This window comes from Musca vetustissima, unplaced genomic scaffold, assembly GCF_032173495.1.
Source record: "Musca vetustissima isolate MV318-11 ecotype Yass unplaced genomic scaffold, APGP_CSIRO_Mvet_v1 utg31599, whole genome shotgun sequence".
Lineage (NCBI taxonomy): Eukaryota > Metazoa > Arthropoda > Insecta > Diptera > Muscidae > Musca > Musca vetustissima.
The window spans coordinates 40,120-184,298 of NW_026877754.1; the positions used below are offsets into that span (position 1 = coordinate 40,120).

At 32.2% G+C, this 144,179-nt stretch overlaps 1 protein-coding gene across 2 annotated transcripts; it reads left to right on the forward strand.

Annotated features, from left to right (window-relative positions):
• Window positions 1–2,523: 2,523 nt before the first annotated feature.
• LOC133322436 (homeotic protein distal-less) lies at window positions 2,524–85,026 on the forward strand. Of its 2 annotated transcripts, none has more exons than XM_061531433.1 (8): window positions 2,524–2,730; window positions 2,836–2,889; window positions 16,282–16,457; window positions 26,249–26,451; window positions 81,644–81,788; window positions 83,397–83,501; window positions 83,802–84,015; window positions 84,889–85,026. In XM_061531433.1, exons 1-8 carry the CDS (start codon window positions 2,657–2,659, stop codon window positions 84,905–84,907), a joined length of 990 nt encoding a protein of 329 aa, XP_061387417.1. In that variant the 5' UTR covers window positions 2,524–2,656; the 3' UTR covers window positions 84,908–85,026. The 2 variants fall into 2 exon arrangements, with proteins under 2 accessions (XP_061387417.1, XP_061387416.1); XM_061531432.1 differs by lacking the exon at window positions 2,524–2,730 and adding an exon at window positions 10,400–10,426 and having other exon boundaries at window positions 2,795–2,889; window positions 83,802–84,019; window positions 84,889–85,020.
• The last annotated feature ends 59,153 nt before the right edge of the window (window positions 85,027–144,179 follow it).

Sequence of the window (144,179 nt, forward strand, 5' to 3'; positions counted from 1 at the left end):
AGCTATCACGCCACTGTAACTCATCATTCATTTGTAAGCGATAAGTTAACAAAAACAACACTGTATTTTTTCCAAAAACAAGTCTAACAAAAAGCGCCCTTTTCTGGCAAAAATTGAAAATTTATGATGTAAAAAGAATTTCATTTTTTGCTGCTGTTGTTGTTTTTTATAAATTACAAGACCCAAAAAACAAAACGGCAACTATACGCAAAAATAAATGGACATCGAAAGCAATGAGACAAGTAACTGAATGAAAAAACACACAACAAAAAATTATATAAAAAGTTTTAGGTGGAAGGCCAGAAGACGAAAATCAAAGAAACGAAGAAAAAAATACCCCAACAGCTCAAGAAAAGTGTAGAGAAATGTTGTCCCCCCTCAAAAACAAAAGAAAAGAGTCGTGAAGGTATGAATGTACTATAAAGAGGGGTGGAGTTGTTGAGGGTGCGCACGTTTGGCTTTTTTTGCACTTTATATTAAACAACAAACACAACAATAATACAAAAATTCCCATAAAGAGCATGCCAACAGAAAGCAAATCGAAAAAAAAACACAAACTCTGGTAACAGGTTCTTTGTGTGTGCGAGCTCGCCCTGTGGAAATAAAAATGGAAGTTTGTGCTATGCTGTGTTTTGTTTAGCTTTTTGTGTGTTGTTGCTGTTGTATTCTCAGTAACGAGAGTGTAACAACACTCATTGGTGCATAATGTGAATAGATTAAGCTCTTTGTTGCGTGGTTGTTCATGTCGTCAGCCAATCACATTAGAGAGTGTGTGCTGTGAGAGAGCCACAGAGCAGAATAGCTGTTTGGTTGAGGTGCTTTACTACAAAAACTCGTTTTATGGGGAGTGTAATGGTTGTCTCTTTTCCTCTTGAGTTTGTTGAATAATACTGGAATTCATGCTCTCTGTCTTGGGCGACAACTACAAACTGCACCACAAACTACAAAATATTTTAGCCCAGCCCCTTTTGTCTTTCTCTGAGTGAATGCAATGTTAGACAGGTTTCTGTTGTGTTGTGCTGTGTTTTGCAAAACCTTTTTGTTGTTATGCCCCTGTTCAAAGCCTCTCTCTCTGCATTCTCTCATTGAAAACACTCAACCACAAAACGGTCAACACAATTGTTGTTATAATCACCTCGTACCTAGTCGTTAACGCACTTTGTTCGTGGTTGGTCGCGCAGTCGTGTATGTGTTCTTCTGTTAGGCATGATTTCTGTGTGTTGTCTGGCTGCCTATTCGTGTGTGTGTGCGTGCGTGTGCAAGGCAAGCAAACAGCAACAGAGTTTTTGAAGCCTAGCTCTTATCCATCACACAGGGAGAGCAAGAGAGCGAGTTTCTTGTTGTTCTCACTTGCTGTACGTGTGTGTGTGTGTGCGAGTTGTGGTGTTGTGTGGCTGGAAAAATAATCACCGTCACCGTCGCAAATTTTTGATTATGGTCTTTAATGGTTAGTTGTTGATGTTTTTTACAGCGGTAATGTTGTGTTTTGTGTCGTCGTCGTTCGTTCGTTTGTTCGCCGCACACTGTTCTACGCTGCTATACAATACTACTAATAATAATACCTACAACCATCATCATTGGCACCACGTCACGTCGCCGTTTATTTGAAATTCATTCGTCGATGCATTTGACGTAGTCTTTAAAAAAATTGAAATTGTATATTTTCTTAAATTGTTCCGAAGAAGAAGAATACAACTTTTATTTCAAAACACAAAAAAGAATCTAATCAAAGGAATTTAATAAGACCAACAAGAATAAACGTGTCGCGACCGCTCTGCAATTTCGTCGTGTGAAATTATCCCTCGAGATTATTAACGAAAACAAAAACAGCCCTCATTAAAAACAAGTGGTTAATAACAAATTATAATAATAATATCAATAAAAATTAAGTGTTTACAAAAAAGAAAATTAAACATAATTGAACACGAATAATAACAACACAACAAAATTGCCTAAAAACAAAATCAATGAAACAAAAATAAATAGGAAAAGAAAACCAAAAGAAATTTAATAAAAAATTAAGAGGAAAAATAAAATAAATGAAGTTTGTTAACCTCGCAAAAATTAAATAAAAAAACTATAACAAAATTTTCCATCCATCTCATCTCTGCCGCTCGCTAATCGCCTAAAAGTGAAAATCCAAAACTTAAAAAAAAACAAAACCCACGCATTTTTCCTCGTTTGTTGTCATTCTGTGTGTTTAGCTTGTTTATTGTTGTTGCTTTGTTTTAATAAGTGTCATCAATTTTAATTACACTCATTTAGTGAGCTAGACAAACGTTTAACACACGTTCGTTCTCCAGCGCAGCTTTTGTGGATTGTAACCAGAACTATAATTAAATAAAAAAATAAATAAAGAAAAAAGTTTTGTTTACAAAAAAAAGTTTATTGCAAATAACAAAAAAGGCAAAAAATTAAAAAATAATTTAATTTATTTTAATTGAATTTTTCAAACACGTGCTTCAAAAATATTTATTTTCGGAAAAGTCTGAAAACCAAAAAAGCTTTGCATACATTGCATTCATCAGTGTTCGCGTGTGTGTTTTAAAAAGCCTTCAAAATTTTAGATAAAGTGGCCTCAATAGGCGCCAACACGCTTAATTTCACTGATTTAGGGAGCCCCTACGAGGGGCCTCCCAGCACACCCCAATCCGGCATGGATGCCCCCGATGCCCCACACACCCCCAAATATATGGATGGCGGTTCAACGGCCAGCATAACACCCGGCGCCGGTTCGGGTGGTAATAATGGCGGCAATAATGGTGGTGGTGGTGGCGGCGGTGTTGGTCCTGGTGGACCATTGGGCCCTGGTGGTCCCGCCGGCCCAACCGGTGGTAATATACCAGGCAAATCGGCATTTGTGGAACTACAACAGCATGCTGCCGCTGGGTAAGTAGAGAACAAAACATCAATGGGATAAAATATGAATTTATGGAAAAGCTAAACTATAGGGAGGCTTAAATATTAAATATATATATATATATATACATATTAATGAAATTTCTTTCAAATCTTAGTCTGCGTTCAGACATAGAAAATAAGAAGCTTTTAGAGTCTTTTATCTAAAGAAGGGAATTTAAATATTATGATTTGTTGCAAAACGATCTATTCTGATTGTAGTTTCGATGATTGTTTAAATTTATTGTGATTGTATTTGTTTCAAATTATACAGACAGTCCATGGGACCTATTATGGGCGCTGTTGATTTAAATTAAAAAATATTAATTTTTTTAATAAGATCATTTTAAAATAAGATTTTGTAGCTGGAACACTCTCAAAAAATGTATATTTTTTTTAAATTACCGGTAATATTTGCCGTCGCCAAGAAAATGGAAAGAACATGGAGAATAAAAAAATTCTATGGAAGATATAAAAGAAGTATAATTTTTAGTAATACGAAATTATGGGTCTGATAATCCTATAAAAAAATTTATAGATGTGTAGATTTTTTTTTTTCAAAAAATGTCAATTTTGAAGAACCACTTTTCCGTTAAGGAAATATTCATAAAATTCGGAAGTTCATATTGCTTCCATTTTTTTTAATTCTATTTACAATATCCGCCCCAAAAAATTTCCCAAATAAAAAAAAATATTTTTCAATTGCAAAATTTAGATCAACAAGCTCGACTCGAAAGAGTATAAATAATCACTTAAAATCATTTTTCAAAAATTATCTTCACAAGCCCATGTTTTGGATTCCTTTAAAAATAACCGCCAATATTTGTTTCTGCTAAAAAATTAATCCTTTTAAAGCTTCTTTCAAAGGCAAGGCTGTAAATCATATGCTCATCCAAGCATCTGAAACAAGTTCTTCGACAGGCGAAGATTCTAAATTGCCTCCAAAAATATTAAAAAAATCGAGGGAACAGTTTCTTCTCAACCTGTAGTAGGATCTACACTTTCATAATGCTTTCAAAAATTAAAAAAAAAAGATTGCTATATCGGCACCCACAAATGTCCCTGATTTGTAATCCTTCAAAAATACCCAAAAACGTCAATTTTTTCTGTTAACAAATTAAAAGACTTTTATAGCTGCCGAGTTCCTTAAAAAAGAGATGTCTCTATTTAAGATAGTTTTCAAAAATATTAAAAAAATGTGTAAATTTTATGCCGAAAATTAGAACAAATTATTCGACTGCCAATGATTCTACTTTGGACAGATTGCCTCAAAAAATATTTTAAAAATCTGCTAAAAAAACGATTTTTTAAAGTCCTTGACAATAATAAAAAATATCTTCACAAGTACACCTTTTGTATTCCTTCAAAAACAATTTAAAACCAGTGAGCGGAGCTGTATAGTCGGACGGGGCCGACCATATGATACCCTACACAACTTCGACGAAAATCTAACTTTCTTTGGTTCTATATTCTGAGCATGGACACTAATTCGCGGTATTTGCACCCTCTTGATCGACTAGAGGTCAGCAAGTATTACTTATATTCCGTATAGTCCTTCTTACTTGTCCAGATTCCCTTCACCGTGGGTTGTGTTGTGATGTTCGGCTTTAAATTGTGGACTATAGATCGACTTAAAAAACACACAAAAAATAAGTTTTCGGTCCACTTCATCCCAAAATTATTATCTCATCATCGCCGAAAATTGTAGGCGTTGTCCTTGACCATAAATGAAACCTCATGGAACCTATCAGGAGTAAATATATACGCTATATAATACAAATTTTGTAATTTTTCACACAAAAGTCAGGGTCCATTTGACCCGCTAAATATTGACCGATCTTTATCAAAACAGGCATGCTTATTCTTTGGCCCGATCCCCTTCTCCATGTAAAATTTCACGATGTTCGGACTATAATTGCGGCCTCTGGAGCGACCAGAAAACCCGACAAAAATTTAGTATTTGGTCCATTTCATCCCTTAAATATTAAGCGATCTCCACCAAAAACAATAGGGGTCTTCATTGGCCAGAACCCAACCTACATGCAAAGTTTCGTGAAGATTGGTCCATAACTGTGGCCTTTATCGTGTTTACAAATTATAATGGACGGACGGACGGACACACATGCCTAGATCGACTCAGCTAGTCGAGATATGACGATCGGTATACATAAAGGTGGGTCTAGGACCAATATTTCGCGGCGTTACAAACTCTTGGGGCTGCAAAAAACTATAATACCCTGACAACATAGTTGTGTAGGGTATAAAAAATCTCCAACTTAGTTCTCTGTTTTAAAAAAGATACAGTTTACAAATTTACATTGGTTCAAAAAAATAAAAAAATAAAAAATATTTAAAAAAAACTACAAAAAAAAGGACGACGCATTTTCCACTTTCCTAAAAAGAATACCATTTGTATTTAAAATCAAATCTCCTATTCCTTTTCAGGTACCTTCTAATTCTTTACAAAATATAATTAATATAAATTAAAAAATGTAATTAATAAATAATTTATAATTCAGTTTAGGGCAATTTTTTTCTATATAAATCTAAGTAACTACTTTGAATATCTATCGGGTATCGGATACCATCAAAAAATATATTTTTAAACAAATTCCAAATTCAGTTTTCGGCCCAATAAAAAGCACACCAATAGCTCCTCAATAGATTAAAATAAACATCTACATGTTTAAACAATTGCCCATAATATCCTTTCGATATAACATTGACTTTAAATCTATGTTGTAGACCTTTTTATATAATTAAAAAAATCTTAGCAAGGATTAAATACAAACCTTACCGTCGCTTTAAAATAAAAACCTATTTTCAATTCATGTTTTAGCATTTTTAAAAATTAATTTGAAAACAACAAATTCATGCAATGGAATAACTGAAATTGTCATGTGGCTTATTTTTCCCTTTCAAATTTCCCCCCTCTATGTTGTTCCCCTCCGTATTCCACACCCACACTATGAACATTTTGCATTTATTCCACTGACTCAATGATAATCGGCAATGATAAAAAAACTACAGCATTGCGTTTTATTGTTTTACTATTTCACTTGCATTTCAAAAATAAAAAAAGAAAAATAGAAAAAAAATAAAAAATGAAAAAAAAAAATAAATAAAACGGAAAACTAATGTCGTGTGGACATTGCAGATTTTCTATGGAAACTGATGTTATCATTGGTGTTTTACATCTGAAAAAAAATACAAAAAAAACCTGAGTGAAATTAAAAATAATAAAACAAAATTGCAACTATGTATATATGAAATATGAATGTTATAAACACAAAAAAAACTGTGAGAAGAGCGTGTTGTTGTATTTCATTTTTTTTGAAAATTACAATTTGCATTTTTACAAAAATGCTGGCTGGCTGGCTTGCTGTTAACATGGAATGTTGTTTTGTGTCATAATAAAATATGGCATTTGATAAACAGAAGAAAAAAACTTTGTGGTAAACAAAAATACCATAAAATAATCACAAATTTTAATTTTTTTAGCATTTTTATTTTTTATTCTTGTTATTAACATACAACATTTTATTATGTTTCAACACATTCTGTGTGTGTTTTGTATGTAACATTGTTTTGTATTCACTAATTTATGGTGTTTTTTTGGAAGAGTACAAAACAGACAATACGGGTATATATTTAATTTTTTTTTTCAATATTTTCATCAAAGTGTTGGTGACTTAAAAGCTAATAGATGTTTTCAGCCGATTAATGTTTCGTAATATTGATTATTTTTTTATTTTAAATATTAAAGAAATCTATGTATATATGAGAAAATATTTGAAGAATTGCAGTCACTCAAAATCGTATATAGAAGAGGAGAAAAATATGTTTACTCAATAAATATTTTAATTTCATTATGAGTCAAATAAATTTCCCGTAGCTCTCCTCCAAAATATTACGAAATTCTCACCTAAAGAAAAAACAATTATATTTTGGATTTATTTGTTTTAAATTTTTAACTTTTTTTCTGACAATTATTTCTTTTGACTTCTTTAATTTTAAATTCATATTTTGAAGAGCTGTTTGAGCTATTCTTGTTGGATTTTTCGGAATATTTATACCCTACACAACTATGTTGTCAGGGTATTATAGCTTTTGGTGCAGCCCCAACAGTTTGTAACGCCGCGAAATATTGGCCGTAGACCCACCTTTATGTATACCGATCGTCATATCTCGACTAGCTGAGTCGATGTAGACATGTGTGTCCGTCTATAACTTGTAAACACGATACAGGCCACAGTTATGGACCAATGTTCACGAAATTTTGCATGTAGGATGGGTTCTAGCCATTGAAGGCCCCTATTGTTTTTGGTAATGATCGGTTAATATTTAGGGGATGAAATGGACCAAATACTAAATTTTTGTCGGTTTTTCTGGTCGCTCCAGAGGCCTCAGTTATGGTCCGAACATCGTGAAATTTTACATGGAGAAGGGTATCGGCACAAATAATAAGTATGCCTGTTTTGATAGTTAGCGGTTCAAATGGACCCTGACATTTGTGTGAAAAATTACAAAATTTGTATTCTAAAGGGTATAGATTTACTCCTGAAGGACCTAGACCCGAGAAGTTGATAGTGTATCAAAGAGAAGAGGTTGACCTTTAAATTGATACCAATTATATTGTCGTATGTACTCGGATGTGGGAGTTACACGTAAATATTTACAGGTGCTTACGTATTCATATATTATTTAGTAACCCATTATCACTCTAGAGAGCGGAACTATAGCGCTGATCGCTTTCAAATGTTCCATGAGGTTCCAGTTATGGTCAAGGACAACGCCTATAATTTTTGGTGATGATCAGATAATAATATTGGGATGAAGTGGATCGAAAACTTAATTTTTTGTGTTTTTTGTTTTCGAATCGAGCTATAGGTCATAATTGAAAGCCGAACATTACAACACAACCCACGGTGAAAGGAATCTGGACAAGTAATTAGAAGGGCTGCACTGAATATTAGCAATATAATGTTGACCTCTAATCGGTCAAGAGGATGCAAATATCGCGAAATATTGCCCATGCTCAGAATATAGAACCACAGAAAGTTAGATTTTAGTGGCAGTTGTGTAGGGTTTCATATGATCGGCCCCATCCGACTATACTGCTCCGCTCACTGGTTTTTAAGTTATAAAGTTTGACTTTTAAATAATTTCGAATAATATTTTTTAAAGGATTGTGGGCTTGGATTTGTAAACAAAAATGAAGATCTATCAGAGCTATGAGCGTGGATTTTTTATAAGGATAATTTTTGAAGGACTATCAGAGGTAAACTGGTTTATTTTTAAAAGAAAAGCTTTGAAGGATTGTAGTTCTTAACGCGTGTTTTTTAAATGTGTTTAAAAAATGTGGATTTTTAAATTGTCTTTTAAAAGTTATATATATTTTATTTTATTTTTTTTTTTAAACAAAAATCAGAGCGCGCTTTTTTAAAGAAAATGTTTAAAAGGGACTATCGAGCCTTGGAAATTTTCTAACAATAGCTTTGAAGAGGCTAAAAGGTTGTGTATTTTTTTAAAGAATATTTTTTCGAAAGTTTTTCAGAGTGTATTTTGTTTTTTGAATATGTGCTTTTTGATGAATCATAAAGGCGTGCTTTTTTAAGAATATCTTTTGAGGGTTTTTTTTTAACTTTTGGAAGAAGTATCAGATACCGTTTTTTTTAAATATCAGAATGCGTATTTTCGTAACCAGAGTGTGGATTTATAGAAAATATTGTTGAAATATTATCAGAACTCTGTTTTTTTTTTTAAAGAAAATTTGTCCAAGGATCACTAGAGACTGGATTTATTTTAAAAAGTACTTCTGGATTTTTTTTTTGAAAATAATATTTTTAAGGATTGAATACATTTTTTTAAACCATGCAGTTGTTAAGCAATATTTTTAAAGTGTGTTAATTTTTTATAGATAGATTTTTTTAAAAAAGAATATTTGAAACATATTTAATTGAAGCGTTATTTTTGTAAGGATGTCAAAATAAGTCAAGTTATGAAAACGAGGGTAGACAATAGTTTCGGATGTCACCACGTATCCTCATCAGTTTTTTTTTAACATTATAAGATGTAGAATTTTTAAAGTATATTTTTAAGTATTCTCGATAATTTACATTTTTGAAAAATTATCAAATTAAAAATATTAGTAGGATTTTTTTTTTAAATTATCAAAGCGTTGATTTTTTAAATAGTTTATTGAAGAATGATAAGGGCTAGTACGGCATTTACATTAGAACTTTTTACCGGGTTAACCTACTCTATGAGAATTTATTTGGCATATATGCAAAGGAATTGACAATTTAAACCCACTGGGTTAACCAAATCCGGTACAATGTAAACGTACTTTAGGATTTAAAAAATTTATATTTTCATTGAATATCGTAGCGTGGATATTTGTAAGAACATTTTTTAGGCTTGCATTTTTTTAAGGATTAAAAAAATATTGCTAACTGAATTTAAAATTAGCAATTTTAGAAAATATTTTTTGCACTATTTTCTAACTATTTTTATCAGGACTAACGGTCCTGATATTTACATATTTTTTCATTTTTTATTTTATAAAAAATAGGATTTTTTTGTAATGGTTATCCACAAGTTACAGTTTGAAATTTGTATGAATATTGTCTTAAGCTCAATTTTCAAAATTTTTTAGAAATATTTTTTTTAAGCTTATTGTCGAATTTTTTTGGGAACAATTTTTTTATTTTGGATAGTTTAGATTTGATTTTTAAGAACTCCCTCTCTCTGCTAATTATTTAAAGCAAATGTCTTCGGCGACATTTAGCAAATGTTAAATCGATTTTTTTTGTAATTGAAAAAAAAAACTGTAGCTGTTAGTTTCTTTGATTGTTAGTTTTGTGCAAAACTTTTCTGGCAAGTAAAAGTGTTCCAAACCAAAACCCGCAATGCCTGTCACCAAAGAAGTTAGAAACTGTCATTTCAGTTGACAGGGGGAAAAACAAATAATAAAATACGAAATGAAGTGTAGAGATGACAAGAAAACTAGGACAAACTGTTTTATAAATGACTTCTGATAGAGAAGGAGGTGTTAAAAAAATAAATAAAAAATATAAAAACATTTTTTTAAACCGAAGAGGAATTAAAAAATAAAATTCAAACTTATAAAAAATTTTATTAAAAATATTGCAAGACATTATAAGATACGAATTATTTTCATGGCATTAAAAAAAATCCAGTTTCATAAAAATAAATACAACTATTTATTAAAATTGTTTGTCTATATTTTATAAAAAAAAATATTAGGGATATTTTTTTTTGTTAAGAAATAGGCTTTTACAATACTTTATTTATGATTTTGATTGAATTTGTTAAGCGATATTTATGTGGAACTACCTTCGAATGTTTTCTACAAATTATTTTCATGACATTTTATTTTTTTTTATAATTTGCAATAATTTGTTTTGTCCTTATAATTAATTAATCCCCTAATAAAATTTAAATCTAATACAAATCCTTTTTCTATTATTTTTTCCAGAAATCTTTATGGGGATATTATCAAAAGGTTTTTGTCAACATTTTTTCTTATTATTAAAAAAAACTATTTTAATTTTATTGCATGGGATGTTATTTAAAAAAATGGAATATCAATTTTGAGAAGCTTCAAATGCATGTCTAGTGAGCAGTTCAATGAATAAATTATGTAAAAAAAGCCAGAACTTATGTGGGCCTTTAAATATATGCGTAATAAATGGAAATGAAAATATTTCATCAATTATGAATTAAAAATATTTAATTTTTTTTGGAATTTCCTTCGGTTCCATATAACAATCTAATATTGAAAACGATATAAGGATATACATATTTGTGTTTTGTGGTTGGTACAATGGCAAACATATGGCCGATTGGTTGGTTGAGCCATAATTGTGGTTAACAATGAAATACAATACAATTATTAAAATTAAAAAAAAAAAACAACAACAAGAAAAAACTTCTATATTTTTCATATGGAAAATATTTTGCATTATGTTTACAATTCATTTGGCATTTAATAATTTCTATTGTAATGCAACAACAAAAAATTGTTAATTTTTTTCATTTTTCAAACTAAATTTTTGTTTATAATAAATAAAATATTTTTTTCTTGTTGGCTAACAAGGCCAACAAAAAGCAAGAAGCACGCATATACACAAACACATGGGCATTCATATAATACAGATACACATGTATATACACAAATATCGGTATATAACATATGTATGTACAGGCGCACATACTTACATATTCGCCGATGTGTGTGCTACCACTTCCGTTTCCGTGTTTAAGTACAAACACACACACGCACTCACCAATTGACCGACCAACCCATCTACCCACCGATAGATAAGACACGCAAAAAAACATAAAAACAGTTGCGGTCAAATAAACATCGGAGGAAAAAAATAACAGAAAAAAATATAAAATAAAAACGAAATAAATAAAATGCATCATCAATAGCACTAGCCTGTGGCTATATGTTGGTCAAGAAAAAAATAATAGTAACCACATGGGAATTGTAGTACCGGCACCGAGCCTATTACTACTTGTACCTACTACTGTGCTCCATTCAACTCCCCTGGAAGCTATAAATTTTCAATTATAAACGCCCCAAAAGTTATTTTATTTTCCTATTTTTTTTTTCGTTACCGCCGTCGCTGCTGTGTGTGAATTTAAAATGCTGAGATTTTTTTGATTTGTGTGCTTTTTTTTGTTTTGTGAAATTCAACACACACGCACACACTCAACCACGCCATAGACCCTACAAATTTAATGCAATGTGTTACGTTAATATTTTCTATAACACTTGTTTCAATATTCTATTAAATATTTAATGTGAAAGGGGTTACGGTAGTTGGGGGGAAGGGAGAGGAAGAGAAGGAAGGGGTTCACTATTTAATGGTGGGAGAGAGAGAGTATTGTCTTTTTTATGAGAAATTAAATGTTTTATAATACAAATAGAAGTAGAATGTATAGTATAGGGCATAGGAAAGAACCCAGATTTTAATAACTAGGAATAAAGACTAGCACAATCCAATATGACTAGGAAAATCGAAGTTCTTATTATAAGGATTTCTGAACAAGGATCGGATAAAAGTTGAAAAGGAGGAAAGACGACTTTTTGTCTTTGGGCACTTTATCTAACATTTTACTAGCTACATTTTTTAGAATATCCACTTGTGGTATTTAGAAAACCTCCACTTGTCGTATTTAGTTTAATGTTGAAGAGCATAAGATCTAAAAAGACGCACAAGTAGCACAATATAGTAGGATTATATGTTTTACACAAAAATGTTCCTTATTGAATTTGTCAGAAGACATGTCATTTCATAAATATTCTGGGATGGTCGCAAACAAAGACATACAACTTTTTATTCATAAACATTAAAGTTACCTGAAAAAAACTTGGCCAATGGTGATTTTGCTCTTGCTAAGGCTTTCATCCCCACAAGGTATATTCATATACATAAAATATTAAAAACTGTGTGTAGAAAATATATTTGTCCACGGAAAAATTCTTCTTGAGCAGCGAACAAAGGCTTCTCCTGAAATATCCCGAAAAAATCACAATCGAATATCTCGAATAATTTTTCAAGCCCATAATAGAATTTAAAATTATTATTTTATTTTTTTAACATATATTTTTATTATTTAAAATTCTACAAATATTGTGATTAAAAATATTAAAAAAACCAGTGAGCGGAGCAGTATAGTCGGACGGGGCCGACCATGCGATACCCTACACAACTACCACGAACTCTAACTTTCTGAGGATGTTTATTCCGAGTCTGAGTAATATTTCGTGATATTTGCCCCCTCTTGTCCGATTAGAGGTTAACAACACCTCTTCCTTACTTCCTACTACAATCCTTCTATTTACGGTAGGTTGTGTTGTGATTTTCGGATTATACTCTACTCGAAAACACACAAAAAATTATGTTTTCGGTCCATTTCATCCCAAAATTTTAATCTGATCATCACCGAAAATCGTAGGCGTTGTTCTTGACCATAACTGGAACTTCATGAAAAATTTCAAAGCCATCAGCGCGATATTTCTCCCTCTAATGTGGTAAACTAAATAATATCTGAATACGTAAACACCTGTAAATATTTGACTGTAACTCCCACATCTGAGTAGATACATCACTATATTTGGTATCAATTTAAAGGCCAACCACTCCTCTTGGATATGCTATTAACTCCTGGGGTCTACATCCTCCAGGAGTAAAAATATATATCATGGAATACAAACTTGGTCATTTTTCACACAAAAGTCAGGGTCCATTTGACCCGCTAAATATTGACCGATCTTTATCAAAACATGCATGCTTATTCTCTGGCCCGATCCCCTTCTCCATGCAAAAATTCGCGGTGTTTGGGCCATAATTGCGGCCTCTGGAGCGACCAGAAAAACCGACAAAAATTTAGTATTTGGTCCATTGCATCCCCTAAATATTAAATCTTTTCCAAAAACAATAGGGGTCTTCATTGGCCAGAACCCATCCTACATGCAAAATTTCGTGAAGATTGGTCCATAACTGTGGCCTGTAAACACTTCTAAAATCAGCTAGTCGAGATATGACGATCGGTATACTTAAAGGTTCTAGGACCAATATTTCGCGGCGTTACAAACATTTGGGGCTGCACAAAGCTATAATACCCTGACAACATAGTTGTGTAGGGTATAATAATGATTCGAATCGAAAATATTAAAAAACTGTACAAAAAATAAAAATGCCAATAACGAACCCTTAATTATTTTAAGAAAAAACATTTCAAAAATAATTATTTTGCTAAAAAAAGAAATCTTAAAAAACGAAGAAAATCTTCAAAAAGATTTTCGCTTGAAAGAAATTTTTAAAAAAATGTAGGCTTATAAAAATTTCTACATTTACATTTGAATAAAAATCTTGCAAAATTTTTTTTTTAAATTTTTTGATTGAGAAAAATCTTATTTGAAAAATTCACGTTAAAAATATGTTTTAAAACATTCATTTTTGAAAAAATATTAAAAAAAATCTACGCTAAAAAATATATTTTTGAAGAAATAAACAAATCTACGCCCCAAAAAAAATATACGTTTTAAAAAAATAAATACGCTTAAATAATTCTACAAAAAAAAAAAATCTTAAAAACCTTGGGTTGAAAATATTGTATTACGAAATTTCGGGAAAGAGTCTGTTCTCGAAAAAAATTCTTTAAAAAATATACGCTTCAAAAAATCTAAGAAAAACTTAGATATTAACCAGTAAGGAAAGTTGTAAAGTCGGACTGGGTATGATACCCTTCAGCACTTTGGGTATATTCAGCATATCTATCTATATCTGAACCGATTTCAAGGAAACTTATCAGAGATTAATTTATATTAACTTCAGTACGTTGTGTCAATCTGCCTAGCTTTGGATCTTTAGTTCACCATTTACTTAAAATCGGACGGGAATATATATAGAGGTGTATGTAAATCTGAACCGATTTTCACGAAACTTTGCACTCATCATTCTGGATTTAATTCAGCGCCTTATCCCAAAATCGAAAGATAAATGCGGACTTTAGTGCACTATTTACCAAAAACCGGGCGAAACTATATATAGGAGCTATATCTAAATCGGAACCGATTTTCACAAAACTTAGCACACGTCTTTCTGGACTTAATTCAGTACGCTATGCCAAAATTCGTGCAAATCGAAAGATTTTCAGGTACTTTGGTGTACCATTGACCAAAAATCAGGCGAAAATATATATGGGAGCTATATCTAAATTTGAACCGATTTTCACGAAACTTAGCACATATCATTCTAGACATAATTCAGTACGCTATGCAAAATTTCGTGCAAATCGAATGATTTGCGGGGGCTAAAGTCCTTAAATCTGACAAAAATATATATGGGAGCTATAACTAAATGTGAACCGATTTTTTCCAATTCAAAAAGGGTTCGTCCTTGAGCCAAATAAATGAGCTGTACCAAGTTTCAGTGATTCTATGTATATTCTCTAAAGTATATTCTCTAAATGAACCATGGGTCTATCTCGATTGTTTTGCCTGTTACAAACATATACACAAACACATAATACCCTGTACCACAGTGTGATGAAGAGTATAAAAATATCCTTTATAAAACAACGCTTCAAAAATATTAAAATAATCTTTAAAAACTCTACTACTTGAAAAAATCCGCGCTTAAAATATTTTTAAAAAATCCAGTCTAGTTTTATTTAAACAAAAATCTTAAATAATTCTTGAAAATAATTTCATAAAAAAGTCTACTTTGGCAAAAAAAAAACCTTTAAAAATCAATGCTTGAAAAAATATTCCCTATAAAAAAACGCTTCTTCAAAAATTCCTCTACCCTTGAAGAAATAGTCTTTAAAAAATCCAGGCAGAAAAAAAATTTATATAAAAAATCTTAAAAAAATCCTAAAAAAATTCAAAAAGGTTTCTAAAATTTTTTTTTTTTTAAAAAATATGTTCTTAAAAAAATTTTTCTACAATTTTTTTTAATCTAAAACCTTTAATAATTCTTAACTTAAAAAATATTCTTTATAAAAAACCACGCAAGCAAACATAGTCTTCAAAAACTCTATTCTAAAACAAAATATTCTTTAAGAAATCCAGGCAGAAAAAAAGTCATTTTATTAAAAAAAAATCTTTAAAAATCCACACTAGTTTTTTCCAAAAACAATCCTTAACAAAATCTTCTTCACCTAAAAAAATATCTTGCGGCTTCGATAGTTCTTAGAATTGTTTTTAAGAATCCTTCTATTTTCTACAATTTTTTTTAATCTTAAGCCTTTAATAAATATAAGATTAAAAAGTATTCTTTATAAAAACCAGGCAGAAAAAAGTCGTTTTATTAAAAAAATCTTCAAAAATCCACACTAGTTTTTTTTCAAAAACAATCCTCAACAAAATCTTCTTCACCTAAAAAAAAATATCTTGCGGCTTAGATAGTCCTTAGAATTGTTTTCAAGAATCCTTCTATTTGGGCTCTGAAAGTCCTTGAAAAATATTCATTAAAAAATCCATGCTTAATCTGAAGGTCCTTATATTTGACATATTATTTTCAAAAATATGCTCTTTCCAAAATTCACAAACTTAAAAAAATTGTTATTCAAAAGTACTTTACAAAAAATATACTTGAAAAATATTTTTGTATGATAAATTAAATTCATAAGCTGCTTTCCGATATTATCTTTTATAAGAACGCCACTTTGGGAAAGTCTTAAAGTTAATATTAATGAAATTATTTTTTAAATAAAAACATAAATTTTTGGAAGTTGAACTCATTTCTGTTTTTTTTTTAAACCATTTCCCTTTTATTTTTTAATATTATTTATAATCTCATTATTTCTTCTTCTCTCTCTCTCTCTCTTCTTTATTTGCAGTTACGGTGGCATACGTGGCGGTTATCAACATTTTGCACCACAAGGTGGTCAAGATTCTGGCTTTCCCAGTCCACGCAGTGCTTTAGGTTATCCATTCCCGCCCATGCATCAAAATTCATATTCTGGCTATCATTTGGGTAGTTATGCGCCGCCCTGTAACAGTCCACCAAAAGATGGTAAGTAAAGACGAAAAAAAAATGAATAAAATCACAATAAATTATTAAGAAGGGAAAATAAATAATATAAAATATGAGGAAATGTGAAATAAATAAAAAAAATACACTCAGAAAAAAAACACTAAAATTAATAAAAATAATAACAATAAAATAAAAAAAATACACTCAGAAAAAACACTAACATTAATAATAACAATAAAATACAAAAATACACTAAAAAAAATAGTAACAAATTAAAAAAATAAATAGATATAATACACTCACGAAAAATTAAAATACATGCACAAAAAATATTAATAAAGTATTTAAAAAAATCAATATAAAATAAATATTATACACTCACAAAAATGTGTATAATAATTCATTAAAAATAATATAAAATAAAATACACTCTTAAAAAATATAATAATAAATTATAAAAATTATAAATTATAAAAAAAAACTATATGAAATTAAAATTAAATACACTCACAAAAATAATAATAAATTAATTTAAAAAAAAATATATACAATATGAAATAAAATACACTCACAAAAATATGTTAGACATTTCACTCCTCCTCACGTCTATTGATTCTATCATGAAAGCAAAAATGTGGTCATTAATATATCGTTTAATAAATAACTATTGTGTGTATGTATGTGAGTGAGTGAGTGTGTGTGCGTTATTTGGTATCTGATCCGTGTTTATATTGCATTGCCTGATGATTTATCAATACTCATTATGAATTTGACAGTTATTTTTTCTTTCTTATATAATATTTATAAAAATATAAAAAAACGAAACTAGTTGACCACTTTGATATGTCTGTCTGTATAGTATGACTGTCGGTCTGTCTGTGTTGCCTGTCTGGCCAGTTTGTTTGATTAGCTTCTAAACTAACCTAACATTGCGTTTAATGTCAGAGTCATTCAAGTTGTGTGTTTGTGTATTTCGAGTTAAGCTGCAGATTATTATCTGTGAATTGGTAGAAGAAGAAGAAAAAAGGACATTTATATGACATTAATAAACAGTTAAGCACTTGGTAAACAAACAGATATATGTATGTATATGCATATATTTATACATACAAGCCATCAAAAGTGATTGATTAGCGAGAATGGTCATAAAGTACGTATCAGTGTTAATATTTTTTTTGTGTATGAATTTTTAATGGAGAAGAAAAAAAAACGACAGCGGAAATTTTTGAAAAAAAAATATTTTTTTATTTATTATTATTTTATATTTTTTGTTTTAAATTGTACAAAATATTATTTATAAATATGTTCCGAATTTTTAGGGAGTTATCATCGTAGGGACATATTCCTTTGAAAACGATTTCAATTTATTTTTTCCCTTCCTCCACCTCGTTATCCATTCGATATGACTACATTCCCTCGCTCTTAGCACCCTCATATATAAATTTAAATATTTTTTTATATTTTATTTATTTGAATTACTTGCGTTCCCTGCCACAACAACACCAACAAAGCGCTTGTTGTCATCTTGCCATCATATTTTCGTGTTGATGTTGTTGTTGTTGTGGTACTTGTATCATATTTTTGTATATGATAAAGTATAAAAACAAATTATAAGCTTGTTATATTGTAGCTTGTGTAGCCGTGTGTCTTCATTGAAAGTTGTTTAGGCATCGAACACCAGCTTGTCTCGTTTACTTTTTCTTTTTGTCAACCTCCCCCACCCCACCATCCACACATTACACTCAAGGAAAAAAACTGTGTTGACATACGATCTTATTGAAAAAATGAAATGAAAATAACAGCTCCTACTACTACAACACTTGAGAGCAGCCGGCAACAACGGCAGCAGCAGCCATAAAAAACACTTTAGATTTTCAAATCATTCCCATCACCGTCATCATCATCATCATACTCAACGTCAGCGGGTAAAGAAGCATCTTCATCATATTTTTGTTGTTGTTGCTTTTTTTTTAAGCCTCGTCATAATACATCTACTTCGTCATCGTCACATTATAAATGGGGGCTTGCAACAGCAGCAATAACAATTGTATGAGAAAAGCTCCATATAACCAGCATCAGTATTTGCAACATGCAGTCCTAGGGTTTGGGGGAATTGGTACAAAGGCAAAGTTTAACAACTCTTGGGAAGTTGAAAATTAATAATAAAAAAAACAGCAACAAAATAATAATAATAACAATGAAAGGAAATCACAATAGAAAAAAGGATGTTAAGTCGCCTTATTTTATTGTGTGGGATATATTTAAATTTTGTTGAATGGATATGAATATGGTGGTATTACACAGTGGGGTATAATGGGAAGGATGGCAAATATATAAAAAATACAAAAATAATAAATAAAAGATTATAAAAATAAAAAAAATATTTAAAAAAATGAAAAAAAAAATTAATTAAAAATTCAAAAACAAAATAATTTTTTTTGAAATATATAAAAATAAGATAATTTAAAAATTAAAATATGTTTTTCTTTAATTAAAAAATCCAAAATTAAAAGACATTTTTTTTTAATACAAGAAACTCTTTTCTTTTCTATTAAAATGAAGTGTATTATTTAATGATTTACAAAGGTGTATAATGATTTTATAATTCTGCATTTTACAATTAATAAATTATTAAAAATATAGATTTTCCATTAATAAAAATTCCTAAAATTAACAAAAATCTAAGAATTTTTTAATTAAAAAAAAATATTTTATTTAATTAAATGCAACATATATTTTTAATAATATTCAAAAGTAAATAATGATTTTATAATTCTGAATTTTTTTCTTCAACATATTTGGATAAATTTAAAATGTATAAATTTGTCATTTAATTAAAAAATCCAAAGCTTAACAAAAAGTAAAAAAATAAAATGCAATAAAAAAAAATATACAATTTGTTTAATTTAATGGATTTTTTTTTAAATAATATATAAAATAATTTTTTCATAATTCTGGATTTTTGTTTATTTAATACATTTTAAGAACAAAAAGTGTCTTAAGAAATTTTTCAAAATATTTTTTTCAAAATGTCAAAAAAAAAAAAAAAAAAAAAACAATAAGGAAAGTAGTAAAGTCGGACGGGGCCGACTATATGATACCCTTCACCACTTTGGGTATATTTAACAGAAGGAATCCTAACAGACGTCGCATTTTTTGATTTTGAAATTGGATACATAAACATATCATTCTAAATTTTTCATGTGGTCAGGTATAGAGTTGCTTCTTACAATGGGACAAAATTATGTAAATCAATTTAAAGCAAATATCAATCGGACACCCGTTGATTATTTGATGAGGAGTTTGGTGCACCTATATCTAAATCTGAACCAATTTCAATGAGTCTTTAAACTTTGAGTCTTTAGTGCACAATTTACATAACATCGGAGCTATATCTAATTCTGAACCGATTTTTATAAAACTTAACACACATAATTCTAGACTTAATTCAGTTGGTATACCATTTACCTTAAATCTCACAAAAATATATATGGGAGCTATACCTAAATCTGAACCGATTTCCACGAAACTTAACACACATCATTCTAGACCTAATTCAGTAGGCTGTGCCAAATTTCGTGCAAATCGAAAGATTTCTGGATTTTGGTTCACAATTTACATTAAATCGATCGAAAATATATATGGGAGCTAAAATCTGAACCGATTTTCAAGAATATTTACAAACATCATTCTAGGCTCACTTCAGTACGCTATGCCAAATTTCTTGGAAATCGAATGATATATAGGGACTTTAGTGAACCATTTACATTAAATCGGTCGAAAATATATATGGGAGATATATCTAAATCTGAACCGATTTTCACGAAAATTTACAAACATCATTCTAGGCTCATATAATGCCGAAATTCGTGCAAATTGGAAAATATATAGGGATTTTGGTGAACCATTTACATTAAATCGGTCGAACATATATATAGGAATTATATCTAAATATGAACCGATATGGGAGCTATATCTAAACCCGAACCGATTTCCACGAAAGTTAACACACATCATTCTAGACCTAATTCAATAGGCTGTGCCAAATTTCGTGCAAATCGAAAGATATCTGGAGACTTTGGTGCACCATTTACATTAAATCGGACGAAAATATATATGGGAGCTATATCTAAACCTGAACCGATTTTTCCCAATTGCAATAGGGTTCGTCCTTGGGCCAAATAAGTGACCTATGCCAAATTTCATCCAATTCGGATCATAAATGTAATTTGTTTACAATTTAACATGGACAAACGGTCGGACGGACGGATGGATGGACATGCATAAATCGACTTAGAAAGTGATTCTATGCATATTCTCAAATGGGAACCATGTGTCTATCTCGTTTCCCTTTGCCTGTTACAAACATATGTACAAAGACATAATACCCTGTACCAGAGTGTGTTAAAGGGTATAAACATAATCATACAATTTTCTACTTTATTTCATAAAAAAAATATTTTTTATGTATTAAAAGGGAAAAATATATTTTTAAAAATTTCGGCAATAATAATATCTTTTTAAATTTTTATATAGTTGACAATATATTTTTTAATAAATTTGTTTAAAAAATTTTCTAAAGATAATTTTTCCCAACAATTTTATTTTGTATTAAAATTTGGTTATTATTCTATATAAACAATTTTTTTCTGATTTTATTGAACCAAAAAAAAAAAAAAAAAAAAATGATAATAATAATAATAATTTCAGTAATACAAAAAACATATTTTGTTAACTTGTTCTTTAAATTAAATCCTTTTATAATTATTCTTCTCAAAAGTTATTTGTATAATTTTTTAAAACATATTTTTTATTATAAAAAAAATATTTATTTTTTATAAATTTTGTCCATTATTCTCCTATAAATATTGACAACATTGTATTCCCTGTCATTATTCATGTTATTAATATTATTATTGTTGTTGTTGTATGTATTTGTCCTAATCTATTGTTATTGTTGTGTTACCATTTTGATTTGTTTGTATTTATTGTTAATTTGAAGTGTGATTTATTGCAAAGTTTAGCGGTCGTGTTGTTGTTGCTGTTTGTACTGCTGCTGCTTGTGATTGAAGATGCTGTGTCTCATTGATGTGGCAAAATTCACACTTGTCTAGAGAGTGCTCTTATAATTCATACAACAACAACAAAAGAATCCTATCAATGGCACTTAAATACACAAAAGAACGATTTGAGCAGCCACAATGGCCAACAGTGAGATAATAACAATAATGACGATGATGATGACGATAATGATGATAATAATGATCATTATGATGACGTTGATCTAAAGAGAGAAACACAAAGTGGTAAAGACAGTAGTAAATACAACATGTTAAAGACACAAACAACAAAACCCCTTTTCCAACAAGAATAACAATTTTGCTTGGTCATCTTCAAAACAAACTAAAAAAGTCGAGGGGGATTTTTTTTGGTTTTATTTGACTTTAAAGTGTTTTTTTTTCATTCATGGATTGATCTTTTAATTTGTGAATACCAAAAAAAAAAAAAAAAAAAAAACAATAATTGGTCATGTTTGTTCTTGTTGTTTTTGTTCTTGTATTACCATTGTGGGAATATTGTGAAAGAAAGGTTTAGATTTGAATCTGCATGCTGCTGGGCAAGCACAGCAGTTTCGACAACTCCCTGCTGAGATGACCACTAAAAGAGAGTGGGGTTCAGAACAACAAGCAAAACTCCCTTTTATTTTTAATTTGTTATGGTCTGCTACCACAATTTTTTTTTATTTATTTATTCATTTAATTTTTCAACCCAAAACTGACAAGTAGCCTATTATTATGATATATTTATATTAACACTTTGGTTGAGTGTATAGAGGGAGAAAATTTATTGCATTTTGGTTTGCCACTGCTCACTTTGAATGTTAACCAGTATTTTATTATTTATTTTTGCCAAAATACACCCACTTCTAATCGGTGATTTTTATTTATTTGAATACAAATTTTCTGTTGAGTGTTCGGGCAATTGATGATTGACAATTTGAAGTGCGACATATAGCATAGTTATAGAGGAACTATGCATACTTTTTGTTTTATTTCAAAAACAGTTCAAACATTTTTTTTTTGCAAATTTAAATTAAATGTTTGTTTTGTTTTTGATTGTTTTCTATCTCCTCTTTATAATCATCATCAATTGGTTTTTGTTGTTATTTGTTATTTTGAAAATCTCAAGGTTAAACTTTTTTTGTATTTCAATACAAATTTCGAGAGCGGTAAAGCTGATATTTCACTCAAGCGGAAATATCGACAATAAATTTCTAATTTTCATTTTTTAGTTGTGTTTTTACTTTTTTGAGAGAACACACAAAGCATTCCGTCAGAGCACACACAGCCAAACATACGTACATGCACACATTGTATTCGAAAAAAACGTTTAATTATGTCATCGTGTTTTTTTGATTAAAATGATAGATTGACAGAGACAAATGATGAATTTGTATAGAATAGCAAAAATATGGCAGCACTGTTTTTGTGCTGTTTTTGTTATTAATGTTCTTAATTGCTGGGAAAATGAATAACAACAAAAACACTAAACTAACTAACTACTGACCTATTTCAATGATTGATTCTATGAAAGAAAAATAAAACGAAAAAAAAGAAAAGAAGAAAAAATTGCAGGATGAATCCACCTACAAATTTAGCTGCCCTATACTAAGAAAGGGGAGTTGTTTTTTGTTTTTCTTTAGATCTGATTTGAATAACATGAGAGCTTTTTAAAGGGGTAATTCAAAGGGTACTTCTTTAATGGGGTCATATTGTCTTTTGGAATAGTGAGATAGGAGATTAATTGTGGATTTTGATTTTTGAAATTTTATGCCAAATATAATTTATAGATATATAAAAAAATATAAATGTTTTGTATTATTAAAAAAAACCTTATGAAAAATATCATTGATTGCAAACAAATAATAATTACAAAAACGAAAATGATAGTCATTAAAAAATTTGGAAAAAATAATATTTTGAAAAAATATTATAAAAACCAGTGAGCGGGGCAGTATAGTCGGACGGGGCCGACCATACGATACCCTACACAACTACCACGGAACTCTAACTTTCTGCGAATGTTTATTCCGAGCCTGGGCAATATTATGTGATATTTACACCCGATTAGAGGTCAACAGCACCTCTTCCTTACACTGAGAAATATTCCATATATTACTAATATTCAGTACAGCATTTCTAATTACTTGTCCAGATTCCCTTCACCGTGGGTTGGGTTGTGATGTTCGGCTTTCAATTGTGGCCTATAGATCGACTCGAAAGTTCCCAAAATTATTATCTGATCATAAACAAAAATTATAGGCGTTTGTCCTTGACCATATCTGTAACCTCATGGAGCATTTCAAAGCGATCAGCTCTATATTTCCGCCCTCCAGTGTTGTAATGGATTACTAAATAATATCTGATTACCTAGACACCTGTAAATATTTACGTGTATTTCTCACATCCGAGTACATACGACAATATAATTGGTATAAATTTAAATATCAACCAACACCTCCCCTTGGATATACTATCAACTTATCGGGTCTATATCCTTCAGGAGTAAATATATACGCCATAGAATACAAATTTTGTTATTCTTCACACAAAAGTCAAGGTGTATTTGACCCGCTATATATTGACCAATCTTTATGAAAATAGGCATGCTTATGCCTTAGCCCGAGTCCGTTTTCCATGTAAAATTTCGCGATTTTCGGGCTATAATTGCGGAATTTCGAGCGACCAGAAAATCAAACAAAAATAAAGTTTTTCGTCCATTTCATCCAATAAATATTAAACGATCATCATAGGACAGAACCCAACCTACATGCAAAATTTCGTGAAGATTGGTCCAAAATTGTGGCCTGTATCGTGTTTACAAAGTATAATGGACAGACGGACGGACGGACACACATGTCTAGATCGACTCAGATAGTCGAGCGATGACTATCGGTATACTTAAAGTTGGGTCTAGGACCAATGTTTCGAGGCGTTACAAACTCTTGGGGCTGCACAAAGCAATAATACCCTGACAACGTAGTTGCCCTAACAACATAGTTTTTTTTTTAAATTAAACCCTACAATTTTAAAAAAAAAAAAAAAAAAACAGCAATTTTTTTGAAAATAATTATGTTATTATTATTTAAAAAAATAATAACAAAATTTAAACATAACGTAATTTATAAATATTATTCTTTCAAAAATAATTTTTTTAATATTTTAATATAGATTTTTTAAGGAGGCCTTTTTAAAAATATTTTTTTTTCAAAAAAAAAGTTTTAAATATTTTTTTTTTCAAAAAAAAAAGTTTTAATTTTTTTTTTGGTTTTAATAACAAAAATAATTTTTTTTTCTGTTTAATTTTTTGTACTACTTCTATATTTTTTTAAATTTAAATATATTGTTATTAAAAAAGAAGGATTTTTAAATAATACTATTTTTTCAAAAATAAATTTTTTTAATTTAATAAAAATTATTTAAAACAAGTAATCAATATTTTAATTTACTGAACTTTTAAGAAATAAATATAGAAGACAATAGTATAAAAATAATATTTTCTTATTTTTCTTAAACAAAAAATATTATTTTTTAATTAAAAAATTTTAAAATTTTTTATAAATTTTTTTATATATTTTTTAAATGATTTAAAAAAAATAAGATTTATTAATTTTTAATAAGTACTGTTTATTTTTTTTTATTATATATAAAAAAATCATAAAAAAATATAATTTTTTTATTAAAAATATAGATTTTTTATTTTAAAATTAAATATATATATATATATATATTAAAAAAATATAAAATTGTTTTTTTTTATTAAAAATATTGATTTTTTATTTTAAAATTAAATATATAAATATATATATATATATATATATATGTATTTTTTTTTCTTAACCTTATAAAATGTTTATACAGCAGATTATAAATAGAACAATTTTTGTTGTAATATTTTGACATAAATTCGCTGAGCATATATGTATGCGTGTGTCATCCTTTTTGATCACAAAATATATATACCGGCCAATAAATAAACATACATATGTTTCTATCCCATACATACATATATATGTGTGTGTGTATTTTATACCACACATGAATCGAGTGTCTGCTGCTAGGTAATTGTAATTGCTGTAATTAAGTTTTCATTTGGCGTTGTAATTAATTACAGGCCATTCTTTCCATATGTCTGTCCGTTTGTCCAGGTTTTTATCTGTCTGCCAGTCGGTGAATAAGAATAATACTGACTGGCCTGTTGGATGTTGGCTGGTCGGTTTCTATGGTCATTGTTATTTTGTATTATACATCATGGGCTTTTAAAAGCTTAGAATATAGTTCACATATATATATATATATATATATATATATACTACGTATAGAAATATGTATGAATATTTTTTCTTATTTTGTATTGCAGAAGAAAAAAATAATAAAAAAATAGTTTTCATTTTCATTCTATCATTGCATACTTTGAACTGTTGGGAGAGAACTTTGATTTAGTTTCAGAAGGAATAGTTTCTTTATTGTTTTTGTTTTTTTTTTTTTGTTCAGAAAAAAGTGTATAGAGACAGATTTAAATGTTTTTAATTGTTGCTATTATAAGGAAATTTGTATTTCAATATGCTGTTGAGTTGTTATAGAAAATAATAATAATTGCAGTAATTAACGGCAAAACCTAAGGTGGATTTTAAGGGAGGATATAAGGAAAGCATGTCCTTCCTTCTCTTTCTCATATCAAATATATTATCTTTAAGAATTTTTTTATTTATTTATTTTTTAATTCCTATTAATATTATATATATTTTTTTTAATAATTTCTCTTTACAGACTTCTCAGATTTCTCCATATCGGACAAATGCGAAGATTCCGGTCTACGTGTCAATGGCAAAGGCAAGAAAATGCGCAAACCCCGCACCATCTACAGTTCACTGCAGCTGCAGCAATTGAATCGCCGTTTCCAGCGTACCCAATATTTGGCCTTACCCGAACGTGCTGAATTGGCGGCGAGTCTGGGTCTGACTCAAACACAGGTTAGTAAAGTTTTCCTCATTTTTTTTTTCAATTACAAAACAAAAAACATAGTGTTGAAATTAAATATGGATTTAAAAAGCAACACCCTGAATTCCAATACGAAAAAATAAACAATGTGACTTGTTTGCGATTTAGAAAAATAGTTTATGATCTTTTAAATGACTATTTAATACCATTTTAATTTATTCATTAATTATTGCAAAAAAAAACTGTCTTCGTTTTTTACGTTTGTTATTATTACTATGTCAATTAATTGTTTTGAACCATGAATATGGATTAGTAAGGGATTTAATTGGAGTACAAGTGCACAGAAGTGACATTCTTAAGGTCATTTCATAGGAAATATAATTTATTAATTAAAAAAAATTAATAATAATAATAAAATGGAGATACGTTTGAGATCGATCAGATATGACCGAGTATCAAAATAAAGAGCCAAAAAAAAAAAAATAAACAATGAAAATTTTTAAAGAAATTTGGAAAATAGGTTTCATATTTTTAATTATTTTTCTACTTGATTTTTTTTTCGATTTTTTAATTTTTAAGATTGTTTTTAATTTCCAATTTTGTTATTAGATTGTTTTCATTTTTTCTTTTAATTTTTTATGAAATTTTAGTTTCAACATTTTATGTTGATTTTTTTTTTCTTAATTTTTTTTTATTTGGGGATTTTTTTTTTGTTTGTGATTTTTTATTCACATTTTGTGAAGTATTTTCTTCGGAAATTTTATTGTTGCTTTCTTCATTGTTGCTTTCAACATCACTTTTAATTTTTATTTTGGGATTTTTGGTTGTTGTCTTTGTTTTCTGCGAAAAAAACACTGCATCAATCCATATGCTTACATACATAAATTAGCCAGCCGTTTGCCAAGAAATCTATTTGCATTGCATGCCAGTTTTAACGCCTAAGGCGTTAAATACTTAACAGCCAACCTCAAAACCAAAATATAAGGAGACTGAATTTATATTAAAAAAAAAAGAGAGTTAAAAAAACCCAGTAAAAAATTGAAAACAAAAACCCGCACACTTTTTATATAAAAGGCAAAAAAAAAAGCTTTCGAACACACTGACATTTTCCTTCCATTCTGATGGTTGTTACATTTTCAAACTGACATATGGTGAAACAAGCAAAAAAATACTACTAAACTGGCAGCTGTCAATCGACGAACAACAAGTACACTGAAAGAGAAATATTTTCAAAAAAAAAAAAAAAAAAAAAATGGAAAACCCTGTGTATATTAAAAAAATGTTGAAAATTCAACAAAAATATTTTTGTCAATTTTTTGTTTTATTTCAATTTATTACTATTTTTTGTTTTTGTTTTATTTGAAACAAAAAATATTTTAGATAAATTTGAAAAAAAATTATTTTTGTTGAATATTAAATAATTTATTTCCTAGGATTTTTATTAAATAAAATGTTGAATTTTCAACAAAAATTTTTAAGCAATTTTCAATTTTATATTGCATTGTTATTTTTATTAAATTTTATTTTAGAGTAATTTTATAGCCACATTTTTAATAAAATATGAAATAATGAAATTCAACAAAATCCTGAATATTCAACAAAATGTTTAGTTTTAAACAATTGTTGTTTAATAACAAAATATTTTTTTATGAATTCATGAAAATTAGTAAAAAGGGTTAATTTCCTTCTTCATGGAATAAAATACAAAATGTTGAACTTTCAACAAAACTGCTTAAAATTATTTTTAATTTAAAACGGTTTAAACATTTTTGTATTAGAATTTTAATTCCTTTTGTTTTTATTTTTTTTTGTTCAACTTTTAACAAAGAATTTTTGTTTACATTTTTTGTTGAATATTAAACAAAAAATTTTATATATTTATAGAAAAAAAAATCATTTTTTGTTGAATATAAAAAAAAAATTATAACTATTTTAATAGAAAAATATAGATTTTAAAATAGGAAAATTATAATTTTTTAATACATAATTTTTTCAAAAAATAAAAAATGTAAAATGTTGAAAATTCAACAAAAGTGTTTAATTTTTTTTTGTTTAAAAATTAACAAAAATATTTTTTTCTTTAATTAATTTTTTATTAATCGAAATTTTATTTCCAAGCAATATATTTTTATGATTTTTTATTAACAAAATTGTATTTCTAATAATTGTTTTTGTTGAATATTAAACAAATATATATTTTTTTTTTTGAAAAATTCAACAATATATAAATATATATATATATATATTTAAAAAAATCAACAAAAATGGAAACAATATTTTGACTATTTTAAAGAGAACATATTTATGTGGCTATTATAAGTAATTAAAAAAGGTTTTTTTAATTAAAAAAAATTTGCACCATGTGCCAAATGGCGCCCAACGTTGGGAAATAGTTAGAAAAATTCAACAAAAATTGGATCAGTATTTTTATATTACAATATTTTAGTTGCCTATTGCAAGAAATTAACAAAAAAGAAAGATTTTGTTCATTAGAAATTATTTATTCGCACCATGTGCCAAATGGCGCCCAACGTTGGGTCATTTATATCAAATCATTTATTTTTTTCCTCGTGTACCCCTATATCCTTGGCTGTTGTTTTTTTGTTGAGCAAACTCCAACATATTTTATCGGGTAACAAGACTAGACAAGTTTGTGGCCACAACAGGAATAAAAACGAGTGCAAAAAATCCCGTCAGAAGGCAGATAAACTGCCTGGCAAACAAGACTTCACAACAATAGGGAACATAGAACACTATGGAATAGAATAACAATGCAAGCAAAGACATGCAAACCAAGTGCAACAAATTCATGGCAAATTTTTCTTCTTATTCTTCCTCTTGTTGTTGTTGTTTTGAGACACGCCTCCTAAGTTTTGTGTTACTTTATTAGACAGCAGAAACTCAGTTAAAAAACGCTACGAAACGAAAGCAACTACATACCATCAACCCACAACAGTTACAAGAAATCAATAAACTTTTATATGGTCGGTCTAAGCCAAGAACAAACAGGAATGTTAAACGTGGAAGAGGAAAAAGAAGAAAAATAACAAAGGAGGAAACAAAGGGTAAAGGAACTTGCTTTCTATGTTGTTAAATAAGCCATAAAAAGTCAAACATAAAGTGTTGTTGTTATTTTTGTGTGCTGTTTTTTTTTGCTAATAAAATCAACAAATAATAAATTTATGAAAAAAGAACGAAGCAGGTCCTTTAAGATAACAGGAAAGCCTTTACACTCAAGCAAATATTTGTTTACAAATGGCTAGGGCGTCAAATACCAAAAATAGTGTTAATTAAACAAGTTAATGAACTTTGTCTTGTGGCTGGGTTCCTGCCCTCCTCTATCCAAACTGCAGCGGGGGAAAAAATTAATTTATGGCCTTCACAAAAAAAACCGGGGTCCTCCACTATGGAAAAAAAGGGGTGTAACTGTTAGTTTACATTTTAACTGTTATCGACTTACACAGTCAAGCAGTTGCCTTGGTCAACTTTGGCCAGGGAAGGAGTCAAGTTAAGAGATGTGGACATCACGTTGCTGTTATCTTTGATGTTTGTTGGCTATAAACACCATAATTTTTTATTTTATTTTTGTTTATTAAAAAAAGGAGGTTAATGTGTAATATTAGTCTGGATGGCTGACTGGCTGGTCGAGTGGTCAGCCGGTTTCACTGTTTTTGTTGTTATTTTTATTTATATCGCATCTACGAAAAAATTTTGCTTGTCTTGTCTCATTTACCCTTTGGCTGTGAATGTGTGCTTAGCCCTTGGCTCGATAACAACAACTACTGCTACCAGTAGTACTTCGGTAATTTTTCCTTCTACTCAAACGAAAGGGGTCAGTTTCTGTCTGTGAGATAAGAAAAACAACAACAACCATATATTGCCTTGAAGTGCAACCCAACCGGCTAGGCAGCCAGTGTGTTGACCGCCATCAGTTTCAGTTTACTTAGGCCACTAATTAAAACCGCCTTCTCGCTTAAAGTTTCTACATAACACACACACACCCATACACAGCAATGAAACTGAAAACGGAAACCAAAAGAAAAGAGAACCGGAAGTTGCTTATTGATTGTTTTGGAGAGTTTTAGTGGGGTTCTTCAAAAAAACTTAAAAAAAAAAAAAAAAAAAAAAAATGAAAAATTTTCGGTAAGAAAATAAATTTTAATTTTTCTCAAAGAATTGGCAAATTAAACTAATTTTTTATTTTTCTAGAAATGGCGCCAATCAACATTGTGTCTTGGATACTTTTTCCCAAGAATTATTAAGAAAATTATTCACCACAGACTAAAACAAATCAAAATGATATATTTTAATACTTTTTTGAAATGGCGCCCAACGTGGAGCCATTCTAATAAGTTGCTTAGATTTTGTAAATTAGGGGGTTTAAAGAATCGTTAACAATAAACAAATATATATCTAAAGCTATCTTGTACACATTTTCAGAAATAAAATTAAATTTATTATTGGAGCTGGCGCCCAACATGGGTCCAATCGATTACGTGTTTGGGATTTATTTGTGTCAATAATTTGTTTTATTTTGACTACAAATTTTGGTATATTATTAAATTTTTGAGCTGAAGAAGAAAAATACTACAATGGCGCCCAACGTACAGATAGTAATGGGATGAATTTTTCGTAAAATGTGAACCAAAAAATTTAGCTAGATTTTGTAGAGAATCGTTAACAATAAAAAAAAATATTTAAACATATTTTAAAAAAATTGAATTACAAATTACTTTATTATTGAAACTGGCGCCCAACATGGGTCCAATCGATTACGTGTTTTGTATTTATTTGTGTCAATAATCTGTTTTTGGTTACCACCGACTAAAAACTTTGATATATTATTCTATTTATGAGCTGAGGAAAAAGAAATCCATAATGGTGCCCAACATGAGACCAGCAGATAATAATGGGAAGGACTTTTTGTAAAATGTGGACCAACAATATTAGCAATCATGTGCGAAAAATTTGTTTTTCAGTGATTCTTGTCTTATTTAGGTCAACAAATGTGTTTAAATATTCAATTCATATGCCAAGAAGATATTAAGTGATTATGGCGCCCAACATGGGACCAGTCCACGATGGGGTTATCGACTTACACAGTCAAGCAGTTGCCTTGGTCAACTTTGGCCAGGGAAGGAGTCAAGTTAAGAGATGTGGACATCACGTTGCTGTTATCTTTGATGTTTGTTGGCTATAAACACCATAATTTTTTATTTTATTTTTGTTTATTAAAAAAAGGAGGTTAATGTGTAATATTAGTCTGGATGGCTGACTGGCTGGTCGAGTGGTCAGCCGGTTTCACTGTTTTTGTTGTTATTTTTATTTATATCGCATCTACGAAAAAATTTTGCTTGTCTTGTCTCATTTACCCTTTGGCTGTGAATGTGTGCTTAGCCCTTGGCTCGATAACAACAACTACTGCTACCAGTAGTACTTCGGTAATTTTTCCTTCTACTCAAACGAAAGGGGTCAGTTTCTGTCTGTGAGATAAGAAAAACAACAACAACCATATATTGCCTTGAAGTGCAACCCAACCGGCTAGGCAGCCAGTGTGTTGACCGCCATCAGTTTCAGTTTACTTAGGCCACAAATTAAAACCGCCTTCTCGCTTAAAGTTTCTACTTAACACACACACACACAGCAATGAAACTGAAAACGGAAACCAAAAGCAAAGAAAACCGGAAGTTGTTTATTGATTGTTTTGGAGAGTTTTAGTGGGGTTCTTCAATTCAAAAACTTATTTCAAAAAAAAAAAAAAAAAAAATGAAAATTTTTCGGTAAGAAAATAAATTTTAATTTTTTTCGCAAAGAATTGGCAAATTAAACTAATTTTTTATTTTTCTAGAAATGGCGCCAATCAACATTGTGTCTTGGATACTTTTTCCCAAGAATTATTAAGAAAATTATTCACCACAGACTAAAACAAATCAAAATGATATATTTTAATACTTTTTTGAAATGGCGCCCAACGTGGAGCCATTCTAATAAGTTGCTTAGATTTTGTAAATTAGGGGGTTTAAAGAATCGTTAACAATAAACAAATATATATCTAAAGCTATCTTGTACACATTTTCAGAAATAAAATTAAATTTATTATTGGAGCTGGCGCCCAACATGGGTCCAATCGATTACGTGTTTGGGATTTATTTGTGTCAATAATTTGTTTTATTTTGACTACAAATTTTGGTATATTATTCAATATTTGAGCTGAGGAAGAAAAAACCTATAATGGCGCCCAACGTGCAGATAGTAACGGGAATGATTTTTCGTAAAATGTGAACCAAAAATTTCAGCTAGATTTTGTAGAGAATCGTTAACAATAAAAATAAATATTTAAAAATATTTTCAGAAATTGAATTACAAATTACTTTATTATTGAAACTGGCGCCCAACATGGGTCCAATCGATTACGTGTTTTGTATTTATTTGTGTCAATAATCTGTTTTTGGTTACCACCGACTAAAAACTTTGATATATTATTCTATTTATGAGCTGAGGAAAAAGAAATCCATAATGGTGCCCAACATGAGACCAGCAGATAATAATGGGAAGGACTTTTTGTAAAATGTGGACCAACAATATTAGCAATCATGTGCGAAAAATTTGTTTTTCAGTGATTCTTGTCTTATTTAGGTCAACAAATGTGTTTAAATATTCAATTCATATGCCAAGAAGATATTAAGTGATTATGGCGCCCAACATGGGACCAGTCCATGATGGGGTTTTCCCCAAATCAAATTTTATCCTTTTTAAAGGTATTCCAATTTAGAATTTAATTTCAAAGATTCTTAGGTCAAAAGGACAACAGTGTTAAAATATTTTATTTATATGCCAATAAGATATTAGGTGATTGTGGCGCCCAACATGGCGACTTTTTTCCAATCGAAATGTATCGCTCGATTTAGGAATATGTTTCTGAAAAAAAATGGTGGTCACCCTATAGCCTACTAAACTTAGACAATTTAAAGTCATTCGATTATTATTCTTCGAGAACACCGAATACTCGTGACCCAAATAAATTTAGAACAGTTTCACTTTCCATGGCAAGCATTCTTTGTCTATCCCAAAAAATCTTCAAACCCAAATATTTTCCTCTGCACATATCTGTTTTATTTTCCTCTTTCTCCTTTGAAATTGAACAAATGAAATGCATGCTCTTTAAATTTAATTAAATAATTTAAATAAAAATTACATTCAAACCTCAAACTTCATGCTCAACTCAACGTCATGAGCAACACCAAGAAGAAGAAAAATCAAAACGACTTACTCAAAGCAAACAAAAAATCACAATTTTAAATGCAACACCCACATGTTAAAGACTAGTTTTTTTTTCTTCGCCAAGAAAGCAACAAAAACAACAACTAAAGAACAAGTTTGTGTTATTTTTTTCGCAAACATGCTTCTCAAGTTTACACACAAAAGCCTAAACGATTGAGAGGCAACTGAAAGACAGACAGTCACAAAGGGTGGGAGACTTACTGGCCGGAGAGTAAACATAAAGTGAATTTACAAATCACTCTCCCTCAATACAAAAGAAAAGTTGAGATTTCTTGTAAGTTTTGTTGTTGTTATTGAGGGTTTCTATTTGTGTTGCTGTTGTTGCGGCTTCAACAACATATGGCATGCCAGGCCAGGCCACAGAAACTAATTCAATTAGGATATACACGCCCACTATCAATAAATTTATCAAAATGGGTGCAAAAAAACGAGCTAAGTGAACGAGCTATAAAACGCATAGGCCAGTTTTTCACTTAGGCTTTCGTTTTTTGACTTATTGTGTTGCTGTTGTTGTTGTGTCAGACTGCCAGAGTCTTAGGTTGTAGTGTGGAAGGGTGTTCAAAGTCATTCATTAAACGGTGGCATTGTAACTAAATAATAGTTGCCAAGTTTAAAGTAAATTATGGCTTAATTTTTTGGAGTGGTGTTAGGGAAAAAGGGAATATAAGGAGGAGTGGGAGGAGTGGGAGGAAGATTTTTTGCAGTGTAGAAAGTAAGGGCATTTGTTAAGCTAGGAAGGAATTTATTACACTAACTAATAAAATTCCACCATGTTGGGCGCCATTACCTGTAGTACTTCCCAGAATCCCTTTACTAAGTCATGGTAACTTTACAGTCCTTAGGATAAATATGTATAGTGTTTTGGCGCCCAACGTGGTGTACCAAAGAAAATGACACATAACGTGAGGCTATGCTTTTTTCTTTTGAAGATCAGAAAATCGCATTAAAACTGTCCAGAATCCCTTTACTAAGTCATGAAGATTTTACAGTCTTTAGTCATATATGTATAGTTTTTTGGCGCCCAAAGTGTGGTACCAAGGAAATAGGTTAAAAAACAACAAACAAGTATGAATCGGACGACGATTTTCACAGTGTAAAAATTAAGGCATTTGTTAAGTTAGGAAGGAATTTATTACACTGACTAATCAAATTTCACCATGTTGGGCGCCATCACCTCTAGTACTTACCAAAATCCTTTTACTAAGTCATGGAAATTTTAGGATAAATATGTATAAATTTTCGGCGCCCAATAACAAAGAATAACAAAGAAAATGTACAAAAGAATCGAAATAAAACTGTCCAGAATCCCTTTACTAAATCATGAAGACTTTACACTCCTTAGGATAAATGTGCATGCTTTTTTGGCGCCCAACGTGGGAGACCAAAGAAATAGTTTTAGAATAAAAGCGTTACTTAGTAGAACTACACCTATTTAATAAAAAATATCCATCTCATTTAAATGGCGCCCAACGTGAAAGTATACTTTGTTTCTTTTGAAAATCAAAAATGGAATTAAAAATTTTAATATTTTTAATTTTATTTTCGATCTTCAATTAAATGACATCAAATTCTATAAATGGCGCTCAATACGAGACTACAAATAAGTAGACTTACGCGTTCTTTGATAAATACTAGCTTTAGAAAAAAAAAACTTAAAATAGTAGAAATACCCTTAATTAGTTAAAAAAGTATCCATCATATTTAAATGGCGCCCAACGTGTGGTTATAATTATTTCTTTTGAAGTGCTAAAAATCGTAGAATTGAATTTTTTATATTAAATAACAAATGAAATTTATTAAAAATAGCTTTGGAAAACCGATTTATGCTAAATAAATAGGTATTGTTTGATATTACTAATAACATTAGAAATACCATTACTTAATAAAAAAATATCCAACATATTTAAAGGGCTCCCAAAATGAGGTTGTATTTGGTTGTTCTTTTGAAGATCAAAATTTTTTTTTATTTTTAACTTCAAATGAAATATATTTCTATAAATGGCGCCCAACGTTGAGACTACAAATTAGAACCTTTAATCAGACTTATAAATAAGTATCGTATGATAAATAATTATTATGAAGAATATTGAACACCTGGCGCCCAACGTATCCTGCATATTTATATTTAAATTTTAAAAATTATGAAATGTAAAAAACATTTCTTCCACCTGAGGATTCCTTCCCCATTAACAAATTTGTTGCATGTTGTCATATCTATCTACTCCTCTAACCCAGTTTCGATCATTCATGCGAACATGCAAATAATCATGAGAATTTTTTCCATTTTCATTTTATAATCTATGATTAAAATTGACATTTGTCTTTCGCCTCTATTCTAATCAAAACATAGCAGCAGCAACAACAAAGCAATTGCAAACTTCTAAACTTGATTTTCCGCAACAACAAAACAAGCTTAATAATTTTTTATTTCAAATTTTTGAAAAAAAAAAAAATATGATAATGCAAAACATTGCCACGTTGAAGCTAATGTTGCTGCCAATGTCACACCCGTATGGCGGTTGCCAGCAAAATATATAAATGACATACACCAACTCGCATGCAGTTTGGCAGTCAGTCTATCAGTTTGGCAGCCAAAAGAATTGAAACCAACAAACATACATATCACACATAAACACTCACACACAGAAACAAGAGCCTTAGCTAAGCCATAACTAGCTGCAACATTTTGCAATTGCATGTCACATTAGCGTCTTAACAGTCAAACACCACACAACGCGATGAACAACCAGAAAAAAATATACGCGGCAAAATGTGTTCAATATTGTTCACTCCCCAGCATGGAAAATTGACAATGGTGTTGGTGGTGGCGGCTGGTTGGGATCTGTCGTACCATACACCACCACCGCCAGTGCTGGATTTAATCACGCAAAAATTTTTTTCTTCAATAAAAAAAAAACGCGCAAAAACTTAAAGCGTAGTTTTTGAGATATGTGAACGATAAGTTGGATCGGATGGTTGGTTGGTGACTTGGTTGACTAGCTAGCTGTTTGGAATGAGCTTGTTTAGCCTTATAATATGTTGTATTTACACTATCTATCAATGAATGGTGTAAAATCGCACAGCAAAACCCCCTTTACCTCCTCAACATTTCCCTTTCGCCAAAAACACACATTTGAAACAAGCAAACACTAATGCCTTCTAGCCGTTCTACAGCTAAGCGCAGTATACCCACCCCGTTCGTGCCTAACACTAACTGTCAGTCAATTTAGATGATTCTTTTTTTTTTGAAAAACAAAAAAAAATCTCATTGAGATTGGACTTCATCAAATAGCTAGATAGATAGCTGGATGGATAGCTGTGCATGCATGCCCAGATTGACGCTGTGACGGACGGATGTTGAGATCAACCTCACCTCACTCATATCATACGACTACACCTTACTAACTTACAAACAGTTTACATGTCGATCTACAAGCTTGTTGCCAGTATCTGCACACATTGAGTCTAACTTAAAATTCGCAACTAATCGTTAAATAAAATCGAAAAAAAAACAGGAAATTTTTTTTCGTTTGCTGTTGGCCGATTAAAAATGACAACGACAAGAGTGTTTAAAATTATCAATGATAATCACAAGAAAACAAAAGAAACACAAGTAGAGGAGAAAGGAATATTATTAGAAGAAGAAGAAGAAAAATAACGATGAATGAAGGTAGGAAAGGAACCTTATAACAATAATAGAAATATAAAAAAATCTGAACAATTCGAAGAAAATTGTTAAGTAAAGGGAGAGAGAGAGCAGTTTCTCATTAAATGTTAAACACTCAAAACTATTCTCAGAGAATTACTACACTGGGAAATATTCTCAAAATTTTATTGGTGCAAGCAAATAAAAAACCTGTTTTTTTTGGAAAATAAATCGTTTTTCCCCATTGGGGATTCGATTTATCGAAAAAAATCATTAGGGATAACTTTTCCAATAAGATTTTAGAGAACATATCTCCCTTATGACCTGTAAGGCTTATAAAGTATTAGGATTTATTAAGCGATAGTGCAAAGAATTTGCTGATCCATTAGTTACAAAGCAATTATATATATCTTTTGTTCGTTCCATTTTAGAATATGGTTCAATTATATGGGATCCGGCTTATACAATTCATTCAAATTCAATCGAATCTGTACAAAAGCAATTTCTTTTATTTTGTCTTAAAAGTCGTGGATGGACTCCACTATCTTTACCATCTTATAAATTTCGATTAGGTTTAATAAAATTACCGACGCTAAAAAGTCGTCGAGTTATGCTAAATATTACGTTTATATTAAATGTCATTCAAGGTAAAATCATTTCCGACTTTATTTTAAACAGAATTCTTATAAATGTGCCTTTCAGGTCAACTCGTAACTATCAGCTACTACAAATAAAGTATTTTTGTACTAATTATGCAAATAACGATCCCCTCCGCCGCCTTTTTGTTGAATTTAACAAATTATACAATATTTTCGATCTTTCTGATAATCGTGATAGCGTAAAAAGAAAATTATATTACACTTAAATGCCTAACGTAATAATATAATATTGTAAATATTTGTAGTTTTTAGTTTTAGTCTGTAAGGATTTTTGTAATCTATAGACTTAATAAAAAAAAAAGATAATATCTCAACGATTCGAAAATTTTGGTTGTAGTAATGTATCTTACTGTGGACCCACGTTGGGCGCCATCGTAGTAGCATCAAGAATTCAATTTTCATTGAATAATAAAACCATTGTAAATGGGATTTCTTTTAGAAAATTTCATTCAGCTGCGATCTTCCACGTTGGGCGCCATTTTATTAATTAAGATAGTATATGAGACGCTTCTTTTGTTGGGTATATATTTCAAAATTGCTTATTATATCGTAATATGGCCCACGTTGGGCACCATACTAGTATTGGATATTCAATTTTGTATTGGAAAAATATCATCACGAATGGTAAATGGGATTTCCTTTAGAAAATTTCATTCAACTGCGATCTTCCACGTCGGGCGCCATTTTACTAATTAAGCAAATATATGAGACGTTTCATTTGTTGGCTACGATTTTTTTTGGCCATATCAAAATATTTCAAAATTGCAAAAATTGCTTTCTATTATTATATCTTAATATGGCCCCACGTTGGGTGCCATACTAGTATTGAATATTCAATTTTGTATTGGAAAAATATCATCGCGAATGGTTTTTTTTCTTTCTAGCAAATTACATCGGAAATTATGACCTTTTCCAACGAAATATTTCTTAAATATTTCTCTGATGGCCCCACATTGGGCGCCATTTCCAATATGTACACAAAAATTGTTTTATGCCAAAAAGGCAAACGAGGGAAATCATCATTGACGACTTCCCAAAAATGTGTCTACTGAAGACGAGACATTTCCTCAAGAAAAATAATAAAGTTAGGTTAAATTCCTACATTCTAAAAATAGCCCTAGATTGGGCGCCATTAAAAATAATTTTTAGTGAAAATATTGAGTGAAAAGTATCATCCCAAATGGTTTTTTCCTAGGACAATTTAGTAGAGATGATGATAGAAATATGTGTTAAATATTCCGATGGCCCCACGTTGGACGCCATTCTAAGAATATAAATGATTTTGAACAATTTTACTCAAAAAACCAAAAAAAAAAACAAAAAAAAACACGCAGATTATGTTTTGCTACAGAAATCATTCTTCTTCTGGAACAAAAACTTAAGCTCCAAGCTTCTTATAGCCCTAGGTTGGGCGCAATTAAAAATAATCTTGTAGCTCTGCGTTGGGCGCCATTAACAATTTTTTAAGGAATATATTTTGTTCAAGTAATGAGATTATTTGAGCTTGAGGTGTTTTTTTTAAATTATTCTATTTATTGCACAGATTTCCCGATACTTCTCAATTATCAAATTGAAATAAAAATTGTGTTTTTATAAAAAATATTTCATCTTAGAAAACTTTTTTCTAAGGGAAACTTAAAAATTTGCAAGGAACAAACAATTTACTGTGAGAAATGTTAGCGATTTTAATTTTTCTGTTAGGTGAGTTTATCGGAAATAGGTTTTAAAAATTATTGGTGTTGATTTTTATTAAAAAAAGGGTCATTGTATATGAGAATAAAGTACATTACACATAGAAATATTTAGGGAACACCAATTTTCTTTTAGAACAAATTCTTCCAAGAAGTTGTTTTGAAAAAAAAAAATCCATCTGCAGTTAAGTTTAAGTTTATAGAGTATCTAGTTTTCTATATATGAATAAAACATATCTCTAGACTTAATTAAAGTCAAAAATCTGCAAAAGTTCACTTGTTGCATTTTTGAAGATTAGTGAGTAGTGTATGTACCAGCTGGCGGTAAAAAAAATATTATTCATGGTCATAATTTTAATTTTATTCAAAAATCATGTTTTATTTTTTTTAATATTTATAAATTTTAAACAACGACAACAAGTGCAGCGCAAAAAAGCCAAACAATAATGTTTTTGTTTTACTACGTCGGCGACAATATAGATGGCTAGAGACAAACGCAAAATGCTGGGTATGAACGTTTTAAAACCACCATTTATCTGACTGATGAACTCCAACAGCAGCAGCAGTTTAATGACAAGCTACTTGAATTTTGTCAGTTGTCTGGGGATTTTTGTTTTTGGGGTTTTATGGTCTACTCTAAAAGCTGCTGAACTCTGTTTATAACTCACATTAAATTAAAAAAAACGCGGTGGCTACGTCCAAACGAGCAATATAAAAAATAACAAAAAATAAAAACAACAATAAATAAAGTTGCATGTAATGTATTGTATAATTTGTTGTTGTTGTTTTGCATTTTACTAAAACATTCGTCATTTTGTCAGTTAGTATGTCAGTTATGACTAAATGCTACTACTACCACTTACTGGCAAAAAACTACGTTCCATCTTGCGAGCACGAGATGATGACTAGGCAGCCAGAAAACAAATTTGTAGCCGAGTCAGCCAGCCAGCCACTGAACCTTTCCCAGCTGCAGTGTTAAGGAATGACTCGCTGTTGTTGCTGTTGTTTTTTTTTGTGTTCTTATTAGCAAATTTATAAGAATATATTTATTTTCGTTGTAATTACACAAACAACAACACAGATTAAGATTTTCAGCGTTTGTTTTTTTGCTTTTGTTTTAATTAATACAAATTTAATTATGGCAATCTCTTGTGTTCCTCTTAATTTCAAGCATTTGGTCGTTGTGCCTCTGGGCCTCCACTTAGAATACTTATTTAGTAGTTATTTAGAGAATGGCGGTTGATTTGTCACAAACACCAGCATGTTTTGTAAAAAACCACATAAAATTCTCTTTTTGGGGTTTGTAAGTTACAGTGGGTTACAAGAGAGTTACAGTGGGTTATCAGAGAGTTACAGTGGGTTTTAAGAATATAAAAATATAATTTCTAACGAAAATTATATGAAGGTGTAACCCGAGAATTACTAACATTATTTTTCGAGTGTATTTTCTTTGTGAAAACCAGATAAAATTCTCTTTTTGGGTTTTGTAAGTTACAGTGGGTTACAAGAGATTTACAGTGGGTTATCAAAGAGTTACAGTGGGTTATAAGAATATACAAATATAATTTCTAACGAAAATTATATGAAGGTGTAACCCGAGAATTACAATTCATTGCAATGGTGTAAAATAAAAAAAAAATACTAACATTATTTTTCGGGTGTATTTTTTTGATTTGTTAAAAAATATCATAATCATATTTAAATATATATTTTTATATTACCAAAAATCATATTTAATATTATTCCTTGACTGCAAATATACATTCCAACTAACATTATTTTTCGGGTGTATTTTCTTTGATTTGTTAAAAAAATATCATAATCATATTTAAATATATATTTTTATATTACCAAAAATCATATTTAACATCATACCTCGACTGCAAATAAATATAGTACATTCCAACTAACATTATTTTTCGAGTGTATACCCTGAGCTTCTGATGGCTGATTTCTTTGAAAGACTCATCATGATCATCAGCAGCTCTGTATTCAGTTGTGGCTATTGTCGTATGTGCTGCTGCACTTGTTTTGTTAGCTTTTTACTACATTTAATATATTCAATTGTTGTTGTTGTGTTTTTATTGTTTTAATTTTTATTTCTATTTTTTTTTTTTTTTTTGATTTTTTTATATCTTATGCTGTCTCGATTCTAAACTAAGTTCATACTTAGCTCAATTAAGTGTTTGTTTGAATCGCAATGTACAACTGGTACTTTGGGTACTTTACCCTTGTTTTTTGTTTAAATATTTTGTTGTTATTTTTGCTATTATATAGATTTATTGTTGTTGTGTGGCAGATTTCTATTGTTTTGATTGAAATTTATTAAATCATCGTGACTTGGCAATTTTAAAGAAATTGCAATTTCAATTTCTATAGAATTTTACAAATGGAAATTTAGAGCAAAAGTTTGGGAAGAGAATTAAAAAAAAAAATGTCAGGAATTATTTTTCAAATTTCCAAGAAAAAGGGTATCTTCATCATATAAAAAAAAATTTGAACAAAATTATTTTTTTTTTTTTTTAAATAACAAAATCCGCAGCTATAAACAAATCTTAAAAATAATTTATTCCTATGAAAAAAATTATTATAGTTTACATATTTATGGAAATATGACTTTGTTCGTAGTCAAAGTCATATTTGATGAACATTTTCGTCAAAAAATCCATTATTGACAAAATTTTTCGTAAAAGAAACGAACGTTAATTAATGTTTTTTAGACAAAAAATAATAATAATAATGTTTTTTGATGAACTTTTGTTTATCAAAATGTTCATTGCTTTTACGAAAATTTTATCAAATATCACTAACACAACGAAAAAAATGTTCATCAAATATGAGTTTGACTACGAACAATTTAATCAACCACGCCTATGCCCATGAAATCGTAAAATTCAATTGACTTTGCTTATTAAATCAAAATTTAAGAGAATCGCTTCCAATGAAAATAAATTTTAAATTCAACTTAATCTTTTTCGTCAAAAAATTATATTTGATAAAACTGTTTGTCATATATAATTATTTGACGACAAAGTTCATCACATACCATTACCTCTAAATATTTAATCGAAATGGATTATCAGTTTATCGCTAAGCAAATATGTTATTTCTTTAAAAAAAAATAACAATTTTCCTATGAACATATTAATTGCAAATGTTTTTTTTTTTTTGATTAAAAGATTTATCAATATGACGAAAAAGTTCATCAATGAAGAAGACTTTAACATGATGATTGCCATTCCCACGCTAATGTCTAGCAAAGGTGATCGTTCATAAGAAATGCTTTAGAAAAAAATATATTTTCTTATGAAACAATTAATAAAAATTTACATCATTAATGAAAAAGTTTATCGAAACAACGAAACATTTTGTCAATGTTGATATTACATATGAACAAGTTAATCAAAATATTTATCTTCTACAAGGTAGCTTTCGGTAGATTTCTCTTCAGTTTTGGGACAACAGAAGGCTATAAGGTGGCCATATATTAGCTATAAGGAGGTGGAGCGTTATAACGATTTTTTTCGAAAGTTTCTGACCATTTTCATGGAGAAGAAACTCAAATATGAGCAATACATGTCATCACCCTTTCCTCATGAATTGAGTCCAATATCTCCTAAATCAGGTCAAAGCGACACTGTTTCTGGTAACCAAGATCTTTGTCCTGATGGCATAGATCTTTGTTACAACGCCTGAAACGATTTACGATAATTTTTGGAGAACTTATTTTTGTATTTTTTAATAGATACATATATTTGATCAACTTTACTTCCTTCTCTTTTTTTCGGAAAAAGCATATCACTTTTTTTTTTTGATCCCAGACATGTGGACGCGATAGCATCAGTCTGTCCATCTACATATGCCACATTGAGCTAATTGAATCTCACAATAAACTGTCACCAGCATCCCTTACCGAAACGTATACCGTCGAGTTACTATCATGATCACCATACGAACGTCATCAGCCGAGGGAAGTGATATTTAAATGTTTAAGGGGCCACAAAGTCCAATGTGTGGTGGAGATTACACCATTTCACAGGCGAATATTATTTAGAAATTTTATTGTGGTCTTCTTTTAGGAGTAGCGAAATATGAAGCATACTTTTAGGTTCACTTTAATTTTTTATTGTGTGTATTTATTTCACAGGGAAATATTATTTAGAAAATAAAATATATATATTTTGAAATGAAATATATATACTTTTTTATTTTTTTTTTTTATCAAAAATTGTAATCATCTTCAAGGGCCGCCCAACAAGTAATGCATACTTTTGGAGGTACTTAAATTTGAAGATATATTAAAATATCAATTAAAAACCTCTTAGGATACCACATAAATCTTCAAGCTTATGATAAAGTAAAATATAAAATTTTTATAAATAATTTTACTTATAGCGAAGTATATTGCATACTTTTAGGGTGTATTCAAGCATATGATAAAGTAAAATATAAAATTAAATAAATTATATTACTTATAGCGAAGTATATTGCATACTTTTAGGGTGTATTACAATTTAAATATATTTTCAAAACCTTTGGGGAGTATCAAATTTTAATGCATAGTTTTAGGTTCACTTACAAGATTATTTTAAGTCATATCATTTCCATAAAATAATTATAAACTAATTATAGACTACTTTGAGGGGTGTCAGAAAGTTATGCATACTTTTAGGGGTAAATAAATATCAATAAGTTTTCAAATGGCAATAAAAACAACTCCTAGGACATGTAATAAACCTTTAGGCAAAAGAAACCCTATAATATAAAATTTAATAAATAATTTTCAGAAATTCCGTAATATAATGCATACTTTTGGGCGTGTATTGAAATAAAAAAAGATAAATCTTCAAAATAAAAAAAAACAACTCCTCTTGGAAAATGTGTTAAATCTCTATTCTCTGCTGCATAAATATCACATAAAATTAAATTAACCCCCAGATTTTTCGCCAAAGCACTTATGTTTGCTTTTCACCGACTATGAACTTGCATTTGTGTTGTACACAAACATACACACATGTGTATCACTTTAAACAAGTACTTGTGCACTAGCTATCTAGCTGGGCTGCTGACACTGCCCGGCTAGATAGCTAGTCAGCTTAGCTAGCTAACCGATCGACCATACAACAATGTCAATTAAATTATGGGTCATGTGGTAATCACAGTCATCATCATCATCCACATTCACATCCCCAACGTGATTGTCGACGGTGGCAAAACAAGCGAACAAGATCAACATCACAATTCATATGACTCTACTTTTTTACTATGGATTATTACTTGCCGTTTGACCATATAATTGTTCCAGGGGTATAGGAAAAAAAACCTTTTTATAACTATTTACACACACATAGACAAGTCACATAGCTGGTGATGATAATGGTGGTCACTAGAGTGAGATCAAGTTAGACAAGATTATTAAACGTGAGAGTAGAACAAAAAAAAACGACTGAAAATGAAATCGGGAAAATTGAACTGAATATCCCGACGTAGCCTATAAACATAGAGGCACGTACGTATTTGTGTTATGCCGGTGCGTCTCTTCTCGTTCGCAATTGTTCGTAGCAGAATATATTTTTTCTGTGTGTGTTTTTTAAATGAAATAATATGTCATACCATCATGAAATGAAAGTGTTTATAAAAGTTTTCAACATATTCATAAATGAGAAAGTTGGTATGTGCCTATAGCCATACGGCATGGGAGCTCTAGCTAATAGAGAAGTTACAACAAATTGAATTGAGTGATTTTGTGTGGAGAGAATTCTATGTGATAGAATTTAGAGGAGGAAATAATAACAAAAAAAATAAATTATAGCAAATTAAATGGAAAAGGGGGAAGAGGAGGAGAGGCGGTTGGATAATATGGAAGTGTTTATTAAGCCAAATATGAAATGGAAAAAAAGGTGTGAAGATATTTTTCGATTTGCAAAAGAAGGCAAAGAAACAAAATGAGTGGAGTAACATTTTTGAAAATTTGATGCATACTTTTAGGGGTTGCTGTTGTATATCAATTAGTTGTGCGTGGCAATATTTTCCATATCCAAGACATCGAATCAGGATTTATCGAAATCCTTGCATTTAAGGTATATGGTATGTTTGGCAATATAATTGATATAATTGTGCGGAATATGTTTGTCTAGTATGTTAAATATCATACATTTTGGATAATATTATTTTGTTAGAAAATAATGAGAACAAATTGAAAATTTTGTTAATAAATTTGTAGAATTTTCCGGGTTTTTATTTTTTTTTAAATAGTTTAAATTTTGGAGGCATTTAATTAATCTAATACAGGCATGCTCGGCCATACACGCTACCGTAACTGAGTGTCGATGTTTAAACACGAATTCTCTTTTTTCTCTCTTTCTCAGTCGTTTTTAATGATGATTCCTCAGTTACGCTCACCCACACTTATGCTCAATTTTGTTATGCCCACCACTGATGCGAACTATCTAAATTATATTTGAAAACAATTTCCATGTAGAAAAAACATTTTATTGCTGAAAAATGATGAACATAAAATAGAAATTATTTTTAATATTTTACAAAAAAATTAGCATATTTTTAGGGGGCTACTTCGAAAAATGAAACAAAAAATTAATGAGGCATACTTTTGGGGATAGTTAGGTTTATAAAAGTATTCCAAGGATTTCAAATAATTAGAATCTGAGAGGAGGTTTTAATGGATTCTAAGAAAAATATTATTCGATCGATGGTCTATGATTTTGAATAATTATCTTTACTTTGGACAATATTAATTTTTTTTAATAAAGCATACTTTAATGGGACATATAAAAAAATATAAAAAATAATCCCAGTAAAATTTGCCTCTTTTAGATGCAAGAGGAAATGTTAAAAATATGTTTCATGGGTAAATTATCCAGAATAATTTTGGAACATGTATAAATCTAATTTTTTTTTAATTTATTTTTTTTTTAATAAAGCATACCTTAAGGGGACATATTTCAATGACTTTGAGTATTTATATAGAAACGAAAAAATATAATCCGAGTAAAATTTGCCGATTTTAGATGCAAGAGGAAATGTTAGAAATATGTTTCATGGGTAAATTATCCAAAATGATTTCGGAACATGTATAAATCTAAAACAATGTGAGGATATGAGTGGATATACCCTTTGAAAATTCAACATATTTTCGTTTATCATTTTTCAAAATTTGTATTTTATTTTTTTCTGTCTCATTTTTTTTTTCCTTTTTCATGCCAAACAAAAACATTGAGGGTGTTCACCGTGGGCGATGATGCGTCTGCATGCTTCAACAAAAGGTGTTCTTTTTTATTTTATGATTTTTGTTTTTCGTCTTTGGTTTTTTGACGTCATGCTTCTTTTCACCTTTATTTTTTGTATAAATATGCTGTTATAATATGCCTTTGTTTGGTAAAAAAAAATTTATGAAGTTGATTTTTTCCTCTGGTTTATTATGAAGCGCCGTTTGTTTTGTTTGGCAGTTCATCTTTGTAACGTGTTTAAAAGTTCAAAAACTTTATGAGTCGAAGAAAAAACAACAACAAAAACAAAAAAAGGATTCTTCTTAACATTATTATCGTTTGCTGAATATCAACGCCACATTTTGGAGGACATCACCGCCACCACCTTCTTTAAAAACGCACTAAGATCAAAATATACCGATAGTGGCTAGTGGCCGAGCGCAAGGAGCATAAGCGAACAGTTTAAGAGAGTGTGTTGTATTTTTTGCTTTTCAGATTTTTATTTTGAGTTTGTAGAATGGGTTTTTTTTGTTTTACTGAAACCGCTTTTAAGACTTGTTGAAAAGTTCACACGCTGCCATAGCTGTTGCGGCTTGGTGGCCTTCTTGATGGAGTGATTTTGGGAAATATTTACCTTTTGTTCCTCCATTCTCTTCTTATATTGTTTGGAGAGCCTAAATCTCTTCAGGAGTGTGTGTTCGGTTTTTTCTTCTTCAAGATGAAGTGTGATCTTTGGCGTTTGCCTTGGCCCAAACAAATCAGGGTACTATATTATTTTCCTTAAAACATTGTAATTATTCAATTAGGTTAAGTTTGCTGGATGCAGTAGGTCCTGTGTGTATTTTTTCAATTTTCTTCTACTTTTTCATTATAACACATTTAGCCCTGTTGCATTTTTCATATCCAGTAGTTTATTGCTGAAAGTATTTGTGTGTTTTTTGTTTAATGACCCACCACCAGCACCACCACACCATCCTTATTCAGCGTTAGCCACGTTGGCAGAGTAACCAATAATTTTCTTATCATCGGTTATTTTTATGGCTTGATATGACTGGTAAGGCAAGGGAATGTTCAAATTAATTGCATTCTTTTATTTTATATTTGAAATATTAAATATATGCGGATTTTTATTGTTAATTGTTATCTAAGCACGTAATTGAGATATTTGATTCAGAAAAATGGGGTAAAAATTTTGGAATCAAAATCAAAAGAATAGTTGATTAAGGTCCTGCACGTAAATAGGCGTGGATTTTAAAAGTAGATTTTAGTAAGGACCTGTAGCTTGGATTTTAATAAGGACCTGTAGCTAAATAGACATGGATTTTTAAAGGAGATATTAATAAGGACCTGTAGCTCATTAGGCGTTGATTTTTTGAGGAGATTTTTGTAAGGACCTGTAGCTAAATAGGCGTGGATATTTAAAGGAGATTTCAGTAAGGACCTGTAAGACCTGTAGCTAAATAGGTGTGGATTTTTAAAAGAGATTTTTGCAAGGACCTTTAGCTAAATAGGCGTGTGTTTTAAAAGAAGTTTTTGAGTAAGGACCTGTAGCTAAATAAACGTAGATTTTAAAGGAGATTTTTGTAAGGACCTTTAGCTAAATAGACGTGGATTTTTTAAAGGAGATTTTAGTAAGGACCTGTAGCTAAATAGGCGTAGATTTTTTAACGGAGATTTTAGTAAGGACCTCTAGCTAAATAGACGTATATTTTAAAGGAAATTTTCGTAAGGACCTTAAGCTAAATAGGCGAGGATTTTAACGGAGATTTTAATAAAGACCTGTAGCTAAATAGGCATGGATTTTTAAAGGAGATATTAATAAGGACCTGTAGCTAATTAGGCGTGGATTTTTAAAGGAGATTTTTGTAAGGACCTTAAGCTAAATATGCGTGGATTTTTTAACGGAGATTTTAATAAGGACCTGTAGCAAAATAGGCGTGGAAAATTAAAGGAAATTTTAGTAAGGACCTGAAGCTAAATTGACGTGAATATTTAAAGGAGATTTTAGTAAAGACCTGTACCTAAATAGGCATGGATTTTTTTAACGGAGAATTTACTAAGGACCTTTAGCTAATTGTACGTGGAGTTTTAAAGGAGATTTTAGTAAGGACCTGTAGCTAAATAGGCGTGGATTTTTTAAAGGAGATTTTAGTAAGGAACTGTAGCTAAATAGGCGTCGATTTTTTAACGGAGTTTTTAAAGGACCTTTAGCTAAATAGGCATGGGTTTTTTTAAAGGAAATTTTAATAAGGACCTCTAGCTAAATAGACGTGGATTTTCTAAGGAGTTTTTGAATAAGGACCTGTAGCTAAATAGGCGTTCATTTTTAATGGAGAAAAATTTCCTTCCTCTAAAATTTATTTTAATAATTTCCAATAAGAAAAAATTTCAAATAATTGTAATTTTACGTTTGTTATTATACAAAAAATACTAAATACTAATAAATAGCAGGATCTGGGTTCAACTCAAGCCAATATATTTCTTAAAAAAAATCTATTTAATTCTAAAAAATATTCATTTAATTTTTTGACCTTGACTTCACAAAAAGTTTCCATTACAAAGTGTTTTTTTTTTAATTTAAAATTTTAGTTTCATTGTTGTTATTGTTTTTCTCAAGTTTTCCACCCCTCAACCACATTGTCGCCATTCGCTTTGTAGGTTTTCTTTTACTGTTTCCCATTTAGTTTTTCTTTTCTTTTCTTTTCTTTTCTTTTTTTTTTTTTTTTTTTTTGCATTCAAATAGATTTTCCATTAGCGATAAGAGTCATAAGATTGACAATATCATAAAATATGACAACACTCACGTTTATTACATGACAAAAAAAAAAAATAATAAAATAAAAAACTCGAAAGCTAGCATATAGATTCTAATCGGTTTTTACTCACTCACTCATCGTGGTGACTATGCTGAGGGGGCCTGATCAGTAGAAAAAAACGAAAAAACCTAGGCGGAATATCAACTTCTGATGACATGGCTGGATGAATGGTTGGTTAGTTGGTTGTCTGGATGCTTTTGTGGGTATATATGTAACTGCCAGTATTTTATCACTGGAAAATCTGTCAAATTCATGTTTGAAAAAAATGGTAACAATATTTATAACAAACATGTTATAATACCACAATAAAGTTTATGATTGAGTTTTGATAGGAATCTAATTGCCTCATATATTTTTTTAGTTTTGTGGCAATAACTTTAAGAGGTCGTGGGTATGAGATGTGGGAAGTGTGTAAGTTTTTGCTACACAATTGAGAGGAAATTACAAAATAGTTTTGAAGAATATTTTTTTTATACGGAGGCAGAGGATGGCAAAATGCCACAGAGTTGTGACTAATGGCTGGGGAAAATAAATAAGTTATGAGGAAATTAAAAAAATTAAAAAGTTATATTTTTATAATTTTCAATAGTTTTTAAACAATTTTCGAGTGTATGGAAAAATTAATTTAAAAATAAATAAATATTTTTTATATATTGCAATATTTTGTACACAATGTTTTGACCTTTTTTCTTCGAGTGTGTGTATAAATTATAAAAATGAATTTAAAAATAATAATATTGTAGGAATAACTTTTTATGCGTGTTTGCAGCTTCAATAAAACGAAAGACTTCTTTACTGGTTGAGAACTTTATTACGAGTAACAACTTCATTCTTACACACTACGCATGAAATCTTAATACTACAACAACAATATTTACAACTAGTGTGCATCGCACTCTGCGATCATGTCACAATTACTCATCATGTGTGTTGTGTGTTGTATGTGCGTATCGTGGACATTCAATAATTCCAACAAATAATAATTATTTTTTTATAAATTGCAATATTTGTTTACAATGTTTTGACAATTTTTTTCTTCTTCTTAATGCAACTACTAAAAACAAATAAAAAAAGTTAGAAATAAAAATAATATTTTTTTTTTATAAATTGGGGCAAATAAGAAATTTATTTTCTTCGAGTGTATGCCAATATAAATGAAATTATGGGAAAACAAATAAAAAATGATTTAAAAATAATATATATATTTTTTTAATTTCAATATTTTTCGCACAATTTTTTCTTCGAGTGTATGAAGGAAAAAATTAAATTATTGAAAACAAATAAAAAGTAATTTAAAAAAAATTTTCTTTTTAATTTTTTTTATAATATGCTATATTTTTTTAAGTATTTTTTTCGAGTGTATAATATAATAATATAAAATTAATTTTTCTTTTTAAATTTTTTTTTATAAATTGTTATATTTGTTCACAATTTTTGTTCGAGTGTATGCAAAATTAATGAAATTATGGAACATGTATACAAATTAATTAAAAAAAATATTTAATTTCTTTTATACTATGCTATATTTTTTTCAGTAATTTTTTTCTAGTGTATACCAAAAATAAAAAAAAAATAAAAATTATTTAAAAATAAAAATAATTTTTCTTTTTAAAAAATATTTTTTTTTTATAAATTGCTACATTTTTTACACATTATTTACGAGTGTATGCAAAATTAATGAAATCATGGAAGATGTATACAAATTAATTTAAAAATAAGAAAAAAAATATATATTTGTCTTTTACAAATTTTGATAAATTTTTCCATATTTTTTCTTTGAGTGTATGCCACCTCATTGTCACATCCATCCTTCCTTAGCTCTTTTCTGAGTGTGTGTAACCTTGCAAAATATTTATGTGATTTCTGTTACGCGATAATAATAATAATTATATTTTTTTTATTATTATTAAAAAAGTAAACTACAAAAAAAAAAAAAAAAACAACAACAAAAACATCAGCTGAACAACAATACCCAAGTGTAAAGAAGTGTTCTTCTGCCTCTTTTTGGTCAAGCAGCTGAAGAAGCGTGTTAGCGTGATTTTTATATGGTGCTGGATGCCAAAACACAATAACATTACCGCAGGCCCTTTTGTGGCATTGAAAAGAGGAGTCTGGTTTTGGGTTTTCAACTTTTTGGTTCTTTTTTTGGTTGGTGGACCTCCTTGGTATTTGTTTGGCATGTCTGCTGGCTGGCTGACTGACTGGCACATGGTTAAGGCTTGTGTTATGATGATGATGATGGATTTTTAATCGATCAGTTTAGGTGGTGGGCGAAGTATAAAAATAAGAAAAAAAGTAAAAAAAATGAAAGGGTGGTTGAAAAAATTCAATTCAAAAAAGTAGTTTAAAAATTCACAAATTTTAAAAAATTCTTCAAAAAAAAAAAATAAATAAATAATTAAATAAAAAAATAAAAATTTCGAAACTTAGTTAAATATAATTAATTTCTAATACATCTTATATTAGTAATTAAATATTTAAATGAGAAAAAAATCAAGTTTATTTTTATTGTTATTAATATTTTTATTGTTATTATTATTATTATTTTTTTTTTTTGAAAAAAATACCCCTAATGAGAGAAAACAAACAAAATCCAAAAAAAAAAAGTTTCAAATACTAATTGGCCACAAAAAAGTATCAAATTAATAAAAATCCAAGCTCATTTTATCTCTAACCATATGAATGAGAACAAAATAATCAACCAGCTCATATTAAATTAAAATAACATTTATGTGGCCCTTGTTCAAAGGATTTTGTTATTTGGGGTTGGTTATTTAGTAAACTGAGAGCATTATGCCAATTTATTATGCTCCCCAATTACCCTTTCATGTTTCTATTTATCGTTTTTTTACTTTGTGGCCAATTACGGTTCACTTGGCAACTGCCCTTTTGCTCAAATTTGGACCCCAATTTTTGTTGTGGTCTTGAAAATTAAATAGGAAAAAAAAATTAGTTTTTTTTGTAAACAAAACTAAATTGCATTTATTTAAAAAATTGTTTTTTGTTTTCTAACCACAAGTTCGTTTTTTCGGTGATTTGTTCTCACGTGACATTGTCATAATTATTATTGTTGTGGTTACACTTAACTGAATTTTATTCCCTTTGACCAAAAAGTCCCCCCCTGAAACTGACTTTTAGAGACATTCTGTCTGTGTTTATTTTTTTTTATACGGAATTAATAACAATAATAAAATGACGACAACAACAACAAAAATTTAGAAAAAAAACTTGAAATTGTTTAAAATCACTAAACCATGAAATTTTATTTTTTTATTATTATTTTTGTTTGTTTGTTTCATTGTGATTCCGCATCAATGGCCGTAAAGTAAAATAACAACGGCAGAGGAATAAAAAAACAGTAGAACAATTATTGTTTGAAGTTTTTTTGTCATTTGATTTATTAATACAAAAAAAAAGCAACAACAAAGTGACATTGCATAGAAAAATGCAAGTGAATTTTTGGAAATAAAAACCACTAAGGAATGTAGTAAAGTCGGATTGGGCCGAATATGTGATACCCTTCACCATATTGGGCGTAATCTACATATGGATCTTAACAGACGTCGCCTTATCGAAGGAATATTGACATGCAATTGAACGAACTTCAATTTAAATCTAACCAGATTTTCTCGAAACTTAAGACACGAGCTATGGTAGGAACAGATTTCCATCTCAAAGGCACGAAAATCCCCATGTACATGCAGAACAACAACAACGACATCAAGTGTTAATACAAATACAGAAAATTTCTGTAAATACACTTGTCATGAGCGAACAAATATATAAAGGAGATCGTTAGAAATACATCAACGTACAAAATATTCAATTATAGTAACTTGTGTGCCGGCCAACCAAACTTTGGGTCTTTAGTGCACGATTTACATTTAATCAGACGAAAATATATATGGGTGCTAAATCTAAATCTGAATCGATTTTCACGAAACTTAGCACATATCATTCTGTAGCTAATTCAGTACCCTATGTCAAATTTCGTACAAATCGAAAGATATATAGGATATATTTACCTTAAATCGGGCGAAATATTTATGGGTGCTATATATAAGTTTGACCCGATTTTCTCGAAACTTAACACACGCCATTCTAGACACAATTGAGTACTCCGTGCCAAATTTCGTGGAAATCGAAAGATACATAGGGACTTTGGTGCCCCAATTACCTTAAATCGGACGAAAATATATATGGGGGCTATATCTAAATCTAAACCGATTTTCTCGAAACTTAAAAAACATCATTCTAGATCTAAATCATTAGGCTGTACCAAATTTCATGCAAATCAAAAGATATATAGGGGCTTTGGTATACCATTTACATTAAATCGGACGAAAATATATATGGGAGCTATATCAAAATCTGAACCGATTTCCACGAAACTTAACACACATCATTCTAGACCTAATTTATTACGCTGTGCCAAATTTCGTGCAAATTGAAAGATATGTAGGAACTTTGGTGCCCCATTTACCTTAAATCGGACGAAAATATATATGGGAGCTATATCTAAATCTGAACCGATTTTCTCGAAACTTAACACACATCATTCTAGACCTTATTCAGTACGCTATGCCAAATTTCGTGCAAATCGAAAAATATATAGGGACTTTAGTAAACAATTTACCTTAAATCGGATGAAAATATATATGGGAGCTATATCTAAATCTGAACCGATTTCCACGAAACTTAACACAAATCATTCTAGACCTAAATCATTAGGCTGTACCAAATTTAGTGCAAATCGAAAGATATATAGGGACTTTGGTGCACCATTTACCTTAAATCGGAGGAAAATATATATAGGAGCTATATCTAAATCTGAACCGATTTTCACGAAACTTAACACACATCATTCTAGACACAATTGAGTACTCCGTGCCAAATTTCGTGCAAATCGAAAGATATATAGGGACAGTGTACAATATATCGGAGAAATATATATATGGGAGCTATATCTAAATCTGAAGCAATTTTTTTCAATTTTGAATAGGGTTCGTCCTTAAGCCGAATAAGTGACCTATGCTAAATTTCATCCAATTGGGACCATAAATGAGAACTGTACTTTGTTTACACTATAACATGGACAAACGGACGGACATGCATAAATGGACTCAGAAAGCGATTTTATGGATATTCTAAAAAGGAACCATATGCCTATCTCGACTCCTTCTGCCTATTACAAACATATGCACAAGGTCATAGTGTATAAAAACAAAGAAACGTAGCCCTTGTAAATTCCGCATAGCCCATATATTGGAATTTCTATTGGCCTTTACTCTGTTTTCCTGCAGAATTTTCCATTCGCCAAATTTGTAAATTGGAAGAACTTTCAGGTGTTAGATTCCTTTCATCAAACCATGCCACCATACATGTTGTTGGGAGCCAGTATGCCAAGAATTTTGTTGTAGTTTGATTTCTATATATATTTTTTTTCGATTTGACCATTTAAAGGTTTTGCGTAAAACTATGTTTATGGTTTGTGGACATTTATGGCAGGAAATTAAGATACATATCTTATGAATGAGCGTGAATGTGTATGACTGTGTGCATATGCGTATTGACAATTGCCAATGAAGAATGTGTGGCATTTGTACACGTATTAATTATGTGCATAATTCTAAAAAAAATGTTTAAAGCGGTAAAAGAGGAAAAATATATAATTTTTCGAAAGGAAAATATTAGGAGATATTGGAGAAATATTACAAAATTCAAAATTAAATAGTTAAGAGAAAACAAAAATAATTCTATTGCAGAAAAATATTTCATTGCTTCCTAAGTGTTCAGTAGTTAGCAAAAATATAATATCCTGAAAAAATTTATAAAAATCTTCCACAATATTTATTTGAAATTTTATAAACTACTTTTTTATTTTACCCCTTGAAGTATGCAATTATTATTTTTTTTTTGCAATTTTGGCTCTTCTTGAAGAAATGTGTCTATTTTATTAGAATTTCGTTCGCATAAAAATTCAAATATAGTGGGTTTTTCTTTATTTTTCCATTTTTTTTTCAAATATTAAATTAACATAAATATTACATATTTTGTTTAAAAAAGAAATACAATTACATTTTATCACAACAAAACAGCCATTGTTACAAAAAAAATTGTGTAGATTTTTTTTTTCCAAAAAAAAAAAAAAAAAAAAAAAAAAATGCCATGTTGTATGCCAAAGTTTTTTTTTAAATATTAACTGCATTTTATTGTGCTCTTGTTGGCCAGTTTTATTTTCTCAAATAGTTGTTCTTGTAGTTTTTCCCCTCACAATCAGCCATTGTATATATTTTTCCATTACATTTATTGTAAAGTCTCCCGCTTCTTTTTTCAAAAGGCATTTTTTTTATTTCAAAACAATTGCGTGTCTTATGAGCAAATGTCTTAAAAGAAGAAAATTATGTTGAGTTTTTTTTTCTTTTGTGAAAAATAAAAAAAACAACAGTACAATAACATTGTCAACAACAATAACTACCATAACAACTAACAGAAAATAAGAAGAAGAAGAAAAAAACGAAAATTACGCAATCCATCAACCATGGCAATCAAAATTATCAAAACATCACAGAAATTGTTTAAAAAAGACAGCAACAACAACAACAGCAAGCAGTAGTTGTTGCATTGTCCGTCACTTCCAAGTTTTCCAAGCTTGACTGTCTGTATGAAAAATTTTCTTCTTCAATTGAAGTCAGCAGCGGGCAAAACTTTGTGTTGTTGCTGGCATTTAATTTCAATTTGAATGTGCGTGACTCAGTGACATCGAGCCTAACTGGAAAATCTAAACGGACAGAGAAAAACAACAGAAAACTATATCAGTTGTGGGAATTGTTTTTATTTCCCTAACTGCTACATTGTTCTTAAGCTAATTATCTTGGAAATTTGTTTTCGAAATTTCTGAAAAGAGTTTTCATCCTCTATAAATAAAATGATAAGAAAAATAACAACAACAAAAAATTGGAAATTTTATGATACCCATGTCTCAAGTTAAATATCTTTATAAATAATGATGACAAACAACAAATTTATTTAGCTGAATATATAGAAATTTCAAAATAAATAGTAATTCAGCTAGCTGAATTTCCTCAAAAACATTACAGAAGGAATAGAAACGATATTTATATGATTAAGTGCGTAAATCTCAAATTCAGCTAGCTGAATTTGTAGAAAACTTATTTGAACGGTATACAACGATATTTATGTAACTAAGTGCATAATTCTCCAAGTCAGCTAACTGCATTTGTAAAATACTTCTTTGGAAATTATAATAATTTAAATTCAGCTAGCTGAATTTGCCCAAATTCGTTATAGAAGGAATATACAAGCGACATTTAATTAATTCAGTGTATAATTCTCCAATTCAGCTAGCTAAATTTTTAAAAAATTTATTTAAAAAGTGTAATAATTTAAATAAATGTTGCCCAACACTGTTAGAAAATGAAATTTTTGTTATTTAATTTAATTGTTTTTCAAATTCAGCTAGCTGAATTTGTTCAAATTCCTTATAGAAGGAACATACACACGATATTTATATAATTAAGTGCATAAACCTCAAATTCAGCTGGCTGAATATGTTTAAAAATTCATTAAAATAATATAAATTTAAATTCAGCAAGCTGAATTTGTCTTGAAAAATGAAACACATATTTATTAATTTTTGCTTTTTTTTGAAAAATGCATTCAACGCTCAAATTCAGCTGGCTGAATATGACCCAAACCAAAAACCAAAAATTCAGCTACCTTAATTTGTTTAGAACTTTTTCACAATGCATGCCAATATTTTTTTTATTAATTACATACACAGATCTGAAATTCAGCTAGGTGAATATGTCTTAAGAAACCCATATTTCATCCTTCTTTGGAAAAATGCATTAAATGCTCAAATTCTTCGGCTGAATATGACCCGAACTAATTTACAATGAATATGGGTTGATTTTTTCAATAATTATATGCATAAACCTCAAATTCAGCTAGCTGAATATGTTTTAAATAGCTGAATTAGCTAGCTGAGTTTCAGCTACCTTCATTTCATATATATTTTTTTCAAAAATGCATTAAACGCCCAAATTCAGCTGGCTGAATATTTCCCAAACTAATATACAATGAATGTGAGCGAATTTTTCCAACACTTATATGCATAAATCTCAAATTCAGCTAGCTGAATGTGTCTTAAAATTAAAAAAATTTTAATTCAGCTAGCTGAATTTCCTTCGGACTCTGACTTAAACTTATTTTTAATTAATTTATGTATATAAACTTAAATTCAGCTAGCTGAATTTGTGCTAAGAAAGTATTATTTCACTTTTTTTAAAATTTAAATTTTTTATTCAGCTGAATATACAATTTTAATATTTCCTGAAAATATGTCTCATGTCCAAACCATCTAAATAAGCTGTCTTCTTAGTCATACATGTTCGTTTGCCAACCATTTTTCAATACTTGTTTTATCCACCGACATAACAAGTGTTAACATCGCCTCGTTTGGTAAATATTCTCCTGGGAAAATTTGTTGCATTTTACTGCAAGCAACAACAACAACAAAATAAAGATTTTCCAGTAAAAACTTTTCAGAGAGTCTGTTCGCTTCCATTGAAAGCGAAAAAGAATAAAAAACTAATTCTAATTAAATCACTTTCCTCATAACAAAATTGCTTTTAAAAAACAAAAAAAAAAAAAAAAAAAATCTGAAACTCAAACTTTGCCTTTGGGATTGCTTTGGCAGCAGCCACTTTAGCCACTGAAACAGTAGTTAATGTCCATAGGTATTTTGAACATTTATACAGTTATAAATAAAGATATCGATCTTGATTATTATTATTGCCATTGCAGTGAATTTTACCATGGTGTGGAGTTGACTGAGATGTCTATCGGCAAATAGACCAAACATAGTCAGGCTAAAGCCACAACATCTCTAAACGTATCTATTCAGCTGGCTGGCTTTGTCTTTCGTCTCAATGTGATTGCTTAATTGTAAAAAGTCTAAGCAAAATGTTGTGCAGGTTCTATGCCGTGTTATAAAAGTGATAGTGTGTGTCTGCAACATGCGTTCGTTTATTTTACGCCAACACCACACCAAAACACTGCACACATCATACAACCAGCCACAGCTAAACTATGCAGCATTTACTCATCATCGTATGGTTAATCATGATCGTATTGAAACTACTGCCAGCCAGCCACTATCTTATGACCACTTTGAATGCCTTTTATAGTTTAAATGGCATAAAAATTGTATTGAGGATTTGCCTTAAACTGGGCTATACAACAGCAGCAGCCTCGCCAGCCGTAACAGCCGCAATTGCAAATGGCATCAAACACCACATTTAGCCAACTATACAGCCTACTACCATATTTGGTTTAGAGGCGATTTTTTGTTGCTGTTCTTGTTGCTGCTGATCGTTTGTGTCTTTGGTGCCGCATGTTTTGGTTTGGGCCACAAAAGAATTCGCAGAAAATTGTGCTCAACGATATTAGTGCGACTGATATATCTTGGGTATTTATTGTCGTTATGGTTGCGCCTAGAATGGCCTAGGTTGGGAGGAACATTTTTCTACTTCATATAAAAAAATAACAAAAAAACTCATTAAAATTATTCATTAATGCAAGATGCACTCTCGGCTTGGGTGTTTGGTATTTGAACAATTTTTTTGTTCGAAATATTTCTATTTCCCTGCAGTTTCTTTTCAAACGAAAGAATTACATTCTCTGTTCCAATATGAGAATGAGTGTGTGTCTGCTATAGAACATGACATGGGACACGTGTACGTTTGGAAATGAATATTTATTAACCAACATGTAATAATGGAGGAGATGTTATTAACAATAGCAGAGCATTTAATGGGTTAAAGGTTAGAAATATTGAACTTGTAACACTCAGATATCGGAATGTAAACAATAATTATGGAATTGTTTAAGGGAAGGCAATGGATGAGGGGTTTTGTAGAAATGTAGCAATGCAAAGAAATAAAAATAAAAAAATACATTTCATCTAATTCAGCTAGCTGAATTGCAAAAATGTTAACATTTCAATAAGGAATGAATTGGCATTTAACAGTTTATGTTATTTTTATGATATTCAGCTAGCTGAATTACATTTTCAGCTAGCTGAATTGATATAATAATTTCGTATTTAACAAATTAGCTTGCTGAAATAAATGTTTAGCGATATAATAATTTAAAAAGTTAACGTTTTTTTATATATTTCCACAAATGTATTGCATTTTAGCTAGCTGAATTGTAATTTTTATAACATTTCTATAAATTCAGCTAGCTGAATTACAGTTTTATAGATACAATCATTTTAAAATCAAATGCATATTAATATTAATAACGTTGTTTTGCAATTCAGCTAGCTGAATTACAATTTTTATAACATTTCGTCAAATTCAGCTAGCTGAATTATAGTTTTGTAGATACAATCATTTTAAAATCAATTGCATATTAATATTAATTACGTTGTTTTGCAATTCAGCTAGCTGAATTACAATTTTTATAAAATTTCGTCAAATTCAGTTAGCTGAATTATAGTTTTGTAGATACAATCATTCTAAAAACGAATGCATATTAATATTAATAACGTTTTTTTGCAATTCAGCTAGCTGAATTAGAGTTTTTAAAGGTGAATTATTCAAAAAACCAAAGCATTTTAATATGTATTACAATTTTCATTTATTCAGCTAGGGGAAACATTTGCTTCTTGACCTTTAAGAATCATAATAGTAAAGAACGACGTGACGGGTGATCTTTGTACTCTCTGCTCTAGAAAAATCCTTGACAAAACCTGCCACTGCTGCTGCTGCTCCAAATGATTCCAGCCATTATAGAAAACTTGCAAAGCGTGTGTCAATGTATGGGTGATGACGGCGGATGTTGTTGACGTACATCCGCTGTATTAGAAAAGCAAAAGCAGCAACAACAACAATTCAGAATATAAGCAATTTATTGAACGACCAATACCTGGTATATGTTTCGATGGCATGACATGATGGTATGGCGTCATAGAATTTTTTTTTTCTAAAGTAGTTTTTTGCGTTGCGTCTTATAGCTGTGATTTTTTTTAAATACAATTTCAATGTTTAGTTTTTTATTTCAATTTTCATTCACATTGACGTATGGTTGTCGTTTTTTTGTTTTTCTATGGCTCAAAAAATTCCGGAAACTGTTCCCATGTTTCGGTAACCTTTTGAGATTTTTATCACAAAAAAAAAAAAAAAAAAGCTTGAAACTCATACCCACATATACATACATACATATTTGTAGTGGTTGTATGCAAAAATTTTTGTTTTCGTTTTTCAATGGCAACATTCTAGCAAAAAATCTAATGGAGCATTAGAGTGACATGCAATGGGGTGACTAAGCTTAATAAGATTCACCTGTGATTTGTAATATTGTTGTAGTTTTTGTGGTTGTTGTTGTTGTTTTGAAAAGCCTTAAATACAACAGCTATTCTAATGTGGAGCTTTTTTTATCAATTTCTACAAAAATAAATGTTGTGTTTTGGAAAAAATAAAATAAAACTGACTCATGAATTACTGAAAAATAAAATTTGCAAAAAAAAAAAAAAAAAAACTTTTTAAACAAAGCGCAAAAATCACAACAGCAACAAAAAAAAATCAGACAGGGTTAGCAGAACAATTCATTTGTCGGTTTCATTTGATCAAACAGCAGCAGCAGCGGCGGCAATTGTCAAGGTTAGAATCAACTTATCCAAAATGCTGATACAGTCAAAGAAAAATATCTGTTGAATGTGGTTGGAATGTCTTGAAATTTTAAAAGTTGCCTTGATGCAACAACTGACAACAACAACAACAAAAATACACCTGTTGCGTATTGTTCTTTTAGACTTTGACGTTTTTTTATTGTTGTTATTTTTTCCAACATTTTTTTTGTAGCTGGCCGTCAAATAGTTTTGTGATTTTACAATAGCTCTGCATTAATTGTTTGTAACTGCTGTTTTAGTGGTCTATGTTGTTGTTTTTTTTTCTATTTTCTATGAATTTTATATTAGTTGGCTTTTTGTTGTACATATTTACAAATTGCATATCTCAGTTGTTGTTGTTGTTATTTTTGTTTTATCTAGTATTGTTGTATCGACGCCATATGTTAGTTGTATATCTCCAGCACAATACTGTATATGAAATATTATTTCCGTTGTGCAATAATAAATAACAAAATTTTTTCCTCAGCATTTGTTGTTGTTTTTTTTGCATTTTTTTTTTTTTTTTGTTTTATGGAAAAATTTTCATTTGCAATCATTTCAAATTTTAATCATGCTTTGCTGTTATGGTTTTTTATTTATTATTTTTTTTTGTGATGAAATTTAAACAAAATTCTAGGTATTCCTGGGTGTTTGTTGCTCTTTTGTTGTTGTTTTTTGTTGTGGTGGAATTTGAAAGAAAAGTTCAAATATGCCAAATGAATTATTGATGCTGTTAAATAAAGAGGCAAACAAAAAACTAGGAAAAAATATCATATGAATTTCAAATAAGATGTTACAGGTGTCAATTGTAGGGTAGGGTAGGTTGGCTGGTGATGAAATTCGAAAAAATAAATAAATATGGGCTTGAGGCGGGAAAGTGTAATATGGAGCTGAATAGATTGTCATAACCGTATATTTTATAGTTCCCGCACAGTGGTTTTCTGAACATTATGTCCCTTAAAATTATGTTTTTTTTTTTCCAAAAATGTTTTCTCAAAATTTCTGTTTCAGAAAATTCTAAATAAAATATTTTCTAAAGGTAGAGGAGACAAGCTTTCATACGGCACCTTCAGATCAGGCGTATCTTTTATAGTTCCCCCACAGTGGTTCTTTGAACATGTAGTCCCTTAAAAATATATATTTTTTCAAAATTTCTGTTTCAGAAAGGCGTATAGTGGTTCTCTGAACATGTGGTCCCTAAAAATTATATATTAAAAAAAAAAGTTTCTCAAAATTTCTGTTTCAGAAAATTCTGAAAAAAATGTTTTCTTAAAGTAGAGCAGACCACCTTTCATACGGTACCTTCGAATCAGGCGTATCTTTTATAGTTTCCTCACAGTGGTTCTCTAAACATAATGTCCCTTAAGATGATATATTTTTTTTTCAAAAATGTTTTTTTCAAAATTACTGTTTCAGAAAATTCTGAAAAAATATTTTCTAAAGGTAGAGCAGACCACCTTTCATACGATATCTTCAGATCAGGCGTATCTTTTATAGTTCCCCCACAGTGGTTATCTGAACATGTGGTCCCTTAAAATTATATATTTTTTTTTCAAAAAATGTTTTTCTCAAAATTACTGTTTCAGAAAATTCTTAAAAAAAAAATATTTTCTAAAAGTAGAGGAGAAAAGTTTTCATACGGTACCTTCACATCAGACGTATCTTTTATAGTTCCCCCACAGTGGTTATCTGAACATGTGGTCCCTTAAAATTATATTTTTTTTCAAAAATGTTTTTTCTGAAAATTACTGTTTCAGAAAATTCTGAAAAAAAATATTTTCTTAAAGTAGACGAAACCAGGTTTCATACGGTACCTTCGGATCAGGCGTATCTTTTATAGTTCCCACACAGTGGTTTTCTGAACACAATGTCCCTTAAAATTATATATTTTTTTTTTAAAAAATTTTTTCTCAACATTTCTGTTTCAGAAAATTCTGAAAAAAATATTTTTTAAAAGTAGAGGAGAAAAGCATTCATACTGTACCCTCAGATCAGGCGTATCTTTTATAGTTCCCGCACAGTGGGTTACCACATATATTGTTCTTTTTTTTAGACAATATTATTTGTTTTTTACAAATTTTTTTATCATAACTCATATTCACAAAATGCAAATATATTATGAATATAATTTAAATATATATAATTTCGTAATAAATCAGAATTTATTTTCCGTGAACTCTGTTATCCCGTATTACAAAACTGTTATACGGAACACAACCACACATACTGGTTTGTGTCTTCGCTAGTTAAAAATTTTTTATCTTCACGCACATGAATTTGTTTCTATTTAAAATTCTGTTGTTTGAATTACTTTAATAGTCATTCATCTAGCGGAATGTGCACATTTTTGTAAAATCTAAATAATTTGCTAAAAAATTTAAATTTGCTGAATAAGCCTATATTACACACAAATTAAATATAAAAATAACACAATTTTTTTGGTTCTAAAATCTTTTTCAATTCAGCTGAGAGAAATTATTGAAAAAATGTTTTTTTAATGCAAATTCAGCAGCCAAAATATTAACCCCAAATTATGAAAATAATTTTATATATATATATATATATATATCTGAATGTTTGATTATCCTTCCGTCTTTTCCTTCTTCCATAAAACATTATTATGTTACCTTTTAACGGTTCTCACTTTCCTTTTAAATTAGATGCCCTACAAACAAATGCTAACATAACCTTGTTAAACAGCAAATAAAATAATAAGAAACACATTTTACAATAAACCCCTCTCTTTCTTTGTTAGCAAACACACACACACACACACAAACAAATCGAAATAAAATCAAAGAAATAAAATATTCCAAAAACTACAACGAATTTCCAAATAAAAACGTTAAAGGCAGTTTTAGTTAACGCCCTTACGCCTCTATTTAAAAAAATGAGAAGAACTGAACTACAGAAGAAAGGTAACCAAAAAAGAAAAAAAAATACTGAAAAATCCCTCAAAGGCTTCAAGGCCAATACACACAAGAGTGACTAGTAAGTCAGCCAGCCAGCCAGCAAGCAAAGTGAATAGTAAGCAGCCACAGCTACAAAACACAAAACCAGACATTTATTATTGTTCATATTAAAGTGAGTGAGTGACTGACTGACTGACAGTCATATCTTTAGTAAAAAAAACATTTTTTTTTGGAGGAAGGAGTTTTTTTTAAATTTTTTTTAGATAGTTGTTTTTGTTGTTGTCTTAACAAATCAACTCAATAAATGCATTATGACTTATCACTTTTCGACCCCAATAACCAGAAGAAAAAGCAAAAACAAAAACCAACAACAACAACAGAGAAAAAAGTCACTAAAGAAAAATTGAATATAGTTTTGAATGAATAATGATTGTTTCTTTGCCTTTCCTTTCCTGCTCTTCGGCAACAAGTTTTGCCATTGCGTTTTTTTCTTGGCGCAAACGATAAACACATTCGACACATACAACATGGATTAGGCAAGCGCAAGTCTTGTGTCTTATGAAGAAATGAAAAAAAAAACCGGGCGTTAAATATTACATCTGCGAGGAAATCTATTAAAGTAAAAACGTTCGGCTCATCATCATTCATCCTATAAGCTGCATAGCTGGAGCACGTTCGCTTAGCTCATCTCATCACAGCCCATATGATGCAGTTCAAATAAATTGTTTTAAACTACAACTTCAACAAGGTGGCAAACGTGTGCTGCTCCATATTGTGTGTGTGTGCGCGTGTGCTATATGTGATCAGTTTAGGCCCCAATTGAACTATGCCATCAGAAATGACTACTCTCTTTAGTAATCATCTTCTTCTTCTTTTTGTTGTTGTTGCAGTTTGGTTTTCAAAGATATCCATTATTTGGTTAGGGCATATTACCCAAATCTATAGCAATCCCCCCAGCCAGTCATGGTTAACTAAACGCATGCCACCGCAAAAGTGAGAAGGTTATTAACAGCAGCAGCAACATCGGCACAAATCATGTAATGGTGTTAGCAACAACAAAAATCATTGATGTTGTTATTGCTGTTGTTGTTCTGTTATGGCTGTTGAACTCCACACTAAAAATGTAATTTATTGTACGCACGCGCTTTCATGTCTTTTTGCTACCATTAAATGATAGCATTTAAATGTGTTTATGAGCGTTTAGTTTTTATTTTCATTTTTTTTTTGGTCTTGTAGCGTTTTCCCCCTCCGTTCTCTACATTTTTGGGGGGTAATAAAGTCATGACTTTGCTGAATCGAAAAATAACTCAATTTTTAAGTAATTCAGCTAGCTGAATATTAGGTTTCTTCAGAAAATAAAGAAAAGTACATTATGTCTTAAAGGTAGGCTTTATGAATAAGAAAATTTTTCAGCAATTCAGCTAGCTGAATATGAGTTTTTTTTTTACAAAATTTTGAACGTATTGAATTTCTTAACAAAGCTGAGTATATATTTGGGAACCTTCAAAGTAATCTTTCTTAGCTGAATTGAAATAAACTGAATGAAATCAATAGAATTAAAAATAAAACTATATATTTATTAAAATTGTATGGTATTCAGCTAGCTGAATTGGTATTCTAACAATAGTTTTTAACATTTTTTGATATTACATCAATTTTCAATTGATTAACAGTATATTTCCATGCATTTAGAACATATTCAGCTAGCTGAATTACCATAAAATGTCCCAGACTTTATCATGTATTTGTGAAATTATTATTTTAATGAATTTTGGGACTTTTTTTGCAATTAATATAAATATTCAGCTTGCTGAATTGCGAATAAAACTACATGTTGTTGTAATCGTATTATATTCAGCTAGCTGAATTAGTATTCTAACAATAGTTTTTAACTTTTTGTTATATGCTGGAATATTTCAATTGATTAACGATATATATAACGATATATTTTTAAGTTATTCAGCTAGCTGAATTGATATTTAATGCAATTTCAATTGCATCCTTCGTTTGTTTAAGAAATTTATCATTTATTCAGCTAGCTGAATTTATATTTATTTCAAGCTAAAAGTATTTTATTGACATATTTTGTTTTTTTATGACATTTATAACTTATTCAGCTAGCTGAATTAATATTTTAATCGATTTTTAATTGTTTTTCTTTTATAATAGACAAATTTATTGTCAATGCTTTTTATTCATCTACCTTTTCTGCTAGCTGAATTATAGATTTCTGTAATTTTTTTAATTGTTTTCCTTAGATATAATTAGAAAAGTAATGGAACCTATTCAGCTAGCTGAATTGACAGTTAATGCACGTTAAATGTATTTTATGTGCATAATTTGTGTTTTAAAGGCATTTACTACATATTCAGCTAGTTAATTTAATATTTTAAATGATTTTTAATGTTTTTTCTTTCATATCAGGAAATTGTTAGGCAAAAAATTTTTATGCAGCTAGCGAATTATAAATATTTTACTTGTATCATTTGCTATTTGAAGACATTTCTGATCTATTCAGCTAGCTGAATTGATGAAAGCCAACATTTAAGATATCTGAATTGCGATTTTTATTATGTATACTTCCATAATAGCAGTGTTTTAAATCGATTTTAGCTATTCAGCTAGCCGAATGGCCATTACAGTCAATTTGTTTGATGTTTTCTGCCTTTTCAGCTGCTTTTAAATATTTTATTAAGCTAGCTGAATTGATATTTCAAGAGATTTTTAATTTCGTGTCTTTTATAATAAAAAATTTTATGGGAAATACATTTTTTTACATTTTATTTATTTTTTTGTAGCTGAATTGATGAAACACCACAATAAAGTTTGCTGAATTGTGATTTTTATTATGTATACTTCTATTGTAGCATGTTTTTAGATAGATTTTAGCTATTGAGCTAGCTGAATGGGCATTCCAGTCTATTTGTTTGATGTTTTCTGTCATATATGGCCTATTCAGCTGCTTTATAATCTTTTTTTTCGCTTTCATTTTTTTGCTTAATGTTTTCTTGTTTCATATTTACTTCCGATCTGTTGTTGTTGTGGTTTAACAACTTTTTCCAAACGGCAAAGAAATTCTTTTGAAATTTCCATGTACTGAAATATGTTAATTTCTGACGGTACCATGTTCACTACTCAAGACATGTTGTTGTTGTAGTGTTAGTTGTTGTTTTTGCTTGCAAACCACTTTCATTAACACAATTTCATTACTTGATGGTAAATATATTTTTTTTGATACACGACTTTATAGTGATTATGTTGTCGCTTGCCATCAAAATTGTCCATCTCAAAGAGGGGTGAGGAGAGTTGAGGTAAAATGGAAATCAAGTGCGGAGTATGCTTAACACGAGTAGTCAAAGTATTTAAGTTATATTACCACTACTATGTACCAAAAAATCTTACAGCCGAGGGTTGTGCGGCATCCATGGCGATTTATGGCCAAGACAGACGTCCATAGCCATGCTATGTAAAACTTGACCGCCAGGCATTTTTATGTGGCCAGCATCAGTTTGCTGGCTTAAGACTTTTGTTTTTGCCTTTCCAACTTATCAAAAATTCAGAATCAAAGTTCGTTTTTCTTACGTTTCCAATTCCAGGAGGTGGAGTAGCTGTTGTTGTTGTCTTCTGCTCTTTCTCATTTTTCATAATTTATGCCAGTCTGTTATGAAAACTAAGAAAAATATTTTGATTTATGATCTTGTCGCTTGAAGTTGTTCATCATCAATGAAACAAAGTGAACGAACGAGCGAGCGAGCGAGCGGCCGAACGAATGTGGTGGCTAATAAAGCTGGAAATCTTGTTTTTTTCCAGTTTGTCAAATTCACTAGATCAAACAGATTGGACAGTTTTGTTCAGCAAGTGGCTGTATGTCCATCTGACAGCAAATAGACACGTTCAACTGCTTTTCAAAAAAATATATGGCCAGAAAAAAAAATTTCGAAAAAAGATCATTCATTAAAAAAAAGTAACTCAAAATAAGCACGTGTTACATTTTGCACAAAAAACAAAACAACAACAACAAAATACCCAACTGAAACGCAGTTTATTTTGCAATACATTTGAAATAAACAACAATGCTTTTAAAAATAAAATTACATTTTCAAAAAAACACCATTTGTTAATAATACACAAAAAAAAAAAAAAAATCAGCAACAACAAAATAACAAAAACATCAAGATCTAAATCTCTTGGAAACAATGTTTGTGTGATTGTTTTTTTTTTTTTGCTCACACAATACAACAAAGCTTTTGCGCAAGCTAAACGCAAGCAAGCAATCACAAAATACTCGACAGCAAACGGCAGATATCTGTGATTCAGATCATGCGGCGGCATTGAAAACGAATTTTCCACATGACAACTCTTGCGTAACCAACCAGCGAGCAATGGAAAATAATGAAAAGCAAAAAACCGTACCTCCAACCATGACAAAAATAAATTCCCAAGCCAAAGGCATTGAAATTTACGGCAAATAACATTAAAAATATAATTTAAAAAATTTAGAAAAAAAACGTTAAATACTTTTTTTGTGTTACTAAAGAAGAACAAAAAAAAACAAAAGCTCCAACATTGACAATGAACTTCACATTTGAATTCACTTCCAGTGCAAAAACATTCATGATGATATTGGGATGGCAAATCTTGGATCAATGCAAACATTTGAAGCTTCATTGATTTTTGTGGTGCTGGTGCCTCTCTCACTGCTTTCCATTGACACAAAAACAAAATAAAAAAAATCGGAAAAAAAAAACTTTACAAAATTTTCCGCTATTTGCGGTTGACAACCACCATCGATTTTCCCATGGTTATTCATGCTATTCGCTCGCCACTCATTGTGTAATTAATCTCCTTCAAAACCACAAAACAATTGATTTTTTTTGCATTTTTTGTTCCATAGATTTAGGTGTGCTGAATAGTAATCAGCCGAGTGCTGACAAGTGCATCTGCCACTACCACAATTCAGCTGATTTTTTGTAAATTTACAATGAATTTATAATTTGACAGCAGTTTTACATATTATCTATGTGATATTGGGGAAATTCAGCTGAAGCTATTTAGAATATATTATTCAAAAATATATTTCTTTTAAATATTCGAATATTTTAGACTTGCTGAATTGATTAAAACATAGGCGAATTGCAGTAAACTACCATGGAAAATATTTTTTTTAATAATAAAATCATTTTTCTAATCTTATAAGCTTGCTGAATTTAATATATATATATATATATTTTATCAAAAATGTCATATTCACAAGTTATAAGCTTGCTGAATTTAATAAAATCTAGCTGAATTGCACTTAAATGATATGAACTATTTCCTTATGGGTTATATTCAGCTATGCCGAATTATATTCAGCTCATTTAAATTGGAAAAAATTGTGTTTTCCAATTTTATATTTTTTTTATATTCGTTGAAATCTAATTCAGTTAAATTTATATTGGCTGAATATGAATATTTAACAAATGTAAATGATTTTAAGCTGAATTGCTGAATTTAATAAAATCATAAGCTGTTTTATTGTTTAAACTAATAAAACTTAGCAAAGTGGCCATAAAATTGATTTTAAAGATTTTAGTTTTTTTAATGAATTCAGCTAGTTTTTATTTATACTGAATACAATTTTTTTTTAAATATTAATTTTTTCACCTTGTTTAACCTTGCTGAATTGTACAAATAGTAGCTGAATATTCAAAAGTCATAAATATTTCGGTAATATATCATAGAAAGATAACATTCAGCCACATTTTTCTTTAGCTGAATAGCGAAAAAAGAAACAAAAAACATAAAGTTGAATTAGATTATTCTTTTGTACGATGATAGATCAATTCAGTTGGTGTTTTAACTAAGGGAATACAACTGTTTATAGAAATATTTATATTTTCACATTTTAACCTTGCTGAATTGCAAAGATAATAGCTGAATTAACAAAAATTGTGGTTATTTGGGTAATATATAATAGTAACAACTCATTCAGCTACATTTTTCTTTAGCTGAATAGCCAAAAAATATCAAAAAATATATTTTAGATTATGGTATAGTAAAATTTTTAAAATGACAAGAAGAGTTTCAACTTTTTATAGAAATAGTTAATTTTTCACTCTTTGGCCTAGCTGAATAAATAAAAATCACGATTTTGTGGGTAATATATAATAGTAACCTCATTCAGCAACATGTTTCTTTAGCTGAATAGCAAAAAATTTATAAACTGTTGCACTTTTTATTTTATTGGACTAAAATGTTTTCAACAACCTTGCTGAATTGTAAAAATTGTAGCTGAATTAACAAAATTTATGGTTATTTGGATAATATATAATAGTAAGACCTGATTCAGCAACATTTTTCTTTAGCTGAATAGCAAAAAAGTTTATAAAATTTTGCATTTTTTATTTATTCGACTAAGTTTTTTTCATTAAAATATAAAGTTTGCCATTGACCTAGCTTGCTGAATGGTTAAAATCGTAGCTGAATTGCAACATTTTAAGATTACATAATTTATATAAAATATTAGAAACATATTCAGCAACATTTCCCTTTTGCTGAATACCCAAAAATTTATTAATTTTTTACAATTTTGGTGTTTTATACATTTAGTTGTATATATTTTTTTGTTTCCTTTAAATTTCATATTCCATATTGGGAACATATTCAGCTACATTTTTCATTTTGCTGAATATCCAATTTTTTTTTGATTTTTAAACTTTTTTTATAAATTCAATTGCATTTGATTTTATTTTATGTTTTATTGTGTTGTATTTTTTTTTTAATTTTATTTTTGCTGAATTTGAAATTTTATTCATGAAACACTTGTTCATTTGTTGTACCTACTTCAATTCAGCTAAGTTTTTTTTTCTTGAATATAAATTGTTACATAGAATATTTTGTGTTTTATTATTCGAAAAAAAAACAATTGCGTGTATATTTTGTTAGCAACAAAATTCTTGTAGATTTATTTATGCATTTCTTTTAATTGTAGCTTTTTGTGTTGTTGCAACAACAACAACGTTTGTTAGTTGTTGTTTTTGCTGCTGTAAACTTGTCGGCATTGTTTAACAATCGGCTATTGTTTGAATTATAACAAGAATAACATACATGTATGGTAACACACAGTTTGCAACAACATATATGTTGTTTGTATGTGTATGTGAGAGTGTATCTGTGTGTAAATGTTGGCGAATATATTTTTGTCGGCATTGTTTTCCTTTTGTTTGGTTCGGAAAATATGTACAAAATACCAGTGCAAAATGTTAAAAATTTTTACAAATATTTTTGTTTACTGTTTGCCTTTTGCCGCTCTTCATTTTCTTCGGCACATCATTCCCTTACGTTTCTTGGTCGCCACTGCAAAGCTTGGCTTTGGTTGTGTTCGAACGTTGGCTGGCTCATCATCATCATCATGTTGTTCATCAAGCCTTAAAGAATTTATGAATGAAAAGTTTCTGTGGCGGCAACAAAAAAAAAATGCACATGCACAAAGCTTCGTTAGCGAATGACTTAGCGAAAAAAAGAAACAGAAATACAGCCAAACAAATTCCAAAACCCCAAGAAATTTTTCTTTGAAGAAGCAAGCCTTTAGAAATGGTTTGAGGGCTTATAGACAAGACCCAGGTTCCCTCTCTATAACATTTTGTATATGTGTGTATGTATATGTATAGTGGAAAAGAAGGAAATGCATAGTGTTTGGTTATTATGTTTCTTAACTTGTTTTGTGTGTTTTTTTGGCAAACGTTTAGGCCATAAATTTATTAACAACTTTGGAAAATTGTTAAGTAGAGGAAAAACTATTTTTTTTTACATTTTGCATTTTCATCCATTTGAGAATAGCTAATATAACACCAAGGCCCAAGTATTCAAATGGGTGTCTTTTGCCTGTCTGGCTGGCTCGTTGTCTACGTTTTGGTTAAAAGGAAGGCGTTGTTATGCCATTAAGGCAAGTAACTATGGCTTTTGGTAAATATTTGTTAAAATATTTTACACAATTGTTACATGGATGGATGAATGACTCTCCGTGGTGCTGCAGCCACAGCCGATCTTGTTGTTTGGCTATTTTATGCCTGACGTTCATTGTGTGGTGTCACTGCAGATAGAGTTATTATGGATTTGCATAAAAATCTATAAAACAAACCAAGGTGATTTATAACCTCATAGAAATGATTTTCGCAAGCGCCACACATACACATGCACATAAAATAAATTACATTTTCAACAATTGTTTTTTTTTGGACACACATGTGTGTGTTGGTTTCTTCCATAACTGTCATTAAAATAAAAAAAAATCTCTAAGCCCATAAAATGTTGCTATATTTTTAAAGACCCGATTTTTTCTTTCTTCCAATACACCTGCTTTTTTGCAATGAGAGAAAATGGGATATGAACACTAAATCTTGTTAACAGTCTTTAAAAAAAACAACTATAATTATAACCATGTCTAGTTATAGATATTAAATTGTCATAAGGTGTTAGTTAAGCGATGTGTTATTTTAAATGGAAATCTCTTTAAAGAGAGCATTTAATGGATGATAATTAATAGTTGTTATTAGAAAAGAGAAATATTAAACTAATTTAATGAATTGTTAAAAAATTGTAATAAAATAAAAAATAAAATTAAAAAAAAAAATATATTCAGCTAGCTCAATTTTTTTAATAATTTATGAAAATAAAGCGTTTTTATAAAAATCATTTTTATATATTCAGCTAGCTGAATTGTTGAAAAATGCAATAATTTTTGAAAATAAAGCATTTTTATAATTTGTTTGAATCATTTTTATATATTCAGCTAGCTGAATTGTTGAAAAATGTAATAATTTATATAAATAAAAAAATGTTTATAATTTGTATAAACATATTTCTTATATTCAGCTAGCTGAATTTTTGAAAAATTTAATAATTTACGAAAATAAAATATTTTTATAATTTTTAAAAATTTTTTCATTATATTCAGCTAGCTGAATTGTTGAGAAAAAGTAATTTTTCAAGCCATTCAGTTTGCGGAAATCATAAGTTTCTTTAAAATTATTCATTTCATAATAATTTTCTAATTTTAGTATCAAATTTTAGATATTTAGCTAGCTGAATTTGCCAAAATTTTATTTTTAAAGTAATTTAGCTAGCTGAAATCATCAAAATCATCAATGTTATTTATTATATATTATTTAAATAAATTTTAAATAGATATTTTACTTATTCAGCTAGCTGAATATGCCAAAATTTGATTTTTAAAGTAATTTATTTAGCTGAATTCTTCAATATCATCAAAATTATTATTCAAATCATTTTTAAATAAAAATTTTACTCATTCAGCTAATTGAGTTTCCAAAAAGTTATTTTATAATCAAATTCAGCTAGCTGAATTAAATAAATATTTTTTTTAAATTACTCATATTGTAAATTGGCTTATTCAGCTAGCTGAATTATGAAAAAATAAATGTTTTAACATATTCAGCTAGCTGAATTCACACAAATTTGTATAATTTTACGAAATAAATGCAATTTATAATTTATTAATGCAATTTATGTTATTATTTTTTTAGCTGAATTAATAAAAATTTAGATTTTTAACTAATTCAGCTGGCTGAATTCTTCAATAAACTTTAGAATTCTTAAATATAAGTACACTTTATTATTACTTAAAGCAGTTTTTTTTATATTAAGCCGTCTATATTTGGAGAAACTAAATTGCTTCACTAATTCAGCTAGCTGAATTTATTGAAAATCATTAAAATTAAACAAAGGCATTTTTAATATTACTTAGATCACATTGCAGCTCTTTAGCTAGTTCTATTGTCAAAAATATAGCTAGCTGAATTGTACAAATATGTTTTTTTTCACTAATTTAGCTAGCTGAATTTAACAAAATCTATATAAAATAATAACACAGCTATCTGAATTGTAAAAAAATGTGTCGTTTTCACTAATTCAGCTAGCTGAATTTAATAAATTGTATACAAAATAATAATACAACTAGCTGAATGAGAAAAAATATGTCTTTTTCACTAATTCAGCAATCTGAATTTAACAAAATAATAAATTGTATACAAAAACTACAAATAAAAAAACTTGCTGAATTGTAAGAAAATATGTCTTTTTCACTAATTTAACAAAATCCATATAAAATAGTAACACGGCTAGCTGAATTGTGATTTTTTTTGTGAATTTAACAAAATCTATACAAAATAGTAAAATAACTAGCTGAATTGTAAAAAAATGTGTCTTCTTCACTAATTCAGCTAGCTGAATATAACAAAATTAACAAAAACTCAAAAATAAATAATATTTAATAAAATACTACTAAATATTCAGTTAGCTGAAGAGCGCAACATTATATTTTCTGACAAATTCAGCTAATTTCTGAGATCACATTTTTTTGTATTTTTACATTTGCCTTAATTAAAAATCATATTTTGTGTTTTTAACTAATTCAGCTAGCTGAATTTAGTAGCTTTAAAGTTAAAAGAATTTCTGATCAAGTCCAACATATGTTCCGAGTTCATTTCATATTCCCCTATGGTAGGAATTGACAACAATTTTTTGACAGATCGTTTCAATTGAGAGTAAAAGTATTTTTGACACATGAATGAGTAGACAAACATATATTTTTTTAACAATATGTCAATAAAAAAGAAAAACCCCTGAGATACATTGTCCCCATTTCATAAATGGAACAACAACAACAAAAACTGGCCAATACTGGTAATACATATTAGCATAGTCATACAGGCTTGCTCTTGGGTAAAGTTATCTCAAACACTTTGTGTGTGTGATACGAGATGATCAACAAACAGCAACCAACACACACACATGCACACACATACTACAATTTGATGTTTGTATCTGCAATATCCTTTATAACCTACTTTCAATTTCTGTTGGCCAACATATTGCCATGAATGATTACATTTAATAAAGCGTAGAAACAACAACAGCAACAACACCGGGCAATAACAATAGTCGTTGCTTGTTGTTTGCCAGACTTGATCACTTCCTTAACATGTCACGTCGGATAATTTATGTGAAGTTTTGTAGTAGTTGTTGTTGTGTGTGTGTCTGTTTGTTTCTTAAGTCTTTCTTGTGCAGTATGGCAAAGCTTTAGTGACGAGTAGATAGATGCTGTTGTTGTTGTTAGTGCAGTAGATGTTGCTTAACAGATTACAGACATTTATGACAGCTCTTCAGAGACAGGCGGCCGGCCACAAGTGTTTGTTGGTATGCTGCTGCTGCTGACGATGCTGAGAGGCTGTGGCTGGTTTCTTTTTTGACCATATGCTGCCATATGCCTATGCCGGTACACAATAAGTTGTCCAGACCATGCGACAATACTGACCTATACATATACTTAAAGTTTTAGTTTTTTATTTCAGTTTTTTTCTCATTTCCAACAACAGGTAGTCTAGTTTGAAAGCAAAAAAAAAAAAAAAAAAAAAAAAAAAATCATTACCCAGTTTATTTTTTTTTTGTTTGTTTTTGTTCACAGAAAACTTCACTTTGCATCCAAGTTAACAAATGACTTTATAAATTCGAAATGTCAACACATTTTCTGTGGCGTTAAAATTATTTTTTTTATTATTTTTATTATTATTAATTAAACCAAAAATATTGAGTTAGTTTTCAGATTGCTACTCCCGCAAGAAATGGAATGGTGCATGGCACTTCGTACATATGGTCATGTTTGTGGTCAACTAGTTTTTCTTTTTTTTTTGTTTGGTTTGTCTTTACGTTACAATCATTTAATTTGAGAATTTGTTGCTCCACAAAACTAGCATATAATCCATTTAAATTTAATGACATACTATGATTGTGTGTGTGAGTGTGCACATGTGTGTGTGTGCCTGCGTCTGTGTCTTTGGAGAAGTTAACTAAAATGTTGCATATTAAATGCAATTGTCTAGTTAAAGTTTTTTTGCTTCTATGCCCAACAACTTTACCCACAAAAAGACGTGGGAATTTATTTTTTTATTAAGTCAACAAAAAAAAAAAATTAATAATAATGCAACTGTGGAAAAAAGCAAAAGAAAAACTTCATTTATGGGAAAAAATATGAAAAACCTCAATGCGGCTTGGTATTGCTGGAATTAATAGCAATTGACAGATTTTTATGTGTGATATATGGGAATTTTGTAATGGTCATAGAGAGCCTACATGGAAAGACGTTGGGAGTCAATTGTATTGATTTCAATGGGAATTTTGTTTTTTTTTTAATTTAGCCAAGGATGTGAGTTTTTTCAGGATATAAAAATTTCGTTTTGTTTTAAATATTTTACATTACGTATTAATATATTTCTAATATGGGCCCTTTCACGGTCATTTCTGTTTTATACCCTCCACCATAGTATGGAGGGTATATTAATTTTGTTTTTCCGTTGGTAACTCATCGAAATAATCATTTCCGATCCTATAAAGTATATATATTCTTGATCAGCGTAAAATTCTATGACGATATAGCCATGTCCGTCTGTCTGTTGTAATCACTCTAGCGTCTAAACGAATTGAGATAGAGTCGTCTTTTGTCTGCAGGCAGGTCAAGTTCGATGATGGGCTTTATCGGTCCACGTTTAGGCATAGCTCCCATATAAGGGTACCCCCCAATTTTCGAGTTCTTGAGCGCGTTTTTCAACCGAATTCGCTGAAATTTGTTACATTGGGTTCTTATTGGGTAGCAAATCTCTCCACCAAAAAGTATAAATAGGGGTTCATATTTTCGGATAGCCCCCATATAAGGGTACCCGCAATTTTGCGGTATTTTGTAGGGATTTGATCGCATTTTTTCCACCGAATTCGCTGAAATTCGGTACTTTGAGTTCTTATTGGGTAGCAAATCTCTATACTAAAAATTATAAATATAGGTCAATTTTTTCGGGTAGCCCCCATATAAGGGTACCCACAATTTTCGGTATTTTGAGGTTCTTGAGCTCGTTTTTCAACCGATTTCGCTGAAATTTGGTACATTGTGTTCTTATTGGGCACCAAATTTTCCCACTAAAAATTAAAAATATAGGTCAACTTTTTCTGGTAGCCCCCATATAAGGGTACCTTCCAATTTCCAGTTTTTGGGGAGTTTTGACCGAATTTTTTCACCGAATTGGCTGTAATTTGGTAAATTGGGTTTTTATTGGGCAGAAAATCTCTCCAGAAAAAATTATAAATATAGGTCAATTTTTTCGGGTAGCCCCCATATAAGGGTACCCCCAATTTTTCGATATTTTGAGGTTCTTGAGGGCGTTTTTCAACCGAATTCGCTGAAATTTGGTATTTTGTAGTCGTATATGGTTACAAATCTCCCCACCAATAATTATTAATATTCACCGCTTTTTAGGGGTAGTCCCCATATAACCCCATTTTTTATATTAAAATAGTTTTCTGATTTGTTTCGTGTGTTGGGGTTGGGTAGTCGTTACGGGGAATAGTCAATTTTTACCCTACAAAGACTATTTAGCCATCTGTTGTAAGCATTCCGCCTTCTAAAGATATTGTGATAAAAAAAAAACTCAAACATGACGATAATGAAATATATCGGCAGACATTTAGGCATCTCCACAATATAGTGATACCTCCTTAAGGAAAGAATTGAGATAAACAATTAAAATATTGGGTTCAAAATTGGCATATACCGGTCATTAATTAGGCATAGCCCTCATTATAATTATATCCCCAAATATTCACTATTTCCTACACTATGTAATCATTATTGGTCCCCCTTTAGTCATAGCCTCATATAACTTTGTAATCTAAATTACAGTAGCTTAAGGATTTTTTAAGGATTTTTTTACTCTACCATGCGTTATCAGTATCAGTCCACTTTTTGGATTTTTCAGATTTTAGGAAAAATCCCCATTAAAAATTGCTGAAGTTTGTATTTGCTGTACATATTGGTTTACATAAATCGATTTGTAGAATTATTGGTATATGCCCACTTTTTGGTATGTTCCCTATATTTTCATTGCATGTATCAGTCAGTATAACTATGGTGGAGGGTATCCAAAGTTCGGCCCGGCAGAACTTAACGCTTTTTCGCTTGTTATTTTTGTGTCTAAATATTTACAGTTTTTTTTAAAATTTTTTTCTCCATACACAACGGTCAAATGAAATTGAAACTTGTTATAATTTCAGTTCATTCATTACATTTGACTAACCTGTATTATGCCATTAAAATGGCATTGTTTTGCCAATTTTCTAAAAGAAGAAGAAGAAAACATGCTACCATCATAATTTATACCACTTATTGTCTAAACGTCATAAATGTTAAATACATTAGTATTTCTATTATTTTTTTCTACTTCTTCTCAACTTCTTTTGCATAAAATGTTTATATGCAAAGTGTGCGGTGGGGCTAATACTTTCGGTTGTACACTTTATGCCACAGATTGAGTGGCAATAACAACAAACAACAACACTTCTTGTCTTATATCTAGATTGACTTTGAAAGTGGTTTGTTTTCTTATAGCGAAAGTGGTTTTAAGTTTTTTTTTCTGTTCGTTTTTGTCTTATGCCAAAAGAAAGATAACAAATATCATGATAATATACAAATAAAGACATAAAAAATCTGAACAAAAGTCATATAAGAAATTTTAAAATTTTTTTTAATGATTTCCTGTAACAACATAATTTTTTTTCTGTTAATTCTATGATAAATTTTTTTGTTTTTGTAATGACAATTTTTATGTTTTTTTATTTTGGGCATTAGAAAGTCATTATCTTGTTATGAGCTGATGAAAAAGTAAAAATGTCTTAGCGAAATCGAATGATAAAAATTAAAAAATACTGTTGGTTTTGTAATTCCTAAAATTTTGGGGCATTGACCCAAAAAGCAAAAAAAAAATAATAATAATAAATAAAATATTTTTTTGTGCCATTGGAAAATTAATTCTTCGCCTTAACCCTACGGTCAATAACCGGGTACATTTGTACCTTTTTTCTAATAAAAATGCTGTGAAACTTTTAATAATGGAGATATTTGGATAAAATTTTTACGAATCATTCTTGAGGTATTTTCTCACACAATGGAAGAAAAATTTATAAATATTTTCCATATGTATAATTTTAAAATATTTTATAAAGTTATTACCTAGGTAGATCAATAACCGTGGTACACGTGTACCCATCCAATGATAGCTCTGTAACTCATTAAAAAATTGGACTATCTTGAGGTTTTTTATTTTAAATTAGTCTATACGGATCTGATGTAGATGTAGGAACTCAAAATTATATATACATTAAAAAAATATATATTTAAGTCCATGCTTAAATGATAATCTATCTAAAACAAGCTTAGTAAATTCGTTTTATAGCTTTCGAATGGGTTAAGTTGTTTTAGTTATTTTTTTATTGGGATCTTATTTAGGTGTTCCGATCTAGACCTGTGTGTCCGTCCGTCCGTCTGTCCATTATAATTTGTAAACACGATACAGGCCACAGTTATGGACCAATCTTCACGAAATTTTGCATGTAGGATGGGTTCTGGCTAATGAAGACCCCTATTGTTTTTAGGGGATGAAATGGACCAAATACTAAATTTTTGTCGGTTTTTCTGGTCGCTCCAGAGGCCGCAATAATGGCCCGAACATCGTGAAATTTTGCATGGAAAATGGGATCGGGCCACAGAATGCCTGTTTTGATAAAGATCGGTCAATATTTAGCGGGTCAAATAGATCCTGACTTTTGTGTGAAAAATGACAAAATTTGTATTCTATAGCGGTTATATTTACCGCTGAAAGAAATGGACCCGAGTTGATATTATATCCAAGAGGAGTGGTTACCTTTAAATTGATACCAATTATATTGTCGTATGTACTCGGATGTGGGAGTTACACCTAAATATTTACAGGTATCTCCGTATTCGAATATTATTTAGTAACCCATTATCACTCTAGAGAGCGGAACTAAGGCGCTGATCGCTTTGAAATGTTCCATGAGGTTCCAGGTATGGCCAAGGCAACGCCTATAATTTTCGGTGATGACCAGATAATAATTTGAGTTCCGTGGTAGTTGTGTAGGGTATCGTATGGTCGGCCCCGTCCGACTATACTGCTCCGTCACACATATTGCCTTTTACACTTTTAGTTTAGTTTGACTCTTTTTTTATTTAATTATAACTAATTATGACATTAACAATTTTCCTGGCTAGTCATAAATTTCCACAAGCTGCCAAGATGGAGTGTTAGCCAGCTAACTAGAAATGCTAATACCAATTTAATTGGCCATTATTAGTTGGTGTAATTTGTTAAAGTTAATAATAAATAAGCCGCATTTGCCAACAATTGCAGCCGCATACAAATATGGATGAGAGTTATGTGAGCGGATCTAAAAAGAACAGAACTGAAGTTGCTGGGTGACTGATGATGAGGATTGTCATCTCTTGTGATGCTCATATTAATGAGATGGAAGAAAAAATCTTCTACCTGGCTCCACTCCACTCTAATACGATTTTCGCTTTATTTCTGTTGAAAAAATCTTTTAATAAGGTGTATTAAATTATTAGCAAAGTTTTAATGGAAATGATAATGATGATGAAGATGATCAGTTCGTTCGTGTTGTGAACAAATTTGTTAACTCACATTTTTTTATAGCAAATGTGGGCAACATCTCAGCTAATCGTTTAAAGACAAAATGAATGCTAACATATTTAAAATAACACCAGACAATTGAAAATCAATATCCATTGTTAAGATTCATCTACATTTTAGTGATATTGAATATGGTGATCTATTTTTTTCTGTATTAAAAAGTTCTAAGACAAATTGTTTAAAATTCAACATAAATTGTACATTGATATTCAGTTTGAAGTTGAATAATAAAGTAGTCTGGCATGCAACTTGTTTCGCTGAATATGGTTTTAAAAGCTTTATTAACTAATGGAGTATTATCAGAGAATAAATTAATCCATTTGGTCATAGGAAGAAGAGGAAAACAGTAGCTATGCTAGAGGAATAATTAATTTAGTGGAAACTTAAAAATTTGTTTTTAGTTGGGACAGACTTCTAAAGCGTGCTATAATGTTATTTGTTAATTATAAAAAATATATATTTTTTATAAATAATTTTTAATAATGCTATTAATAAATATTAATTAATATTTTATTGAAAATTCAAAAGAATTATATAGTTCCAAACTATATCTAGTTTTGACCAATTCGATCTATAGCCCTTTTGTATTATTTTATTAAAACGGATTTATATCTTTTATTTATATAATAATACACAGATATTAAATAATTGTTATTTTCACAATTCAACTGTTTTTTTTTTATTACTCATTTTTTTATTACATATTATTAATTATTTTTATTTTTTTGTTCTATATTTTTAGGTCAAAATCTGGTTTCAAAATCGCCGTTCAAAGTACAAAAAGATGATGAAGGCTGCTCAGGTTCCCGGTCAAGGTAGTGGCATGCCTTTGGGCAGTGGTGGTCCAAATCCCGGTCAACATAGTCCAAATCAAAATATGCATAGTGGTAAGTAACAAAAATTTTAATTAAATATAAAAATAAAATTAAATATAAACATAAATAAATATAAAAATAATAAATTATAAAAAATATTATAAATACTAAAAATATGCAAATAATAAATAAAACTAAAAAATATAAAACTATAAATATATAATAAGAAATATATAAATAAAAAAATAAATAAAGAAAACAATATTTTAAGTAAGATTATAGTTTAATTGAGGAATATTTTTGTATACCATATCATAAGGTGAAGGGTACAATAAATTTTGTCATTCCATTTGCAAGATTTTGAAATATTTATCTTCATATAACGATACCTCCTAAGTTTCGGTATTTTGAACAGTTCGGACACTTTTTCTCAGTCATTCAGTTCAGTCATTCATTTTCAGAATATCCTCTTATATGTGTTATTCCAGCCTTATACAAAAAAATCCACGCTTTGTAGGCCTCTTCAAAAATATTATTCTAAAAATCCACGCTTTATAGGCTCGTTCAAAATTAATACTCTAAAAATCCACGCTTTATATATCTCTTCAAAAATATTATTCTATAAAAAATATTTTAAAAATCCACGCTTTATAGACCTCTTCAAAAATATTATTTAAAAAAATATATTTTAAAAATTCACGCCTCATCGGCCTCTAGAAAAAAAAATTAATTTAAAAATGCACGATTTATTGGCCCATAAAAAATATTGTTTTAGCAATCCACGCCTTATTGGCATCTAGAAAAAATATTTTAAATATCCACGCCTTATTAGCTTCTAGAAAAAAATTATTTTAAAAATCCACCCCTTTTCCGTCTCTGGAAAAATATTATTTTAAATATCCACACCTTACTAACCTCTAAAAAAAAATATATTAAAAATCCAATCCTCTAGAAAATTAGTATTATAAAAATCGACATCTTATCGGGCTATAGAAAAAATTATTTTAAAAACCGACATCTTCTCGACCTCTAGAAAAAATATGTTAAAAATTCACGCCTTATAAAAATTCAATACCATTGGCCTCTAGAAAAAATTTATTTTAAAAATCCACGCCTTATTGGTATCAAGAAAAAAATTAATTTAAAAATCCACGATTTATTGGCCCATAAAAAATATTGATTTAGAAATCCACGCCTTATTGGCATCTAGAAAAAAATATTTTAAATATCCACGCCTTATTAGCTTCTGGAAAAAAATTATTTTAAAAATCCACCCCTTTTCCGTCTCTAGAAAAATATTATTTTAAATATCCACGCCTTATTAATCTCTTAAAAAAATTATAATAAAAATCCAATCCTCTAGAAAATTATTATTTTAAAAATCGACATCTTATCGGGCTATAGAAAAAATTATTTTAAAAATCGACATCTTCTCGACCTCTAGAAAAATATGCTAAAAATTCACGCCTTATTGGCATCTAGAGAAAAAAATTTTAGAAATCCACGTCTTATTGGCTTCTAAAAGAATGTTATTCGGTAGAGTCCAATTTTAAATATTTAACCGCCTTATCGCACCGAAATGGCTCATATTTTCAGTGATTTCTAAAGACTATAATTTAATTAGTTAATTAAATTCATTGTTTACTAATTTCCTTTTCCTATTTTTTATGATTTTTTCAGGCGGTAATAACGGTGGCGGTTCAAATAGTGGCTCACCCTCACATTATCTACCTCCAGGACACAGTCCGACGCCTTCAAGTACGCCTGTATCTGAATTATCACCCGGTAAGTTTTAATAAAAAAAATAAATATATTTAAATTTTTATTTCAAATGAAAAAGAAGAATAACGAAATAATACGAGAGCTGGTATATATGTTTCGGGGCTAATAAAGAAAATTCGAATATCTATCATAAAAATGACTTTTATTGTCATACAAAGTATAAATATAAATATAACAGCCCTCGTATTTATTGCTACTATTTTTTTCTATTATTTATTTCTATTTTAAAATCCTTATTTTTTTTAAATGTGTTTTATTACAATTTTTTAATAATTTTAAAATGTTATTTGTTTATTCTCGCAGAATTTCCACCAACGGGATTAAGTCCGCCAACGCAAGCGCCCTGGGATCAAAAACCCCATTGGATCGATCATAAACCACCGCAAATGACACCGCAACCACCTCATCCAGCTGTATCACATCCGCAGACGCATCATCATCAACCACCGCCACAAATGGGCGGCTATGTACCCCATCAGTACTGGTATCAGCCGGAAACAAATCCATCGCTATTAACGTAGGTAAAATTAAATATAAGAACAAAAAATACAAAAAAAAATGAAAATATTAAAAAAAAATAAAAATATATATGTAAATGAAAATTAAAAAAATATATTAATATTTTTATTAATTTTTTGATTTAAAATTGTATAAAAAAATCAACCTAAGCTGTAAAAATTCTAAAGTTCAGCTTAGGATTAAAAGGGTTATCAAAAATTATTTCTAATAATTTCCTACAAAGGGAATTTTTCTATGTAAAAATAAATTTTCGGATATATTGAGAATTTTTTTCTAGAGTCTAAAATTCTGCCTCAGATTTGAGGACCTCATTTAGAAAACCTCAGCTTCATCTGACCTTATTTTAGATAAAAAAAAGCTCAAGCCGAAAAAAAAATTCATGAGGAATTTTTCCATAGAAAATTTTTCTAAGATCACCTTATGATTTTTGTATAAAAATTTAGAATGTTTTTTATAAAAAAATCGGCACTAACAGCGGAAAATCAAAATTTTCCTGCAATAAAAAAAAAATAAATAAATTCACACAATGAGGGATTTTTATTAGAATTCTCAATAAAAAAATAATAAAAAAAAAATTGAAATATGAATTACGGAGCTCTTTTTATTCTTTTGTTGATTTGATGGGTTATATAAAATAAAATTAATTAAAAATTTCTATTTTCAATATAATTGTACACCTTCCAATATTGATTAAATATTTCTACTTTGAAAAATTTGTAGGCCATCCAATTCGGATTAGGATTTTTTTTATAGACATCAATATTGAATATTTCTTATAAAAAATAAAATCATATAAATATTTTAGTATATATTTTTTTTTAATTTTTACTAATTATTTATATTTTTCTCTCTCTTGTTTTTCTCATTACAGGGTATGGCCAGCGGTCTAACAGACACCTCCAACCTCTACTATAGCAGCAGCAACCACAACAACCTTTTACCAAACCGATCCTATAGATAATTTAATGCATATATATTAAATGAAAAGAAACAAAAACAAAAAAAAAATATTTTTTTCATAGATTAAAAAATTATATGAGAAAAGAGAAATTTTAATTAAAAATTTTTAAAAAAGAAGAACAACCCGAACAATAATAATAAATAAATTGTATTTAGAAAATAAAAACAAAATACTTAGTAAAAACAAAAAAAAAGTAATTAATTAAAGTAATTATTAATTATTTTAAGGACATTAAAAATATATATTAAATAAAAACAAAAAATAATAATAATTCTTTGTGTATAAAGTTAACAAATAAACAGTTGTTTAGTTTTATTTTAATAAAATACAATAAAAACAAAACCCAATTTTTCTAGATATTTTTTAATGAATAAACTAAGTTTTAAATATATAGGAAAAAACACAAAAAAAAAAACATTTATGTAAGACATAAACCTAAAAAAAAGACAACTTAAAAAACATTTCTAAAGCAAAACATTCCTCATTTGATTTTATGTGCATTTTTTTGTGTAAATATTATTATTATTAATATTAATTTTTATAAATACATACCTACATATATAATTAAATAATTTTGTTTGTAATTTATGTAATAGTAAACAAAACAGAAACAAAAAAAAAAATAAATTTGAAAAAAAACAACAAACAAATCAGCTGATGATCTTAAAAATTATCTAAATAAAATTTTGAAAAAAAAGAAAACCAACAACAAGGAAACTTATTTAAATAGAAAGAAAAACACAGCAACCATATACATTAGCAACACAAAAAATCAACTCACTCACACACACACACACTTCACTTTACCGTCAGTCACATTTGCCCAAAATCATCTCCGTCACTCATAGCTAATAGAGTAATTTCAAAAAAATACGTGTAATAATAATTTAATATCATAAAACATATTTTTTTTAATTTACAATCAGTTTTACATCAAGATCTCAAATATTTCAACATTTCACCAATAAAACGAACAACAACAGCAGCAGCAGTAATATCAAAAAAAGTTAAAATTTAAAGTATTTTTTCTTCGCTTTTTTTTAATTTAATTTTTCAAATTTATTTCGAATATTTTTTATGTAATTAGATTTTTGTTTTTTTTTTTTGTAAAAATAAATTATACAATTTTAATTAATAAAAAAATAAATATACACACACGCACAAAAAGTTTCAATAAAAATACATAATTAAGTGCAATATAATTTTAATTTGCCGCTTATAAACATTAACCATCACCAATACTATGATTTTTTGGAATAGGTCAATCATCTGCAAAAAAGAAAACTCTTAAGGAAAGTTCAGAAGTCGAACGGGGCCGACTATATGATACATGATTTCATACATATGTTATTATACAAATTTTCTGCAAATTCATGGTAAAGGGGCTGAATTGGGGTGTTTGGTGTGGCATTTGTATAAAATCGAACCAAATTATTTATCTATGAAAATATTTCAGAAATTTTTAACAATTAATTTAAACAAAATGTAATATTGTTTTTTGAGTTATGTTTTTATGCCTTTTTAGGGCGAAGGATCATTCATGTAAATGTTTTTTATAAATTTCTCTTTCGAGGTGAGCTACATAATCGGAGATGCAATGAAAAGAAAAGCCAGAGAGATACTACATTCCCACCACTATGCGACGCGTTTCGCCGTTGGTTAAGCGGCTCATCAGGCATATTGGGCAATGTGGCTTACAAATGTCATTACTTTATAAGTTGTATTTATGTCGACTATCGTTGCGAAATTGCATCTACGAATTAAATTCAACCGTGTCAATATTTTTCTTCAATGGTATACAACTGCATATTGTGTAGCCTTAGGAAGGTATGGAGGTGGCTTTGAACGCTAAGGCGCCGGACATCAACAGATGCCATGGAAACCAGGGTTCAAATCCCAGCCGGGCTCAAGCTGATTTTTTTGAGTTTTGTTTTTATGTCTTTTCATGTAAATGTTTTTATACCCTACACAACTATGTTGTCAGGGAATTACAGCTTTGTGCAGCCCCAAAAGTTTCTAACGCCGCGAAATATTGGTCCTTTAAGTATACCTATCGTCATATCTCGACTAGCTGAGTCGATCTAGACAGGTGTGTCCGTCCGTCCGTCTGTTCATTATAATTTGTACGATACAGGCAACAGTTATGGACCAATCTTCACGAAATTTTGCATGTAGGATGGGTTCTGGCCAATGAAGACCTTTATTGTTTTTGGAAAAGATCGGTTAATATTTAGGGGATGAAATGGACCAAAAACTTAGTTACACTTATATATATTTACAGGTGCTTACGTATTCATATATTAATTAGTAACCTATTACCACACTGGAGGTGGAAATATAGCGATGATCGCTTTGAAATGTTCCATGAGGTTCCAGTTATGGTCAAGGACAACGCCTAAAATGTTAGGTGATGATCAGATAATAACTTTTCGGATGAAGTGGACCGAAAATTTAATTATTTGTACTTTTCGAGTCGAAAGCCGAACATCACAACACAACCCACGGCGAAGGAAATCTGGACAAGTAATTAGAGGGGCTGTACTGATTATTAGTAACATTTGCTGACCTCTAGCCAGTCAAAAGTGTGCAAAGATCGCGAAATATTGCCCAATCTCAGAATATAGAACCACAAAAAGTTAGATTTTCGTGGAAGTTGTGTAGGGTATCATAGCGTCGGCCTCGTCCGACTATACTGCTCCGCTCACTGGTTTATTAATATCTCTTTCGAGATGAGATACATGATCCGAGTTGCAATGAAATATTGTTTGGTTCGGAAATTAATTTAGTTTTTCCCGTCAGAGGACTTAATTACGTTTTTTTTTTGAAACCAACTGCACACTTAAGCCGCATAACCATTATATGTCTTGAAAGCTGATATTGCAAGGCTTGTGTCTGAAAAAGTTCTACTAATTCTATGCGGTAGTTTTTCGTTGGTGCCCTTTTCAATATAGAGAGCAATAAACAGAATTTTTGTCAGATTTTACATTCTAACTTCAGAACAGGTAACAATGCTGTCCAAGCGAGAATAAAAATTGACGGATGCGTATGGAGAAGGCGTGTTAACAGTACGCCAGTACCAGAACTGGTTTGCGAAATTTCGATTCGGCAATTTTGATGTCGAAAATGCAGCCGGTCGAAGCTGACAAAGATACGATAAAGGCATTAGTTGGTGCAAATCGCGAATAACCACACGAGAGATTTCCAAAAACCCAAATACATTTCAATAGCTATGCTGTGGAAAATGTTAGGGCAATGCGACAAATTTTGGGTATTTAGTACCCCACGTATATTAAATAGGCCACAAAAATTTATGTAGGAGCAAAATCGTAATCTGAATCGATTTCAACATAACAAAATAAAGGTTCAATGAGTTACGCCATGCAAAATTATGTTCCAAATGGGAAAACTTTGGGAGATCAGTGCACCATTTACCTAAAATCGGACGAAAATATATATGACAGCTATATTAACCCGTTCAGTGTAAAAAATTGCCGGAATAAAAATCTAAAATTTTGTATTTAAAATCATATAAAGGCATAGAGTTTAGAAAAACTAGCAATTTTCATTTTAACCCTCTGACAGTTTCATCTATCTTTCAGCAAAAACAAAAACATAAATAGTAACGGTACATAGGATAACCGATACAAATGTCGAATATATTCGACAAAAAAACCGAAAGGGTTAAAATCTGAACAGATTTCGACAAAGCTTTATACCTAGGTATTTATATAACCTCAATCTTATGTGGTAAATGAGGGTACATAGACACAAAATTTAATAAATAATTTCATAATTTCATTAACAGTGTATTTTTCTCATTTTTTTTCATGTACCTCGTTTAGTATAGAAGTAAAATTCTTATAATCATGAGAAACTCACTATTTTTTCCCAAAAAATGTAAATGTTTCGTAAATATAAAAACAATATTCCTTCTTTGCTCTACTTTACAACACTAATGCACAAAATAGTACGATAGCGGTGATTGCTAAACACGTATTCTCTTTTTGCCTCTTTTCGTCAGTCATTTTTTGATGATTATCTCTCAGTTACGCTCTCAAATACTTACTCTCAATTTAGTTCTGTTCAACTCTGCTTTACAACTACAACAACTCTCTCTCTCTCTTATTTGACAAAAACAAACATATTCTTCCGAAGAATAAAACCAACATCAACATTCGTTGTTCGGATGTCTTTTGTTTTGGTATTGTCCTAACCTAACCCCCCCTCAATTCGTGGTTCTTAGTTTTGCAACCGTTTATTTGACTATTGTTTGTCTTGCTAACAAATGGACTAACATTTGATCCATTTGATTCTCAAAATATGAACGGATCATTAACAAAAACTTTAGCCTTTGCTTCGAACCAAACATACTTTTGTAAGGTTGAAACTTAAAAAAAAAATTGGATTAAGCGCTACTTCGAGGAGTTTCTACTGGCATGCTACACTCAGTACGCTCTCGTCTTCTTTCTGCTACAATTTACATTGGCTAGAGGATGATTCTTTGATAACCATAACATTCAGAATACAAAGCAACTTCTTCAGTCTTCTAGAGAGAATCATCCCAAATATAGGCCGGAATATAGATCAGTCAGGTCCAATTTTTTTTGTATAGTCCCCATATAACGGTACCCCCCAAATTGTCGGTATTTTGAAGGGTTTGAGCGCGAATCCGCGGTAATTTGGTATTCGTATTTGGTAACAAATCTCCCTACCAAAAATTATTATTATTCTCCCAAAAATTATAATTATTCTCACCACACTGTGGTGCAGGGTAATATGTCTTTGTGCATATGTTTGTAACGGGCAAAAGGAAACGAGGTAGACACATAGTTCCTTTGGAGAATATGCATAGAATCACTTTCTGAGTCGATTTGTCCATATGAAATTGTAAACAAAGTACAGGTGGCATTTATGATCCGAATTCGATGATATTCGACACAGGTCATTAATTTGTTCCAAGGAGGAACCCTATTGAAATTGAGAAATATCGGTGCAGAATTATATATGGTGCACCAAAGTCCCTATATATCATTCGAATTGAACAAAATTTTGTACTGTACTGAATTGAGTCCAGAATGATGTGTGCTATGTTTCCTGAAAATCGGTGCAGATTTAGATATAGCTCTCATATATATATATATATATATATATAGAGAGTTTCTTTCTATTGTATGTAAATTGTACACTAAAGGTCCAAAGTTTGTTCGATTTGCATACAATTTTGTACAAAGTACTGAAGTTAATAAAAATTAACCTCTGGAAAGTTTCCTTCAAATCGGTTCAGATTTATGTATATATATTTTCGTCCGATTTAAGATAAATGGTGCACCAAACTCCTAATGTTTTTCCGATTGACACGAAATTTTGCACAACGTATGAAATTGAGACTAGAATGACTTTATTGCGTTTTCTTAATTGATGCAGATGCTTCAATATATAATTCGAAGGCGTGTCTGATTCAGATTAAATTTTGAAAAGTCTGGCATACCGAATATCGTGTATTAAGTGTGCTATAAATCGATTTACCCAAATTTGTCCCATTATAAGCATACGATTCTAAATATCCCCGAATAAAATGATATTTAGCAAAAGTTGCAGAAAGGAATGTGTATGGATTGATGTTAGTCGGTTCATTTATAGATAATGATCACATATTTAAATTCGTTTAAATGTTAGGATACGTATGTAGAATATACCCAAAGTGGTGAAGGGTATCATATAGTCGAAGGGGAGGTATCAATATACAATACCAAAACACTATATTCCAAATTGAGCTATATCGGTCCTAAATTAGGTATAGCCCCTCATATAATGATAACCCCAAATATTCGCTAACTCCTACACGATGTAAACAATATTGCCACCGCTTTAGGTACATACGCATACGAAAAATATATTTCTGCACTGAACATTTCAAATTGAACCAGCGGCCGCCTTCCCGAAATAAAATCCTGTGTACGTTGGTGATAACCTCATATAACTTTGCCCTATAAATTGCAATATTTTGGGGTCCAGGTTTTGAGTTTTGAGAGTTTAGGAAAAAAAACTTCATTACGATTGCATTAGTCATATTTTAGACTCCACAAAGGTTGATTCTTTCAAGGTTAAATTATTATACCCTACACAACTATGTTGTCAGGATATTAGAGCTTTGTGCAGCCCCAAATAGTTTGTAACGCCGCGAAATATTGGTCCTAGACCCACATTTAAGTATACCGATCGTCATATCTCGACTAGCTGAGACGATCTAGACATGTGTGTCCGTCCGTCCGTCTGCTCATTATAATTTGTAAACACGATATGGACCAATCTTCACGAAATTTCGCATGTATGATGGGTTCTGCCCCTATTGTTTTTGGTAAGGATCGGTTAATATTTAGGGGATGAAATGAACCAAATACTAATTTTTTGGGTTTTTAGGTCGATCTGGAAGACTCAATTATGGTCCAAACATCGCGACTTTTTTCATGGCGAAGGGGATCAGGCCAACGAATAAGCACGCCTGTTTTGATAAAGATCGATCAATATTTTGCGGGTCAAATGGACCTTGACTTTTATGTGAAAAATGACAAAATTTGTATTCTATAGCGTAGGACATAGACCCAAGAAGTTGACAATATTTCCAAGATGAGTGGTTGGCCTTCAAGTAATTAAAAGGGTTGTACTGAATATAAGTAATATGTGTTGACCTCTAGTCGGTCACAAGTGTGCAAATATCGCGAAATATTGCCCAAGCTCAGAATATAGAACCACAGAAATTTATATTTTCGTGGAAGTTGTGTAGGGTATCATTTGGTCGGCCCCGTCCGACTATACTGCTCCGCTCACTGGTTAGACAATGGAACAGACCATATGTGCATTATAATATCCTCTTCATTTCAAAACAATCAATATTAATTATTTATCAGAAAATCATAGTATTTATTTAAAAAAAATACACACGTACAGCTGATATATTCTTGTTTTCTAAGAAAAAATTCGTATACAAATATCACTTCACACATCCTAACTGATGTATATTTTTGTAAAAAAATAAAAAAAAGTTTTTATAAATTCGAATACATAAAGTCTACACAAAACTCAGTAATCACATAAAATTAATGTAAAATATAATGAACGTTTTTTATTTTAATTGAACAATAATTGATTTTAATTTGAAAGTTAATAACAAATGTAGCGGTATTCAGTTTCCTGAGCTTTATTGAGTTTATATATGTTTTGTAAAAATTAGTTTAATATTTCTCTTTTATAAAATCGAAATCACACTCTAAATTATCTTTATTTCAAATGTATATAAATACGGTTCTCCTTTATTTCTTCATTCTAAATTGTTTTAATTTTTGATATTTTTAAAATAGTTTTTTATCCTTCTTTTTTCCTCCTTTATTTCTTCATTTAAATTGTTTTAATTTTTCGTTTTTTTGTTAAATAGTTTTTTTTTATTAAACCTTCTTACAAATTTTTACAAAACCTTAAATCTTACTTAGTTCTACTATTGTTTATGATTTAATTGAGTTGTTTAATTGATTACATTTATAACGAGCTATTAACACACACTAGTTTAGTTGTACAAAGAAATTTGTCCCCTATATGCCTATAAGGATAATATGTTTAGTTAATAACACTTAAGTACTAGTTATTATTGACATTTATAAATAATAATAGAAAATAATTATATATAAAAAGAAGAAAAAACAAAAACAGGAGAAATAATTGTCGTAATATTGTACATTTTAGAAGATGAAACCAAGAAAAAAATGGAAATAAATACAATTAAATTTAAACAATTTCAAAATGTGTTTCATTTAGAAGCCTTTAGAGGACCTCCCATTCTCGGGGTCAAAATTTTTTTGATTTAATTCAAATCTACACTCATTCAAGAATGTCCCTACAAAATTTCAAGAGAAAATCTGAAGAACTCTTGAAAATATGGCCGATTTATTGTGTCAGCAATAAATCTTGAAAAATTAAAGTCGAGAATGAGTGGGGTTCCCTTAAACGGCATTAGGCGTCTTCTAGGAAAAGATTTCTACCGGGTTAACTATATGAGGATTTATTTGGCATATATTCAAATGAATTGACAATTTATAGCTACTGTGTTACAGTCGACTCCGCTTTACTGAAAAGGAAAAAAAATCTGGATGTTTCTTTCAGTTATACGATGTTTTCACTAAAGCGGAGTTTAGTTAACTGAAAATAATTTCAATTATCCGAACTTTTTTCAGTTTTAGGAATTTCAATAATTCATATTCTATATCGAATTTTATAACCAGTGAGCGGAGCAGTATAGTCGGACGGGGCCGACCATGTGATACCCTACACAACTTCCACGAAAAACTAACTTTCTGTGGATTTATATTCTGAGCTTGGGCAATATTTCGCGATATTTGAACCATCAGGACCAATTAGAGGCCAATAATTATTACTAATGTTCAGTACAGCCCCTCTAAGTACTTGTCCAGATTCCCATCCCTTGTGTTGTGAACTTCTTATTACCATTGGAGAAAAATTAAGTTTTCGGTCCGCTTCGTCACAATATAATTATCTGATCGTCACCGAAAATTATAGGCGTTATTCTTGACCATAACTGGAACTTCATGGAACATTTTAAAGCGATTAGCGCTATATTTCCGCCCTCTTGCATATGTTTGTAACAGGCAAAAGTAATCGAGATAGACCCATGGTTCCTGTCCGTCCGTCCATGTATTTTTGTGAGCAAAGTAAAGGTCGCATTTATGATCCGAATTGAATGAAATTTGACACAGACCATTGGTTTGGTCCAAGGACGAACCCATTGAAATTGGAGAAAATCGGTTCAGATTTAGATATAGTTCCCATATATAGTTTCGCCCGATTTTAGGTGAATGGTGCACCAAAGTCCCTGAAAATCATTTTAAAGCGATTAGCGCTATATTTCCGCCCTCTAGTGTTGTAAAGGGTTACTAAATAATATCTGAATACATAAGCACCTGTAAATATTTAAGCGTAACTCCCACATCTGAGTACATACGACCATATAATTGGTATCAATTTAAAGGCCAACCACTGCCCAACAACTTTTCGGGTCTATGTCCTTCAAGTGTGAATCTATACGCTATAGAATACAAATTTTGTAATTTTTCACACAAAAGTCAGGGTCAATTTGACCCGCTAAATATTGACCGATCCTTATCAAAACAGGCATGCTTATTCTTTGGCCCGATCCCCTTCTCTATGTAAAAATTCGCGTTGTTTGTGTCATAATTGCGGCCTCTAGAGCAACAAGAAAAAACGATACAAATTAAGTATTTGGTCCATTTCATCCCCTAGATATTAACTGATCTTTACCAAAAACAATAGGGGTCTTCATTGGGCAGAACCCATCCTACATGTAAATTTTCGTGAAGATTGGTCCATAACTGTGGCCTATATCGTGTTTACAAATTATATTGGACAGACGGACGGACGGACCCACATGTCTGTATAAAAATTGGCTATTATCTAGAAGGCCTTAATAATAACTTAGAGTAGTTAAAAGTGGATGACCTCCTTAAAATTTTGTTAATTATATGGCACCTCGTTTTGACATTTCCCATATGAACGGTACATTCTGTACATCTTTGTTACTTGTATATAAAATATAGAAATGCGGAACGGAGTTTTTTTTCGAATTTTTCAAATTGTTATAAAAGTTTGGCCGAACGAACTTAATGTTCTTCGATGTCAAATTTATATATACTTGACACACACGTTCCATATGTCGGAAAAATAATGTATTGCAGTAAAATGTATGTTAGGGTGGGCTTTGAAGATGTGTATTTCTCAATGCAAAATATTCTGTCATTATCCTTCATTCTCACGATTTTCAGTAATGCGGAGTGTTTTGAATGGAAATTGCAATATTAGACCCCAAAAGCTATTTCAGTTATCTGATATTTTCAGTTATGCGAAGTTTCATATATGCGGTGTAAATTGTGAGCGATTAACCTAAAATGTAATGGTGCAGGATATTTTTCAGTTAAGCGACTTACGGTAAAGCGGAGTCGACTGTAACGTACAATGTAAACGTACTACATACATATTATGCCATTCCGAAGCGAACTAGTTCAATGGAACTATTGCGCAAAAGGAACGATTAGTACTGGGTCCAATTATTTTGTTCATCTAGTTTCTACTTCTTCTGTCGGTTCTTTTTTACTCTCGTTCACCTAGTTCCTATGCCTTCATCTGATCTTCTGATTTCCTTAAGGCCGCCTGGAAATCGACTATTTCTTTGATTATTTCACCAGCTCATTCATGATTGGTAAGCTTTCAGCCTTGAAAAAGCTACAACGTTTCGTTCAGTTTATATGAGTCTTTTATCCTCACAGTAGAGAACTACACCAGTGCCTCTTCCGGCTTTCGGATAGATCGGCTAGAAGTATAAAGCTAATTGTCTAATATTCCCTAATCGGAATTATAATGCCGAAGTCCTCAAAGCCGATGATGGGAATATGTAGTCACTATGATGGCTATAAGTCCATAAAATCACAATTTCCCATAATGTTAAAAAAAAAAAACGACCGCTTTGTATTAACTGGTGTATATAGCCCGTTGGGGGTAAAATCGCACTGTAGATACCCACGTACTCTAAGCATCTCTGCTGAGTTTGGTTTTAGAGTTGGGTAGTTTCGGAACGAAACTACCAGGAAAGGAACGATTTGAACTAGTTCCAACTCTTTAACTAATAAAGATACTTTTTCTGATCTTTGATCTCGTTCTTTTTTCTGATCTCGTTCCTTTCACTGACTTCGTTCCTTTATTCCCATATTCTTCAATCGTTGTCGTTCGTTTTTTCAAATGCTGTCACATTGTTGACGATATATCTATTTATTATTGTATAATAGTAAAATTATTTTATTTATTTAAAATATTTTTATTTATTAAAAAAAATATTTTGTTTTTATCGTCAGCAGTTGAATTCTGAAGCTTCTAAATAAATATTCTACTAAATAGAAATTATTTAAAATTTCTGTGAGCAAAAAAAAAAAAAAAAAACAAGTAAGAAAAGTAGGAAAGTCGGACGGGTCCGACTATATGATACCAGACGCCGCATTTTAAAGGACCAGTAAAATGAAATTGGATCCATAACCATGTCATTCTGCAACCGATACTAAATTTTTAATTTGGCCAGATATAGGAGCTATATCTAAATCTGAACCGATTTTCAGGAAACTTAACACACATCATTCTAGACCTAATTCATTACGCTGTGCCAAATTTCGTGGAAATCGAAAGATATATAGAGACTTTGGTGCACCATTTACATAGAATCGGACAAAGCTATATATGAGAGCTATATCTAAATCTGAACCGATTTTTACGAAACTTAGCACACATCATTCTGGACCTAATTCAGTACTCTGAGGTAAATTTTGTGCAAATCGAATGATATATAGGGACTTTGGTGCACCATTTACCTTAAACTGTATATGGGAGCTACATCTAAATCTGAACTGATTTTCTCGAAACTTGACACACATCATTCTGCACCTAATTCAGTACTATGTGCCAATTTTCATGCAAATCGAATGATATATAGGGACTCTGGTGCACCATTTACCTTAAATCGGACGAAACTATATATGGGAGCTATATCTAAATCTGAACTGATTTTCTCGAAACTTGGCACACATCATTCTGGACCTAATTCAGTACTCTGTGCCGAATTTCGTGCAAATCGAAAGATATAGAGGGACTTTGGTGCCCCTTTTACCTTAAATCGGACGAAAATCTATTTGGGAGCTATTTCTAAATCTGAACCGATTTTTCCCAATTTTAATAGGGTTTGTTCTTGGGCCAAATAAGTGACTTCTGCCTTATGGTGAAGGGTATAAAAAGAACGATGAAAGCGAGAGAGAGAGAGATTCAATGGAACTATCTAGGAGTGGGAACTATATGGAGCAAAGGAACTGAACTAGTTCTTTTTAAGAAAAAGGAACGAGAAAAATCAATCTGCTCCGTGAACTAAATTGCCCAACTCTAGTTGGTTTGTCAGGTAGACTTTAGTACCTTCTGTGAGTACGAACATTTTCCAAAATCTCTTTCAACTGATTTGTAAGATCCTTGGACTAGAATGTTCAGCCATTGAAAACGAAAATACATTTTAATAATATCAGTACACTTTTAGTATGAATATGATGAGCCTGTAGTCACTATACCGTATAATTGGGGTTTATAAAACACTATGGTCTCTATACTGAACAAAGAGAGCTGTGCTATGGTCTTTATAAAAACTTGGCATATCTATACCGAGCAATTGATCTTTATAAGGCCATGTGCTCTGTAAAAAGGCCGTCAATTTGCTCCACCTGCAACACCTCTTTAAATTTCTTTATTATTCTGGACTCCAATACTTTTCGTATGTTAATAGCACGAGTTTTAAAAATCCAGCCTTATCACCATATAGATAAAAACATTTAAAACGACACTAACTTATGTCGGGTTGAACTTTCTATACTCTGATGAGATTCAAACCAAAAATTTTAGCGCTAGCAATACATTAGAAATATGTATAGACGGCATATATGAACATTTCTTTAAAATACAAGAATGTATTTCATTCCCTGAGAAACCGGTTGGAAAAATTTAGCTAGCCCCTTCAAAATTTCTAAAATGGGCGGAACATTTACATGAGATTTATGCCAAAATCTGGACCTTTGTCAAATGTGGTATGAACGCCAAAAAATAGGACTGAAGGACATGCCTAAATCAACATAGAATATTACTCCGATCAAGAACATACGTAATGGAGTCTCCGACAAATATTTCGAGGTGTTTCATACGAAGTTTTATTCTAATGAGACTAATTTCAATACCAAATCCGGAATTATTCAAAAACAGCTATAAAGTATTTACAACACAATCAGAGTAAATTTAAACTAATCAGTGCCAAAGGGGGAAAAAACATAAGCTAAGAAGGCAAATGAAGCCCCCTACCCGTTTGTATAAATCAATTTAAAGCACTCAGTAAAAAAAAAATTATCAGACTGTGGTGTTGATGCTGGCGATGGCTGGTGGCTACATACACATAATTCATTAAAACACTTAAAAAGTTAAGTGCTCCATTTAAACCAATCTGTGGCCAAAGAAGGTTTGGGGTTCTATATCATTCAGAGTCACTGTGGTGTTAGTCTCTCGAGAGATGGGAAAGCAAGTGAATGAAATTCATTCACACACTCTTCAATCTATGTAGACAACTCTACGTTTGAATGCTGGTATACACAATTTGTTTTTATTATTGCTATACATATAAGTGCTTAAAACTGCAATGACAACAGCACAAAAACAACATCAACGGAAGGAAACATAAAATCTGTTCCATTAATCACACAAAGAACACAAAAAAAATGCAACAGGATACTGAAATACTCATCCACACATTTAATACAGAACTTTGATGATGGAGTCTATCTCACTCACCCAATACCACCATCACAATCAAACACTTTTGTACAGAGCAAAAGTAAAGAGTGTATCAAATGAATGGTATTGGTAAATAAAGGATGCCAGGCTCTTCCTCACTACATCTTGCAGAATGAGACGGACGGGGAGGAGTATGGGCAATACTCCACATCGTTTGTCGCCTCCTCCTCTCAGTTCGTACAAGTAACTGCTGATGAACAATGAATGGTTCCATTATGTGCTCAAATGAATTTTCATATCTTTTCATTATGATTCTCTTCAGATTCCGTGTCCTTTGTGTTCGCTTTGAGTGTCTGTATGCTCTTTTGCTAAGGAGATTTATGCGCTTAATAAAGTGTGTTCAGACAAGTGGCAACATATAGTTATCATCATCAGCACCATCGTTGTGCAATTGGTTTGATGTGACAAGGACTTAAAGGTGGAACAATAAGAATGTTGTTGTGTGGACAATTGTAATCGATGGGGAGAGTGTACAAATACCAGAAGACCTAAAATTCCAATGGGATTAGAAAGATTACCTTTGGCACAAGAATTAACCAATTGAAAGATTTTTTAAAAAGCCAACAATTAAGATTACAAACAGTGTTGCCAATTTAGCACTTTTAATGCTAGATTTAGCACTTCTTAAACTCGTTTAGCACAAAAAAAATTATGTAGCACCGAGCATTTTTTTTAGCATTTTATTGAATTTTTAAAAATGTCGAAATTTTTGGTTTCATCCCAAATTTTCCAATGTTTCACGCTGTGAGTTTAATTTTCCAAACCTTAAAACTATGCAAATAGGACGGAAAATTTATATGGAGGGGTATATACAAACATACTCGTAGAACTACGTAGGAAATAGTCCACTATGATAAAAATCTAGATTGATAATTGTCTGCATATATGCCAGTCTCCAAACCCTGCAATCTGAAACGATCTTTAAAATCAAAAGTTTCAAAATTATAGTCAATTCCACTAAAAAACGTTTCGACTTCCCCAAAATGCCGAAAAATCAATATTTATAATTCGTGGTAAGGATATTTTTTGCTCAATGAGAATTCAAAATAAAAAATTTCGGCCACTTCGGTTGAAAACCGAGCTTAAAGTCAACAAAACACCGGGCTAATGGATTCACCGCTCAATGGGGCGGTTGTAAATTAAATAGTTGAACAGTGTTGGTAATTTTTAATAGGAATAGAACTCAAAATACAAAATTTCAGCAAATTATATTGGAAAACCTGTCGAAATATGGGGCTATTGCGAGCTGTAGGTAGTCGGAGATGGTTAAATCGACATAGAATTTCATTCTGATTAATAGCCAATTTATAGCAACTTCAGTGGAAAATTTGACTACAATCTTGAAAATGCTATATACACTGGTGACCAAAACTAAAACAACTGACATTGAAAACTGAATAAATGACCTGTAACTTTTTTATACACTTCACCACACTGTGGTACAGGGTATTATCTCTTTGTGCATATGTTTGTAACAGGCAAACGGAAACGAGATAGACACATGGTTCCTTTTGAGACTGTGCATAGAATCACTTTCTGAGTCGATTTACGCATATCCTTTTGTCTATCCGTCCGTCCGTGTATTTTTTTGAACAAAGTACAGGTCGCATTTATGATCCGATTTGGATGAAATTTGGCATAGGTCACATATTTGGCCCAAGGACGAACCCTATTGAAATTGGGAAAAAATCGGTTCAGATTTAGATATAGCTCTCATATATATTTTCGTCCGATTTAATGCAAATGGTGCACCAAAGTTCCTATAAATCTCTCGATTTGCACGAAATTTGGCACAGCGTAATGAATTAGGTCTAGAATAATGTGTGTTAAGTTTCCTGAAAATCGGTTCAGATTTAGATACAACTTCTATATATATTTTCGTCCGATTTAAGAGGACCCCCCATTCTCGGGGTCAAAAAGTTTTTTGATTTAATTCGAATATACACTAATTCAAGAATTTTCCTACAAAATTCCAAGTGAAAATCTCAAGAACTCTTGAAGATATAGCCGATTTATTGTGTCAGCATCAAGTGACGGCTAAAGGGCTTCTCAAACTTTAAACGCGTTTTTCTCTTTTGCGAATGGCGGGCACGATAACTCAAAAACTAATAACCCAATCGATTCCAAATTTTTACTCGTTTCTCTGTGAGTGTATAGCTATTGTATGAACTAGGATAAAGCCAATCGGTGAAGATCTTCCTTAGTTTTTAACTTTGTTTTTGGTAAAAAATCGGCGATTTTCCAAAAATATTTTTTTAAAGGTTCGCCATCTTGTTAATTTCAGAGCGAAGTCAATAATCCTAGTTCATACGAGAGCCAGACATGTACTCTTTCTAACACAGTTGGAATTTTTCGGATTCCGATGTTCCAGTGAGGAATTATCATGCCCGCCATCAAAAATAAGGACTTTTCTTTAATTACAAAAAAACAAAAAAAAAAAAAAAACAACAACAGCAACAAAACAATAACAAAAAATGTTTGTAAATTATTTTTCTTCTCTTTTAAATCTTCAAATATATATGTGCAAAGTTACAAACCTTAACAAGCATTGGTATTGATTTACCAGCCCATTGAAAATCTTGAAATATTAAAATTGAGAATGGGTGGGGTTCCTTTAATGTAAATGGTGCACCAAAGTTTCTATAAATCTCTCGATGTGCACGAAATTTGGCACATCGTAATGAATTAGGTATCGAATGATGTGTGTTAAATTTCCTGAAAATCGGTTCAGATTTAGATACAGCTCCCATATATATTTTCGTCCGATTTAATGTAGATGGTGCACCAAAGTCCCTTAATATCTTTCGATTTGCACGAAATTTGACACAGCGCAATGAATTAGGTCTGGAATGATGTGTGTTAAGTTTCCTGAAATCGGTTCAGATTCAGATATATCTTCTATATATGACCAAATGAAAAATTTAGTATCGATTGCAGAATGACAATTTTTATGGATCCAATTTCATTTTACTGGTCCTTTAAAAATGCGACGTCTATTAGGATTCATCTGTTGAATATACCTAATGTGGTTAAGGGTATCATATAGTCGGCCCGTCCGACTTTTTGAACTCTCCTTACTGGTTCAAAATAAAGTTATAGTGAAAGTTTTGTCAGAAATAAATATGTAATTTATTCCTTTAAAAAAGCATAAAAATATAAGCGAAAAATTTATTTTGAAATAAAGATATTCTATGGAAAAAACTAAATCGATCCAATTTTGCATGGTCAAAACGAAAGCAACTTTTTGCGTTTTTTCTTATAAATAAGCAAATTTTTCTAGTAATCGGCAGCACCCCTACGAGGCATTGAATCAATAAAACGCTCAATTTGATCCTTGAGTATTCCATCCTTGCATCCTGAACCTTTGGGAAGAGGTTATGTCTGTTTGTTTGTGAAACTCTTTTGATTTTGCTATCTATGATACTCCAAAGAACCAATCCAATACATTGCTTCATAAATGATGTTCTCTTATCCGAAATCAAATTCTTTGATAAATTATTTTTACAATCCCTCGCAATTATCGGTTTTATCGGTGTACTGTATTTGTTTTTGTTTTGTCATTTTTATACCCTACCCAACAATGTTGTCAGGGTATTATAGTTTTATGCAGCCCCAAGAGGTTGTAACGCCACGAAATATTGGTCCTAGACCCACCTTTGAGTACACCGATCGTCTTATCTCGACTAGCTGAGTTGATGTAGACATGTGTGTTCGTCCGTCTGTCCATTAAAATTTGTAAACACGCCATTATGGTCCAAACATCGTGAATTTTTACATGGAGGAGGGAATCGGGCCAAAAAATAAGCATACCTGTTTTGATAATGATCCGTCAATATTTATCGGGTCAAATGGACACTGACTTTTGTGTGAATAATAATTACAAAATTGGTGTTCTATGGCGTATATATTTACCCCAGAAGAACATAGACCGGAGAAGTTGATAGTATATCCAAGAGGAGTGATTGACTATTGATACTGTCGTATGTACTCGGACATGGGAGTTACACTTAAGTATTTACAGGTGCTTACGTATTCATATATTATTTCGTAACCCGCTACCACACTAAAGGGCGCTGATTGCTTTAAAATTTGCTATGATAATCCAGGTATGGTCAGGGACACGATAATAACTTTGGGATGAAGTGGGCCGAAAACTTATTTTTTTGTGTTTTTTTTTTCGAGTCGATCTATAGGCCACAATTGAAAGCCGAACATTACAACACAACCCACGTTGAAGGAAATCGGGACAAGTAATTAGAATGGCTGTACTGAATATCAGTAATATTTTTTGACCTCTAGTCGGTCAAGAAAGTGCAAATATCTCGAAATATTACCCAAGCTCAGAATATAGAACCACAGAAAGTTAGATTTTTGTGGAAGTTGTGTAGGGAATCATGTAGTCGGCCATGTCCGACTATACTGCTTCGTTCACTAGTTTTTAATGCCCTCAGCCTTATGGCTAATGAGGCTATACACACTTTGGTACGGTGAAAATGTGCCTAATCGAAATACAGTCGAATTCTGTTAAGCGAAAACGGCTAATTTCAGAAAATTTTTTCCCTTAAGCAGAATTTTCAATTAAGAGAACTTCGGATAAGCGAAAGTCGTTGCGCTAAAACGAAGCTTTCAATCAATATCATATTATAAAATGAATTGAATAAGAACTTATTTTTTCGCAGACATTAGCTTGGATTGTTGGAAAAATGTGCAATATAATTTTGGGGCTGCACATACAAATTTTAATGAATTTCGTTGCCCTTACAAAAATAAGGGTTTCATATATATTTGTGTTTTTTCAACAAAAAAGTCTTTCTATTTTACAGATTTTCAATTAACCGGTTTTTATTTTAAGCGAAGTAAAGTGTTTGAAAATTCACCTGAAATAATAGTTTACAATTTTTAGTTTCAATTAACCGATTTTTTTGATAAACCGGCGCTCGCTTATCCGAATTCGATCGTATTGGTTTTATACCCCATGTTTCTTTGGACGAAATCCGTTTCAGAAAATTTGGAGTCGATTTACACATGTCCGTCCATCCGTTGTCTGTCTGGCTGGCTGGTTGTTTCGCACGATAACTCTCGAAGAGAACAATCGATTTAGTTTAAGTTCGAAGATGGGAAATATCGGCCCACTCCCCCACAAAATTGTCAAAATTGTGATAAAAATTAATTCTATAATAACATGCAAACGGACTATCCGATTTTAACGAAACTTTGTACAACCTATTATCTTTACCAAGCCAAAATCAAGTAGGAAGATTGAACCCATTGGTAAACTCCTTTTAGTACCTCCCCCACAGAGAGTCACAGTTTTCAATAATTATAAATTCAATATCAGGCTAATGGAATGCCCGATTTGAACCAAACTTTGCACAACCTATTAGGTTAGGTTAGGGATGTACGGTTGTTGTAACAACCGTCCACTCGGAAACTATGTCCATTGTGATCATCCTTTATGTATAAGTGTACCTATAATAAAAGGAAAAAGATAGTGGAAGAGTAGAGAGAAAAAAGGGGGCGGAGGAGAGATTATTTTAGCCAAGTAAATTTTTTGACAAAGCCTAGAATTTATTTAGGGTCTACTTTGGAGAAGAAAACTAGATTATCAATTTCATAACATCCAAACTGTTTATGTCTTCTGCTGATCAGCGACGGACATTGGCAGAGGATGTGCTCAATTGTTTAAAGTTATTCTTCGTCCTCACATAGACGACAGTAATCCTCTCCACTGGAGTCCCACTTAGAAGTGAGAGATCTAACTTTGCAGTGACCAGTAATAATCCCCACAACGATTTTGATCTCCCTCTTGCTGTGTTCCAGCAGCGAAGACGTTCTTTTACGAGAGAATTCTGGTCAGATAGATTTAGAGATTCTGCAAGCAGGTTCCCTTAGCCATCTGTTACCGACTACTTCGCAATGGAACGCACGGATTCTGCCAATGAAATAGCTAATGGGGGGTTTCACAGATCTCTCAGTCAGAAGACTGGACGACTGTGACCCCCCTCGGGCAAGCTCGTCGCCTATCTTATTCCCTTCAATGTCGTTATGTCCTGGAACCCAGCATAGCCCAACTATCTGTCGTATATCATTCAGAGCGGTCTTACAATCATGAACTGCTTTCGAGTTTATAGTATGCGACTTCACCGCTTTCAGGGCCGCCTGACTATCTACATAAATAGTCATCGGTCCCGTAATGTCGGCATTAAGTGCTTTTACTATCTCGGCCGATTTCGTGATTGCGAGAATCTCTGCTTGAAAAACGCTACAGTCATTGTTGAGTTTATATGAGTTCTGTATACCTAATTCCCTACAATAGACGCCTGCGCCAGTGCCTTCCTCCATCTTGGACCCGTCTGTGAAGATTGACAGACCTGGCAGAGGTAGGGAGCCACTTTGAAGAGGTCATAACCTGGCGTTATGTTTAGGATGCTGGCATGACCATAGTTCAGCGAGTTCAAGGCATCTGTATCCCTGGCCGCCTGGAATTTGATCAGAATATCCAATGGTTGGAGATTCAAGATTGCATTCAAGGCTGCCTGAGGTGTACTTTTTAATGCTCCGGTGATCAGAATTGAAGCCGAACGCTGTACTAAGCTCAGTTTTGACAGCAGTTTTCTTTTTATTCACCCCCTGCCACCAGACAAGATAACCATAGGTAAGTATGGGTAAGACAATCCCCAACTCTTGCCTATGGAATTCTTGCATGAATAGAGTGCCAGCAATCCCTTCTTGGAGCGTTCCTCAACATTCCCATTCCACAGTAACTTGCGGTCTAGGATAGTGCCAAGATATTTAGCTTCATCAGAAAGGGTTAAAGCCACTCCACCAAGTGATGGTAGACGGAAACTAGGAATTTTGTGCTTCCTAGTGAAGAGCACCAGTTCGGTTTTAATGGGGTTTACACCAAGACCTTTAGTGTAAGCCCAATTAGACAGGGTTGAAAGGGCACCCTCCAGGATGTCTGATATTGTCGTTATAAACTTACCCCCAACAAGCAAGACTACATCATCGGTATAGGCTACCGCACAACCTATTACTTTTACCAAACCTAGATCAAGTTTGAAGATGGGATCCATTGGTCCACTCCTTCTGGTAGCTCCCACACAAATGGTCAACATTCTCTGCACACCATAGGGTGAGGTTATATATCTGTCGGCAGCACCGACTTTTTTACTTGTTATTTAAATTGAGTTGGAACAGTTTTCTTTGTAAAAAAAACTTAAATATTCGCATATTAGTCAAATTGGTGTAAAGTTATAATAGTATAGTTATAATAGTTTTCTAGTGTTAAAATTGGAAGAATAACCATTACAATCAATTAATTTCTTTCGATATTAACACACGATGTGTTTCCTAGGAAATAAGAAAATCAATTTCTTGACATAGTTTTCCCAGGGAATAAAATTTAATTAAACAAAGCTCTTCAATATTTTCCCTTGAATCATTTAACAGAAATTACAAATTAATTTGTTTAAATGAAAACAAATTATCCTACAATGCAAAACAGAACAGAAATATGTCATTGCAAAAATAATAGCAACATCTTTGACATAACTAAATATTATTTCTCCTTATAATGATCGGCAGATTCTGTTGAAATTGAAATCAACGTTAACTTTGGTGGCCATTTAAGAAATCATAATTGCAGCATACACAGATAACTGAGATAATTCGCATCTTTTCAACATCTATTCTCTTTCACATAGGAGCACTTCGAACACGAATCAATATTATGCAAAATGTTTAAATAATCTGGCACGTGTTCATCCAGCATCAGACGGTCTCCAGTCTTCTTTTTCCACTGCTGCTACTGAAAAAAAAACAAGCACTCCTCACAACATTCATACACAAATACCTTTATGCTAATACCAATCTAATTCATTTATGGTTACAACATAACTTTTCCAAAAAGGACCGTAACCAATAAAAAGCCCCCAACGAATATGGAAAACGAAATGAATCCAGTTCAGACGATATGTAAGTGTCTCATATCATTGATTTAAATGAGTGACTGACTGAGTAGCTGGCTGACTGACTGGGTAACAATTCCTATCCTGTCCATGGTCCCATGGCGTATTCAGTTTTTCCTCATCTGCCTCAATTGAAGTTTGCATATTAATTTGATTAAGAGAATTTTTGCGCTATAATTAATGACTGTGAAAACATGTAAGCGATATTAGCATACAATTATGGCCATGCCATAAGACACAGATACGGCCAAGACCTTAATTGTAACTGAACGGATACGTACCCAGTGTGTATGTATGTACGAATGTCGGGCAAGACCATATTCTATGGAAAATATTCATGTTCAATAGTTCTAGTAGAGAACCTTTAAAAATAACCACCACCACCACATTTAGCAATAATTTATTTATTAGTTCGATTTCATAGTCGTCGGTGAGGATGGTGTTTGTATAATGTGTGTGAGTGTGTATGTGTGCAGGAATCTAAATAGAGTATGCACCAGCGTTTGCATTTGAATCTACATTGGGTGTCCGGATACAGTATTGGATTGATGAATTACAACATCAAATGGGATTTGTAGCACTCATCAATGAAATATGGTTGGACGAGGCAACTACTCCGGAATGTGGTTTCCTGGTGTAAAAATCTGCACCATTAATATAAGGAGTAATTTTTATATTCTCAATGTGGAGTGTATATTAAACTTGTCATTCCATTTGCAACACCTCGAAATATTCCCCTGAGGCCCCATAAAGTAGCCACGGAGACCCATATCACGATAGAGCTCGGAATGTTGGAGATGGAGCTTTGAAATTTTGCACATACATTACTACTACTCCTAAGATGTTAGTTATTGAACATGGGATATATCGGTCTACTTTTAGGATAGTTCCCATAACTAGTGTTGGACAGCATGTTAATACCTGGTACATTGGGTAAATATATTATATTTACAGCCATATTCATTGTAAAATGTAAATAACAAATAAAAATAACTTAAATCGGGAGATACAATTATATGGTGGGGACTATATCAAAATATGGACCCAGAGGCCCCATTTTCTATTGGCAGAGTACCTCAAATAGTTCGGCATTTAAACAGTTTTTACCCAATACTTGTGTAATACTCCCCATGACGAGATCCCTTAATAATCAGTATAATAAAGCTTTTGGGGTGTATTTTCAACGTAATCAGCTGTAATTTAGTATATCGAGTTCTGTCTGGGTAGAAAATATCTATTCTAATTATTATCACTATTGGCCCCATATAAGGCAATAAGCAATATTCGGTATTTTGAAAATTTTCGGCACCGAAACTTCATGTAAAATTTCAATGTGCGACATGTCTGCCCTCTAGTGGGGTAATAGTAATAATTTCCATATAACTCCAACATTAGAGTACATACAACCATATAATAGATATCAATTTAAAGGGCAACAACTCCTCTTGGATATACTTTGAACTTCACCGATCTATATCGTTCAGTAGTAAAATATATACGGCCCAGAAACGATCATCATCAAAACTGTCATGCTTATTCAATGACCCGACCATTCTCTCTATGTAAAATTTCATGGTATTTCTCTGGTCGCTTTATAGGCGACAATTACGGTCCGAAATTGTGGCCTGTAGAGCGACCAGAAAAACTGACAAAAAAGTTGTTGGTTCATTTCATACCCTAAATATTAACCAAAAACAAGGGGTCCTTCTTTGACCAGAACCCATCATACATGCAACATTTCGTGGCGATTGGTGCATAACTGTGGCCTGTATCGTGTTTACAAATTATAATAGACAGACGGATGCACACACATGTCTAGATCGACTCAGCTAGTCGAGATATGATGGTCGGTATACTTAAGGATGGGTCTAGGATCAATATCTTGCGGCGTTACAAACTCTTGGGGTTGCACAAAGCTATAATACCCTGACATTATGGTTGTGTAGGGTATAATTATCAGAACCAATCGTATTGGTTCTAATATCAAGTATTATTATTGAGCAGAAAGTCGATCTATCAAAAATTATCAATAGCCCAGTTTTCGGTATAGCCACATCCCAAAACTTCTACGCGGAATTGTCTGTGTAGGAAAACTTTCGCCCTATTTATAGATTTTAGTAGGAGAACTGTCAATTATTATTGAAGTTTTCAACGAAAATCTTTCGGAATCACATGAAGTAAGAGTCCTTAGGAAATATAATTATAGTCCCGGATTGCCCCATATTTATACCCTTCACTACAATGTGGTACAGAGTATTATGTCTTTGTGAATATGTTTATAACAGGCAAATGAATTCGAGATAGACCCATGGTTCGTTCCTTTTGAGAATATGCATAGAATCACTTTTTGAGTTAATTTATGCATGTCCGTCTGTCCGTCTGTCCCTCCGTCTGTCCATGAATTTCTGTGAACACAGTACAGGTCGCATTTACTATCCGATTTGAATGAAATATAGATTGACATATGCCAAGTTTTGTTGAGATCGGTGCAGATTTAGATATAGCTCCCATATATAGTTTCGTCCGATTTTAGGTGAATGGTGCACCAAACTCCCAATATTGGTCTGTTTGAAACAAAATTTTGCACAGAGTACTGAATTAGGTCTAGATTGATATATGCCAAAAATCAAATTTAGGCCGATTGGCACAAACTTTTGCACAGCGCACTGAATTAGGTCCAAATTTATGTATTCGAAATTTTATTGGTATCGGTTCAGATTTGAATATAGTTCCCATATATATTTTCGTCTGATTTTATGTAAATGGAGCACCATATTGCCAATATTTGTCCGATGGAGACAAAATTTTGCACAGGGTACTGAATTAGGTCCACATTGATGTGTGCGAAGTTTTGTTGGAATCGGTTCAGATGTAGATAGACTCATGGTTCATTTTGGAAATATGCATAGAATCACTTTCTGAGTCGATTTTGTGAACAAAGTACAGGTCGCATGTCTGATCCGATTTGGATGAAATTTTGCAGATGTCACTTATTTGGCCCAAGGACGAACCCTATTATTAAAAGTGTGCAGACAGACGAGTTGTGGTCTGTATAAAAAATAATATAGATACAGCTCCCATATATAGTTTCGTCCGATTTTATCTAAATGGAGCATCAATTAGGTCCAGATTGAATCGATTCAGATTTTGATATAGCTCCCATATATTTTTTCGTCCGATTTTATGTAAATGGCGCACCGAGGAGTCTATGTCTGTTCTATATTCTCGAAATTTAGCAGCGGGCATGGAATTTATTCTAGAATGCTTTAGTTAAATTCGGTCCCATTTTATATGAATGGTGCACCATAGAACCAGTTTTATTTACACGATATTTTGTTGTTGAAATCGGTTCAGATGTAGATATAGGACCCTCATATAGTTTTGTCCGTTTTTTTGCAGATGATTCGCTTTTCGTGAAATATTGCATAGCGTATTGATTTGAAGACGTTTCAGTTTTAGATATAGCTTTTATATAACCTAACCTATGCACTTCATGCAGTTACTTTCGTCCGATTCCATTACAATGGTCCTCCAAAAATGCTATGCCTGTTCTAACTAAATGATATTGTACATATGAGCATCTTTTGTATGCACCCAATGTGATGAAGGGTATCATATAGACGGCCCGGTCGCGGTTACTGTTTATACCCTTCACCACACTGTGTATGTTTGTAACAGGCAAAAATAATCGAGATAGACCCATGGTTCTTTTTGAGAATATGCATAGAATCACTTTCTGAGTCGATTTATGCATGTCCGTCTGTCCGTCCGGTAGCATTTATGACCCGATTTGGATGAAATTTGGCACAGGTCACTTAATTGGCACAAGAACGAACCCTATTGAAATTGGGGAAAATCGGTTCAGATTTAGATATAGCTCCCATATATATCTTCGTCCAATTTAAGGTAAATAGTGTACCAAAGTCCCTATATATCTTTTTATTTGCGCGAAATTTGGCATAGCGAAATGGATTAGGTCTAGAATGATGTGTGTTTTTAGTTTCCTGAAAATCGGTTCAGATTTATATATAGCTCCTATATATTTTTTCTTCCGATTTTATGTAAATTGTGCACTAAAGACCCAAAGTTTGTCCGATTGCCACACACTTTTGTACAAGAAACTGTAGTTAATATAAGTTAATCTCTGCCATTCTCATTGAAATCGGTTCAGATTTTGATATAGCTTCTACATATATATTTTCGTCCGATTTTACACAAAATTGACACATATTTGGCACAGCGTACTAAAGTTTTGAAATGTGGAAAGTTTTGAAATCGGTTCAGATAGAGCTTCTATATATATTTTCTCCCGAGTTTTGGTAATTTTGTCCCATTGTAAGAAGTAACCCTATATCTGAACAAATGAAAAATTTAGTATAGGTTGCAGAATTCGACGTCTGTTAGCATTCATTTGTTGAATATACCCAAAGTTGTGAAGGGTATCATATAGTCGGCCCAGCCCGACTTTACTACTTTCCTTATTGGTTTTTTATTATTTTTTTTTTTTAATCGCCAAAGAGGAATGATGCTTGAATTTCGGGAAGATAGACTTAAAAATCTTGGATCTTACACCTAAAAAACGTCGAATTTTCAAACATATTGTGAAGACCATCCGAATATTGCAAAGTATGCATTTTCCAAGACTTCGCAGAGCACTTTTGCCGCCACTTGACGATACAATAAATTGGCTATGTTGTTGAGATTTTGGCTTTAGAATGGGGTCCCCTTAAAAGAAGATTAAAAGCCCAAAGAGCGTGGTATTTTGATGATCATTTATGCCTCCAAAAGCCCACAAATCATAGAGCAGTTTTGCAGCAGACATTTTAAAAAGGCTACGAAATAGTTGCGTTTTATGTCCCATAGAGACTGCTAAATATGAATTTCCTAATGAAATTTTTAAGAAGTCACAAAAAATCCCGATCTTGAATATTTTAAAGAATTTTATTTTTAAATGCCCATAGACCCCGATAGTCAGAAAAGTACTTTAATACCTCCAGGATTGTCCAGCGTTAGAGCTCGTGCTTTCCATAAGTTTCCAATCGTCAAAGCTAATCGCACTTTAATAGTTCATCCTGTCAAATTCTAGGGTAGGCAAGGGTAGCAAATCCATTTTTCCTTTATAATGCATTCTATACAAATAATCACTTATTCAGATCTTCTACAAAAACAATATCAAAACGTCTAATGCAGGTCCATCGTAAATAATTTAATTTACGATTCGCTACTGGTTTCACAATTTCGTCCGCAGACTGTAAAGGTTTATTTACTGCATCTTCCGAACTCATGCCACAGTTTATGGTCAAGACGTGATTGACGGACAATGGCAAAACAAACCTTACGCGGAATTGAAACACGATGACGACGAAGAAGTTGGAATAAGAAAAAAAAGAAGTGACAAAATACATGAATGTGTACATATGATAAAAATGACAAAACATAAAAATTATCTAAAACAAATGATGTGATGGCACGTGTCCGCTACGATCATCGATTCATTGTCGTCTTCAAATCATCTTCAAATTCGAAATGGTCCATGCAACACAGGAAATGATGAAAAAGAGAGTGGAGTCAGACGACGATAGAAAAAAAACACATACAGACACTCAGAAATAGGCAAACTTCCACAAATAGAAATTAGCCAAACAAATGCTGATCAGCAATGACAAACTTTGAATTCAGAAGATGATGTGTCGTCGATGGACGAGAGATATGCAATTGTTGTTTGGTTTATGATTTGCCTGTACCCCATATCGATGATGGCCATGTAATGAAAATGAAAGAGAAATGTATGGCTGGTCGGATGGCCGGATGGATGTTGCATCATATTCTGCATGGTATGGCAAACAAAACACCGCCACTCAATAAACAAACGACAGACGGAACAAACGAACATCGAACCAACCATTATTAGTAACAAAATATAACCGAATATGGTAAAAACATGCTGCAATGTTCATGTAAACAACATTGCTGATAAAACCGCGACATCAATTAACTAGAGGTGTTCCTTTCCGTTCGAAACGATTTGATCATTATCCATTCGTGTGTGTTACCAAACACTACTGGACTACTGGCCGAGATCATCTAGATATTGAAGTGCAAATTCTCAAAGAAAATCTATTTTATGATCTATTTAAAAAAATACATACATTTTCTGATTTGTAAGCATATGCATGCAAGGGGAGAGCGGTCTTTGGTTATGACAAAGCATCATCAGACACCAATAGATAGAACCCTGTGCCGGCGACACGACACGAGCTACCCACTGTTGGCGTTGGCATTCACATTGACTTCGGAGCGTGCGTGTGTGCAACAATTTCATGCGAAAACTTCAAGGAGAAATATTTACTAATTAATTAACAAATAAGCATGCGACCGGCATATTGATGACCAAACTGATGTTTCTGAAATAACTTCACGAGAAATGGAAAGGAAGTCAGATCGGATTTGGTCAACGGACGGCCAAGACCAATTCACAGCCGCGCCATTGGCCACGCGTTCGCAGTCGTCGGTTGTATTAGAACGACAATTGTTTCAATTATTTGAAAGAATTTGAATTGTTTATAACTATAAATATTTATAGTTGTTTTTATTATTAATGGGAATATTTTGTTGTAGACCTGACAACAATGTTGATGCATTGTTCTAATCAATTACACTGTTGTACCAATAAATATTTTTTATTTATTTGTTGTAAATTTCAAAATTAGAAAGCGTGGATTTTTAAAAATACTCTGAATATTTTAAGATTTTTATACCCTACACAACTATGTTGTTAGGGTATTATAGCTTTGTGCAGCCAAAAGTATTATTATAGCTTTGTAACGCCGCGAAATATTGGTCCCAGACCCACCTTTAAGTTTACCGATCGTCATATCTCGACTAGCTGAGTCGATCTAGACATGTGTGTCCGTCCGTCTGTCCATTATAATTTGTAAACACGATACAGGCCACAGTTATAGACCAATCTTAACGAAATTTTGCATGTAGGATGGGTTCTGGCCAAGACCCCTATTGTTTTTGATAAAGATCGGTTAATATTAAGGGATAAAATGGACCAAACACTTTTATTAGTCCAATTTTCTGGTCGCTCCAGAGGGCGCAATTTTGGTCCGAACTTCGCGAATTTTCACATGGAGAAAGGGGTCGGGCCAAAGAATAAGCATGCCTGTTTTCATAAAGATCGGTCAATATTTAGCGGGTCAAATGGACCCTATCTCTTGTATAGCCGGACGGGGCCGACCATACGATACCCTACACAACTACGACGGAGTTCTAACTTTCTTAAGAAGTTTATTCCGAGCCTGAGAAATATTTCGTGACATTTGCACTCTCTTGCCCGATTAGAGGTCCACAGCACATCTACCATACACTGACATATTTTCCGAATATTACTAATATTCAGTACAGCCCTTCTTATTACTTACCCAGGTTGACTTCAGCGTGGGTTGTATGTATCGATTTGAAAAATTTCAAAAAAAAAAAATACATTTTCGTTCCACCTCATCCCAAAATTATTATCTGATTACCATAACTGGAACCCCATGGAAAATTTCAAATCGATCAGCGTTATATTTCCGCCCTCTAGTGTGGTGAGGGATACTATATAATATCTGAATACGTAAGCACCTGTAAATATTTAAGTGTAACTCCCACATCCGAGAACATATGACAATATAATTGGTATCAATTTAAAGGTCAGCCACTCCTCTTGAAAATACTATCAACTTCTCGGGTCTATGTCCTTTAGGAGTAAATATATACGCCATAGAATCCAAATTTTGTAATTTTTCACAGAAAAATCAGGGTCCATTTGACCTGCTAAATATTGACCGATCTTTATGAAAACAGGTATGCTTATCCCCTCCTCCATGTAAAATTTCACTATGTTCGGACCATAATTGCGGCCACTGGAGCGACCAGAAAAACCGACAAAAATTAAGTATTTGGTCCATTTCATACCCTAAATATTAACCGATCTTTACCAAAAACAATAGGGGTCTTCATTGACCAGAACCCATCCTACATGCAAAATTTCGTGAAGATTGGTCCATAACTGTGGCCTGTATCGTGTTTACAAATTATAATGGTCTAGGTGGGTCTAGGACCAATATTTCGCCGCGTTACAAACTCTTGGGGCTGCACAAAGCTATAATACCCTGACAACATATATGTGTAGGGTATAAACAATACACAAGGGTAGATTGTTTCAAGCTTACGAAGTGAGTATATTTAAAGCCTTCCCATAGCCTATAAAGCTTATATTTGTTCTATGCGTTGAAGACCTTCTACTTTGTATATCTTCCGAAGCATACAACGATTGAATTATTTCGAAGGCCATTACAAAGTGGATTCTTGTAAAGGAATTCTTAAGACGGAGTCTCCAATGCATGGATTTTTTCAGATTTATTAAGCCATCACAGAGTCTCCAAAGCGTGGATTTTTTAAAGACATTTTGAAGTCTCCACGGTTTTTATTAATGGAAGTCATCACAGAGCCTCTAAGGAGTGGATTTTTTTAAACAAAGACACCACATGGTGACATAAACGTGGACTTTTAATGAATGCCATCCCAGATTTTCCAATGAGAGGATTCTTAAGGAATGTTTTAAACCGCCACATAGTCTGAAAGGTGAGGAATTTTTAAAGAAAGCCGTGACAGATTCCAATGCCTGTTTTTTTTAAAGAAAGAGTATCTGAGGAGGGGGGGGGGGTGTATTGGATACTTTAAAGAAATTTTAAGCCATCACAGAGCCTTCAAGGGGTGAATTTTTTTTTGAGCCTCCCCACGTAGTATCTAAGCGTGGCTTTTTCAAAGAAAGCCACCACAGAGTCCCCAAGGTGTTTTAAAGAAATCAACACTGAGTCTTCAAAGCCTGAATTTTTTCAGAAATTTTTAAGCCCCCACAGAGCCGCCACAGCCCCGGATTTTTTAAAAAGATTGTTAATGTAACATAAAGACTCCATGAAGGCGGGATTTTTAAAGAAATGTTTTAAAACCACAAAAGAGACTCTATGAAAGTAATTATTTTTGTTTTTTAAACATTTTCAAGCCACCACAAAACCTCAATTTTTTAATGAAATTTTTAAGCTACCACAGAACTTCCAAGGTCTGGTTTTATAAAAACATTTTGTATACACCTCCAAGGCGTGAATTTTTAAGCCACCACAGAGGCGTGGATCTTGTAAGGAAATTTTTTAGCCACCAGACAAGTTTTCAAGATGTATATTTTTTTATAGAAATCTGCCCCACAAAGTCTCAATGGCGTTGATTTTTTAGCGTTACATTTTTCCAGCAAATCTTGAATTTTTTAGACGGCGTGCAAATTTGAATGCAAGGCCTGGAATTTTCAAAGAGCCTGATATTTTTAAAGCATAGTTTTCTTAAAGATATATTAGGTTAGGGAAAAAGAAATCCATTATTCCGGTCATCGAAAATGTTGATCAAATCGGAGAAATGATCGAAGTTTACCGGCATGTTAGCAGTCGTAACATTGCCCTGGAGTTAAAAATTGACCATAAAAATTTTTTAAACCAGGAAGTTTCTGCTATGCATTTGGTGGGGGCTGGAAGGGGATTATTTATTATGAGTTGCTTCCATATGGCCAAATGCTAAATACTTATCTCTACTGTCAACAACTGGACCGTTTGAAGATAGCAATTGACCAGAAACAACCTAAATTGGCCAACAGGAGAGGTATCGTGTTCAACCAGGACTACGCAAGGCCTCACACATCTAAAGTGACTCGCCAGAAACTTCGGGAGCTTGGTTGGGAAGTTTTAATATATCCGCCATACAGTCGGGACTGGTCAACAAGCAATTATCATCCCATTTTAACGAAACTTTGTTCAACCTATTAGCTTTACAAATCCTAGATCAAGTTGAAAGATGGGGCCTATTAGTCCACCCCTTGTTTTACCTCCCCCACAAAATGTTCAAAATTGTTCTAAAAATTAATTTTATAATAACAAAAACAAAAAAAAACGACAATCCGATTTTAACGAAATGTTCTACAACCTATTATTTTTGCTGAGCATAGATCAGGTAGGAAGGTGGGATCCATTGGTACACCCCTTCTGGTACCTCTCCCACAAGAGGTCAACATTTTCAATATTTATAAATCTAATATCAGGCGAATGGAATGTCCGATTTGAATCAAACTTTGCATAACCTGTTATCTTTACCAAGTCTAGATCAAGTTCGAAGATGGGACTCATTGGTCTGCTCCTTCGGGTATCTCCCACACAAATGGTCAACATCCCCCGCAAATCATAGGGGGATTGTTTGGACATATTTATTCCACCAGCACGTTGATACGGCAAAAATGTGCCTCAGCTAAATATTGGTTTAAGATCGCATGTTTCATTGGACCAAATACGTTTCAGACAATTTGGAGTTGACTTATGCCTGTCCGTCCGGCTGTTTGACTGGATGGTGCGCACGGTAACTCTCGAAGGGAGTAAAATATTTGATCCAAACGTTGCATATCGTTGTGTTTCTTCCAAACATAGTTATACCATACACAACTATGTTGTCAGGGTATTATAGCTTTGTGCAGCCCCAAAAGTATACCGGTCATATCTCGACTAGCTGAGTCGATCTAGACATGTGTGTCCGTCCGTCCGTCTGTCCATTATAATTTGTAAACACGATACAGGCCACAGTTATGGACCAATCTTCAAGAAATTTTGCATATAGGATGGGTTCTGGCCAATGAAGACCCCTATTGTTTTTGGGAAAGATCGGTTAATATTTAGGGGATGAAATGGACCAAATACTAATTTTTTGTCGGTTTTTCTGATCGCTCCAGAGGCCGCAATAATGGCCCGAACATCGTGAAATTTTGCATGGAGAAGGGGATCGGGCCAAAGAATAAGCATGCCTGTTTTGATAAAGATCGGTCAATATTTAGCGGGTCAAATGGACACTGACTTTTGTGTGAAAAATGACAAAATTTTTATTCTATAGCGTATATATTTGCCCCTGAAGGTCATAGACTCGAGAAGTTGATATTATATCCAAGAGGAGTGGTTGACCTTTACATTAATACCAATTATATTGTTGTATGTGCTCGGATGTGGGAGTTATAATATTCGTATATTATTTAGTAACCCATTATCACTCTACAGAGGGGAACTATAGCGCTGATCGCTTTGAAATGTTCCATGAGGTTCCAGTTATGGTCAAGGACAACGCCTATAATTTTCGGTGATGACCAGATAATAATTTTGGAATGTAGTGGACGGAAAACTTAATTTTTTGTGTTATTTTCGAGTCGATCTATAGACCACAAATGAAAGCCGAACATCACAACACAACCCACGGTGAAGGGAATCTGGGCAATAGCTGTACTGATAATATTCGGAAAAAACTCGTAATATTCGGAAAATATGTCTGTGTAAGGAAGAGGTGCTGTTTACCTCTCCTCGGGTAAGAGGGTGCAAATATCACGAAATATTGCCCAGGCTCGGAATATACATCCGCAGGAAATTTGAGTTCCGTGGTAGTTGTGTAGGGTATTGTATGGTCGGCCCCGTCCGACTATACTGCTCCGCTCACTGGTTCAAGTTCGAAGATGGGACCCGAAGACCTCACAAAGTGGTAAAAATTGAGCAAAAAAGTAATTTTATAATATCATGCCAACAGACTATCCGTACGACATTTTACTTCTTTTGTATTTATTTTCCACCAGGAAAATTTCGAGGATTGGGGTTTTTAAGGAATTGTGAATGTCTAAGACTTGATATTTTTAAAGTTCTATGTTGAAAATATCCAATATAAGTCCATGTTTGCAGTCTCAATATAAGTAATATCAGCATATTCAGATCAAATTGCATGCTATTTGGAATATTTATTTGTTGGGATCCACCCGATTTTAGCAAACTTTCTACTTGATTTTTTTTTAAGATCCCCTTCTTCGACAAAATGTTTATGCAGGTTTTTCAGAAAATTTCCTTCACATTACAACTAGACATAAAACACTACTTCCTTCTAATTCCAATTCTACTTAAAGAGAAACTATTCTTAAAATACCTTCGAGCACAATTCGGCCTTACCATTTCATGTCACCGCCATGTAAAACAAAGTAGTACAGCACAAGATTTTGCAAACGAAAAAAAAAACTCCAGAAATATTGTCGGAATCTGAAGGAATTCCATCAAAAGCATTGTTGCACCACCACCACTACTCACCGAACAATGGGAATTTTCGACTTCTGTTTCTCAATGCACCACGATGCGGACAACAATAATGCCATCGACAAGTACAAGCCCAGCTGATGATGATACTCCTCCGGCTTACAACGTGTTCAACGGGAGTTCGTACGACGTACGTACATATTGTTCACATACGACACAAGTTGAAACATTGGACTGGTTGTAAACATTGTGTCTTTTTGTCGTGCTTAAGCCTTGATGCGTGTGATCGTAAGTACAAATGGCAGGAAAATTCACACACACACGCTTGAGAATAGTAATTTTCAGTTGACATCATGGTTATGTTGTTCGTAGTGGATAAAACTGTGATTTGGAGACCATACTCTGTGTGAAGATTAAAAATTGCAAAAAGGTTAAAAATTGCAAAAAAAAAAAAAAGAAAAAATTAACCCCTAAGGGCTGAAGTTTGCAAAAGGTGTACACCATAATAGCCAACCATGTATCATCTCAAGAATCGATACACCATAATAGCGATCCATGTATGATCTCAAAAATCGATATTCAACTTAAAGCCTTATATCATGTTCCATTTATTTGCTCCTCCTCATCCTCAATATAATTTTATTTGCCTTTTTACTAACTATTCCCCGACCCAAACCACTGTCCCTCAAAGGCTAAAAATCAACGCGTCAAATATCTACCAATGGTTTTGAGAAAATATTTAACGTAGCGGTCATTGTCACCGCCACCATACGAAAAGTGTCATTACGCAAAAAGACAAATGTGCCATTGTTTTGGCCAAAGAAATCTGTTTGTATTTTTTTCTTTCACAGCAACAACAACAAAGAAACAAAACCAGAACACCTAAGAAAATTCTGAAAAAAATAAACTGCAATTGTAAAAGAAAAAATAAAACAATGGTCATATAATACCGATGCCGATAACAAATGTTTAATGAAAATGTTACATGGCAAACGAAATAGAAATTCAAATGAGTTTCAGTTTTAAAAGTCGACCATTAAAAGTGTTGATATTTTCATTATCCATATGTTGGGTTCTTTTTCGTTTGTACTGTTCGACCTTCATTTGAATAATGTAGAGAAACATGAATTGGTACAGCAAGATATGATCATATATTAAACAAAATATATGAATACTATATATCATATCATAGTATAAGGTGTATTAGGGTGAATCGAAACTCGTCTAAATGTTGTGGGAAAGCTTATTTAGTGGAACTGTAATGAGTATTAGGGTGAATCGAAACTCGTATAAATGTTGTGGGAAAGCTTGTTTAGAGGAACTGCGGGTAATGTGGACTATCATTTTCAATTTCCGATATTGTTGGCGTAGCAACGGTAAAAATAATAAAATATGAGGGTTACCCCAAAACTTTGGTCAATATTAATAATTTCTTGTACGGAAATGTGTTATTCAATGTGAACCCACAATACCAAATTACAGCCAATACGGTGGAAAAACGTGTCCAAAATACCGAATATTGGGGAGTACCGTTGTATGGGGGCTACACTGAAACTTGGGTCAATATTAATAATTTTTGGTATGGTTATGTGTTATTCAATGGAAACCCAAAATATCAAATTATAGTCAATTCGCTTGGAAACGCGTCCAAAATACCGAATATGGGGGCTACCGTAAAACTTGGGTCAATATTATCGTGATTTCAACAGACGGACATGCATAAATCGACAAAAAATTTTAGTGTGATCAAGAACATATACACTTTGTGGGGTCTCCGGTTGAATATTTCGAGGTGTTGCAAACATAATGTTAAATTTAATATACATGTTTTGGAGTAGCCCCCATTTAAGGGTACCGCCTCATTTGCTGTATTTTGAAGGTGCTATTTTCATTATCCAACCAAAGTAGTTGTAATTTCGCATATTGAAATCCCCTCATTTTTATATGCCTTTTGAGCTGGGGCATCTTCATTCATCCGTACAACATGGCCTAGCCACCGTAGTCGCTGCAGCTCAATACGACTGACTATGTCGATGTCCGCGTATAAATTGTAAAGCTCATGGTTCATTCGACGCCGATATTCACCGTCGACGCAGATCGGCCCGTAGATCTTTCGGAGAATTTTTCTCTCAAACACCCCAAGAGCTGCATCATCGGCTTGCGCAAGGACCCATGCTTCTGATCCATATAATAGCACGGGTAGTATCAGCGTCTTGTAAAGTGTGAGTTTGGTCTGGCGGGAGGTGGCCTTGTTTCTAAACTGCTTACTTAGACCATAGTAGCATCTGTTGGCCATCACAATCCTTCTCCGAATTTCAAAACTGATGTCATTTGTTTTATTTATGGCGGTGCCAAGGTATATAAAGTCTTTAACTACCTCGAAGCTGTAGTTCTCAAGTTCCACAGTTGGTCCGAGTCTACTGGACGTCTTGCGCGTTGATACCATCAGCTTAAAACTTGTTAAAAAGATCACACGACAAACTGTCACCTTGTCTGAATACTCGTTCGGTATTGAAGGGCTCCGATAGGTCCTTTCCTACTTTAACTGCTGACCTTGTGCCACTTAAAGTTATCCTGCATAGCCGTATTAATTTTGCAGGAATGCCGAACGCCGACATGGCTTTAAACACCTCTGAACGGATAGGGCTGTCGAATGCGGCTTTATAGTCGACAAATAGGTGGTATGTGTCGATGTGTTTTTCGTGGGTGGCAGAGTGAAAATCTGGTCAATGGTGGATTTGCCAGGTCTGAAGCCGCATTGGTAGGGTCCGATGACATTATTGACCATTGGCTTCAATCGTTCACACAGCACAATGGATAGCACTTTATATGCGATGGGAAGGAGACTTATTCCTTCCATAATATCAAACTACAGTCAATTCGCTTGGAAACGTGTGCAAAATTCCTAAAATACCGAATATGGGGGTACCGTTATATGGGGGCTACCTTAAAACTTGGGTCAATATGATCGTGATTTCAACAGACGGACAGATAGACGGACATGCATAAATCGACATAAAATTCATATGATCAAGAACATATACACTTTGTGGGATCTCCGGTGAATATTTCGAGGTATTGCAAACAGAATGATACATTTAATATACATGTTTTGGAGTAGCCCCCATTTAAGGGTACCGCCTCATTTGCTGTATTTTGATGGTGCTAGTTTCAATATCCAACCAAAGTAGTTGTAATTGCGCATATCGAAATCCCAGAGAGAAATGGGTTTAATATTGGCCCATGGTACCGCTTTTTTATTGTGGTTCACATTATCTGACATTCAGTTTGGTATTCAAAAAAGGTTCGGCTTACAAATTAATTAAATTTATTAAAAATAATTACAACTCACCGACTGTAATCACAGCTAAACGTATATTTTTCTTGTCGAAAATAAAGAATCAGATAAACAAAAGGCCTTAAATATCCAGAAGACATACAGCTTGTCCTCTATGGACAGAAAAACGTCCACTGCCTGCTGATCATCTACAAAACTTATTATAGAAAAGAAGAATGTCTTTTGCAGAATGTCTTTTGCAGCTCTTCGACAGTCTTCTATTGGCAGAAGATCTTCAAGGACCATCAAAAGGGTTTTCACGGACCATCAAGGGGTTACGCATTAGAAGTTCATAGAACTTCTGTTATAGGCAAAAGGCCTTTTGCTAGTCTCCTGTAGCCAGAAGGTCTTGTATATCCAGAAGACCACCTCAAGTCCTCTATAAACAGATCATCATGGAACAAATGGCGTTCAGAACTACAAAGGGTTATCCTATGGGAAAAACCTCTTCTGCAGACAGAATACAATTTTCCAACTTTCCATCCGACTTTCACAGTCTATAAAACACCTAGAACTCTTCTATAGGAAGGCACATATCAAAAACTAACGAACCATATCAACATCTTATATGGAAAAGATACCTTTTGTTAGTATTCTGTAGCCAGACGGTCTTGTATATCTAGAATACCTCCTGTTTATCCTGTGAAAACAGAAACTGAACAGAAGACCTTCACGAACTTTCTAGGAGAATCCTATGCGGAAAAACGCCTTTCTATACACAAATGACTTTCTTTAGGTTTTCTATACAACTCTTCTATAAGAATAATACGTTCTGTAGCTGGAGTTTTCTGTAGGCAAAATATCTTCACGTATCATTTAAAGGTCTCCTAAAGTCCTTCACACGGTAGCAGTCCTCTCTTCTACTTTCGATAGAGTTCGCACTCTTTAAGCATTTGCACATATGTACATTGTTATTACTCCTAGGATGTTTGGTAATGAAAATGGGATATATCTGTCCACGTTATGGTATAGCCCCCATATAGCCCAAATAGTCGGTATTTTTGGCAAGATTTTCAATCAAATTTGCTGTAATTTGGTATTTTTATACCCATCACCACACTGTGGTACAGGGTATTATGTCTTTGTGCATATGTTTGTAACAGGCAAAAATAAACGAGTTAGTCCCATGATTCCTTTTGAGAACATGCATAGAATCACTTTCTGAATCGATTTATGCATGTCCGTCCGTCCGTCCGTCTGTCCATGTTAAATTGTAAACAAAGTACAGGTCGCATTTATGATCCGAATTGAATGAAATTTGGCACAGCTCATTTATTTGGCCCAAGGACGAACCCTATTGAAATTGGGAAAAATCGGTTCTGATTAAGATATAGGTCCCATATATATTTTCATCCGATTTAATTGTAAATGGTGCACCAAAATCCCTATATATATTTCGATCTGCACGAAATTTGGCACAGGGTACTGAATTGAGTGTAGAAGATTCGTGAAAATCTGTTTAGATTTAGATATAGCTCCCATATATATATATATTCGTCCGATTTTAGGTAAATGATGCACAAAAGTCCCTATATATGCTTCGAGTTGTACCAAAATTTGGCATAGCGTACTGTATTGAGTCTAAAATGATGTGTGCTAAGATTCGTGAAAATAGGTTCAGATTTAGATATAGCTCTCATATATATTTTCGTCCGATTTTTTATAAATGGCGCAACAAAGTCTCTATATATCCTTCGATTTGCACGAAATTTAGCATAATGTACTGGATTATGTATAGAACGATGAGTGTTAAGATTCGTGAATATCTGTTCATATACCACATATATTTTCGTCCGATTTTACAGAAATGTTGCACCGAATGAAATTAAATTTAGCATAGGCTGCGGAAAGTATGTTTCTTCGAGGCCAATAAAGTCGATCGAAGAGTTGCAAGATACATTTCCTGGCCGCGTAATTTCTTGTCGTGGCACTAATGTTTATAATGGGTTTAAGGTTTATACAAAGAAGGTTCAACTCTTGAGTAGTTAAAAACCAACATTCATCAAGTTATTGCTGAGATACCTACTGCCTAATATGTGTCAAAACAGTGGTCGGAAATTATGACAAAAGAGTCTTGCAATCTGGCTTGCAAAGAATCGCATGGAGTGCTTTATTTATGTTTTCTTTTGAAATCACGAAATGGATAACACTGTATATCAAAAAGCTTATGTATAAACAATACAAATTCACTGGTGATTTCGAATTTGCAATATTTTGAATATTTTAGACATATATTCCCTCAAACTTACCTGGGTGCCGCTCAAATATTTTTTTAACGAAGTAGCTATAATTCATACTCAACTTCGATTCCAATAAAATTGCCCAACTCCGAATAAATTCTCCGAAACTACTCTAGTGTATCCTTTGCTTAATGGCAATGTGGTGCAGGGTATCATAGCAGGTTATTTAGAGAATTCAGGATATTTTATATTTTCGGATTTTTTTTTAAATATAAGTAATGAATAAATTTTTTTTCGATTTAAAATAAATGCAACTATTTTTCGGATTTTTTAATCTTGTCTGGTTTGTTACAGGTTTTTGGATATTAGATACTTCTTTTCTTTATTTAGGAATATAGGCAATTAATATGAATTGTTCGATATAGTGCCAAATGCAATTATTTTCCTGATTTTTTTTCGAAAATTCAAAATGTTTCCAGCCTTCAAATGACCTCTACTTACACAATCCCTTTTGTAAGCGAAATTTTGCGAATAATGCCATCTTGGCATATAAACATGTCATTATCTGTAGTTCATATTTAAACAATTTAACTTACATTTTCGAAAAAAAAAACAAAAACGAAAAGAAAAAATATTTTCAAATATACGAAATGTACAAAATTCTTAAATGACCCCTTAAACGGTCAGACGATGATCTACAAAAGAAACCACTCTAGTGTACAAACCGTAAACCACGCTACATATGTATAGATTTGTACCAATAGCAACTTTACAAAATAATTTAAAAAATTTGCACAAAAGAAGTTTGCCGCTCTGATGTACGCATGCTCACATATCGATGGAGATGATGGTGGTTGTCGAGGAGGGCCAAGTTAAGGTAAAGCTTATACGATGTTGGGTATGGGCACAAGCCCATACATCAACAGCACGGAAAATAAGATCACAGAGAGTCCAGCCAGGAACGGCAGCCGTACGTAACAACATACATGCACGTAATTCGGTAGTCAAAATCCTGAAATTGTTTGTCAGACTCCAAAGACAGAGAGGGAGAGAAGCAATAACAACAACGATTGCAAACGAAACGAAACCAAATCGAAATCATCAACGTGAAGTTTTATTGTCCACCAACAGCCAGCTTCCTTCCTTAAAGTGTGGGTTTCAGAGCATCAAAGCTTTGGCATAAAGTTTCGATCGTTCATGCGTTGACCGATCATCACTGTCGCACAAACGAAAAATGTTTTAAATTTTAAATTGAAAATTTCAAGTAAAAAAACTGCAAAACAAAAGCAAACCAAAAATAAATTCGCATAAAATTCACTCCGGTATTGCATGGAAAAAATACCCAAATCCTTATGTGGCGTAACTCAGGATTTTGTTTGTTTCGTTTTTTTTTTCATTCTTCTCCTGCAGTGCATTTCATACTCCGTTCGAGGTTCTTTCGTTCATCGAAAACGTTTCGTAATGTAAAAGTGCGATTTTTTTTTTTTAATTCTTAAAAGAGTTTTGTCACCGTTTTTGGTTAAGTAAATCCATTGGTTATCTGTTTTTGGAATTGCGGTGCTGGTGAGATTCCGTCCACTTGGAAAGTATAAAGATGTACACATTATTCCTCTATACGAATGGTCATGTTTGACTTAATGAGGCTGGGATATTGTTGATTGACATTTGTTAAGTTTGGTCAAACGTCCAATTGTTGTAGTCACGAGTCGGTGTGTTGTCCAACCGACACCATGAGATCGAGAATAAATTTGAATATTTTTGGAGGATTGTTTTGTGGGTGAGGGTGGTGGTAATAATTAATTGTGGGATGATGTTCTGTTTCGGAAAGAAAAAAACTGCTGCAATATTATGTCTGAGAGACCCTAAGATCTACTTAAACAATATTATTCTATACACAAACACCAGCTCATCCTATCTTTATGGAGAGAATTCTTAGGAGGCCTAGAAAATTTGTCTTTGGGTCTTCTGCACTGAGAAGAGCAGAAGGTCTTCTGTATATAGAAAACCCATCGAAGATCTCCAGTCTGAAAAACTTATGTCAAGCGAAGAAGATCTGTTGTTCTTCTATAATAACTCTAGAAAATTATGAAAGTAATTCGTTTATTGTATGAATTATAGAGAGTGTTGCCAATATCCGGATTTCTGAAGTTATCAAAGAGAGTGAAAAGAGTGTTATCTTCGTTGTTATGTCTTTTTCTTTCTTCTTTACTATATGTTCTTGTTTTGCACCATTATATCAATTATATACAACTTTTTGGCGAGCTCGCTGTTGATGGTTGTTGCATCGTGGGCTGTTAATGGTTCCGCTGTTTCACGAGATTCGTAAAAGGCTGTCCGTGAGGGCTGTTTCTTTGAGAGTTTGTGTTGTGATGTCATTTGCCGTGGTCCATTGGGTCCTTGTGCAGTCCGTGATAATTGTCTGTGATCGGTGCTCCTGTTCATCGACGTTGCTGCCAGTGACAAGGTTCTGCTTACCACTTTTGGATCTGTCGATCCAGGATGACAGTTGGTGTGGCCTCCTGGGGAGCTTCGCGGCTGTTGTGGTTTCGCCCCTCACCAAGGGGGAGAGTGCTCTCCAATTGGCACTATAGGAGGCCTCTAAATAGTTTTGAACGCCTATTGTTCAGTGATAATCTGTTTATAGAGGACAATCAGAAGGGCTGTTTCGTTTCGTTTAGAGTTTGTGTTGTGATGCCATTTGCCGCGGTCCATTGGGTCCTTAGTGAAGTCCGTGAGGACAGCATGATAATTGTCTGTGCTCGGTTCTCTTTTTCATCGTCGTTGCCAGTGGCAAAGTTCTGTTACCACTTTTGTATCTGTCGATCCAGGATGACAGTTGGTGTGGCCTCCTGGGAAGCTTCGCGGGGTTGTGGTTTCGCCCCTCACCAAAGGGGAGAGTGTTCCTTCTGCATGCTCTGCAATTGGCACTTCGCACTTTGCTGCTGGTAATTGCTGGGCGTAATTGCAAAAGGCAGGTACTCACAAAAAGTTCTCCAGATACTGTCTATAAAAGGCCTGAAGAAGGTCTTCTGTCTATAGAAAGCCAGAGGAAGGTCTTCTGTCTACAGAAGACCTGAGGAAGGTCTGCTGTCTACATAAGACGTTTTTGCCATAGGAGGCCCCTAAATAGTTTTGAACGCCTATTGTTCAGTGATAATCTGTTTGTAGAGGACAATCAGAATGTGTTCTGGATATACTAGACCATTTTGTTACAGAAGACCAGCAAAAGGTCTCTTGCCCCTATCAGACATAGAGACATAGAGGCCTTAGAAAACCTAAGAAGTTCTTCCTTATAAGTCTTTCCTAATCTAAGAACTTCTTAGGGCCCTTTAGATGGCCCGTCAAGGTATTATGTCAATATAGAAGAGGTGCAGAAGTCTTCCTCCTTTCTATTCAAAATTGTAGGCGATCAGCAGACTGTGGAAGTTTTGCTGTTCATAGAGGACAACAAATAGGTCTTTTTGATATATAAGACCTCCTGGATACAGAAAGTCAAAAGAAGACATTCTGTCTACATTTGGCCTAGAGAAGGTAATTTGTTTATATATGACCTTTAGACGGTATTTGGCCCTCTTTAAGGTGTTGTCTGTCTGGCATGTTAACAGTCGTAACATCGCCCTGAAGATAAAAATCGACCATAAAACAGTTTTAAACCATGTACACATAAGGTCGATGTTTGGGTGTCACACAAACTAACAGAAAAAATAGGATCGATCGAATTTCCATCTGCGAAGCCGTGGCCGTAGACCCATTTCTTAAACAGATTATGACTGGAGATGAGAAATGGATCACGTACGATAACCCTGTGAGAAAACGATCGTGGGCAAAGTGCGGTGAAACACCTCAAACTGTGGCCAAACTAGAACTAACGGCCAGGAAGGTTCTGCTATGCATTTGGTGGGACTGAAAGGGGATTATTTATTACGTGTTGCTTCCATATGGCCAAACACTAAATTCTGATCTCTACTGTTAACAACTGGACCGTTTGAAGATAGCAATTGACCAGAAACGCCCAGAATTGGCCAACATGAGAAGTGTCGTGTTCTACCGCCATACAGTCGGGACTTGGCGTTGCAAAATTGTAAAATTTCTTGCATTGCTAAATTTCTGTAATGATAAAAAATTGGTATCTAGGGAGGATTTTGCAAATAGAGAGCAGTACTTCCATGAGAGTGGCATTATGAAGTTACCTTTAAAATGGCAACAAATCATACAACAAAGTGGTGCATATTTGACCCAAATCGGATATTCTGAAGCGTGTTAAATAAAGTCCTATAGCTCGTATAAAAATAATGGATTTTTGTTTACTTACATTTATTATGCAATATATAAGGTCGTGAAGATCTCCAGAAGGTATTTTGTTCATGAAACCCCTTGGGAAGGTTTTTTGCCTACAAACTACTTTTTTTAGATCATGTCTGCAGAAGACTTATTTAAAATGATGTGTTCATAGGCGACCTACCGAAGATTCAGTTCTTTATACAAGACCATATAGAAGTCCTTAACACTCTGCTGATAGAAAATTTGCTGAATTCTATTTGTCTATAGAAGCCAATAAAATCCCCCTCTTTTCTGTTTACATTTATCATTCAACCATATATTTGACACAGAAACCCTTTAAAGGAAATCCCTGAAATTGCATAGACCAAAAGACACTCGACCACAACAAACCATCTATGAAAATGGTGCATATAATTCTATAAATATTTCTTCCTTTTTTCCCGAAATCCAAATAAAAAAGGAATTTCCTTATAAAAATCACACACACACGCACTCACATCATACTCAAGAAATAACCATAAAAAGCCCTTTATGCATCAACAAAACCCAAACGACAAGGCAACAGCGTCAATGTGACTGGCAAAGACAAAGTGACAATGTCCTCAATGTCTAAAAGGTAAAGTTACGCAGCTGAGGTGAGTCAAACCAGCGCACTCACACATAACATTTATCTCCACCTATTTTACACGCCAGACCGGGCTGGAACGGCCCTGGCAAAGACAATTCGGCATCAGGTGAAGCACAGTCACATCTTAGACCGGGCAAAAAAAAAAAAAATCCAGTGCAGGCGGACATAAAAATCGTCATACCAAATTAGTGATCAAAATACAGTAGAAAACAAAACAAACAAACAAAAAAACGTATGAAAACATCTAAAATAATACAATGAAGAAAAAAAAACAGTAGCAGTATCGGGCAATGGAAGGCCGAATGATCGGCCGTCTTCCTGGCTGTAACAATAACCGGGTTCAATAGTTGCACCAACTATTCAAGAGTTCAGCTTGAATATCTGTTTGAAGGAGTAAAGCTGCATGAAAGAAATAAAGAAAAAAATCCAACAAAACAAAAAAGTCACCTCCAAAGGAATCCTTAAAAAGTTATTTCTGAAATGCATCCATCAAAGTCTCTTCACCAAAGTCAAGTCGTCATTGTAGAAAGATGTGAACTTTTAGTTACCTCTGGAATAGTTTGACAAACAAATCGTTTGGGATGTGCACAATGGGATATTTTCATTTTTATGTTGACTTGAATACCCCCTAATCACATTGCGGACGCCTACAGCATTCTTGCAGACACTGGGGGTTGGATTACTATCTTGGCCCAAAGTATGTGGCATTTTCTGATGGGGATATATGTCGCTTTATGGCAGGATAAACGTTGTTTGCTTAAAGAAGATCTTTCTTCGATATGATAACTGGAGAAGGATTTCAACATACAGAAGTTCAATAGAATTCCTGTAGAGGGCTTTATAAAAATATATTTTCAAAGCCTCGCGGTGACGGGGATTTAAAAAAAAATCAAAGGTCAGCAGATGCGTGGACTTTTAAAAATATTTTTTTTTCTAAAGCCAAGCAGAGGCTTGGAATTTTTATACCCTACACAACTATGTTGTCAGGGTATTATAGCTTTGTGCAGCCCCAAGAGTTTGTAACGCCGCGAAATATTGGTTCTAGACCCACCTTTAAGTATACCGATCGTCATATCTCGAACAGCTGAGTCGATATAGACGTGTGTGTCCGTCCGTCTGTCCATTAAAATTTGTAAACACGATACAGGCCACAGTTATGGACCAATCTTTACGAAATTTTGCATGTAGGACGGGTTCTGGCCAATGAAGACCCCTATTGTTTTTGGGAAAGATCGGCTAATATTTAGGGGATAAAATGGACCAAATACTAAATTTTTGTCGGTTTTTCTGGTCGCTCCAGAGGCCGCAATAATGGCCCGAACATCGTGAAATTTTCCATGGAGAAGGGGATGGGGCCAAAGAATAAGCATGCCTGTTTTCATAAAGATCGGTCAATGTTTAGCGTGTCAAATGGACCCTGACTTTTGTGTGAAAAATGACAAAATGTGTATTATATGGCGTATATATTAACTCCTGAATGACATAGGCGCGAGGAGTTGATAGTATAACCAAGAGGAGTGGTTGGCCTTTAAATTGATACAAATTATATTGCCGTATGTACTAAGATGTGGGAGTTACACGTGAATATTTACAGGTGCTTACTTATTCAGATATTATTTAGTAACCCATTACCACACTGGAGGGCGCAAAAATAGCGCTGAGGTTCCAGTTATGGTCAAGGTCAACGCCTATAATTTTCGGGGATGATCAGATAATAATTTTGGGATGAAGTGGACCGAAAACTTATTTAGAAGGGCTGTACTGAATATTGGAAATATTCGGAGAATATGTCAGTGTAAGGAAGAGATGCTGTTGACCTCTAATCGGGCAAGAGGGTGCAAATATCACGAAATATTTCCCAGGCTCGGAATAAAACTCCGCAGGAAGTTAGAGTTACGTGCTAGTTGTGTAGGGTAACCTATGGTCGGCCCCGTCTGACTATACTGCTCCGCTCACTGGTTTTACATAATTTCTACATATATATTTACCACCGAAGGACATAGACCCGCGAAGTTGATATTATATCCAAGAGGAGTGGTTGACCTTTAAATTAAGACCAATTATATTGTTGTATGTGCTCGGATGTGAGAGTTACACCTAAATATTTACAGGTATCTCCATATTCGTATATTATATTGTAACCCATTATCACTCTAGGGAGCGGAACTATAGCGCTGATCGCTTTGAAATGTTCGTATAATTTTCGGTGATGATCAGATAATAATTTTGGAATGCAGTGGACCGAAAACTTAATTTTTGTGTTATTTTCGAGTCGATCTATAGACCACAAATGAAAGCCAAACATCACAACACAACCCACGGTGAAGGGAATCTGGAAAATAGCTATACTGAATACTCGTAATATTCGGAAAATATGTCAGTGTGAGGTTGAGGTGCTGTTTACCTCTAATCGGGCAAGAGGGTGCAAATATCATGAAATATTGCCAGGCTCGGAATAAACATCCGCAGAAAATTTGAGTTCCTTGGTAGTTGTATAGGGTATCGTATGGTCGGCCCCGTCCGACTATACTGCTCCACTCACTGGTTTTTTTACATATGTTTTCAAAGGCCAGCAGATTCGTGGATTTTTTAATGTGAGGCGTGGATTGGAAGGTTTTTGGTCTATAAAATATCTGCAAAATTACCTGCTGGATACGGTCTTTTTGTAGAAGACCTGAAGTATGTCTTTTGTCTAAAAAAGTGGGTCTTCTGTCTATAGAAAATCTGTAGAATCATTTTAAATATAGGCGACCAACATATGTTTCCCGCCTATAAAATTTGGAAAAGGTGTTCTGTCTATAGAAAATCAGTAGATGATATTCTTGCCATAGAATCAATATTCTTACCATAGAATATCATAAGTAGGACTTCGGTGTATACAAGTTCCGGTGTTTAGAAGTTCCGTAATTAGAGGGCTTTTAGAGGTCCGCCTGTCTTTAGAATACCCTCCAGAAGGTGCTAACGACACATTTTATTAATATTATATATAATATATTACAATACAGCTTGAGAAAAGCAGAATGTAAGGTCTTCTGAACGGTTTTCTGTCTACACAGGTTTATAAAATATCTACAGATGGACTTGCTGAAGGTGTTATATTTATAGAAGACTTATAAGAGGTTTCCATATTTTAATATGGACCCATATAAATGATCTGCCCCATATTGTGCGAAAATTTCAAGCAATATCGACCCATAAGTATGTACTGCTAGTTGTCAGGTCATAAGGGACTCCTTGGTAAAATATATTCAACATAGGTCAATTTTTAAACTCTCATGTAAGATCCTGCCGACCATTGGGAGGACTGTATTAAAAGTCCAATTTCCAACCCCATTGTGCATTGAGGTGGTGGCAGTTTGTACGCAATGTGTTGTTGCTGCTTCTGCTGCCAAGTCTTCTGCCAAACCCTACAACACCAACATGTAGATGTGATGTGCTGGCAAGCCAACATTCATACATGGCTGAATGTTGGCTGGTTAGGCAGGCATTGGCGTAAAACATAAAAAGCGTTCCTCACTGGCCAATATTTTCTCGGCACCAACAAAAAAACACGGCAGCTAGAATTCACTCTTTACCTTTGCTGTCCTGACGTCCATGGTCGCCGTCTTCGTCGTTGTCGCTTGCCAAGAAGATGAATATGTATGCTGGATATGCTACCGCAATGCGCATTCCTTTGGCAAAAGGATTCATGGTATGATGAACTATGTGTCGCTGATGACCTGATCAAAGTGGAGCATCTGTACAGATATCGATTGCACTGCAGTATAGAAGTGACGACTGACGGTAAGTGAAAATTCAACGAGCAAGTGAGCGAAACTCCAATGAGATAACTGAAGTCGTACGTTCAATCCTTTTTGTAGTTGTTGTTTTTCTTAATGTCAAAGCTTACGTTTTGTGTTTTTTTAGCAATGTTTTATTGTCGGTTGTTGTTGGCGTTATTTGTATTGTTTCGAGTGGGTAAGCACAAAAAAGCCCAAAACCTTGGCCAAATAAAATAAATTTTGTTTTGAAAGGAGAAGACCATAAGGCAACATTTTGGAATTCCTTTATTGACAAAAAAAAAAGAAAACTTTTAGGAGGATTTTCGAGAGGCTTTGTGTGTTTTTGCGAAATTCTATAAAACAACGTGGTTTGGCACATTATAACCCGAGCCGAATCGATCAAACCCGCTATATGTTTATTAATGTTTGTAATTATAAGGATCGGGTGAAATTAGAAAAGGGCTATGACAACCTACAACATAACCCTATATAATATCATATAAGTCACACTTTTTTTGAATATTTTGTACTCGTCTTGTGGCATTTCGTTTACGGTTCATGAAAATGAGGAAAAATATATAATTTTATATTTAATGGGTTTTCGGGTTAATATATCGATATGCGATCTACATAGATATTTGAAAAAAAAAATAAAAAAACATACACATTTCATTATAAAATCTATTAAAAATTGCATGTCAATCGGGCAGACTTGGATTTTTGGTGTAACATTTGCAAAATAGATGTGGGAGCTATATGTAAATCTGAACCGATTTTAAAACTTCAGAGACATATAACAGGATTCAATTCAGTAAGCCGTGCAAAATGTTGTCTCAATCGGGAAAACCTTAAGAGTTTGGTGCACTACTTACATAAAATCGGACGAAACTATATATGGGAGCTATATATAAATTTGAACCGATTTCAACAAAACTTCACAGGCGTCAAACTAGACTCAACTCAATACGCTGTGCAAAATTTTGTCTGAATCGCACAAATATTCAGAATCTCAATTGGGCAAACCTTGGGAGTTTGGTGCACCATTTACATAAAATCGGACGATATATATACGTGAGCTATATCTAAATATGAACCGATTTCACAGACATCAAATTCAGTACACCGTGTAAAATTTTGTCTCAATAGGGCAAACCTTGAGAGTTTTATGCACCATTTACATAATATCGGATGAATATATATATATATATATATATGGGAGCCATACTAAATCTGACCCGATTTTCTCCAATTTCAAGAGTTCGTCCTTGAGCCAAATAAGTGACTTGTACCAAATTTCATCCAAATCGGATCATGAATCCGAACCGTATTTTGTTTAAAATTTAACATCAACAGACGGACGGACACGCATAAATCGACTCAGAATGTGATTCCATCCATACTTTCAAAAGGAACCATGCCTCTTTCTCGTGTCCGTATGCCAGTTACAAAAATATATATAATAACATGATCGAGCAACAGAATTTAATATTTATACCCTACACAACTATGTTGTCAGGGTATTATAGCTTTGTGCAGCCCCAAAAGTTTGTAACGCCGCAAAATATTGGTCCTAGACCCACCTTTAAGTATACCGATCGTCATATCTCGTCTAGCTGAGTCGATCTAGATTTGTGTGTCCGTCCGTCCGTCTGTCCATTATAATTTGTAAACACGATACAGGCCACAGTTATAGACCAATCTTCATGAAAGTTTGCATGTAGGATGGGTTCTCCCCAATGAAGACCCCTTTTGTTTTTGGAAAAGATCAGTTAATATTTAGGTGATGAAATGGACCAAAAACTTTATTTTTGTCTGATTTTCTGGTCGCTCCAGAGGCCGCAATTATGGTCCAAACGTCGCGTATTTTTGCTTGGAGAAGGTGATCGAGCCAAAGAATAAGCATGCCTGTTTTGATAAAGATCGGTATATATTTAACGGGTCAAATGGACCCATACTTTTGTGTTAAAAAATGACAAAATTTTTATTCTATGGCATATATATTTACTCCTGAAGGACATAGGCCCGAAAAATTGATAGTATATCCAAGAGGAGTTGTTGGCCTTTAAATTGATACCAATTATATTGTCGTATGTGTTCGGATATGTGAGTTACACTTAAATATTTACAGTTGCTTACGTATCCAGATATTATTTAGTAACCCATTGCCACACTGTAGGGCGGAAATATAGCGCTGATTGCTTTTAAAATTTCCATGAGGTTCAGGTTATGGTCAAGGACAACGCCTATAATTTGCTGTGATGATCAGAAAATAATTTTGGGATGATGTGGACCGAAACTTATTTTTATTGTGTTTTTTGAAGTTGATCTATATGCCACAATTATAAACTGAATATTACACTGGAGAATGAATCTGGCCAACTAATTTGATGGGCTTTTGTAATGATCTGTCACTATTCAGCGGGTCAAGTCAACCAAGGCCTTTCTAGAATTGGATATTATGAAAAAAAAAACATAATTCGAAATAGATGTCATGGCAAGAAATAGGAGCTATTGACCTCTAATCGATTTAGAGGGAGCAAATATCGCGAAATATTGCCCCTTCTTTGAATAAAGATCTGCAGAAAGTTAGAGTTCCGTGGTAGTTGTGTAGGGTATCATACGGTCGGCCCCGTCTGACTATACTGCTCCGCTCACTGGTTATAATTACCACCAATTTAGTTAAACCATCGGATATATAGGTCCATCATCTCTGGTACCTCTACATCTGTTGGCAACACTGACTAACATTTTTATACCCTACACAACCATGTTGTCAGGGTATTATAGCTTTATGCAGCCCCATGAGTTTGTAACGTCGCGAAATATTGGTCCTAGACCGTCCGTCTGTCCATTATAATTTGTAAACACGATACAGGCTAAATTTATGGACCAATCTTCACGAAATTTTGCATGTAGGATGGGTTTTGACCAATGGACTCCCCTATTGTTTTTGGTAAAGATCGGTTAATATTTAGGGAATGAAATGGACCAAAAACTTTATTTTTGTCTGATTTTCTGGTCGCTATAGAGGCCACAATTATGACCCAAACACCTCGAATTTCTACATGGAGATGGGGATTGGGCCAAAGAATAAGCATGCCAGTTTTGATAAAGATCGGTCAATATTTAGTGCATAAAATGGACACTGACTTTTGTGTGAACAATGAAAAAATTTGTATTCTATGGCGTATATATTTACTCGTGAAGGATATAGACCCGAGGAGTTGATAGTATATCCAAGAGGAGTGGTTGGCCTTTAAATTAATACCAATTATATTGTGATATGTACTTACACTTAAATATTGACAATATTATTTAGTAATCCATTGCCACACTAGGGGCGGAAATATAGCGCTGATCGCTTTGAAATTTTCCATGAGGTTCCAGTTATGGTCAAGGACAACGTCTATAATATTCGGTAATGATCAGATACAAATTTTGGGATGAAGAGGACCGAAAAGTTATTTTTTTGCGTGTGTGTGTGTTTTTTTTATTTTGAGTCGATCTATTATGAGCCTAACATCAAAACACAACAGCACACAACTATCACGGAACTCTAACTTCCAAACCTGGGCAATATTTCGTGATATATGCACCCTGAGATATTTTCCGAATATTACTAAGTACAGCCCTTTTAATTACAGCCCAAATAACTGTAGGGTACACAGAAACTATTCATCTTCATATACTACTGATACAGATTTAAACCAAACAATGATTCTGACAAAATTTCAAACGAAATAAAAAAAACATTTTTTTTTTTGTTTTTTTTTTTTTTTTTTTTTTTTTTTTTTTTGAAAAATACCAAAGAACAAATACTTTTCATTTCAAGCCCCGTTTTGGACAAACTGTCAGACATAAGATACAACTTTGAACTGAATTGTCAATGAGTATCGCTTCTCAACTGTTAACGGACTCATTCAACGACGATTTGTCTGTCCGGATCGATGATCATCCATCCATCGTTCGTTCCTTTCGACGAAACTCTGTTATTTGGTCCATACAATGCGACATCATGCCGAGCTGGCAAACAAAACAAGCACACAAAAAGGGTACAGCTTTATCTTGTGACGTATTTACTACAAATTTGTGCAATCGTATTGGCCAAGTTAGCTACTGTCAGCCTCGTGAGGACCATTGATTTTGTTTGTGGTAAAGACAGTAACTCTTTCTCTCTGCCAAGTTCTTTTTTCTGATTGATATAACAAAGAAGTAACTTGTTGTTGTTGTTGTTGGCCAAAAAGTCTCCAGCACATCACTTGGCACAACACGACAACCACAAGTTTTATGACAAATGTATTTTATGAACTGTCAAAATAGGTGTTGAAAATGATTTAATTTGTAACTGTCATGTTTTCCGAAACACTGGGCATTCGTATTTTTCGTATAAAAGCTAAAAAGGATGCCGCCAAGTCAAGTTGCCGCGGCAATTACAGAATACACTCAACTCAAAGGCCGGCCAAAAAATCTTCGGGTGGTGATAGTGGCAGACGACAGATTGGCATAACGCATTTTATGCTATGGTGATTGGGTGGTAGTGTAGAGGGGTGACAGGAATAGAGAAGAGAAAGAAGGAGTCAGGCTACATCTGAAACGGAAGGAGTGTTTTGGGTGGGATTAGCAGCATATGTATGTCTATAGCACGTGACAAATGAAATTTAATATTTTGCTTTTTTTTTTTTTTTTTTGGTTTTCAACGCATTCCATAATTAGATGCCAATTCAGTTTGGTTCTTTAGGCATTTAATTGCCACTTTATGCGATTTCTATGATTAGAAACATATTGTCCAGATTTGTAAAATTATTAAATTAACCCCCACTAGAGCATACCAGTGATCAGAAAATGATATGTGCATTTATATGTTGAGTGGCATAATTATGTTTGTAGAGGATGGGTATTGAAGGGGCCTTTTATAAAGCTATGGAAACAGAAATGGAGAAACACTTATAGGATTGAATATTAATTGTTCCTATCAGCAAATGTGGAATATTTTGTGGAATACAGTGGGTTAAAAGAGATAACTTTCCTAATATCTATGATGGATATTGAAGACCTTCGACATCGTGGTTTGCTATAGCGTCCATATTTCGAAAAGCGTCCTTTATTCGAAAATTTAGGGATTTTGGGAACATTTTTTGAATTTTCATTCTGAGAGGATTACTTTGAAGAGATCAATATAATTATTGAGGAAATAAACACTTTGTGACGAAATTAAAAACATTGGGTTTTTTAGTTTGTATCGTATCAGACATCGATGTTCCGTTGGCTAGAATTTCAAGAAGATTTCAAGCCGACTGTAACCAGCCGTTTATTATCGATCCGACCTTCATACCCAGCTACCATTACCGATTAGAAGATTCCAACATAAAAGCTTATCTCACATCCAAGCTATTGTTCATATTTTTAACACCAGAGTATTATAATAAAGATTGAAATTGTAATCACTCGTGTTTTTACTTAAGGTTTGTGAGTCCTTAGGTTGGCCCTGGCAGCGACTGAGCTTACTTCAGCCTTAGTTAAAACCACTCGTTATAAATATTTTTACTTCGTGGGGTCATCGGTGAATGTTTCGACGTGTTGCTAACTGAATGACAAATTTAATATACACTCCACTTTTTGGTGGAGCGTATAAGATATGCTTAGCTGATCTTGTGAATTTCCTCTAAAAGGGGAATATTAAAATATGCTCCACTAAATCCAGTGCCAAATTGTTAAAAACATGGGCGGATGAAAAATTGTGATAAACAAATATCACATTTTCACACTAAGATTGTGGTTTCAACTTTCGACTACATTTTCAAGTCACTGTCATTTCTGATAAGATTCCAAGTAGGAATAAGTTGCTGACAGGCAGCTCTTAAGGCGTTAACAAGATGATCTGTTTGAATTCCACAAAAGAAAATGTCGGGCTGTGAGGGTCGGACCAAAAACCAACTCTATTCACAAACAAAATTTTCTCAACGTAGTGCCCGCCAGGAAATATCACTGTCATAACCCTATCGTCAGATTTTTATAGACGTCAGAAAGGAAATTTTGTAATCTAGATAATAGTCCAAAGGTAAACTCATCAAGCGTGCTCTTAACGTCCGCATATGTGTGAGTAAAAGTGTACTATGGAACGACTTTCAGTTGTTCTCGAAGATACTCTCCCAAAGACAAATACGATAGGTCTTAGTAAAGCTATGATTAGAATTTCGTTGTCCTTAAATAGATTCAGAAATGTATGCAACATTTCGTAATTATTCAAATTTATAAAGGAAAAACATAGATGAGTCAATGGGAAGAAGTGAGCTTAGGCTCGATATTTTTTGCAATTTGTAGTACACAAATAAATTAATAGATTTGTCATATAGAAGATGAAAAATCAGTAATGATCACTGCCAAGTGATGCAAGAGATATACTAAACTATCCCACCGGTCTTGAATCCCTGAAGTTTAAATCATCGGGTCTATGTTTCTCTAGATGTTTTGCCGATTCCAACAATTTGGAGTCGATTACCAAATGTCCATCCGTATGTATGGCTAGTGCGCACGATCACCCTCGGAAGGGAGAAACTGATTCCATTTCATTTCAAAGTTTGAACATCCAAGATTTCTCTTTGGTACCTCCTCCACAAAATGGTCAATATTGTGATGAAAATAAAATTTAACATCATACGGACTATCCGATTTGAACCAAACTTCGTACAAACTAGATAAATTCCGAAGATGGGATCCATTGGTCGACTCCTTCTAGTACCTACCCCATAAAGAGTCAACATTTTCAATATTCTTAAATCCAATACTAGACGACTGGAATGTAGATTTGATCCAAACTGTGCACATCGTAATATTTCTTTCAAGTTCAAATCAAGTTCAAAGACGGGGAAATCGATCCGTTCCTTCCGCAACCTCTCACACAAAATGATGAAAATTGTGTTGGAAATTAATTTTATTATTTCATACGAACAGATCATCCGACTAACTTTGCCAACTCCACTTTCCTCCTCCTCCCCCTCTTTGATAACAACATATGTCATATATAAAGCGAGTTATAAAATTTGTGTGTAACAACTAGACCTCTGATTTTGCATATTTTTTAATAATGAAGATATCGAAATTCTGATTGGACACAAATTCGATTCAAAGGATTTAGAATTGTATGAAGGACTCATATTTTTTTTATTTTTTGCATATTTGCATATAATGCTTATGCACGAGATATGTAAATTTTTAAGACGATCTAGCCATGTCCGTTCTTCCGTCTGTCCGTCCATTGTAATCACGCTATCTTCTGAAGGAATTGAGATAGGGTGCTGAAATTTTGCATAGGGTTGTCTTTTGTCTGCAGGCAGGTCAAGTTCGAAGATAGGATATATCGGTCCACGTTTAGCCATTGCTCCCATATAACAGTACCCCCCAATTTTCGGTATTTTGGGGTTCTTGAGCGCGTTTTTCAACCGAATTCACTGAAATTTTGTATATTGGGTTCCTATTGGGTACTAAATGTCTCCACAAGAAGTATAAATATAGGTCCACTTTTTCTGGTAGCCCCCTTATAACGGTACCTCCTAATTTTCAGTATTTTGGGGGTCTTAATCGTATTTTTCCACCGAATTGGTTGTAATTTAGTATTTTGAGTTCTTAATAGGTTCCAAATCTCTCCACAAAAAACTATGAACATAGGTACATTTTTTTCGGGTAGCCCCCATATAGCGCGTTTTCTACCGAATTCACTGAAATTTGATACATTGGGTTCTTATTGGGTACTAAATGTCTCCACAAAAAAGTATAAATATAGGTCCACTTTTTCTGGTAGCCCCCTCATAACGGTACCTCCTAATTTTCAGTATTTTGAGGATCTTAATCGTATTTTTCCACCGAATTGCCTGTTATTTAGTACTTTGAGTTCTTAATAGGTTCCAAATCTCTCCACAAAAAATTATGAACATAGGTCCATTTTTTCGGGTAAGCCCCATATAAGGGTACACCCAATTTTCGGTATTTTGGGATTCTTGAGCGCATTTTTCAACCGAATTCGCTGCAATTTGGTATTTTGTAGTCGTATATTGGGGTTCTTGAGCGCATTTTGCAACCGAATTCGCTGCAATTTGGTATCTTGTAGTCGTATATGGTAACAAATTTCTCCACCAAAAATTATTAATATTCGCCCTCTTTTTGGGGTAGTCCCCATATAACCCCATTTTTTATATTAAAATCGTTATGTGATTTGTTCTGTGTTTTGGGTTTCGTTCTAAGACTCTGTTGTAATCTTTTCACCTGCGGAGGATATCGAGATAAGAAACTAGAACGTAAGGTTCGATAATGAACTATAACCCGCATTTAGACCTAGCCCCTGTGTGGAGGTACCAGAAGGAGTGGACCGATATTCCCCATCTTCGAAGTTGAACTAAATTTAGAAGAAATAGTAAGATGAGCAAAGTTTGGATGTAATCTAAATTTTCTGAAACGGATTTTGTCCAAAGAAACATGGGGTCTAAAAAAATATATTTCGATGAGGCACATTTTCACCGTGTCAAAGTGTAAACACCCTCATTAGCCATAAGGCTGAGGGTATAATTATCAATTTTGAAATTTGTATTATGGTTTACATAATAGGTTTGTAGAAATGTTGGTATAGGTCCACTTTTTGGTATTTCTGGTGGAGGGTATATATCTGTCTGCAACAGCGACTACAATCTTTGTTCGCTAATATTGACCTAATACCGAATTTCAAAATCTCATTCAATTCTTTCGAACAAACCCGCATTGATGGGGTTTGCATTTTTTTTTTCAATATAAGCCTTTATTGTTTTTACCATTTGGGTGTAAGTTTCGTTAAAATCGGCTCAGATTTAGATAAGATATATTCGTCCGATTTAAAGTACATAGTGCATTAAACCCCCAATGTTTCTAAAATTTACACGACATTTTTCATATCGTATTGAATTGAGTCTAGAATGTCGTATTTTAAGTTTTGTTAAAATCGGTTTAGATTTTGATATAGCTCCTAAATATGTATATTTTCGCCCAATTTTATCCCAAAAGATTCAACGTTCCTCGGAATGCAACTAAAGTATTTGCAAAAGGCCCTTCAAATTCTATCACTGCAATACCCAGCATTATTCGATGTAATATACTGTTTGTTAGTGTTATTTTATATTCGGTTATGCAGCTGATGATTTGATTTAATAATTTTTTCTATTGAGCGTTTTAATATTTAACAGCTTTGCAAATGATGCAGCCAATTATGATGATGTTGAAGAGGTTTTGTTCGTCTGCCCGGCTAGTCACATTTCACTTCGTTGCAGAAGGGAGGGTAAACGGAAATGAAACAAAACAGGAGGGAAAAAATGTGGGCGTTCATTTGAACAGTAAATGAATGAATGATAGAATCACGTGACAAATTTCATTTGATACTTGAAACAACAGAATGAGCTTATGGTTATGGACTGTGTTGAAAAGTGGGAGGGAGTGAGTGAGGAAAGGGATGAAATGAGTCTTGAATATGATGGTATGTATGCTGGCCTCAAGCTATTGTCACAGGAAGTGTTGCATACATTTGTTGAGGGAGATGTTAACTGGAATGAGGAAACTGGAGGAAACATAAAATTCTACAACGGAATTTGTATCAATTGGAGAGGGTGAGTGTAAATGGGGTAAATTAAATAAGAGAATTTGAACATTACTTGTTGTGAAATCAGCACTACAAATGTCACATTTGCAATCATTTCCCAATAGAAAATCAATTTATTCATTTATCCCGACCTACAAAGAAAGCAAAAAAAAAAAATAAAATAACTCGCAAAACATCGACAAACAATTTTCTATTGACTGAAGTGAATTGAAAGGCAACAACAAAAACAATCGCAGTCAAGTGAATGTAATTTTATGAATTTTTACATTTTGATAAGTGCAAATAAAAATTTAACGTATGAAAAGTTATTCTGTAATAACAACAACAGCAACTGATCACAGCATTCATTCAATCGCTCAAACAGATGAACAACGAACACTCGCTGCCAGGTATAGAGAGAAAGAGATGATGAAAAACTCCTTAATTTATGCGTCAACTTAAATGCCATCCACACTTATGTGTACTGAAGTGTATTACCAACAATGTACGATTTATGAGTACCCTACAGAGGGCGATGAGGGTATATGTGGTGCACAACATAGTTCACAACTCACCAAGTACATAGGAGGGAAGGAACTTTTATGAAAAAACAACAAGTAATAAATTATCAGTCGCTTTTGCTGACCGATATACCCTCTGCTTACATTTATCCTAACTTTCGTATGCTATTTTGATTTACGAAGGTCTATGAAATCGCAGTCTTGCGTCGAGGATCAAAATGGATTCTCTATACGATCGGATTCCTCATAAGATATTTATGTTTTAACAAATGGAAAAGACGTTAGGTTCAGCCGGGTCAAACTTCTGAAACCATCCACAATAGATGTATTGAAAGTAATTATAGTACCGCTACTTCTGATATTATGAATAATGGGCGAGATCATAATATAAGGGATGCACTTATAATAAATAAAATAATCTTTAAAAAAATCTCACTTTTTATAGACCATTGCAAAATATTCTTTTGATATCCACGCCTTGTTTACTACTTGAAAAAATATGTTTTAAAAAATCTCACCTTTTATAGACCTCTGAAAAATATTCTTTTAACAAAATTCGCTTTTTTAAGACCATTAAAAAAATATTCTTTTAAATCCACACCTTGTTTACTACTTCCAAAAATATTTTTTTAAAAATACTACCTTTTATATACATTAGAAAATATTTTTTTTTAAAATCCACGCCTTCTGTAGAGCCTTGAAAAAATATTCTTTATAAAATCCACGCCATCTGTAGAGCCTTGAAAAAATATTCTTTAAAAAATTCACGCCTTCTGTAGAGCCTTGAAAAAATATTCGTTTAAAAACTCCACGCCTTGTAGAGGATGGTGTCTCAAAAAATATTTTTTAAAAAATGCACGCCTTCTGTAGGTCCTTAAAAATCATCTGTGGGTCCTTAAAAATCTTCATTAAAAAATCCACGCCTTCTGTAGAGCCTTGAAAAAATATTCTTTAAAAAATCCACGCCTTCTGTAGAGCCTTGAAAAAATATTCTTTAAAAAATCCACGCCTTCTGTAGAGCCTTGAAAAAATATTCTTTAAAAAATCCACGCCTTCTGTAGAGCCTTGAAAAAATATTCTTTAAAAAATCCACGCCTTCTGTAGAGCCTTGAAAAAATATTCTTTAAAAAATCCACGCCCTCTGTAGAGTCTTGAAAAAATATTCTCTAAAAATCCATGTCTTCTGTAGAGCCTTGAAAAAATATTTTTTTAAAAATCCACGCCTTCTGTAGAGCCTTGAACAAATTTTCTTTTAAAATCCACGCCTTCTGTAGAGCCTTGAAAAAATATTCTTTAAAAAATCCACGCCTTCTGTAGAGCCTTGAAAAAATATTCTTTAAAAAAATCC

Excerpts from the sequence above, each read along its gene's own strand:
- LOC133322436 (XM_061531433.1), top strand. The coding sequence starts at position 2,657 with ATGGATGCCCCCGATGCCCCACACACCCCCAAATATATGGATGGCGGT. Across the intron at positions 2,731-2,835 it reads GCCAGCATAACACCCGGCGC|TAATATACCAGGCAAATCGG; the intron begins CGGTTCGGGTGG and ends CCCAACCGGTGG. Across the intron at positions 83,502-83,801 it reads TGTATCTGAATTATCACCCG|AATTTCCACCAACGGGATTA; the intron begins GTAAGTTTTAAT and ends TTATTCTCGCAG.